Below are 133,706 nucleotides of genomic sequence, written 5' to 3' on the forward strand. Positions count from 1 at the left end.
TAGAATTGAATACCACCACCTACGGAGGACTAGCACCAGGACACAACACTGAGGAAAAATCAAACCTCACTCAAGACTCTTGCTCTGCCTCCCAATTTGTAAGAAATGCAGGTGACAGGAAGAGCCTGTGAAATGACCCGCCATGGGGATGCAATCAGTAAATCCAGACTGCGGGAAATGCTGCAGGATAAATGATGTCTCCTCACAAAACACTTGAAAGGGAAGGAGAGAGGTAGAGGGGGATCGATAAATTAAGAGATTTATTAAGGGACGCACTGACCCACAATGTACATAACTTACTTTGATCCTGATTCAAATGTCTGGGAAAATTAAGTCAATGAGTGAGTCCTTGACCACATTAAAGGATAGCTTAACTTTCTGTAGATGTGACAATGGTATTGTGGTTATACATTTAAGAGTTTGGGTAGGCCAGGAGTGGTGGCACATGCCTGTAATCCTAGCTACTTAGGTGGCAGAGACAGGAAGTTCACACTTCTAGGTCACCCCAGGCAAAAAGGTGGTGAGACCCTATCTCAAAACAAGCTGGGTGTGGTGGTTCACATATGTAATCCCAGATGTTCAGAAGGTAGAGATGGGAAGATTGTGGTCTGAGAATAGCCTGGGCAAAGTTTGCATGAGACCCTATCTGAAAAACAAACTAAAGCAAAAGGACTGGGGATGTGGCTCCAGAGGTAGAGCACCTGCCTAGCAACCCTGAGGCCCTGAGTTCAAACCCCAATACCACAAGAAATAAAAGCTTGGGTAAGACAGCTGGGATTTGCTTGAAGTTAACCTGGGGGATTGTGGGGCTGGCTAAATGGGCAGGGCTATGCATGAAGCAAGACTGACCACAGGTGCATGGACTTTGTGTGTATTGCTGAACCCAGGTCCTGGAGCACGCCAGGCAAACACTTTACCTCTGAGCTACACTCCCCACCCCTCACATGGGCTTCCTTCCGTGATTAGCCATACTAAAAATTAAGAAATCAATTTCCTACTTAAAAGATATCCAAAAAGTTGTTGAGTGGTTGCCTTTGGGAAGAGAAACCAGATGGCTTGGAAATGAGGTGGGGAGACTTATTTTTTACTGTTTTCTGTTTTGTACTGTTTGGATTTTATACCATGGTTCTGTATTACCCATAAACTCATTTAAAAAAAAATCATCCAATTTAAATAACAAACTTCAGAGTGAGCTCTTGATCATACTTCTCATCCAAGAGGTGCCTTTACTTCATATCCTTTGGAAGAACAATTTAGGTACAACAAATTAGTTCCATCTGATTGAGAGGGGGGTGTGTGTGATGGCAGGGCTGCCCTCTCAAGGTTCTTAGATGTGTGACACTTAAACTCGGCCCTTGTTCACCCATGACCCTTAAGCACTCAGGTGTGCACGTGTGCATGTGGTCGGTGGGCAGATGGGGCTGTGGTGACACAGACTGAGTTAAACTCCCAGAGCCCCCAGATAATGTCATTTAAAAACACGAGATGTGAAATATAAATAACAGTCAGCTACTTTCCTTCAATCCAATTTCTAAGCAGTTGTCTGACTGATCAATTTACACATCGATCGGCTGTCTGTTCCACCTTCACCATCTTTTCTGCGTTGCTGCCCTGGTGTTGGCAGAGCTGGCTCAGCCCAGCTTCTGGCTGGCAGGGAAGGGAGGTGGCTCCTTCCAGGTGGCAGAGCCTGCCTTCGAGGGATACTGTAGTTCCTGCAGCAGGCGGAGTACATTGGTGGTGTAGGGGTTCTGCTGCACAGTGGCCCCCTGCAGCTGCACGGGGTGGAGGCTGGGGTGGGGAGGTATGAATTGCAGAGGGCAATATAGCTGGTTCAGGAGGAGCCAGGTGGCATCCGGGTCTACTTTCATCAAGTGGAGGAAGACACTGTGGAGAGAAGCCAGGTGTGAGTGGGCAAGACAGAGAACAGAGAAGAGAGGAAGAAAGGAGGGTTGCTGTTCACCCCAGAGGCTGTTTACTGAGTTCTCTGAGAAGAAACTGATCACAGTATGAAATTATTTCAGACAGCACAGTGAACCACTTTAGTTCTTAAGACAAGACCATTAGGCTGGTCCCAGAATCTAACAGAAATAGAGGTAAACAGTTTCGTATCTACTGACATAGAATAAAATTGTAATTAGTCTGAACAGAACAGTATTGACATTAAGTGAGCTCTTGGCAAAGATACAGGAGTTGTGGAGTATAAAGCTGGAATTTTTGAAAACAAGAAAGATGACAGGGTTCACTCTTCATTATAGGCTCTGCTCAGCTCAGGAGGGGTAGGGATGGTGGGGGTGGAAGAGGGAAGCATGTAGATTTGGACCGGCCCCTCCCTGTCTTGCTTGGAGACTCTGGGCAAGCCTCCCAGTTTCCGTGTCTCCAGGTCCTCATGGGGGCCCTTGTCTCACTGCTGAACTCTGAAGTTGGACCCTTTCTGGCCACCAAGAGTCATGGACTCTTCGAAGTCTGCATGCTTGTGGCTCCCCATGGGGGGTCCATTTGCCCACAAGGATCAGACTCAACAGAACATGTGTTCTCCGCTGGCTGGCTAGGCTCCTTCAATCTTCTGGGGCAGCCCTGGCCCATAGCATTCTGGTAAACACAGAGCTCAAGAGCCTGGGCCATTATATACCCACCAAGAATGAGGTTCTTTATCGTGATCTGAACTTTGGGTCACATCCTTGTCTCATACCTGTTCAGCTTCTGCTTCAGAACCATCCATTATGTGTCAAGGGCCACCGTGGTCGACAGTCCCTGTGTAAATCTCACTTACCTGACTGACAGGCACACTGTGGAACTAAGTCTGGCTATTCAACCCCAGGAACTGAGGCCTCCCCAGCTTGGCAGCCTGCTGCCCCAGCCCAAGCATTACCCTGAGTGCAGAGACTATGGCTGTTTTGCTCACTGCTGTTCCTGGCCACCTGGCATGGCAGGTGGAAAGCATCCAGTAATACTTGTTGATTAAACAGGGTCTCATTTTTTTGGCGGTCCTGGGGCCTGAACTCAGGACCTCACTCTTGCTAGGCATGTGCTCTACCACTTAAGCCACTCTGCCAGCCCTGTTTTGTGGTGGATTTTTTGTGATAGGGCCTCATGAACTTTTTGCCCAGGCTGACTACAACCTTGAACCTCCTGAGTATCTAGGATTACAGGCATGACCCACTGGCACCTGGCCTGGATCTAATTTTTATGAGGACTCAGTGACTTACTAGGTGGCTCACAAATGACTTAAGAAGACATCCTTCCCTGGAATATTTACAGTCTGTGAGAGGATTTGCCAAGTGAGAATATCATGAACAGGATTCATGTTGTCATGGCATCACTAGCTAAGCAGCTTTGGGACATTATACAACTTGTCTGGCCTCAGTTTCCTCATTTCTAAAGATGGGAGATGAACTTCACTCAGGGTTTTGCTGAGATTTAAAATGCACATCAAACCCTACAGAGTTTAGCACAAGATAGCTATTTACCAACTAACCATACCGTTTACCCTCTGCATCCATAGGTTCCACCCATGGATTCAACCAGCTGTGGATTGAAAACACTGGGAAAAAAATCTGTGTCTGACTGAACAAGCACAGACATTTTTCCTTGTCATCATCCCTAAACAATGCAGTGTAACAACTGTTTACACAGCATCTACGCTGTATTAGGTATTGTAAGTAATCTAGAGGTGACTTAAAGCATATGCGAGGTTAGGTTTTTTTGTAAATACTACACCATTTTATGTAAGAGACTTGAGCATCCTCAGGTTTTGGTACCTGTGGGGGCCCCTTAAACCAATCCCCTGTCATATACCCAGGACAACTGTACATAGTATCTACTTGATGAATAAAATTTTGTTTTTTTTTTTTTTTGATGGGATTGGAATTTGAACTAGAGCTTCATGCTTGCAAAGCAGGCACTCTATCACTTGAGCCACATCTTCAGTCCATTTTTCTCTGGTTATTTTGGAGATTGGGGTCTTGAGAATTACTTGCCCAGGCTGGCCTCAAACTGCGATCCTCCCGATCTCAGTCTCCCAATTAGCTAGGATTACAGGCATGAGCCACCAGTGCCCGGCTCAAATTTTATTCTTGCCAACTATTTCTAGGAGTCTCTGGCATTTATTTGAGCATCAAATAGAAATTAAATTATTGCTAAGCAAAACTTAGTTTTGGGTTTTTAATTTCCTTAATCTGAAAAGCCTGTGCCCTCAGGATTTGAGTGTCACATCTGTGAAGCCAATTTTGTTCTCTTTCTTGGCTTAATAGACTTATGCTAAGAGGGTAAGGGAAGCAGGTTGGGAGTGGGAAGGGGCATTCTGAAATTTTGGGCCTGTTCTGGGCCTAAATAATTTTAAGTTTTCTTCACTTAGAATAATCTTGTGTTTATAACCTGCACAGTAGTTGCTGGAGAAGTGATTAGAATATTCTAATTCACCATTTCCACTTCACTGCAAAAAGGAGATGGGCCTGCGTGGGAGACAATTTTTGTTTAAAAACAAAAATATCTTTGATAATTAGAGTGGCAAGGGAAATGATAAAAACACACCAAAAACGGGAAGCAGATTTCTATTTACACGTGACACAGCTGACAGTTTTCCCTTGGTGTCAAAGACTGTTAGAATGCAAATGGTTTCATTTGATTTTTTTCCCCTCCAGGAACTGGAACAATTTCTCAAGCTACAGCATGGTGCTCTCGCTTCAAGGAATATTTTTATCTGGGCAACACTCAGCAAAGGGGTACCACAGCCCAGTTCAGCCATAGCTCTGCTCTGACATAAGATGTGGAATGAAAATGTGGCAATGTTCATTTTCTGAGCCCTTTTTAACATGCTAAATGTGGATGTTGTATTCATTGACAGGAAAGGAAAAGGAAAGAAGCCACTCTCTTTGCTCAGCAAGATCTCCAAATAAAATGCTAACAGGGAAGCAAAGATAGTTCACCTTCTTTTGTTAAACAAGAGCCAAACTCTTGGAAGAATTATTTGCGGTATCACTTCTTTGCTCTGAAAGGGGTTTACATCCCAAAATGGCGGGCTGCAATGTCAGGTTCCTTCTCCCGTCTCTGGTGGCTCCAGCAAATTACCTTGCCTGGTGAACCTGTTCCCGCCTCCTCCTATGGAGGACGATCACAGGTGGCCCACCTTCCTCACAGGTTTGATCTAAGGCTCTGAGGAGAGGAGGTGCAGGGAAACACTTTGAAGTGTATAATGAACACACTGTTCCAGAGAGAGACACAGAGAAGAAGAGAATGTGTGTGTGTCTAAGGAATAATTATCACTACCAACTCTAGCAGTATGGCCCTCCATGGATAATTCTCAGACGCTGAAAAGGGCAAAACATTTGTCTTTTGTCTCACTCATAATTCTTCCACATTGTCTTGGAGGGGGTCTCAATCCTCAGCCAATGGGTTCTAATTTTGTCTGTTATTTTCAGGAAGAAACGAACATGGCATATTTTGCCCTCCACATGCCTGAGGTGGGGAGCGAACTCCATGCCATACAAGCAGATGGCTGGCAGGCGCAGCTGCGCTTGTGTTGGGTGAGAGGCATGCGGCCTGCTGAACTCTAAACAACGACAAATTCTGAACCTGGACCCTCACTGGCTTCAGCCCGAGAGCTGAGCCCAAGGCTCAGGAGGTCAGGTTTACGTGCTTAGCAGCCAGGCTCTGTTCCAAACTCCAGTACCCCTTTTTCCGTAGCCAGTTCCTACCCAGCCTGGGCTGAAGAGGGACTTCCAGGGAGCCAAGAGCCCAAAGCAAAAGACAAAGTCCTCACAAGCCCCCTATGCATAATCAAAAGCCAAGAGACAAAGGCAGGACCTCTGCTTTGAAGTGACTTTGGAAAAGGCCTGGAAAATGTCCCCATACGTCTCCAGACACCCGGAGATGGCTGCTGAACATGCCAAACGGACAGTTGCAGCTTTTTCAAACACAAAGAGAAACACTTCAAAAAATCTATGTATACTATTTAACTCCTAAACAAAAATTTCTTTCTCTTTCCCCCCAGGCCCAAATCAGTGGCTCCAGGGAGCACAGTTATCAAGAGATTACCTGGTCCCCAGAGCACAGGAAGCACTCAGCTGTGCCTCATGCCTCTGCATGTCCTGAGGCGAGTGATTATCTCTCAATAACCTGTAGGGCCATGTAGCTTAAATGATAAGTTGACTTTAAAAAATTTAGAACTCCCCGTTAGGCAGTTTCTAAGCAACCTCTGTTTCCATGGCAAAGAAGCCTGGTGTTTATACTGATTTTTCACTTAAAATGAGGTTTTATTGAATTTCACTTCATGCAGGCAGCCATTTTCCTGCACTTCAGCCCTATCTACGATTGACGGGTATCAGTAAGTACCTAATAAACTCCAGTTGCCAACCCAACAGCAGTGGTTCATTCCTTCAGGATCAGTACTGGGATACTCCCAGGGAGCACACTGGGGCAGGGGTGTGTGTGTGTGGGGATGGGTGCAGGGCGGGGTAGGTGCCCTGGGGAGTAGGAAAGGTACAACTAGAATCTGGTCAGCTGGGTTTGGAACTTATGTCTTTGTGGTTCATATATAGCTCAGGCACTGTGAAAGGTCTTGGGATACAAAGTTGGATAGACAAAGACTCTGGTTTCAAGGTTCCATGTGGTGGGGATTAAAGACCCATTACAGAGGTCTGCAACTGTATGGCAAGGACCATCCTAGGCGTCTTGCATGGGGTGGAACTGGAGAAGGATTCTGAGGAGTGCATACATCTAGACAAGTCACTTCTTTATAAAGCAGGGACAGTTCAGATCAGTTCTATGGTGCCTTCCAGCTCTTATGGACCTCAGATCTCCAGCATCAGTACTGGATCCTACTTCCTCCCCAATATGGTAAAATAAAAAAGAAACCCCTGTGCTATAGCAGCAGACGTCAGAGGGTGTCTCCACCATCTCTGTCTAGACAACATCTGCACAAAGGGAGCTCTAGAAAACTGCCAGCCAATCAAGGCTCAGCAAAGCTAAATAAACTGTAACTGAAACACAGGCTCCTAGCTCTCCCAAGTGACAGGCTATTCTTTCTGTGTCAATTACTTGCTCGAGGGATCTGCTGTTCTTTGTCTCTTTCCGGATTTATAAAATGCTCTCATAGACTGTCAGGGTAAATGCAAGAGGTAAAGAACTTGTGGTTTTTGTGATGTTTATTTATTTATTTATTTACTTATTTTGGGGCCGGGGCTTCTAAAGAGGTTATTCCAGAATGTCTCCTTAGGAACATGATACAGGCTATCTCTATCTGGGCATGACTCAATGTGATCAGAAAATAAACACTTGCTGGAAAGCAGGCATATACACAAAGCTATTTCAGCCTGCCAGTTGTATCCTCTCAGGCAGAACAGCCTCCACACCCTTCTTTTCTCTGGCCATCTCTTCTCCCATTACTCTGTGCTGCAAATGAGGCTGTGTGCTGCCTTTTAAATAAATGGATGTTCAAGGTGTCAACGTGTCCTAGCCAGGAAGCAGTGGGGCTATGTTTCCATACTCGGTAATTTACTCTAATGGGTCTTGGTTCATTGGTTAACCAGTATTTCAAGCCTGTCCTTTCTTGCTATTCAATTTAGCTATCTTCCCCTGCACGGAGGTCGTTTTTTTGTTTCTAAATGTTGGAAATGGAGGATTATGACTGGAAGCAACGATTTACTCTCCAAATAAATACTACCAATTACCTTTGCAGCTATATGTACTCATTAGACCTAACTATATTTACCTGTTCAAAGCCATTCATCTATCGATCTAACTCCAACACGCACACACACAGAGACCCATATTAAAAATATTTAAATGCAACAAGGACAGGATTTAAAACCATAAACACCCGTAGAAGTGTATGATGCTAATCATGCCCCTAAAGTACCATGAGACAAAGTGTCATAAATGCAGCGGAATGACTCCACTGCTTTGTGCATACTTAAAAGGATATGGCACTGAGAAGCCCAATCTGTTGTAGACAATTCAAAAATCAGCCAGAACCCAGAAGGGTTTAAATCCCACTGGGAAGGATTGAAAAGCAGTCTCTTCCATCTGACCAGTTCTCCCACCTTCTGGCCCCCCATGACTGTGCTGCTGGACACTGATTTCAAAGTGGCCTTCTGTACCTACTGGCTTGGGCCTTAGTTCTGGTGGCTGTACTCTCAGGCCACATGCAGTGCTTCCTGCCCTTCCCTGGAAAACAAAGACAGTTTGGTAGCAGCCACCTATTTCCCCCTCCTCCCTAGATTATTTTCCTGTAACCTGTGTCTTGGCACTAAGCCAGCAGCCCCCAGTGATGAAGGCCTTAAGAAGAGGCTCTCGGAAATGTGCTTCTGTGTTTACTGCAAGGACACTAAGGACATTAGTCACAGCAGCACCCCTGCTCTTCTAAGACGACCTGTGGAGAGTAAGGCTCAATAACAAGGAAAGCTGAGCATCTTTCTCTTTCTACACTGGTATTCCAGCAGTCACTGGAAGCTGTACAACAAAGCACACTTCCTCTTTGCTCTGTTTGTCAGGAAGGGCAGAGCCACTTTGGAAGTCCAGCTCCAGCAAAGGTCAGGGCTTTACTCTGCATTGTATTTGTTAACCTCAACTTGCCTTCATCTTGGTTCTGCTCTTACTATTTTTCTATTTAAAATATTTCCTTCTTTCCTTGCTGCATACACTTAACTTATAAGAGGGGCCCCAAGTCATTTTTGGAATTAAGGGGAAAGTCTGCATATTAATGAACAACTATTACTTTTTGACTTTTGAATTCTGTGGTGTTATTTCATGTTAAAAATTAGTATAGATGACCTTACTGAACCTTGCAATAATTGTATTGGGTAAAAGATAACAAATACGCTTACTTCAGTCCTATAGGTGAGGAAACAGAGAAGTAAATTAATTTGCCTAAGAATACACTGCTGTTGAGCAGCTTTGGGAGGCATACTCCGAACTTGGAATTACAAGTTCTCAACATAGTACTTGGCCTCAAAATAAGAGATCTAATAAAAATCTTTTAAACAGGCGCTGGTGTGTAGCTTAGTGATAGATTCTATCATGTCAATCATGAACAAAACTCTGGGTTTGTTTTTATTTATTATTATTTTGGTTTTTTTTCGGTATTGAGGTTTGAACTCAGGCCTTGCACTTGCCCCAAGACCTTGGGTTTGATCCCCAGCACTTCCCCATCTTTTAAATAAATGCACATATAAGAAAACAATTAAGGCCATTTCCTGGGTTACCATACTTGGTACTAAGTTTATAACATTTATTCCACATTATATAATATAATATATAACTCCTGCTATCTGCTCAAGACAGATAACAGGCCCTGAAAAGGGACAAAGTGGCTAACCTGTGATATGCCAAGGTTTTTTGATAATCGAAACTCACTTTGAACAGGCAACACAGCCACCGGGCTGGATCTGCCATCAAGAGCATCCTGTTCCCAACTCCGCACTGTGTGTACCTGTGCAAACACACACCCCTGGGGGTAAAAACAGTTGGCCCTAGCAAGTTATCTGTTGCATAACAAGGAAGCAGGGAATGGATGGTAGCATTTAGCTTAAGTAGCACAGAGGTCCCTGCTTTCAGATCTGAAACCCAGGAACCAGTTTACAGCAGTTTATAATCTGCATGGCAGATGTCTCTTATCTTAGACACCATGGAATCATGCCTACATATGCACAGTGAACAGCTTCAGATGAGTGTATTTTTAGAACAATGGGTCTTGAAAAGAAAAGCAGCAACGTCTGTCAAAAGATGGATAATAGGAAAGCTAACTACTTGGTCTGCATTTGTCAACTATTAATCAAGTGTCAAAAAGGAAAAATACAAGGATTGCCATTTCCATGCTGAGTGCAATCCAAGGGGGAAACGGCTTTGCAGCCCAACCTCAAACAAGCTGCCCATACCATTTAAGGGAATGAGCTACTCATTTCAAGCTCAGCTGAACTAGCAGATCACCTCCGTCGCTCCTGATCTGTTCAAATAGAACAGGCCTGTGTGTGGTGGAGAGAGGAGTCAGGCTCTGGCAGGGATGAAATGAAGGAGCCTGTGCCAGTCTGTGTTTGTCCAGGGTTTGAAGGCACTGGCTGATTCTTTGATGGGCTGTGATCCTACTGCTAGAGAGAGCACAGGGAAGTCAGCCAGTAAATGAACCTTCAAACCTGGTCTTCACTTCCCACGCAAATTGGGGTAGGGAGAGTTGCACAATTAACATGAAAAAGACCCTTCTGAGATGAAAACCCCTGTTCAGATTTCAGTGCAGACTCATAAGAAATAATGCATTCAAGTGTGTGTGTGTGTGTGTGTGTGTTCTACATATATACATTTGGAAAATAAGTGGTATGAGCAAAAAGGTCTTCTGTCTTGTTTCCTCTATTTTCAGTGCCTAGAACAGTGCCTGACACACAGGGGCTCCCCAACCCATCAGAAGGAACCGAGTGTACTTCCTGAACACATGAAAGCAACTCATCCACACGAAGACCTTAGGAGGAGGGTGTTATTAGCACTCCATTTATAGAGGGAGGCAATGAAGCACAGGATACCGAGTCATTGCTCGAGGTCATGCAGCTGGTAAGATGTGAACCTAGGTTTGTCCAATGCCAAGACTGGTGTTTTCTCATACACCAGAGCCAGGCAGAGGAAGCTGAATGGGCACTGTCCCCCCGCCAATACACGTTGGGGACCAAGCAGTAACACCCAGGATCTGCATGGCCAGAAGGTACAGTGTTAGTAACTACCTGCTGGCACCCTACCTGAGCTCTGGGGCCGCCAGGTGGGACAGAGATCAAATCGACTAAAAGCTTTCTTTTTCTGTCATGAGACTTGTTGGGCATGAATGTCATCTTTTTAAAACTAGATATTGTCTAGTTTTGCTTTCTTGTAGTCCACTGTGAGGGATGGCTGAATGATATGAGACTTCACTGCAAGATAGGGAGCCTCAGAGGCTAGTAAGAGACTGGCCCAAGTGTGTGGTTCTAATAGATTTGAGCCAGGATGAGCTCATGTACTGGCTTGAAGAAAACACAGAAATCTGGGATATATGCTGTCATCTCAAGTTCCTCTCATATATGGAAGGGAAAAGCACCAGGGTCAGAATGGCACAGAACTGCATTCTGGGAGATATCCTGGAAGCTTCTGGGGCCACCTGGGAATTTCAATTAGGTTCACCTCTGCATTGGGCTGAGATGGGGCGTAGCTGATCTCACCTGTTATTCATAATCTAGTGCTCACCCTTAAGTACACTGCCTTAATTACAGCTCCCGGGATGCTGACCCCTTCTCCCACATCACAAATATGATTTGCTCATTTGTTATCCATTGAAATGATTTAACTAGATGGACTTTGGGGTGTGTGTGCATGCATGGGTGCCTGTGTGTGTGTGTGTGTGTGTGTGTGTGTGTGTGTGTGTGTGTGTGTGTGTGTGTGTGTGTGTGTTTGTGTTCAATGCCAGCTAACAGTGACACCTGGTGGTAACAAGCAGCAAGGTTATACCCTTCCCCCAACTCTGCTCCCTCAAGTTGCAAGATTTATGCTGCCTCCTTACAAGGCACATTCGGTAGATAAACTGGAATGGCATCTCCGTTCTTAGCATTTACAGCCTCAGTTATATTAACCATCCTCTGATCAATTTCCATTTCCAGAGTTTACAGCTTGGATGTAAAAGCTTGCCACAAAAGGCTGTATTTAATATGACAAATTAAAAAAACAAACACAGGCTTGGTCATTCTTTGGAGCCAGGAAAAGCAAACAGGAAGAAGGAAAACCCAACTGTAGTGCACACAAAGAGGAATTTTCATAGAGCGGTCAAGTTTGCCTCCATTCTACACAATGAAGGCCCCTGAGGTTCAAACCCCACCTGCATGGGGGCCCACACAGGCGCCTGCTCCCTGGCTGGGGTACCCCTCTATCTCCTGTCGGAAGGCTCAGAGCAGCCATGCCTGGCACACTCCTTTACCAGCCCTCTGGCAAACAGAGGGGATGGTGGGGACATCACCACTTCTGAAAGAAGCTGGTCATCTCTGGACAGCTCTGCCTTTCACTGGCTCTTCTGAATCCTAAGCAAGGCCTGGCTTTTTGCAAACTCCCAACCACAGGGCACCCCCCCAAACACAACTGAGCTTTCCCTTTTCCCATGAGAGTAGATGTGTATATGTCAGTCTGACAGCTGTGTGGAGAATAACAAGGGGCAGGAGTAGAGGCAGAGGCTAGTGTGGAGGTTTCTGCAGTTATTCAGGTTATGGTGATGGTGGCCTGGCCTACACTGGTGCTTGGAGGGGAAGAGAAACAATCTGAAGAGAGATTTTCCAAAATGCTTTCTCTTGGTAATGGATGAGGGGAGGGAACAGTGGATTCAGGACAAGCAGCCCTCTGGGCCTGCAGAGTGGGGACTCCATCTCATGCAGGGGCGTGGCTCATCAGCACTAGCGGGTTTGACTGGTCAGTACAATCAGCCCACCTTCTCTCTCTCTTTATGTGGTAATGTGGCTCATATAGACACCAGGTTTCCTATTGTCTCAGGCTTCTTTTCCCATTTAGAGAGCTTATTAATTTCTAAATCAAGATGCCAAATCAGCTCCTGATCAAGGACAACACTGATTTTTTTCCCTGACTTCAAAGTAAGTTTGCAGATGATGTGTGTGAAGCAATCAACCTTGCACTTCCTCCCCTCCTGCAAGGCAGAGGGAGGTCATCTGACTCAACCCTGAACAGAATGCATGGAATGCACGCTGGAGCAAACAAAGGGAGCCTAGTCAAATGGTCTGCATGCATCTGCCTCCTCCTGAGGCATCTTGAATACTAACTCAAGATTCAGCAAGCTCCACTTCCAGGTTTAATTGCTTTCGGTAGCAAAAAAGGGAGCATTAGAAATGAAAAGAAAATGAATTGTGAATATTAGCTTGTTTGATGGCTCTGAACCTAAAGGATGGCATGCTGTGGGTACAGGAAAAGTATAATGGGACAGAGTGTGAAAATCAGATCTCTACAGCTCTTGGTTTGTAACAGGCACCCAAAAGAATTTAAGATGAAGTCATTATGTTCTTGAGTTGCACTTAAATCACAGCACTATCAGCTGTTAGGCACTGCCCAACCCAGGGAGGGCTATTTTTACCCTAAGTTGGCTCTTTAGGAACCAGAAGCAACTTGGGATGCACCCTGTGCTCCAGAAACTATGATTCTGGGCCTAAGTGATGCGATGGAAAAAGGACAGAAAGAAAAAAGGCTACTGGGGAATCAAGGGCAAAACACTGCAAAGACAATAAATCAATTCAAAAAGAGATTCCCCTCACTTTCAGGGAGTACAAGGTTTATAAGGCAGCAGGTTGCTCTCCTTATTCCACAGCCAGAGTGGTGGTCTTTGAGCTCCTAGCGGAACAAGGTGACTCCTAATTCCTACCCTACTAAGGATGATCAGGGACCTGCCTCTAACACCTGGGAGGAGGGATCCTGCAGCATGGCTGGCAGCAGGTGTCCAGAGGACAGCAGTTTCAGATTATAGGCTATTCCCAGGAGGAAGGAGAGCTGAGGAAAGGGGGCCAGCATGTACTTTCAGTTTTAAGTCTGAGGATGCAGCTGTGCTCACATGTTCAGTTTACAAGAAAAAATCACTTATACTTGAGAAACTGGAAACAGCATCTTCTATTAGAAGTGGTACAGTCATTCTCTAATAAGCACGTTATGGCAGATCAGTAATCTAGTGCTTTTGTTTTGCCATGGAAGAAACTGAGGTGTGAAGCACCGAGTCACAGGGTCACCAGGAATAGGGCATAGAAACAGGTCACCCAGGAGGGTTCTGGGTTCCCTCCAGCACAGTCTTTCTGCTTTGTGTCCCTTCTGGAATTGTTGCTGACAGTGCAGCAGAGGAAAAGGTTACTTGCAAAGAGAAATGCATCTAGTAAAAATACCATCTTTGGAGCTGGCACAGCTAAAGAAATCATCTTAACCTGGCAAGGAGAGAGAAAAAAAGAGAGCAGAGATTGCCTCAACTCTGCTCACCATTAGCAAATCATCTATAATTTAGAACAAACGTAAAGAGATGTGGGTGATCAAGCAGACGTACCTCCTGGCAGCCTCCTGTAATTTCATGGGCTGTTTGGTGCTGAGGTAAATCAAGCAGGCATCAGCCACTTTATTCAGGTCACCCTCACCTACAGAGAGGAAAAACAAAACAAGCATTGGCCCTCAGACTCATCTGGGACAAGCAGTAACCAATTATTGTCAGGGGGGAACTGGAACAGCCTGGTGAGCTGTTTCTTGAACATTCTCTACTCCATCCCACAAGCCAGGAACACATCAAGGTAAACAGACAAATGGGGCTAGAGCTGACTGAAGGAGGTGCACATGAAGGCAGGTGAGAGATACAAGTGCCACTAGGCATAGAGTGCAATGGCAGGATAAGACACACACAAGGTCTATGTCCCAGTGAGCTGAGGTGGTACCTACCTAAATCAAGGCTCTCACAGAGGGGGCCCAGACCCTGCAAGACGGCCAGCTGCAACTTGAAGGCCAGCGTGTGTGAGTAAACTGGTCCGGCCCTGGCGCTGATAGGGGCCTGGGTGGCTAAGGAGCCAGCCAGTTTTGGCAGGACATCTTTGCAGAACCGGCTCCGTAGAAAATCACCACACTTGCCTCCCAGCATCTGCAAAACCTACAGAAACAGTCCCCAACCTGGTGACTGCACATTGCAGTCACAAAGGCAAGAAAGGGCTGAAGAATGCTTGGTAATTCAATTCTGTCTAGGTTGCTACTTGGAAAAAAAATAGAATTACTGTTGTTAATTCCTTGCCCATACATAGTTTGTGATTCTGACAGTTATGAATTCAGAGGTCTCTGCTCCCAAGTCATGGCTGCTTCTCTCCATAAATACAGATTACACGGAGAATAATTCAGAGGAATCGGGTTGGATGAATAATATGATTAATACCTTGATTTTCCTCCCTTTTTTTGATTAAAAAAAAAAAAAAGCTTAAAGTGGTTCATATAGATCATCTCCAGAATTTTCCTGAGGAGAGACTTGGGCTTTTACCTCTAGCTAGCTGAGCAAACATAAACTCTGAGGCTCAGCTGCTGCCCATGCAATCATCAGGAGAGTGGTGAATGGGCTGTGGTCCCTGGCTGAGCCAAGGCTAGTCCCTGTGGCTGGAGCCAACTCTGTGCTCCTTCTGTTCAACTGCACAATCTCATGTACATCACCCTCATTCTGTCTTTCACAACATGCGAATTCTTTGCATGTCTCATTTTAAACTTTCTCTAGCAGAACATATTGAAACGTTTGGCCCGGCTGCACAAGACTGAATATACAGGAGAACAGGAATTTCTTTAACAATTGGTAAGCAAGGCATAACCAGCACACAGAGCATCTGCCCACTCTGCAGTCATTCCAGGTCCCTCAGCTGGACTGCATGAGGCTTTGCAGACCTCAGGCATGTGGAAAAAGGAGCCATGTGTCCGCATGTGGAAAAAGGAACCTTGATTTTGGCACACACATCTTTATACTTTTGCATCTTTCTACATTTGTTGTCATTTCAGATAACCTATTAATTTTCATAAAGGAAAGAAGCACTTCTGAATATGATTTAGTAATACCTCCTTCTCTCTTGCCTCTTCCAGCCTTGCTCCTTCCCTGTCTCATATATGTACATGTACACACACACACTCACCATTTTATGATTTTGGTTTGGAAAAAAATACTAACAATTTTACGTGTTTAAATGCAAGCTGGTATTTTAGTCTAGTATATGCTGAAGAATCTTACAGAAAACCAAACCACTTTGCCAACTATATTAATCGCATTCTCAGCTTCACTTCACGTCTTGACACATCTCTTTTCTTTGTCTCATCTTGCTCATCTATTTCTAATTTATGTTAGCTTGCCAGGGTAAATGAATTTTTGTAGGATGCTGTTAAGTGCTTTTTAGAACAAGGAAGGACATAAATAAATAAATGAAAATACATGTGCTAATATCAGCCAAACAAAGTCAGGAGAATAACACCTTTCATCTATACAGGGCTTTTAGCTTCTCAGAGCACTTTGCCAGGGTCTCATTTCACCTTGTAACACTATGAGGAAGGTGGTATAGGTGTTCCTAAGCCCCACCAGAACACAGAGAAAACAGGCACTCATGGGCTCTGCCCAAAGTCATTTGGGTGTGCAGAGGATGCCCTGCTAGGATCCAGGTCCCCAACTCTGTGCACTGCAGTAAACATGAACATGAGCCCCATGGGATTTGTCATTTACCAGGTGAACAATCTTGTGACACTTTTTTAACCTCTCTGAGCTTGTTTTGCTCTCTGCCCAAAATGGAGAGAATATGCCTACCTTACACAGTTGTTACGAGATGAGCTCCTGCGAGGGAAAGTGCCAAGCTCACTGGTTGGTACATGGGAGACACTCAATAAATACTGGTAGCCCTTTGCTTTACCAGTTCATTCTGCTTCAATTTAAAAGGAAAGTGATTGTCATTTTGTTCTCTTTGTGTTTCTCATTTTTTCAATACTTTCTTCAAGGTCTGTGACATTGCAACCAGATAAAAGAGAGGCAATGCAAAAGACCCTGGTGAGCTCTGTGCTTAGGACCTCTGTCCCATGACAGAGAGCAGGGGTGTCAGTGCTGTACCTTGAAGGCTCTGAGCACTGCCAGGGGGTCATCATTTGTGAGTCGGTGCACGAGTGAGGGCCAGGCCTGATGAGCCAAGGGAAGAAGCTGGTTCTTGTGGGACTGTAGAACCACCACACACAAGCCCAGCACATCTAAGACCTGAAAGAAAAAAACTGAGTTTCAGCAGATGGCACAGATTTGAAATCAGACACCTGGGATCAAGTCATGATTTTAAATGAGTAAGACTGAGAAATGCATTAATTGAGCGAGTATTTAGTGAGTGCTGACTACAGGCCAAGTTAGGGACAAGGACACAGGACACAATACACAGATTCCTTGCCATCATAGGGATTATGGTCAGCCAGAAAAAGAACTTAGTTAAATAACATCCAATAAAGAGATGATTATCGATTGTATCAAGAAGAAAGGAAAGGGTGAAAAGCAAAGAAACTAAGGGAAAGAGTTAAAGCATACAGTCTGTTGGGGAGGAGTCTCTGGGAAACAGCTTCTAAAACAAGACATAAACAATGAGCAGCCATTAGTCCTGAGAGTGAGAGTGTTCCTGTAGCTGGACCATCACAAGGAAGACCTGAGGCTGGGGAGGAGCTCAGTGGTAGAACACTTGCCTAGCATATGCAAGGTCCTGGGATCCATACCCAACACTGCAAAAAACACACAAAACATAAACAAAAATAAAACCCAAAAAACCCAAACCAACAAGGAAAACCTGGAGCTTGCTCTTATGAAACAAGAGAGGGCATTAAAGAGCATGACAGAGGAGGGGTGAGACAGGACCAAAGCATCTTTTATTTTGTACTAAATGCAGTGGGGTGTCATCCAAGTCTTTTGAGCAGGTAAGTAACATGACATGATTCATGTTTTCAGAAAGGTCATTCTGGCTGCTGAGTGGAGAAGGATCTTAAAGAGGGAGAGAGAAGTTAAGAGGCCATAGCACATGTCCACATGAGAGGAACAAAGAGCTATGACCACGTGATGGTGGCAGAGGCAGAGCAATGAAAGGATTTGAGATCTAGGACTGGACGTTGGGAGGAGAGTTATCATTTGCAGCTGCTTGGGCTGAGTGTAGGAACTGAGGGAGAGAGGTGTCACTAAGCAATATGGGAGCAGTGGGGAAGCAAACTGACAGGCTGGTGGACTCAAGTCTTGTTCCAGCCACCTGAAGAGCCAAGCAGGCAACTGGGGGTCAGGCCGATCTCATAAGAGAGGTTTGGGCTAACCTAAGATGTAAAGTGATTGTTTTTGCCCTCCTCTTACATCTCAACCCACTGAACACAGACAGCCAACATCAATGTCACAGGCAGTGGTCAGTGTGACAGCTGATGCAGGCTTCACAAGGATGAGCCAGCCTTCAACAGCACATGTGAGATGCACATTTGAGTCAGAAAGGCAGAGTAAAGTCTGCCAATATGAAGCCTTATTGGGAGCCTCATACATACTGGTCCATACTAAGTCTGGAACAGAAACATAGAAGAGGCCCTGCCACAGAGGCGGTTATAGCAGAGAGCAGAGCAGCACAGTGGCAAGGGCTTTGGTATCACTGACTGCCTTTGAATTTGAGTTGTTACTACTTGGACAAATTACATTATATTTTATTGATTCAAATTTGCACATTTTTTCCCTCTGCCTGGAATGTTCTACCTGCCTTTGCCCCTTTGCATGGCTGGCTCCTCAACCTTTAGAAATGCTACTGCATAGCCTGGAGTGGTAGTGCATGCCTATGATCTCAGATACTCAGGAAGAGGAGGCAAGAGGATCATGAATTTTAGGCTAGCCCAGGCAAAAGTGACATCAAAAACAAAAGTGCACCAGGTGCTGGTGACTCATGCCTATAATCCTAACAACATGGGACAGGTTGTGGTTCAAGGCCAGCCTGGGCGAAAAGTTCAGGAGACCCTGTCTCAACCAGTTGTTTGGCACAGTGGTGTCACCTATCATCCTAAGCTGCATAGGGAGCTGAGATTGGGAGGATCACAGTTCTAAGTCAGTCAGGGCAAAAAGAGTTCATGAGACCCCACCTCAACAGAAAAAGACTAGGTGTAGAGGTACATGCCTGTCATCTCAGCTAAGGTGAGACATGTAAATAGGAGGATTGAAGTCTAGGCTGGCCTGGGCAAAATGTAAGACCCGATCTCCAAAATAACCAGAACAAAAAAGGCTGGAGGTATGGCTCAAGCAGTAGAGCACTGAAAAAAAAAGCTACTTCCTTAGAGACAATAGCTAATCTGAATCAGAATGTAAACTCTGCTTCATTCAATGGGGCTTGGTTCAGAGGAGGTTTCCAAAATTTACTTACTGTTCTCTATCATAGAACCTACTTACTATCTTGAGAATATTTCCTTGACTTGGATGTGTGTTTGTGTCTTGTCTCTCCCCACAACAGACAGGATTTTCCAGGAAGACAGGGATCATGCCTGGATCATGACCTTCCATAATTCTGCATTACCTGCAGAACTGCTTGATGAGCACTGAGTGAATGAATGAGTATGAATGCCATATCTGAGGCAAATGGTTTTATCTTTATAACCAACAACCCTCTAAGGAAGCATCCTCATCTCCATTCACACATGAAGGTATTAAAGCTCAAAACTGAGCTGACTCAAGGTCACCTGGCAAGAAGGGCAGAGTCAAGGTTTGAACACAAGTAAGTGGGTGTGACTTCAACTCTAGCTCTTACCAACTGCAGTGTCTACGGAGCTGCTACAAAGCCCCTATAAAAGGGAAAGCTTTGAAGGATACTCTGGAGTTTGCCAAATGTTATCAACCACATCACCTACATGGAAGCCTTGTCTGTAACAAGAACTCAAAAAGTGCTTGTTGAATAGAACATATGTCTCAGGAAGGCCAAAAACAAAAACTCCATAAGATTTGAGACAATCTTTGTTTGCCCCCCAACCCTGACCAAGGCAATGTGCTCCTTTTGTGAGTCACTAAGACAGCTGTTTTTTCCCTCCTGCTTGGGGGTGGGAGAAGGAATGTTGTTTTCCTTTGTGTGTAAGATCTTCCCTGGAGTGATTGTGAAAGTCCTGGCCCCCACTACCGCTCCACTCCACTGTCCTGTTACTGTGTCACTCCTGTTATGTTTTAATTCCTGCTGATGGTGGTGCTTGCTTGGGAAACTGCCAGCAAACAAGGATGTAATATGATGAAAAGGTAAGAGTTTTTCCTAGGATGAAAATAGAAACAGAAACAGAGATAAGGGTCAGGCTTGGAAGAATGACTACTTTAAAGTATTAAAACCTGCAACCTGCACTAAGTCAGCTCAGAGAAATGATATCCTTTCAAAGCACGTATTTTTCTCTCCCCTGGGGAGTCAATGAGTTCCCAAAACTCAGTTTTTTTAATGTAAGGGACTCAGTTCCCTTTTGGTATCTGAGCTGACACAGAAAGGTATGGAAGTGTCAGCCCACAGATAGTTCTTCTTGATGCTGTCTCTTGGCCACCACAAATGGACTGGGAGATAAGAGAAGCTGTTTGCTTACCCATGCGGCTACCGCCAACCAGAGCACACCTCAGTCCTGCTGCTCTGCAGTGCACAGAAGGGGACGCACACTGACCTTCAGGCGGATTGTCAGATTTTTATCTGACAACAAGTGGACGCAGCGTTCCATCACATCCTTGGCTATTTGGATCTGCACTGGCATTGGTGGCTCCACATCTGGACCGGCGTCATTCTCGTCCATTTTGAGAGGGACTGACAGCTCTTCTGGAAGAAGAGAATAATTGGTGACAATGGGTTATGAGTGGTGCCCCAATCCAGTTCGATCCCCAGTTTCAGACTCAGGGATAGGACTAAAAGGTACAGATCATAAGGAAACCATCTGAAATTTGGGTTAAGCCGTACATGTCGAGATGTTCACATCAGCATTAAGTGTACCAGCCTGAACTAGGAAAGGCCCTCTTCTATGGTTTAAATGTGTCCCTTCTAAAGTTCAGATGTCAAAACTTCGGGCTAATGTGATACTAACAGGTGGGGAAAATAAGAGGTGATCAGGCCATGAGGGCTCCTCCCTTTGCACATGCCATTAGGTCCCTATTAAAGAGGCTTCATGTAGCTGGCTTACCCGGCTGCCTTCTGCTATTGAGGGCACAGTGTTCCTCACCTAGGAAGGACACAGCAACAAGGTGTCATCTTGGAAGCAGAGAGCAGCCCTTATCAGACAACTGAATGTTAGCACCTTGACTAGCCTCAGAACTGTAAGAAAATAAATTTCTGTTCTTTATAAATTCCCCAGTCTCAAAAGTTTATTCTGGCAGAATGAATGGACTAGGCTATCCTCTATGTCCACCTGGGGGGATGATTGTATAAACCACGGTACATCCATACACTTGTATGTTACAAGGTCCCTAAAATTTATGTGTAGCAAATCTTTTTTCCCACTCCTGAACTGGTAGTTGGATGCAGGGCCTTGTACAACTTGGTGTAACACGTAACGCATGGGTTTGATCAAGGACATTGGTTCAAGTCTTGCCTCCTCCTCCCATTCCTATATTAGCTCACCTGGCTAAAAGAGATAAAACATACACACCCTACCTGCTTGTAGAGAGGGCCAAATGAGATGAATGTCAACAGCTATTACCATTCTCTCACTTCCTAGTGTTGCATGTGACAGGTATAAGATTGTAACTTAAAGCAACACCTGAAAACCAGGCCAAAATCCCTATGCTGAAAAAATTTCCTCTACTTACAACCCCCATCCCTGTCCCTGAACTCCTATTGCCAGCTGTGCTCATTTTCACAGAGCTGAGCATTCCTCCTTTAACTTTTTCCCATTTCAGTTTCCTCTGCTGGAAAAACAGAATCTTATAATAGGGGCTGCACCTGTCTCTAACAGATGCTGAAGAGATAAATGAAAACACATTGGTAGAATGCTTAGATTTCCTAGAGAAAGGGATCTCAGACAGATAAGATGCTTTTATGCAACTAAAACAAAACACTCACGTCAAAGCCAACCTGTTTTTTTTTTTCTTTTGGTGGTGGTGGTGGGGTGCTGGGTATCGAACTCAGGTCCTTGTACATGCTACCACTGAGTAGGCCCCAAGCCCCAAACATTCTTTATACAACCAAGAAAATGGAATGCACTTGATGAATGATAATTGTAAGAATGATAGGGCTATGTTCCCCCACCCCAGAGGAAGATTTGTTGTTTGAAATTCACCTACTACAAACTATTATTTGAGGGATGTGTATTTTTTTTGGTTTTAGAAGGTTTGATTCATTCATTCTGCTCCCAGCAAACATCAAACAGAACCAGAAGATCCTAATCTGGGAAGAACAGATTCACTGACAGTGCATGAATTTTAAACATGAATGGCAAACCCGACTATGAAGGATCAAGATGCATCCCTTCTTCAGAGTACCTGGGCTTCGGTGAGGAATGGAGTTTCTGAGAACAAACCTGAGAAGAAAAAGCCTGATAGATTTCTAATCAGAAAACTGTCTGTGGTGACAGCAATGACACAATTCCACGTAAATCATTATTTGGGCCCTGTGATGTTTCCCTACTATCTGGAAGGAATTTGTTATACTTAGTGCAAAAAACCTACTCCTTCTTGCTATCTTAGAAGTACTGGCTTCAGTTCACCAGAATCTCAGAGCATGGATAGAAAAAAAGGAATGAAAAAAAAAAAAATCTGCTCAATTCCAACCTAACAAACTAATCTGGGACTCAGTTCGATTTAGAATAGTTCTGAGACCACCAAGCTCATTATGACTTGGCATTTTATATTTGCAGAGGACAGTCTAATAATTTATTAATCCTTCCGTGACCTGAAGCTCCAGATTGAATTTGTGAATAAAACAAGAGGCCAGAGCTGCTACTAGCCTGATCTCTTTTTCTTTTATCATAAATAGGTAAGAAAAACACTGGAATCTTTTCCTACCAATAAACAAATAGACAAAGCATATGAATAGGCAATGGATATAAGAAAATGATGTTAGGAAAGAGCCATATGGAAATATGTTTAACCTTGCCAATAACCAAAGAAATGCAAAGTAAAATAACAAGCATCATTTTTAAAAAACAATTAATTTAGGAAAAAGTAAAATTGGTAATAGCTGATGTTGGCAATGTTGTAGTAAAACCAGTATTAATCCTGCACTGCTGAAGAGAAGGTATAGATTGGTACCTTTTTAGAAGGCAGGTGGGGCAAGCATTAAATAATGTTCATATTCTTGACCCAGAAATCCCAGATTTGGCCATTTATAAAGAAATATGTAAGAAGGAAGAAAAGATCCCACGCAGATTCATCCGATGTAGCACTGTGTTACAGGGAAAGCTATAAGCAACCTAAACTCCCCCCAGGGGAACGGGTACTTAGTAGCAGCTTATTACAACATTAATTATGAAAAATCTATAGCAACTTGGAGCATTGCTTATACCTAAACACAAAAGGGTATGATGCAATTGAACTATGGCTGCAGGAGGCAGAGGGTACAGAGCCCAGTGGTAGCAGGTCGTGGGTACGAACCTCATTTGTATAATACAAAACTATGTTTGCAATCATATAAAAATAGGCTTGTAACAAAAAATGGAAAAAAACACACAAAAATCAAGACTGGCTATGTTAGCACGGTGAGGTTAAGAATAACTTTTCTTCCAAACTTTCTGGAATGAGTTTTGTTATTTTTTTCTTTTACGATAATGTTTTGAAAAGAACCTACCAAGCCAAAATAAGTAAGTTACCTTCTTCATTGTCGAAATCCAAGATGCTACCTTCAGCGATGTCCTTCTCCCTGAGGTAGCTCTGCACGAACCGTTCAATGTCTTCAGCCGAAGTACTAGTCTCAAGAAGTGCTGATGTGTGGTGCGAATGAATTCCCTCTTTCTCTAAACCTTGCTCTTGGAGTTGCCCAATGTCTGGGAACCACTGGGCTATAGATAAAGTGTTACAATCATCACCTTGGTCGTTAGGAACAGGTATTAGTATTTAATAAGTAGAAAAGCTCTTTGACATGGCCTGCGTCCCCACCCCCACTCCCCGCCCCTGTACCATCTAGTCCCTCCCTGCCTCTGCAACCTCATCTTCTACCACTCCAGTTGCCTGATAACTTACCATCTTCCAGTTCCCCCAAGGTGGCAAGCCTTTTTCTGCCTTGGAATTTTGTCGTCTGGAATACTTTCTCCCTGTTTTCCATCTGGTTAATTCCAAATCACTTTTCATGCCTCAGTACAATTAGAATTTGCCCAGTAAAGCTGTTCCTGCCTCCTCAATTTAACGAAGGTCACCCATACAATGTCTTACATAGTACAATGCTTTTTCCCTTCATATCAACTCATCAGTTTGTACTATGTATTTGTTTTGGGTGTACTGTTTTGGTATTTGAATCTCCCCCATAAGACTCTGTACTCTAATATGCTCAGCACAGGGTAGGTGCTCAAGGTACATGCTGAATGAAAAAATATATGAGATTGGAGAACATGTACACGTGATAAAATTCTGAGACAGATTATAGTTCTTATTAGCAGAAGATGGGCTCTACAGAACATTGAGAATGGACAGTCATGCTATATTCTATCATAAAATGCTTCAGAAGACTGGCCATTTTCTCTCCAAAGCTTTCCATTGGCGATGCTCCAATACCTCTGATGTGTCACCACGGAATAAACCTTAAACCACTCCAGTGGTTTTCAAATTGCACCTTGAGGGACCTTAGGGCTCTCAGAGATGCCCAGGGATCACGACAGGGAGGACAGCAAGAGGCAGCAGGCTCAGTAGGGGTGGGTCCCAAGGGTCTCTATTCCTTCTTCAACTAGAGCAGCATTAAGTTCAGCTGCTTTTGCATATTGTGGTCTCCCCTAAAGACTTCATTTCAAAAAAGGGTCTTAATAGTTAAAGAATAAAATAATAACCAAATCCTAATATTGCAGGATTGGCCCAGTGCCCTCCTTTTGCAGACAGCAGGGAAAAAGACTGATCACCCTTAGCACCTGCTAATCTCCTTTCATCAAGGAGCATCTGCACAGAGCCAGAGTAACAGCAGATGGGCAATGACGGGCCAGGTGCCTGGGAGGGGCAGGGAGCAAGTGTGTGAGATGACAGCCTTCCATCCAGTAACTGGAGGTTCCTACGCAGAGGGGTTAATCATGCCTGTGCTTCAGTGCCTCACTCCTGGGTGGAAGTAAGGGCCTTAGTGCAGTCTAAGGGATTGGTTCTCAAATAGTTAAAAGCCCAGACCTGGCATTTACACTACTAGGACTAGACATACTGCAAAGATTATTTCTAGATTCAAGGCTAGTGTCAGGTATTAACAAATGGCTCACAAATGGCTTTTAAATGTATGAAAAGAAGCTCTACCTCATTCTTAATGCAAATTAAAGCTATATAATACGGGGATTTTTTTTCCTATTGGATTAGCAAAGATCAAAAGCTTGGTAATATACAGTGTGGCTGAGGGCATGGCAAAATTGGTACTCTTTTACATTGTTTAAATTGCTACAACCTCATAGGAGAGCAATTTGATACTCTTAATCCAAAATTTAAATGTAATACCCTTTAAGTCAGCATTTCTTTCAGGAATTTATCCTACTGATATGTTGAGGCATGTTCAAAATGATCTTCAAAGATACCCAGCACAGCATTTTTGGTTGGGTTTTTTTTTTTTTTTCCAGTGACAAAAGATTAGAAACAACCAAAACATCTACCAAGAAAGGGCTGGTTAAAAACTCATGGTGTAGTCACACAATAGGATATAATGCAGCTATAAAAAGAATGCAGCAGCCCTCTATGTAAGACATGGCACAAGCCAGGGGCTGGTGGCTCATGCCTGTAATCTTAACTACTTGGGAGGCTGAGATCAGGATTGTAACTCAAGGCTGGCTGGGACAAATAGTTTGTGAGAACCCCATCTCCAAAATAACTGGAGCAAAATGGACTGGAGGTGTGGCTCAAGCAGAAGAGCACCTGGTTTGTGAGCATAAAGCTCTGAGTTCAAACTCCAGTCCGACTATATCTATCTATCTATCTATCTATCTATCTATCTATCTATCTATCTATAGAGTGAGTGAGTGTGCAATAGCCAAATTCCGGAGTAAGTGACATGAATACTTTATTTTCAAAGCTATCCTGCTTTTCCTTGTTATGAATAATCAGCAGCTGGTGCTAAGCAGTAACTTACCTGAACAGTTCTTGCCCCCACCATAGCACCTACTGCTTTTTAGTTAATACATGTGAAACACTGTGTACAGCAAGTTAATTCCCTGAAACATGGACTGGGTTCTTTCAAGACCTTTCAGAAGTTCTGACTGCAAATTTACACTCTCATCTTAAAAGAGAGACCATCAGTCAGACAATCTGATGACAAACAGAAATGCTAACGTAAAGTGCTGCTCTGATCCATGAGCGATTGTACCAACCCCCCTACTTACTATTCAAAATGCAAGTGTATTCTGGGTTATTTCAAAATTTGCAAAAAAGCTACCTCCAGTTTTGTTTTTTCCCCCCGAGGATGTTCTAGAGTCAATCTAACCATCCTCATTTTCCTTTCTGCAATGGAGACCCTCCTCCACTACCTCAATTTAAAAAAAAAATAAAAGGTATTACACAGGATTTCTTTCTTCCTTCAGAGATGACCAAAGACTTCAGCAATATAAGGAAATTCAATTTTCAAGACCCAAATTGAGCTATATCTCCTGAGAGGATATATTTCCTAGGCTTTTTCGTAACATATTTGTTTAAATCTCGAATTGAAATGTAGCATAGTCCCTCAAAACAGTAGAGGGTATGTATGTGGTGTATTTGGCCACTGGAAGCCAGGCCCAGTATGCGATGTTTAAGCAGTCTTAGGATGGGCTCCATGAAGGCAGGCCCCGGAGGTCCTTGTTCATAGCTGCCTCCCCAGTAACTGTTAACGGTTACACAGGTGTTATGGTTTGGATCTGAAATGTCCCCTAAAGGCCATGTGTTAAAGGCTTGGTCCCCAGTTGGTGGCGCTATCGGGAGGTGGTGGAAACTTTAGGAGTGGGGCTTAGTTGGAGTAAGTAGATTGCTAGCATGCCCTGGAACTGTGTATCTTGTCCCTGGCTCCTTTTCTCTCTGCTTCCTTGCTGACATGAAGTGAGCAGTCTCCTCCACCATACCCTTCCACCATGATGCCTTCTGTCTTACCATAGGCCTAAAATCAAAGGAGCAAGTTGACCATGGACTGAACTTTTGAAACTGTAAGCCAAAATCAACCTTTCTTCCTTTAGGCGTTTTTTTGGTCAGGTATTTTGTCAAAGCAATAGAAAGCTAACACAACAAGCTTGTGAGTGATTGCAAAGTCAAGACTATACTCCTTCCCTTGGCCCATAACACCCTGCAGAATTTGCCCTCCTTTCCAATTCCATCTTTCACTGTGCTCTCCACAATGACATCTTTTACATTCTCCAAACACCCCAAAACTCTTTCTTCATGCAAGGGCTTTGCACTTGCTGTTCCCTCTGCCTGACTGTTCTTACAGATCAAAAAGACAGTGTGACAGGTGTGTTCTGATGGGCCCTTCTCATGCTTCAGGTCTCAGTTTTAGAATGTTTCTTTACAGCTGCCCTCCCTGGCCACCCAACTTAAAGTAGCCTGTCCCTGTGACTCCCTTGCATCAAGATATCAATTTCCTTCAAAGTGCTTATCAGAGTCTGCAGCAAACTTGTTTAATGGTTTACTTGTTTATCATCTTTTGCAGTAGCAGGAAAGCATCATGAGTTTATTTATCTTGTTCACTGCTGTATCTTCATTATTTAGCACAGTGTGGCAGGTGTTCTTTATTGAATGAATATGAAAACATTCACGCTGTATGTAAATGTTCATGAGTGAACGAATAAATGAACATTGAAATAGTGTCAGCTACAAGGCAGAGCATAGTCCCTACTCCAGTCACCTTTCCCCAGAAAGTTTCTTATCTTTTTTTTTTTTGGCAGCATTGGAGTTTGAACTCAGGGCCACACACTTGCTAGTTGCGCTTTGAGCCACTCCGCCAGTCCATAAAGTTTCTTATTTAATCTTGACTCTTTTTTTTTTTTTTTGGTGGGACTGGGGTTTGAACTCAGGGCTTCATGCTTACAAAGCAGGCACTCTACTGCTTGAATCATGCCTCCAGTCTAGTTTGCTCTGGTTATTTTGGAGATGGGGTCTCACAAACTATCAATCAAGCTTTGAAACTTGATCCTCCTGATCTCAGCCTCCCAAGTACCTAGGATTACAGAAGTGAGCCACCAACACACCACTGGTCTTGGCTGACAAAAATGAGGTCAACAACTCTCCTACCTGCCTCAGAGGCTACAAGCAGTACTGAAATAAATACTAGATATATGCTCTTCAATAAAAGGCACTCAGGTACATATGGCTCATTGTTTTTTCATTTAAAGACTGCCTAGGGAGTCTTTCTTTTCCCTCCCCATCTCCCTCTTTTCCTTTCTCCTTTCACCCTTTCTTCCCCCTCTCTTCCTTCCCTTCAGTTTTTTTTTTTTTTTTTGAGAATCTTGGTATGTAGCCTGGGCTGGCTTCAAACTCTCAATCCTCCTGCCTCAGTGCCTCCATGCCTGGCTTATAGTCCCAAATTTTGCCATTCTCATGGTGGCTAACATCTCGAGCAGGCACCCGAAAGGACCAAAGAGAAGAAGAGAAACTCAAACCAACTCATACATTTAAAAGGTTAAAAGGAAGTTTCTAGAACTGCTCTGTCCCATATGGTCCATGTGACTATTAAAATTAAATAGAATTAAAAACTCAATACCCTAGTTGTACTAAAAGTTCTATTGGAGGGGCTGGGGATATAGCTCACTGGCAGAAAGCCTCCCACCTGCCTGTTCAGGGTCCTGAGTTCAATCCCCAGCACCACAGTCACCAAGACCAAAAAGAACGTTCTATAGCACAGTTCTGTTATAGCCATCTGTGAAGTGAATTTTTCATGTTATTCCTGTTCTCCATTCATGTAGATACTTCTAAGTATCATCAGAAGTTGCTTAGTACACTGGAAAGAATAAAACTGCCATAAACTCTATCCCTTATTAATTATGTGACCCTGGCTAAGCAGGATCTCATGGAGCTTTAGTTTATCTTATTTGTAAAGTAAGTGTTCATATTTAGTCTACAGGGTTTATATCCCGGGAACAGAGCAGGAGCTCAATAAATGGCCGAGATTATTGAAAATATAAAAGATAAACAGTCCCCCTGAGGGTCTGGAGGGGCAACCTTTTGAATGTCCTTCATAGCATAAGTACAAACACCAAAGAAAATAAGACTAGGCAAACTAGGATATTGAGTCCTGTCCACCAAATCAGCATTAAAAAGGGCTTTCAATGTACCTAATGCTGCCAACAAGGCATGCAGAACACTGACAAAGGAAGCAGCTCTCTTATCATAAAATTGGTCCAGGGTAGCCAAAACATCTTGAATCACATCTGCCACCAAAGGAAGTAGGCTGGCATCTGAATTTCGCAGCATGACTTCTAAGACCTTGGGGGTATGAGGGTGCAGAGCTAGATGACGCAGATTTAAAGAGATGCCATTCACCAAATAGTCTGAATTTTGATTGATGAGTTGCTGCAGGGAGTCATACCCACAAGCATGGCAAAAGTCTACCATGGTGCTGGTAGCCACCTGACTAATGAGCAGGGTTTGGTCTCCAGCTTTCTCCAATACTGGATAGAGGGCTGACATCAAGAGCAAACGAAAGTCTTTTCCTAGTGCATATGCAAACTGGCCGATCCCTTCCAACTGGATGCATATTTGCCAGATGTTGCTGTTCATTGAGCAAATAGTGGGACTTGGCTTTGAGAAGGCTGGAAAAGACATAACTTGGCAGGTATGTGTAGCAGAGGTGATGGCCTGGAGGCCTGACTGCTTCATCATTAGTTCTTCTCCCTCCTCAGCTTCAATACAGGTAACCAAATACCAGTTTTCCTGGCTTGTGTATTCTTCCAGTATAGATGCCACAACCTCTCTCAGTTCCTCTGGGCTTCTTTCAGTATATTTCTCATGAAGATCTTCCACCTCCAACCCAGCAGCCCCTGTAATCAGTTCATTAAGGATCATGGCAGCCTGCTTCCGGTAAACCATGGATTCATGGTACAGTCCCATAAAGTGATCCACAAGCAAATAAAGGTTCCCATAATAACCAAGGAGCTGGCAAACCTGCCTCAAGAGCAGGAAAACTCTCTCATCGGTGAAGAAGCGGAAGTATCTCCTCTGGACTTGGTTCCACGGCCGTGTAGCTGAAGCCTTTGGAGAAGCACTCAGCTCATCAGAGTTCCAGCGCCGCTCTTCCACGATTTTCACATCAGCCACATCTAATTCTAGAACTTGGATGAGTGCTCTGGAAAGGCGTTGGAGATGGGCCACAGAGTTGAGAACAAAGTTTACTTTTGGGCCCAAGAGTTTCAGATACCCGACTAACAAGGACAGAGTAGAAAATCTGCCCTGATCATCTTGGGAGTTCATGAGGCGGGGAAGAGATGTGGTAAGGGAATGCAGGCTCTCTGATAAGATGTCAGCAAAGGCTCTGTTGCCCACAACTACTTTCTGATTTGCAAAGTGTCTTAGGACCTTATTGCATTGGGCCTTCACTTCAGGGCTCTCATCATTTGCTAGGCCTACCAAAGCCTTCAGTAGGGGACCAGCAGATTCAACCAGGGACTGACTGCACTTCAAAAGAAGGGTCTCCACAAGTTCTACTAGTTCCAGTCTCACCTTCCAATGTGGGTGAACTGAAACACACTCTATTATCTTTCTAATAAGGATCGCCAACTTATCGCTGGTATTTTTTACCCAATCTGCTTCCCTGTGAACCATTAGCTCTGCAACTCTATGCTTAACCTCAGGCTTTGCTTGGACCTTTGAGATTCTCCTGAGCTGTTCATCAGCCATAATGAAGCTCACTGTCTTGTAAAAGATCTTTAGGGAAGATATGACAACATTGTGACCTTGTTTAAAATCTCCTGTGATAACCCTTGTCAGTGCAGTTGAGATTCCAGGTAAAAAAGAAGCAAACAAATCCCCCAGCTGCTGTTGTTCAGGCTCATCTAAGGACCTTGGATGGTCTTGACAATCACATTGAAAGAGTAGAACCTGTAAACACTGTAGGGCAGCAAGTTTAATTTGCTTTGATTTTTCCTGTTCTGCCAAGCCTAACAGTAAAGATACCGCAAATCCTAAACGAGGCAGAATGGAGGGCTCATAAAAGGTCAGAATGATGTCCCCATAAGCTGAGTGCATTAAGGTGTTAAGTCCCTGGATCACAGCCAATTTTAACTCCTCAGACACAGCTGCAGGTTTTTTGGCGTTGGGCGAATACAGACAGGCAGAGAGTTCTGAGAAGAGTTCCTGAAGAAGCTCTTGCTCCTTCACACATGTTGAAGACAGGATGAACGTGAGACACTCTACCACGCTTTGGATCAAACACTCTCTTTTAGGGCCTGGAGTCTTTAGGGTAAATCGCAAGGGGAAGAGGATATACTGCTGAAGTTCCTGAAGGGCAGAGTCACTCACAGCTTGTAACTGTGTTTGCAGATGTTCCACGTTCTCCACTGTTTGGGTCTTTGTGAGCTGAACACAGACTGGACGTAAGACACCAAAGGCCTCCTCAGGAGTATCAAAAACTGCCATTGTGCAAAAATCCTTTCTCTTACCAAGGAAACATCCTGTAGGATGGAAGCATTTCAATTAAGAGTCAAGCTCAAAGCAAATACAAAATGAACCTGCATTCATTCCTTTGACAGACATTTACAGGGGCCACTGCCCAAGAAGCTAGGGGAGCAAAGAGACTGAAAAGAGATGGCACCTATTCTTTAGGTGTCCCCAGTGTAGTGAGGGAAGTAAATGTGTACTTGAGCTACAATCTCTTTCGAATTGGGATAGGCGTAAACTTAGGGTTCTAAGCGAGTGTGGAAGAGTAGTATCACTGGGAAAGCCAGGGGGGATTCACAAGAAGGTGTCTGAACCATGATGACTTGGGGGAGGAATGAAAAAGAATCTGTGGGGCTATTCTAAGGAGTTTGGGTTTTATCTTTTTTTAAGGTTGAGGTATACATAGAGTAAGACACACTGTCTTAATGTACAGTTCAGCAAGTTTTTACCTATGTAACAGATGCATGTAAGTACTACCCAAAGTAAGACAGATAATATAGCACCTGAGAAGGCTCACTCATGCCCTTGTGCAATCAATTCTTATTCCCTCCACAGTTCTGACTTATGTCACTTGAGATTCCTGTGGCCTGTTCTTGTCATAGAGAGGCTTTAAGTGGAGAGGGGAGTTGATATGATCAATTTTATGCACTGATAAGATCCCCTGGCAGCCAGTAATATGGAACAAGGACCGGAGCTGGGTGAGACTGAAAGCAACACAAAATGGAAGGGACCACTAAGAGATGAGAAAGCCAGGAGTGTATGCTGTCACAGAAATCATGGGAGAAGAGGTTCCAGCAGGATGGAAAGATGGATGACAGGCAGGCAGGTACAGAAAATGGGTTTAGAGGTAAGTGAAGAAGCTGAGCAACTTAATACCTCAGAGTCTTTTCTCTGTAAGAAGAAATTCAAAGGCATGGGCTGACAGTGAACAAGAAGGGGGATAAACACAGGACTTGAAGAGAGAAATAAAAGTCTCAAATATTTCCTTTGGGGAAACAGAGCATACTGGAAAGACATAAAAGTGTGGCCCAAGTGTACTGAGGAATGAGCTGAAGCTGGAGACCATAAATGTGTACAACCGTAAAATGCTGGCATTAGATGGAGGCTCAGAGAACATGTAGTCTGGTGGTCTCATGCTTCTTTTCTTCTCTCTTTACTGGGGGCTTCTGAAAAGATAAGTCTTTGCTGCTTGTCATCACCCACAATTTGATGTGCACTTGTGAACCCAGCAGCTCTGAGCTGCTCACAACAGAGCTGGTCTGGATTATCCCTTTGGGTCAAGAGACAGCTTCAGGGCACAATCAAGACTCTGACACTGTGGAAAGAGTCTTACTCACTGAGATCCACACACCCCGTGAGGAAAGGAACTCCTGGTCTCTGGGAGGTTTCTTGGCCAGAAATCCCCTGGTCTCTGTGGCCCCAAGAAGTCAGGGAGGGGAAGAAGCTCTAAGTCGCCTTTTCCAGGCTAGGAAAATGCTAGGTGTGGATGCCATGAAGCTTGGCCAAAGACTAATGACACCCTGTGGGCACTGGTTCATAATGACAGTCCCGAGGCTGCTGTGCCATCCCCTGCCTGAAATACTGGCCAATGGATTAATGAGTAGGAAAGGAAGCTAACTGCATAGTGAGACCCAGCAGTCAGAGGTAAGAAAAGCATTTCTCAGATTAATAGGACCACTAAAAGAAGAAGGTAAGAATTTGAATAAAAAGACCACTTAAAGAAGCTTAATTACGGGACAAAGGATATTTCTTAGAATTAAAAACATGACTTTCCAAACCAAAAAGTTCAACTAATGAAATAAAGATAATAACGATAACAATGATAATAAAGATGGCTAATTCTGAGACCCAATGAGTGGCCCAGAAGATCAAGTAGAGTTCTGAGCAAGAATAGAGAGAGGAGGATATTGTGAAAGGTAGAATACAGGTCCAAGAGAACCAACACATAAATAACTAGGAATTTGGAATGGGACAAGGGAACAGATGTAGAAGCTAAAGCAAACAAATATTTGAAACATTTCCCTTAGCTGCCAAAAGATTTATTATGTAGATAGTGATATTATTATGTAAATATACACCTAGTCACATTCTGGTAAAAGTCTTCAATTCTAAAGATGAAGAGAAAAATCACACATGATTTTAGGAAGAAACAAGTAACTTATGAAAATGAGACTGGCTTTGAACTCATCTGCAAAAATGAATGCAAGAAGACAGTGGAATAGCACCTACTGAATGCAAATACAGGACTGTGCCTCCTCTATACCCCAATAAGCCCTATATATAGCTAAGATATTTACCAGTCAAGATGAAGAACTAGATGCAAGGATCACCTCCCTATCACCCAAAGGATGATACTTGAGAAAGGACTCTGCTCAAACAAAACAGGGGCATAATGGGATGGGAAGATGAATGAAAAAGGAAAACACTGACAATTCTTTTTCTCTTAGCATAGAAAACCTTCTTCATATACATGTTTAAGTGGAAGTTCAGTAGATGAAACAGACAAAATTAGGGGTGAAGGCAATGGTAGGGACCCAGCATCTTTTATTCAACTTAGTAGTTTTGTGAAGATAACTCCGGGTTCCCCAAGGTGTTGGTTCCCAAGCTATGTCCTCCGATTATATGACAGAAACTGCCATAGAGCTAATGAAATGGGAACCTATATATCTAAAAACTGAGCTCATCTGCTCTTTTGACAGAATTTCCTTCGTGATTTATAGTCCTCACTCAAGCTAGAAACCTTGGAATCTCTGCTTTTTCTTACCTCCCTCTGAATTCCCCCCATTCCCTACATTTCATTAGTGCTATTCTTCCAACATCTTCAAATCCACTGACAACAACTACAACAGGTTCCTCTGGCCCTTTGCCTTTGTGCCTGCCCCTCTTGAATCCACATTTTGCACTGCACTTACATAACCTTTCTAAAATAAAAATCTGATCACTCTTCTCCATACTTAAAATTCTCCTGCTGAACAGGTAGTGCTATCTCATATTTACCTCCTTTCTCCTACCACTGGGCACAGCTCTATGACAGCATGGAGCATGATGTATTACATGTGTGTGTATGTGTCTTACCTATTTTAGACTGGTTCTCGGAGGGCAGGGGCAATCCTGTACCTAGAAGCATTCAGAAGAACATCTGGTCCCTGGCAAGTGCTCAAGAATATTTGTATAAATTTTGCTTTCAAAGTAGGAAATACAAGGGTGTGGCAGCCCAACATTTCTGCTGATAACTACAAAAGCCACATAATTTTCAAAAATCTTTTTTTTTTTTTTTTTTGGCAGTACTGGGGATTGAACTCAGGGTCTGGTGCTTGCTAGGCACCACTTGTGCCACACCACCAGCCCTACATAAATCATTTCTTAAAGTATCCATATTTGTGGAACAACTTGGACTAGATAGACTAATAGTCTAGGAAGAGGAGAAAGTTCAGAGGGCTTCAACAACCAATACCTTTGTATTTTATTTATTCACTAAATAGATACATTAGCTGATCCTGGACACAGGCTCAGGATTAGTGCATGGCTGTCACTGGGGAAGAGAGACCTCAATGATCATTTGGGGCTGGCAAGCCTATACTGCAGTCTTGAGGGACCTCAAAATACAAAACTTCTGGAAGCCTGCTGCTGGGGACAAAGAAACCAGTAGGTACTTTGGTGTTCTTCAAAACTAGAGTGACAAAACAGGAGATATGAGAGACCTTCAACACTGGGTTGGTAACTCAAGACATGAAGTGGCAGGCTCAAGAACGAAGGTGAAAACCTTTGCAGGGCAGAAGGGACTCTTCCAGTCCTGCAAGTCCAAGGAGACAAACAGCCTATTAGGCTCTCAACTGAAAGCTCTGGAAGCCCACACTTCCAACAGCAAGGATGAACCTGAATGGGTCTGAGCCTTCCCAGGACTGCAACCCAGCAGTGACCGAGTTCAATTCCGTCTAGACTGAAGCATGCAGCTCCCTTGACTACTAACCTAACACAAGCCTGGTGGGGGAAGAGAGCATTACAAGAAGCCACTAATTTCTTTTATAGAATGTCTTATACACAATAAGAAGTTCTAAACATGTTGAGTAGAAAAAACACATCACTGAAAATCAAGAGGGAAGACGGACAAAAGCAGACCCACAGACAACCCAAACACTGGAGTTAGCAGTCAAGGCCTTTAAAATAAATAATACTAATATAGTCAAGAAACAGAGGCAATGATTTTTCTTTTCAAATAACTTCCCTTTCTACTCTAAGAGGTTACTTATTGCTGTCTTCTTTTTAATGGATGATTTGGAGATATTATAGCTAGAAACTGGAACTAGAAAATCCCAAGAATTAAAGGTGTTTTGTTTAACATAAATTAAATTGAACTCATTTAATTAAACTTAAAAGTTGACTGCACAGTTATTGAATCCCAATAGTATAGTTTTTGTTATTTTAGGTAGACTTTTACTTTTAACCATGTTTAATCAAGAACCTTTTGATGGTTGTATAAATCCTGACTCAGTTTTTTTTTTTTATAAAGTATTCTCTAGATACAACTATTATTCTTTGTAAGCTTTTATTTAAAATAAATCTGAGCCAGCATAATGGTTCACACTTGTAATCCCAGTACGCAGAAAGCTGAGGCAGGAGGATCATTAGTTTGAGGGCAGCCTGGGCTACAAAGTGAATTAGAGGCTAGCTTGGGCTGCATGGTGAGACCCTGTCTTAAAAACAACAAAACAAAACAAAACAAAACAAATACAATTAAGTAAATTTGACAATTTTTCCCTTTTCAAGTAACCCCTCTATTCTCCCAAAAAAGATGGCAAAGTAAGTGAAAAGATAAAGAAATTTATCACAGAATTAGCTGGAATCTATAAAAATATCAAATGGACACTGATTATGACTACAGTGCAATTACACTGTATAGTCTATATAAATACAGTAGCCATAATTAAGGACTCAACCAATAGCAAATTGGACTTACCAGAAGATAACATTAATGATTGGAAGACAAATTGATAAAAAACACCAAAACTTAAGCAAACAAAAAAGAATTACAGAATAATAAACACAGGTGATAAAAGAGATGAGAATGTATTGAAAGGTCTCACTTGTGAATGAGTCCCAGAGATAGCATAAAGCAGATGCAAGATTAGTGTCCAAAACAAATGAAAGAGATTAACCCACAAATTCAAGAAACTCAGAAAATTCCACATTGACCAATATAAGAGAAGCACACTCAAGACACATCACAGTCATTCTGCTGAAAACCAAAGAGAAAAATCCTACAAGCTGTGAAACAATAACTGACAACTGACTTTTCAACAGAAATGCCAAACAGAATAACATCTTTAAAGTGCTAGAAGAAAATAACTACCAACCTTGAATTTTATACTCTACAAAAACGTCTTTCAAAAGTGAATATTACGAAGCTGAGTGTGGTGGTACAAGCCTGTAATTCTAACACTGGGGAGGCTGAGGCAGGAGGACCTTGGGTTCAAGGCCAGCCTCGACTACACAGAGTGTTGAGGTGAGCCTGGGCTGCATAGTGAGCCTTTGTTTCCAAAAAATAAACAAACAAATAAAAGACAAATCAACCCAAACAAAAACATATGGATTGGGGGATGTAGCACCATGGTAAGTGCTTGCCTAGTATGTGCATCAAAATACAGATGGCTCACATGTGTTTATCAGACAAAAATCTAAGGGAATTCATTGCTATCAGGGCTGTACTAAAAGAAAAAACATTAACTTAGAAGCATGGAAATATATGTAGGAATAAAGAAAATGAAACAGGTCAATATAAAAGAATTATTAATTATATATTATGTCTACATAGTTATGTCTTTTATGGTTTAAGAACATATAAAGCTAAAATAAAAGACAGTAAATATGCAAAAAAAAGTCAGGAGAGGAAGAAGGTAAGTGTTCTAAGCACCTAACTATTTCAGGCTGTGGCAAGATAATTTGTATTATACTATAATGTCAAGATATTGAATACATGTTGAAATCTGAGGACATACTCTAAAATAATAAAGGCTTATCTACCTGACAAGTTTACAGGGCAGTACAAATGGGATAAGTATTTTTGATTTATCCAAAAGAAAGCAAAAATGAGGATAAAAGCAAACCAGATAAGCCAAATAGGAAATGAATAGTAAGATGACAGAAGCCCTACTAAAAGTCATTACATTCATTCACATTCTTTCAATAGCAGCACTGCTGACATTTTGGGCTGGATAGTAATTTGTTGATGGAGGACAGTCCTAGGGTATTCAGCAGCATCTTTGGCCTTTAGTTTGTGGCCATCCATCTGTCCACTAGAGGCCATTAGCACTTTCCCAGGTGTGACAACCAAAAATGTCTCCAGTCATTGCCAAATGTCCTGTGGAGGTCAAAAATCACCCCTGGATGGGAATCACAATCCCATTCAAAATCCCAGCAGGATTTTTGTAGAAATGAACATGATGATTTAAAAATTGTTATGGGAATGTAAAAGACCTAGAATAGCAAAAATGATCCTGAAAAAGAAGAAAGAAATTGGGAAACTTACACCATCTGATTTCAAGACAAAAGTACCTATTATGGTACAGTACACAGTGTATAATTGCCATAAAGACAAACAGATTAAGGGAGAAGAAGAAAAACTAAAAATAGTACCACACGAAGAACAGAGTCCAAACATAGATGCACACACCTGACAAAGGTGACAGTAAAGTGGAGTGTGAGAAGGAATGGTCTTTCCAATTAAAGATGCCATGTCACCTGGATATTTGTATGAAAAATTATAAAGTAGTCTTCCCTTATCTATGGGGGATATGCTCTGAGACACCCAGTACATTCCTGAAACCTCCGATTGTCTCAAACCCTACACATACTATGTTTTTTCATATATAAACCTACCTATGATAAAGCTTAATTAATAAATTAGCCACAGTAAGAGGTTAACAACAATAACTACTAATAAAACAGAACAATACACTATAATATGAATGTGGTGACTCTCTGGAAAGAGTCAAGACACATAATATTTTTAGGCATGGTTTGACTAGAGGTAACAGTAACCACAGAAAGCAAAAACGCAGGTAAGTGTATATCCACGTATGCAAATCTGTATCTAGTTTACATTTCACATCTGATTTAAATGTGAAGTGTAAACCAATAATGCTTTCCAAAGAAAACAGAGAACATTTTTGTGAGCTTGGAGTAGGCAAAGACTTCTTAAACAGGATATAAAAACAAGATACATAAAAGAAAAATATCGATAAATTGGACATTAAAAATAAGAACTGTTTGATGGGTGTGGTGGTACATGCTTGTAATACCATCATTTGGGAGGCCAAGGAAGGAGGATCAGAAGTTCAGAGCCAGCTTGCACTACAAAGCAAGACCTTAACTCAAATAAATAGCTAAATAAAGTTAAAAAAAAAAAAAGGAACTGTTCACCAAAATAACACTATTAAGATACTGAAAAACCCTGTAAAGCGAGGGAAGATATTTGTTATATATCTGCCAAAACACTCAAATCCAGAACATATAAAAGATATGTTAACAAAAATAAATCATTAAGAAAAAGACACCAGGAACACAGGAAAGGACTTGAACAGACATATCACAAGGAAGGATATCCAAATGCCAATAAACATACGAAAGGATATTCAACATGGTTAGTCAAGAAAATGGGAATAAAAATCACTATACCATTACATACCCTCCGGAGGGGTTAAATTAAAAAGGAGAGGAAAATATCAGTGTTGGCAAGGATATAAAACTACTAGAGCTCTCACGCAGTGCTGGTGGAAGTGCAGATTGGTATAACTACTTTGCAACACTCTTTGGCTGTATCTAATGTTCTAAAGGTGAACAAATGTATGCTATGTGATCTAGCCGGTCCACTTAACAGAAATGCATATATAAGTTTCTCAAAAGATGTGTTATAGAAAACACTACCCACAATCACCCTAAAATGGAAGCTGGGTACCGATGACTCATGCCTGTAATCATAGCTACTGAGGAGGCAAAGGATCACAGTTCGAAGCCAGCCTGGGCAAATACTCTGCAAGACCCTATGTTGAAAAAAACCCACCACACACAAAAAAAGGGCTGGTGGAGTGGCTCAAGGTGTAAGCCCTGAGTTCAAACCACAGTACTGCAAAACGGCAACAAAAACGGAAGCTACCCAAATGCCCATCTATAGTAGAATGGATAAATTGTATATTCTCTCAATGGAATGCTATAAGATGATCTGTCATAATCAGAAATCTTCTGAAGAATGGGTTAAGGCTCTGAAACAGATAAGCCACATTTTTGTAAGAAAGATAATATAACACACTGCTACTCTGATATGACTATAAAAGGCAATCATATAGCTTTATGGGATGGTCATGAAATCGCGCTTGCGTGACAATATGTCAATTACAGGAGGGATTGGTTAGAGATTTAGAGCTAGGAGCCCTAGATTCTATTTCTATAAAGTGCGACCCTGATTATTTAAAGTGGTGCTGCTGCCAAGCTTGATGTTTGTAAAACCAACACAACTGGGGCATTCTGGCTCAGAAAGTGGTACTAGGATGAGGCATGCAGAGCAAGTCAATGATTAATATGAGTTCAGAAAGTAACCAAATAAACATAAGCACGAATAAACGGTTCTTGCCTGCTAATGGCCTCATCATTTAGTGTGATCCTGGGAAGCAGCCACAGCAGAGATGGTAGAAGAGGTCTGCAACTGGGGAGTGTGGATAAATTTCCTTGCCCCCTCCAAGCCTCTTTCCCTCCTCCCATGGTATCACAGGCATGGGCTATGTAGGATACCCGGGTCAAGTATACAGGTGGTGAAGACAAATGGACCACTCTGTACAGGATAAGGTGTTGTACTTCACATTTAAAGGGTAAGATGGTAGATCACAGGTACCTATTGTATCATATAAGCAAGAAGGGGGAAAAAGAAATGCAAAAAGGGGGAAAAAGAAGAACAAACAGAAGTTTGGAAATTTAATAGCAATAGAGAAGTATTCATGGAGGGGGAAGAATGTGTTGGGGTAGGAGAACCACATGCCAGCGGCTAGGCAGAAGGGCTGTCACAAGTACAGGCCAGAAGGGAGCAAAGATGCAGCACTGAACGAGAGATGATATTGTGGTGCCCTAACCCAGGTCTCACCCTGAGGCAATACTCTGATGGGATCATGAGCTCCAGGCTTTGCACTTACTGCTCTCCCACACATCCTCATGGCTTGCCCTTTCCTTTCTCAGGACTTTGCTCAAATGTGGCTCCAAAGGCCTCTGATTGCCCCTATTTAAAATTGCAATCCATTCTCATTCCTCCTCACTCTGGCTCTCCTTATCTCCTTTGCCTGCCTTTTAAATTTTCCTCTGCAGCAGTTGGTACTACCTGTCAGACCAGATCATCTAATTGTTTGGTTATTTTGTTTTATTTTTGGATTGAATCCAGGTCTGCCTCTCTTTAGTCACCAACTATAGGCTCTAGGCAGTAGTGATTTTTGACTGATTTATTTATGGTTTCTGGCACAGAGCCAGTGTTTAATAAGCACTTGTTGAATTAATGGCCATAACCCAAGATCTGGTTCTCTCCCTGGTACAGCTTTGACAACAGGTACACCTGAACTGGATTCTGAATAACATCATTGTCATCTTCTTCTCTTGGGGTGACTTATTCCAACAAGTAGTTGATCTCATCCATCTAGAGAGATCCTGCTGTATGTATTTTGGGGAGCAATCACAGTTTCAGATTTTGGCTATGCCCTAGTCTACTTTTAGATGGTTTCCAGAACAGAAATCTTATCGTCTGGCTTCTAGTCCTGGCTCCTGCAGCACCTGGCTATGTAATTCCCACAAATTTTAGCTTCCTCAAAAAAAAATAAACTTGATGGATAAAATGACAAAACTTCCAACTTCTGAAAATTAGCCTATGGATATCTGGGCATGGTGCTATACACCTGTAATTCCAGTACTCAGGAGGCTAAGACAGGAGAATCATGAGTTCATGGCCAACCTGGGTTACCTAGGAAGATCTTGTCTCAAAAAAAAAAAAAAAAAAAAAAGGAAGATCAAAATAAATAAATAGTCTGTGGAAAGGAGGACTAGACTAGGTTTAGATCCAAGACAGAAGTTCAGATATAAGAAGTAGCAACACAAATTCCTGAATAGGAAGAAGAAAATTTTTGTTGTTGCTGTTTTTGTTAAAAAAAAAAAATCCATTCTATGCAAGGCAATGTGCTAGGTATTTTATGTGTACAAATCCCTCATCCACAAGCTGAGAAGGTCAAGCCTCAGGGATGATGTGCTGGCCACACAGCAAGCAGGTGTCAGTCTCAGGGTTCAGCTCAGGCCTTGCAGCCTCCGGAGGCTGGCTATGTGCTCTTTCCACTACACACAACTTCCCAGCCTGGCTGTTCAGCAGAATAGAGGAGGAATGGTTCAAACTCAGACTCCTGGGTTCCACACCAGATGTACTGGAACACAGTCTAATTTCTGGTGAAAGAGGTATACATGGGAATCTAGGATTTTAAAAGTTTTCTCACTCAGGCAGGAGTAGGAGCCCTGTCCTATGAATAGTCTCCATGGGTCTCTCTTCTTTTCCTTTTTTGGCAATACTGGGGTTTGAATTCAGGTCCTCATGCTTGCTAGGCAGGGGCTCTACCACTTGAACTACACCCCCAGCCTTTTCTTGCTTTAGTTATTTTTCAGGAAGGAATGGCTTAATGCCTGGGCTGAAACTAGAAATTGGGGCAAGGTCTCCAGGTAGCTGATTATATATATGTGTTTATTCTATTTATTTATATAAATAAAATGTTTATTTACCTATACACATGTACATACATGCATACTTATAAATAGAGAACTTCTTTTGGAAGATGGAATAGAACTAGATTTTGCTATTTTTCTGTTAAATACAACTAAACTCTGGGCATTAGACAGTAAACAAACATAAGAAGACTGAAAGAAAGAGACAGGAGAGCAGACTTCTTAGGGTTCTCAGGACCTCAGGAATGACATAATATTAATTCCCTAAGTTTTCTTTCTGTCTCATAGATCCCAATCTTGGAGCAGAAGAAGCTGGCAATATGGAAGCAACAGTACAGACAAAAAAGATCTGCTCTCTTCAGCCACAGAAATAGGAAAGGGCAGCCTGACAAAACAATAGGCTTTTGGGCAACAGCTGTTCGATTCCAGCCAAACACTAGAGAAAACACTGTGGCCTCATCCATGCTAACACTCTCACCAGGTTGTAATGAGATGCCTCCCAACACTCCTTCAGGGATGGTGTCTGAGAAGGCAAAGTAAGGAGGGAATTCCATCCCTACCAGCCCTGGTGATAAGCCCTCCCCTAACCTGTCCCCTACAAAGTACAGTGGAAACCACAGGGAGTCACTCTCACTCATCAATCACCCTATTCACTGTGGTAGTGTCAGAAGAGGCTGAATGAAGAGTCAAGGCCTTCGTCACTGTCAAGTGGTGACAAGATCACCCATGCAGTATAAGTGGAGACCGAATGGAAGATGAAACACCCACCTCCAACCAACAATAACTGGGGAGCCCTCCTTTTTGGGTGTTGATGGAAGTGAGTAAGGAACCTAGATTTCTATCTCCACCTGGCAGCAACGAATTAGGCCCCTTTCCTGGAGTAGGAGTGGTATTAGAGAAACCCCGCCAAAACAAAGGACTTAAATACCATCCAGAGTTTCAGAACATAACACCAAAATGTACAGGTTTTAGTAACAAACAAAAAAGACTCATCATCCCAAGAACACAAAATGAATGAAAAAAGGCAATTTCAACAGTTACAATTATCAGATAAAAATATTCAAGCAGCCATGATTAAAACGTTTCCATGAACAATAAATATTTCAAACAAACAAAATAGAAAGCCTTAGCAAAGAAGTAGAAGATGTAAAGAAGAAACAAATGGGAACTGTAGAACTGAAAATCCAATAATGAAGAAAAAAGTCAGTGAATGGGTTCAACAGTAGAATGAAGACAACAGAAGAAAGCATCTGTTAGCTGGAAGACAGAACAAATAGAAATTACCCAATCTGAACATCAGTGAAGACAGACTGAAAAAAATAATATAAGGAGCAGAACTTCAGAGACCTGTGGGACTATCACTAAAGACTTAAGGTTTTTAGAAGGAGAAGACAAAGAGGGCAGGACTGAACAAATATTCAAATAATACTGGCAAATATTATACACACCAAACTTGGCAAAAGATAAATCTATATATTCAAAAAGCAAATAATATAAACACAAAGAAATTTACAAGATACATCATTAAACTTCTGAAAAACCAACCAACCCCCCCCAACAAAAAAAAATTCTTGAAAGCAGCCAGAGAAAACTGATACCTTACATATAGGTGACTTGTCCTAGGACTCAGTCCCTTTCTGCACCTATTCTCCCTTATGACTCCCACATTTCTAGTCAGATTCCTTCCTTGAACTCCAGACTGATAAACCCAATTGCTGATTATACATCTAGCTATACAGGTGGCCCTTGGTATCCAAGGGTCCCCAGATTCCACTAACCACAGATCAAAAACATTTGCAGAAAAAAAATCCAAATCTGCAACTGTGCTGAATATATAGACTTTTGTCTTGTCATTGTTCTTAAGCAATATAGCATTAACAACTATTTATGGCATGTATATTGTATTAGGTATTATAAATACCCTACAGATGATTTAAACTACACAGGAGCGTGTGTACAGGATCTACGAAAACATTGTGTTATTTTATATGAAACTTGTGCATCAGTGGGAGTTTGGTATCTGGGGATGGGGATGGGGATATTGAGGACCCCTGAGGATACTGAGTGGTGACTACTCTTCGAAAGGCCAAATCCAAACCTCCTCTTCCTGCAATTCAGTAAGTGGCAACTCCATTCTCATGCTTGCTTAGGCTGATACCCTTCAGGCCATCTAAACTCTCATCTCTCTTTCACACCCAGTATCCAAACTGTCAGTAAATCCTGTTATATCTTCCTCTAAAATATCCCCAGAATCTGTCTCTCATCACCTCCACTGCCACAACCCTGGTCTGAGTAATTCTGAGTTATTACACAGTTGACAAATTGGTCTTCCTGCCTTCCTTGCACCTTCATTATTTTTCACATAACAGCAACATGTTTGGCTTTCATTCCCAACTATCTGACGAACTCATATTTCATTTAGAGGAACATCCAAGCCCTTACCCACAAGTGCCCACGTGATATGGTCCCTTGTTAGTTTTCTGAGCTCATCTAGTCAACCTTCTGGTTCAGACCACTCTAGTCTGACTAGACTTCTTTCTGTTCCTCAAAAATGCCAACAGTGATGTGAAGTTGATTTTCCTGACTCCTGGAAGGAAAGATTATGACTTGTTCTCTCCTTTCTTTCAGGGCTCTAATCAAATGTCACCTTCTCAGTTCAGTGAGGCCTTCTCTGAGCAGCATATAACAGACTCCTATCTGCTCAACTCATATATTCTTCTTCATCTCCTCTACTGTCTTTGATTTTTTTCCCCTTTTTTTCCAGGACTGGGAATTGAACAGAAGCCTTGTGCATGCTAGGCAAGTGCTCTAGCATAGCTCCAACTTCTCTGTGATTTTTATGCAAGGCACTATCACTTTCTGACTCTTTTTACACCTGTTTTTCTATCTTCCCCAGTAGAAGTTTTCAAGGATAGTGATATTTTGTCTATTTGCCTACAACAGTGGTTCATATATAGGTGCTCAAAAATTATTTGTTAAATGAAGTGAAAAATTAGGAACCAGACATCAGAACCTTGGCTGAATCCATGCTTTTCCATGTCCTGGTTACACACCCAAGTAACTTTGGATACTTACCCATGTTTTATGTCTTGTCATCAATCAAACAATGATAATAATCCTCACTCCACATAACTAAATAAAAAAGTATACAGCAATCCTCACTTCACAGGATTAAATAAAAATGCAATGTGCGGAACACACATTATTCGGTATAAATACTGAAAGATGTGTTAATACTGAAAGATGTTGACTCAGAAGCCCAAGCTTACAGTTATGACTAGCTAGAGACTGTGATTCGAGGCTATTCACCATTTTAACACTAATTCTCTCAAACAGCTACGAATAAGGTGCTGGGGTCAAAAAGATGCTGAGATGCAGTCTTTTCTATTGAACCTTAGCTATGTGATCTTGATAGTTATGTGATCACTGTTAAGTCGGAGGTTACTCTCTGACCTTCAGTTTCCTAATTTGTTAAGTGGAGAGAATATAATAATCACTTTATAGCTTCGTTGTGAGGATTAAATGAGTTACTATGTGAAAACAGTGTCTAGCACACAACAACTTTTGTTTGCTATGATTATGATTCTACTCTAGACAAAAGGTAAAAACATGTAACTACAATTCAGTGCAATGAGAACAAAAACAGGCATCGATTAGAAGAGTGTCTCCTAAAGTGGGGTGGGCACACAACTAAGTTCAACAGCGATCATGAAATTTTAAAATTCTGTTATGTCTATGAAAAATGTGAACTCTCTACCACCACTCCCACAGCAGTTAGAGAATTTCTCTATTGACTTGATAAATGGAATTTAAAACTTTTAAAAAAGAACCTCAAAAAAAAGTTTCCTAAGCGACGTCCACGGAAGCTTTCGGAGGGCAAGATAGAGGGCATGAGAGGACAATTCCCTTTGTGAAGCAACCAATTAAGAGCAGAAGGCAACAAGGCTGTTTCATGCGGCGGCCCTGTCAGACTAAATGTCAGAATGCCCCTTAAAGAAGCTCACCAGGTGAGAAAAGGGCGTCATTTTTTCAGAGAGCGCAAGAGCCCAGGCGTGGAGGCGCGAAAAAGGCACGTGGGTGTCTTGAAAGAACCAAAAAGCAGCTTTCTGGAGGGGCGACCAGGGAGCAGGACACGTATGGAGAAATAGTGCAGCCTGGGGCCTGCCAGGTGAGGGAGGAGGCCCCCCTCCCTTACCCAGGTAATGATCTCTCAGCCTCGGGGTCCGCTCAGGATCCCCCTCTAAGAGCTTTCGGCAGCTGTGCTCCCTCCAGCTCCCGCCACTCTTCCCTTACCTCGTCTTCCAGCTTTTCCCTTACTCTCCCGCCTCCGGCGCCCCGCCGGAAGTGACGCGCTAAATGGCGCGCCGTACCGCGCCAGAAAAGTTCTGCTGGAGCGGGAGAAAGGGTTCCGGTGAGGCTTACTGCGCCGGCGTGCGGGCACGAGCGGTCAAAGAGCCTTCTAGGGCCCGAGGAATTGGGCTCGTTTCCCTGGTTTGTCTGTGTTGAAGTGGCCTGAGGGGGGCCCAGAGAGGCCGCTGCCTCTAAAGGAACGTTTTACTACAGCTCCGAGGTCTTTCGGTGCGCAGCTACTCTAGCCCTTGCCCTTTGACCTCACTCGCGGCGGGGTGATAGGTCGGGTGGCCATCTTGTGGCGGCGGCGCGGGCGGCTGTTACTGCGGAGACCCATCCCCTCCCCCTCCTTGCACCCCTGGCTGTCTGTCAGTCGTCAAAGAGTCCCGCAGTCTGTCAGGTGAGGCCCGGACCCTGTGCGGTCGCTCTTCCCTTTGCACTGGGCGGCCCAGGCCGCTCCCTGCCGGGCCTCACCGCCGCCACTATGTCTTCCTTCTCGGAGTCGGCGCTGGAGAAGAAGCTCTCGGAGCTGAGCAACTCTCAACAGAGCGTGCAGACCCTGTCCCTGTGGCTCATCCACCACCGCAAGCACGCGGGACCCATCGTGTCGGTGTGGCACCGCGAGCTCCGCAAAGGTAAACACCCCCGCTCTCCCCGGGACCCTCCCGTGGTCGCCCTCCCCCACCGCTATCCAGGTCCCTCTAGCTTCTTAACTGAGCCTTGCTTTTTTCAGGTGTGGGTCTCCGATCGCGCTTCTGAAATTGGAGACAGTGTGATCCCCGTTTCTTGGAGAGGGAAACTGAGGCCCGGAAGGTATAAATAAGGTGCTTGTCTGAGGTTCTAGGGACCAGGGCTCAGGTGCCCAGACTGCCAGCTATCAAAACTGCCTTTCCCCGGCGCTTCCTCCTGACACCTGGAGCTGTTGTTGCCTCAGCTGCATTCAGCGTCCTGTTACCTGTTGTGTGCTGGGCATTTGGAGGAAGAGCCGGGGATCTCTGGTCAGACAGCCTGGATATGTCTGGCTCAGCCACTTACTAGTTGAGTGATAACAGGCTGGTTTCTTCTCTCCGGGCCTCTGTTTTCACTGCTGTCCAACGGACACAAGGAGAGCTACCTACAAAGCCTTTACTCCGCGCCAGTTGCTATATTTAGTCTGTGTGTATCCTCGAACTCAGAACAGGCTTGTGAATTGGGAGCCCATCTGCACCTTCCATTGATTTCAGGCTGTACTTGGGATCAGGCATTCATGGAGCTAAGCCTTTTGGTGCTCAGCACGGTATTGGGCACTTAATAACAAGTTGCTTACTGGAAATTAAGCCTGACTTTGCCACTTACTGACTCCAGCAACTGTCACCTGGCTTTCCCTTAGTTTCCTTGTGTATAAAATGGAGATAATGATAACTGGTATTTTACTGTGCCTTTATTGTGTGCCAGGTGGGGTGCCGATCAATGTCTTTACATACGTTGTTATTTCTTAACTTGGCAGAGCCTTTTGAAGTAGGAACTTTGCAGGTGGGGAAAACCTGAGGCTCAGATAAATACAAATTGTGGTGAGAAGTAAACAGGATAATCCAAATGAAGATTTTCCCATGCTGTGAGGCACACTAAATCATGATGAGATGGGATTATCCTGATTGCTCAGTGTGAGGCTTGGTCTTTGCCTTGGAGTTGCTTACAGCTGGGCGGGGTAAGGTGGGTGCTTAACTGCTGTGAGTTCCATAGCAGAAGGCTGAAGAAAATAAGCTCAAAGCTGTTCTGGACACCCTGTGTGCAGTGGGAAGTGACTTCATACATGTTCTCTATCTGTGATGTCACCCTGGTTTATAGTGAGGAACCTGAAGTGGCTAAGTAGGATTTGCAAGGCCTTTGGACTGTTGCTCAGGCTACATAGACACCAAATTCCAGGAGACCCAGCTCTCTAGCCGAGTATCCTGATATATGACATGCTGTACTAAGATAGAGATTTGGTCCTTTGGGCAGTTGAGAGGTGGAGAGAGCCTGGGGATCCCAGAGCCACCTCTGTGTATTACACTGTGCCACTCAGATATTTCTAACATCTGTTGGTGTATGTAAAAGAATGCCAGTTGCCTCTGCAGAATCCTCTCTGGTAGGATCTCTTTGATCATCGTGAAATTGTCAAAGTCCATCTCAAATGTCACTTTTATGAAGCTTTCTTGATTGCTCACTTCACTCTCTTTGCATATGAAACCGTAACAATTTAGAGAGTCCGTTCACTGATGAAGTTCTTTTATCCCTAATGATAGAGACTTATGTTGTAAGTAGGCCAGTATTATTATCCTCATTTTATAGAGAAGATAAAGATATAGTAAGATAAAGTGGCTTGTTCAGGGGTGTATTGCTGGGATCTGGGCCAGACTGTTTGCAAAACTTGTGTTTTTTCAGGTATCCAGTGCTTCAGTGCACTTACTAAGTGAAGGTGGTCATCTAATTCAAACCAAACCCATCATGCTTTGCTTTATTGGAATTAATTCCTGCCTTCTACCATAGCACACCAGCTGAGCATTTTCTCTGTTCTTTCTTATACCTTTTCCATTAGATTGTGTTTTGGAACAAGTTTGGTCTTCTGATTTCTCTGTAAAGCAACAGCATTAGTAGTGCCTATCACATGCTGAAAAATAGTTTAGAGCCTGGCGCTGGCTCATGCCTGTAATCCTAGCTGCTCAGGAGGATCTTGGTTGGGGCAAACAATTCTCAAGACCTGTCTTCATTTTTAAGTATGAAAGTTTATAGCATTATGTTTTTGGAGGTAGAGGGGTTTGAACTCAGTACCTCATGCTTACTAGGCAGGCACTCTACCACTTCAGCCACTTGCCCAGCTAAGACCTGTCTTCAAAAAACCTGGCACAAGAAAGGGCTGGTGGAGTGGCTCAAGCAGTAAGAATGCCTGCCTAGCAAGCATGAGGCCCTGAGTTCAAACCCCAGTGCTGCCTCCTCCCCTCCCCCCCCAAAATATATATGTAGTTTAGGAGTTAAGTTGTGTTCTCTGATATGATTTTTATGGTCAAGTAAAGAATTTAAACAGCACTATGTAATCCGACTTTCTGTGACAATTTCAGTGTTTTATATCTGCTTTCCAACAAGGTAGCTACTTGCTGCATGTGGCTATTGAGCACCTAGAATGCATGGCTAAAGAACTAAAATTTGAAGTAAACACAATTGCAAATTCAGTTAGCAAGTTTCAGTAGCCTGAGTGAAGTATTCAATAGCCACTTGTGGCCAATAGCTTCCATACTGACCACTGCAGAACCTCTGATACCCACTTCTCTCATGAATTGAAAGTGCCCCACACTAAAGTGGAAAAGGATTTCGTGCCCCTTAGGTTCTAACCCACCCTGAGTCTTTAAAAGCAGACATTTGTATCTATGGTAAAGTCATTTTTCCTATCTAAGATATTCATACACTGTCTCTGAATAGCCATCAAAGTGTTTTTGAGATTTACAGAAATTAGTTTTTCTCACTTAAATACTACTTCTTTTGTTCCTGATGTGTTATTTTCTAGGAATTATTCTTAATTTATTCTTTAGGGGTTGAGTAGAATTCCCCTTCATGGAGTACTTTGGTATGCAATTCCCTTAGATGACTTTTTTTTTTTTTGGTAGAGTTTGAACTCAGGGCCTTGTGCTTGCTAGGCAGGTGCTCTACCAATTAGGTCATACTGGCAGCCCTAGATAACTAGTTCTTTTGGCAATTTTAACGAGGATTTATTTTAGTATAACAGAATAAAGTAGGGAGAAGTAGGAGGAAAAAAGGAGAAACATTTCCTGCTCCCCACATAGGAAATGGGAGTAAAGACTCCTAGATAGGGGCTGGAGACATGGCACAAGTGGTAGAGTGCCTACCTACCAAGCATGAAGTCCTAAGTTCGAACGTTAGTACTGCCAAAGTTGGTGGGGGGATACTCCTAGATAACTACACTTTTAGTGGTGTTTTGAGTTGTGGCCTAAATGTGACATTTTAGTAATTTTACATTTAGTAATTTTTCCAAAATTACTTTTTACACTTTCTCTAGATTTTCAAAACCAGCCAAACAAGTGACAATTTGATTAGCCAGTTGATTAAATTTTGCTTAACAATTAGTTCTACCAGTTTGGAATGGGCTTAGTAGGGAGTGGAAGAATCTATTTTGTCATATTGTCACCCAGGGTTGGGGGAGAGGGATATATATGTGTTGTGTATATTGTTGACTGTGTGTGTTTCAGTGTTCTAGGGCTTTTTCATATTATTTTTACACACAGGGTGCATACATAGACTGTTGAGGATGCTGAATGTGGAGGGAGACAGTTTGAGCCTAGATAAACCCTATTGTTCAGTTTGGCAGTGATGATCAGTAGTAGGCATGGTAGATAGTGAAGACCATGGCTGTCTAGCCTCTCAGATACCATATTTACGATACTGAAAGATGTATTGTCCAAACTGATGTCTTGAATGTCCAAACTGACATTTTACAATATGAATTCTAGATATTTTAACACAAAGGATATGGAATTTCTAAAACTCCACTTAGTCAAATTTGGTTTGTTGAAGTTGTTTTACCTTTGAATCTGCTTTCATAACATTATATAGACTTGGTGGCTTCACTTACTATGACTTCAAAGAACAAGGTTTGCTTTAAAAAAGAAAAAAAAGTCTTTTGCCATAATCATACCTTTGTAACAGCAGTAGGATATTGTAACTATTGACACTTTTGTCCTGCTTCTGAGTGATAATTAGAACAGTTAAAGATAGCTCCAGGTTCCAATATTCTCATCAGTTGGCCATCTAAACTAGGTTATTACCAGAAGGTTAGTACAATTCAAGATATCCATATTTAATTTTATGAGCATTTTAAGATATCAGTTAAAACTGTAATGTACTTTTAAAATCTTGTTTTTAGCATAGATTATTCTCCTATAGCTGCATTTTAAAATGTTAGATCTTATGCCTGCTGTGTCGGAACTTAATACATGCTGTGTGCATTTCAGAAGAAACAGAAGTGGTTTCTAACAGTAGGACTAGTTATTCAGGTGTGTAAAAGTTGGCATAAAGCTTACTTGAGTTTCAGATACTTCAGAATGGGAGAAAACTTAGTATTTTGAAATACCTAATTATGCTCATATTTATTTTTTTTAAAAGAAAACTGGGGCCAAAAATGGTAGTGATAGAACTTTACAGTTGAGAAGTTATGGGCGTAGAAGTCAGGAAATTCAGTAATGTTCCCCAACCAACTGTAACTCAGACATATTGCATGAGGTTTTTATGGCTTAATATATGATACCATATAGAGTAATAGGAAATAGTACATTTTGTATATGTAACAGAAGAATTACGGTTTTTGTGGGAGCCATAATTTTGCATATCCAGATTTCAGATGTGTATAAATTTTCAATAATAGTATAGCATTAATGCATATTTGTATTTGAGATAAACATCCATTGGTGCATCTAGAGATTCTCAGGATTGATTGTAGTGTTGATATCATTGACTGACTGTGGTTATTGGAATGCAAAAGAGAAAATCTCAGTTTAGGAGTATAAATTATAAGAATCTACTTTAAAATTGAAACCTAACTCTTTATTCTGGAATATTTAATAATTAAGGATGAATTCGAAGTATTCATTTTTGCAATAGAATAAGTGAAAGCTTTGGTTTTAACATTAGTATTGATTGTTATTCTTTAGGAATTGTCTTTGGATTATCTTCATTTTTACTGTCAATTAATTTCCCTAGTTAAAATAACAGAAGTGAAACTAACCTATTCTTTTTTTTCTCCCTCCGAAATTGTATTCCCAAACCTGTTATATCAGAGACCTCTGGGAGTTTCCTTGCTGTAGTGGTTGTTTTGTTTAGCATTGTGTACTTGAGCACAGCCTTAAATCATGCTCATCTTAATGTTCTTCAGGTGTATCCTAGGGCATAAGAATTGTGAATTAAGAATTTCTTTGGTGTAAGTTAAATTGTCTTTTTTTTTTCAGCCAAATCAAATAGAAAGCTTACGTTTCTGTACTTAGCGAATGATGTCATCCAAAACAGTAAAAGGAAAGGACCTGAGTTCACTAGAGAATTTGAATCTGTCCTTGTGGATGCTTTTTCTCATGTTGCCAGGTATGTTGTCTTTTTTTTTTGTTTTCAGATGCATTGACTTTCCTACCTGTTCTTTCCCTTTTTTTGTGATAGTCTTTGTAAGTTTACAGCTTTGTACTTTATAGGGTGTTGTGGAGGCCAAATAGTAGCTTTATGTTTTACTTGGCCCGTAAGAACTATCTCAGACACAGAAATATTTTGATGCATTAAAGAGATTCAGCCTAGCACTGGAAATACATCTTTTCCCTCTTTTCATTTATTGAATTTATTTCTTGAGCATAGTATTTTTCTTGGTTTGGCTGAGTTGTCTCATTAGCTTACGATAAAAAAACAAAGCTAAGCAGTAGAGAGGAACCTTTTAGTAACATATCTTCAGTAGCAAAAATTAGTTACTTATGCCTCCTTGTTTACTTTTTTCTGAATGTTTAGATGTCTAGTTTACTAAAAATAATAGTCACTACTGTAACTGCAAAAAATTAATTATTAGTGTGGAAAAGTAGATGTTCTACTTTTGTATTAAAACTGCTACTGTTGTGTTTTGTTGCAGAGAGGACTGGGGTATAGAACATGCATACAGCTAATATAGAAAGCATACATTGTCTTAAAAGTTTTATAAATTATTTTTATTTATTTTAAAACAATACTTTTCTTTAAGGTCCCAGGAAGAGCAAGGAAAACTATTTTTTAGTAGATGGTTAGGTTTATAAATAAACATATATGCATATCTTTGCAAAAGGAGACTGGGAAAGGTGAAAAAGACCAATGGGTTAAAAATTGTTTTAGGGTCTAAGGCATAAGTGAAAGGCCTTAAATATGAAATTAAGTCTAGTGTTCCTTGAAAGATTTGAAAAGTTTAAAGGAATAGAATTAGAAATCCAGAATAAAGAAATCACATCTAGCTTCCTAAAGATGGAAAAATATTTTTGTTTGTTGCCTATGTAGCTGGCTCTTCTTTTGATGAGCACGGATACTGAAGAAACAGAATGTGTTATTAACTTGAAAAAATTACTGATCCTCCAAACAGATTAAACTTAGAACCAATTACTAGAGTAGCTCTCTGAAAATGCGAATGGGGTTTCTTGTTTTGATGAGATTTAGTTCACAATTTTTTAAGATACTAGCTCTGTCTCAAACACTGTCTGAGTGGCCTTAGATGTGCTACTTAACTTTTTTTGGGCCCAAGTTTTCTAATTAGTTAAAAGGGGTGATGCCAGCTTTCTCACCATAGAGTTATTGTGAAGCTAAATAAATTGAAAACTACACAATAAAATGCCTGATTCACATTGTTCACTCATTGTGATATAGTAGAGTATAAGCTCCGTGAAGGGAAGAACCATTTTTTGTTGTTCTTTGCTATATACCAGAGACCTAGTGCAATATCTGTCAGAAAGCTCCTGGGTTATATACCTATAGTGAGTACCATTTGGATAGCCTTGGTGTACAATATCAGCATTGTGGTCTGCCCTGGCACAGAATAGGAATTCTGTTAAATTAATTAATATTGACTAATTGAGGAAAATATTTGGCATAGGGAATTGGCTGGAATTGTTTCCTAAATAGGTAATAAGCAAACAGTTTTATTTAAAAATTGATCAGTAATCTCTAACTGTCCTGAAACCGAAAAAGGATAAGTAGAAAGGGCTAGGAGGATGGGGGAAGGCAATACCAGGATTCAAAGCACTTACCTAGCATGCACAGGCCCTGGGTTCAAGCCCTAGAACCTCAAAAGAAAAAAAAATTCCTCTTCTACTTAGGAAAAGCAAAACGTATTCAGAAGCCAGGCATAGTAATACATGCCTATTACTGAGTTCCAGCACTCAGGAGGCTGGGGCAGGAGGATTGCAAGTCAAGGTCAGCCTGGACTACATAAGTGAGACCTTGTCACCAAAAACAATAACAACAACAGTAATAAAACAAAACAAACAAAAACCTGCACAGAAGGCATTGTGAAAGATTTTGGCTTGATCTCTCTCAGTAAAAAGATATCCCTAATTCCTTTCTAGTTCTTTTAAGGTTCTGTTTGGGCATTATATTCAGGAAGTTCAGGTTTCCATGCTCCTTTCCCTCACCCCATTATTAGAACAGAAAGTTCAACAACTACTTCAATTCTGACTTACACAGGGTAGCTTAACATATGCTGTCTCTGTGCTTTTTCTGTTGCCAACTAATGAACAAGAGTGGTTGGTCCATTATTATTGACCAAATTGATTAACAATATGTTTACGATAATTCCTTATCCCCAACCCCAGACAAAAATCTCTCAGTTCAGACAGCTGCCATTTCATAGGGTAGGTTTGATTTGAGTAGCAGATTGAGCCAGACTGGGAACTTCTTGTCTATACAGCTGCCTTGTTTTCATTCAACCTATATTCGAGTGCCTTCTATATAATAAGTACTGATCCAGACACTAGGGGCAGGGAACAAGGAAGGCAAGAACAGTGAAATGAACAAGACACTTTGAGAGAGTGATGATATGGCCATAATAAAATAGAATGGCCCTCTAGAGTGGGATCTCTTCTAGGTAGTGTGGTTGAGGCCCCTCTAAGGAAATGACATTTGAGGTCACTGTGCAAAGTAGAAACAGCTATTAAGAACCTAATAATTGTGGCGTTTTATGAGAAACAATGAAAGCTATCGTGGTTCAACATAGCAAGCAAAGGAAGAAGTGGTACCCAGAGAGATCAGAGAGACAGGTAGTAGTTACAAACACTTTTTAACCCTTGGGAGAGAGTTAGGATTTTATTCTGATGGGATATCAGAATAAAAATCTTCATTGATACGAAGAGTTTTAAGCTGGGAATTATATATGCTAACATTTTAATTTTTTTTATTTTGGGTAGTATTGGAGTTTGAACTCAGGGCTTCATGCTAGCTAGGCAGGCACTCTACTGCTTGAGCCATGCCACCAGCCCAACAACATACATTTTTAAAAAAGATCCGTCTTTAAAAGTGGCTTGTTGTGAAGACCAAAGGAGACATGAGTTTGGAGGGTATTGCTATAGTGTCGGCTAAGACGACATTGGTTAGGACTCAGAAGCAATGAGTAGACCGTTTTCAGTGATTGAATGCTTATGTTTTAGATGGATTTTTCTCCCATATAAAACTGATAGAATGTATCAGAGTTCAGTGGGAGGTAGTAGTGAGGAAAGGAGAGTCAGAGGTTTTTGATGTAAGTGGGTGGCTGATGGTGCTCTTTACTGAGTTTAGGATTGGTGAAATGAATTTTGCCTTGGCCATGTTTAGTGTGAGATGACAAGTAGATATTCCAAGGGTGATGCCAGATAGACAGATAGGTACAATAGTCTGAAGCTCAGTAATTCCTGGGGATATAAATTTGGGAGTTATCACATGTATTTACTTACTGTTGTGTATTGGTCTCCAAGACTACCTCCAGGTTTGGTGACCTCCTAGGTGGACTCAAAGTTGTGATTTATTGCAGCCAGAGCATATAAGACAAAATCAGCATAGGGGAAAGGTGCATGTGGTGAAGGATAGAGGACTCTAGGCATAAAACTTGAAGGGTCTTCTCCTAGTGGAATCACACAGACATAATTATTCCAGCATTGAATGTGACAGCATGTGTGAAGTGCATTCTCACAGGGAAACTCATTAAAGACTCAGCACCCAGGGTTTTCATTGGGGTTGGTCATGTACAGCATCTTTTTTTTTTTTTTGTGGTACTGGGGCTTGAACTCATAGCCTTCACCTTGAGCTACTCCACCAGCCCTATTTTGTGAAGGGTTTTTTGAGATAGGGTCTTGTAGAACTATTTACCCAGGCTGGCTTCGAACTTCGATCCTCCTAATCTCTGCCTCCTGAGTAGCTAGGATTACAGGCATGAGCCACTGGCGCCCGGCCATGTACAGCATATTTTGCCACAATTCCAGGCTTCCAGAAAGAAAGAAGGTGTTCATTTGGAACCACAGTGTTAGGGAAGGTTAGACACAAGTCACTCTGATCACTAGCTGGTGGAGCTCTTCTGAGGTTCCCAGTCCCAGATGCCCTTGTATTAGTTTTTATTGCTGTGACAAAGCCCTTGAGAGAAACAAGGAGGAAGGATTTAGTTTTTGGTTTCTGAGGTTGGCTGGCTCCATTGCTTTTAGGCTGTGGTGAGACAGACCATCACTTTGAGGAGCATGTGGTAGGGTAAAGCTGCTCACCTGATGGTGGCCAGGAAGCAGAGAGAGGAAGGGTTCAGGGACAAGAAGTACCCTTTAAAGCCACCCCTCTAGTAGCCCACTTCCTCCAGATAGGCCCCACCTCTGAATAGAGGTGAGTTCAGCTGTGAACTCATCAGAGGATTAATCCATTGATCAAGTTATCACCCTCATAATCCAATCACCTCTCAGTAGTGCTACCAGCTGGGGACCAAGTCTTCAACAGTCTGGGGTCTTTTGGGGTGGGAGGCACTTCATACCCAAGCCATATTAGCCACCAAGGCTCAACTTGTCAGCAAGCTTTTCTAACGGTAGTGGGCTCAGCATTCTATCTATATTAACTCTTTTCTGAGCAATTCTAAAGAACACTTTGCATGAGGTGCTGTTGGAAATGCTGGACATACTTAGAATTCCTGCTCTCGGGGCCAACCATAGGTCTGCGATGTATGCAGCAGACATGTACAAATTATATTGGTTGTGTCAAGGAAGTGCCATAGAACCTGCAGAAAGAAAGGCCACCAAAGCTTGCTTGGCATGCTTTAGGTGTCACCTAATTTTTTTTTTTGGTGGTACTGAAGTCTGAACTCAGGGCTTCACAATTGCTAGGCAGGTACTCTGCTGCTTGAGCCAAGCTGCCAGCCCTTTTTGCTCTGGTTATTTTGGAGATAGGGTCTCACTTTTTGCCTAGGCCAGCCTGAACTGTTATCCTCTTATTTTATGCTTCCCACTATAGCTGGGATGATAGACACATGCCATAATGTCCAACTTTTTTCTGTTCAGATGGGATCTCATGAACTTTTTTACCTAGACTGACCTAGAACTGCAGTCCTCCCAATCTCAACCTCCCAAGTAGCTAGGATTATAGATACAAGCCATCAGAGTCTGGTTTCTGGCAGCAGTTTTGTCTGTATGTATGTATATGGTCAGTTTTGTAATCTGAGTGGTGATTGAATTTATAATTTAAGCAGAATAAAATATGTATAAAGTATTCAACATAGTTGTGTAGGTAGTTATTTCTCATCTTCTAGTTTATTCATAGGTTGATAGTAAATTTTTTTAATTCTTTTTTACTTAAAAATCTCAATTTAGAGTGAAGTTACTGAAAACTGAAAAGGTAGTGCCTCATCTTTTATCAAGTGTATTGCTTTAGTTTGATTCCAGGTGCCAAAGTGACTTCCAGTTCACCAAAACTACTTATTTCAAAACCTCATCAGTAAAAAGATTTCTTGAACATTTTACCTATAACTTTGAAACTTATTTAGCAAAACCTTGATTTGCTATAGTGCTCAGGGAAATAATGTATCTTGCTTACTTGTGTTTGCTGATTAAATTTGACCTCCCTTTTTGGCTTTAAACTTTACTAGTAAAAGCCTTTGAAAATGTTTTGTAGTTATAACAGATTAAGCATCGGTTTCCACTGTCTAGCAATGTGGCTGAAACTGTCCTCAAAACCAGTCTTGACTGGGCGCCGGTGGCTCACACCTGTAATCCTGGCCAGTGGTTTACGGTGTAAGCACTGAGTTCAAGCCCAGGTACCATTAAAAAAAAAAAGACAAACCTAAGTCTTGGTCTCAGTTGGGTGCCAGATGTCCCCAGAAATGATGGGTGATGGATGGTGAGCATTGTGCCCCTCCCCCTAATTAAGTCCTTGATGAGAATTTGTTCTCATAATTGATTCTTTTTAAGTGAACAGAGAATCTGCAGAGAACAGATTTTATGTTAAAAGTACCTACCAGTTAATTAGTTGCAATTTGGTTGTATTAGTTACAGTGACTGTATTTTTCTAAATCATACATGTGACCATATCAGGGAGTTCCCCCTTGTCTGCAGGCCACATGCTTCATGTGGCATTCAGGGCCCTAGCTAATCTAGTTCCACTCTGTCCACCTTCTTTTGCTGTACCTACATATACCTTTTATTACTTTAGTTACCTGATTACAACTTCTTTCTCTTTGCCTTTGTTCCATTTTGAGTGTTCCATTCAAAGGAAAGGCACTAGTGTTAGCAAAGGCACATGCACACGAAACAACAAATTCTAAGTAGGAAATACATATATGGTTAAGTGTTGATGGAATGTGAAGGCCCAGATAAGGTATGGCAAGGAAATGAGGCATAAGAGATTTGGATCTCTTACGGATCGGACTCTTGAGGTCACACCCTAGGCCTTATTCTTTGTATTCTAAGCCTGGTGTCCTAGAAACCTTCACTAATTGATTTCTGACATGAATGACCTTGATGCAGAAAGGTGATTATTGAAAGTTGAGTAACTGTATGGCTGTACAAATTTTTTCAAAAAAAGATTACAATTCAAGCTGGCCTCAGTGGTTCTTACCTTGAATCCCAGCTACTCAGGAGGTAGACATTGGGAGGATCAAAGTTTGAAGCCAGCCTGGGCAAAAAGCCAGCAAGACATTGTGTGATATGACTATAATCCCAGCCATTTTGGAGGTATAGGTAGGAAGATGGCAGTCTGAGGCTGACTCCGGACAAAAATTCAAGACCCTAGCTGAAAAATAACTAAAGCAAAAAGGGCTGAAGGCATGGCTCAAGTAGTAGAGTGTTTGCCTAGCAAATGCAAGACCGCAAGTTCTAGTACTGTCAAAAAAATTTTTTACAGTTGAGCAAATAACTACTGTTCTTGTTTAAGGGTGTCTAGCAGTGTGGGGGAAAAGGCAAATCTCTATCTTTGTGAAAATTGCATTCAAATGGAACAAGTGTAAACAAGTAAATTGTATAGTATATGAGAAGATAGATTGTAAGTAGAAAACTTAAGGGGCAAGGAGTGCCATTTTCAATGTGAAGAATAGGGAAGGACTCCTGAAAAGGTGAGGTGAGACTAAACACCGGCCTGCAGAAAGAGTGGGAATGAGCCTGTGGCTAACTGGGCCAAGCAGACTTTAATGCAGAGTGGAGAGAGGGGGCAGGAGGTAAAGACCAAGAACCAATGGGCTGGGTGGAAGAAGGCCTCCAAGGCTTTCTAATGACTTTCATTTTTTATTCTGAGGGAGAATGAGAAGGAACTGATCTGCCTTAACAGCCAGAATTATATCATTGAAACTTAAGAGTGGGTTGTAGGAGGACAAAGGTGGGAGCAGGGAGAGCATAGAGGGGCTGTGGTAGTAACCAGGTTGGGAGATGGTAGTAGCTTGTCTACTGACAGTAGAGGAAGGGGTGAGAAGAACTCATTTCTGGATATATTCTGAAGCTGGAGTGAAAGTGTCTGATCACAAATACCAGATTATCAGCTCATACCTTGAGCTCTATAAATGTAGCAGAAGTGTTTCCCTGCTTTTCCTAACCCTCACCTCTAATTTGAAAGTAAAAAAGAACTAATTTGTACATATGCTGATTTGATCCTTTGATTCCAGGTCAGTGAAATTTGCTAGTAATAATTCATAAGTAGTACAGTCTGACTGGACTAGACTGAAACCACATTCACCATGAGTTTTGTTAGCATAAGCTTTGCAAAAGTGCTGTCAGGGTGGGGTGAATAGAATCCCATCTTTGTTGAATTTGGTATAGTTTGTTCTTGATTTTTCTATTAAAGACATTTGACAGAGGGCCTAAGATACCCAAGTGTCCCTTCTTAAGTTACTCAGTTTAAGATCATTGACTTCTGCACAGCTTTACTGAACAACAATTCACAATGCACAGTAGGTGGCAGGGAAATATGGTTCCATTTAGAAAGTCTTTCCGCACTCTTCTGCTTGCCATCTGACATTCTGTGGTGGGTACCAGATTCATACTGAGTGCCACTTAAATTCCATTTCTAGAGCGTAACATGTCAGGAAAAAAATTTGCCCAGCTTTTTTCAGATAGAAATTCAAAGGACCAAATGATTTTCAGTGTGTTCTAAGATTATCAATTAGACATGTGTGAACATGGAACACAGATCCATCCATCATTAAAATAATTATGAAGTAAAGGTGTGTGTATTTATACATATAGAGGTGTTCGTGTGTTAATGTAGTAAATATTTCCCTGTTTAAACATTTGTGTTTTTTTAATCTTGTTTATTTAATTCTTAAATATTTAGGCCTATTTTTATTCCCAGTAAAATGTCTGGTACTACATTTTAAATTCATGTCTTAAAGCATGCTGTCACAATTGATACAATTTTTAATTACTCTCTGTCTATAAAAATTAACCATTGACTTTTCCCCATTTGCCCCATCTTTCAAAAGGGAAAAAAGATTTGTATATGATTCCTTTCTCCCCTCCACCTTCACAAGAAGAATGTGGTTTCTGGTCAAGATTTGGGTATTCAAGTAACATAAGATGTACCTTACTCTTCCTTCTATTTTTAAATATGTAAATCATTTAGTCAGTTGTTGATTTTTTTTTTTTAAAAGTAGATCTAGCCTAATTAAAAACAAAAAAAATCTTAAGCTTATATATATCTTTTCGTCTTTTCTGGGCAGAGAGGCAGATGAAGGCTGTAAAAAACCTTTAGAAAGATTGCTGAACATCTGGCAAGAAAGAAGTGTGTATGGCGGCGAGTTCATACAGCAGCTGAAGCTGTCTATGGAGGACTCCAAGAGCCCTCCCCCCAAAGGTAGAAACATCACCACATGTTTACAGCTCTTGGTCTTTGCCTACTTTCGAATCAAATATGAAAAGCTGCAGTGAGGGTTGCTGTGAGCCACCAGCGACTTTATGATTCTTCAGAGAGAGACGATCATGAATGATGGTGAGAGTTTACAAAGTGCGCGCAGCATGCAGCCTGGTTCTAGTGCTCATGCTGTCATCCCTCATTCCTCACTTGCTATGTGTTCTCCTTGCCCAACAAAGTTGTTTAGAGTTGTGGTTAACTAGGAGATACCTTATATTAAGATTTTTGTACTGACCCTGCTAGTCACTACAATAGGGTCCTGGATAAGTACTTTAACTTGTTTGGAACTTGCTTTTGTTAAATACAGCTGTGGTTTTAGAACATAATCTTATTATGATTGTCATCTTATTGCCTAGAATCGACTTTGGTCTTTACTGAGCCCAGGTTATCCTTGGGAAGTACATATGTGTGTATGTTTTACCAGGTTCTTCATAAGAGCTTATGTTATTTTTTTCTCTAAATTGAAGACCAAGTGTTACTTGATTTCTGGCTTCTGGTTAGCCATGTTTTAATTCTAGTTGGCATGACATATTTCTAAACTGCAGATCTAACTACAGACATACTAGTTGCCTGGAGGATCAAGTCCAAGTACTAATAGTATTGAGGACCCTTTCTAATCTGAATTACCTCACTTTTCTAAATTCTTTTCCTGCTATTCCCTCAGATATACCTTATTCTTTGGCCACGCTGAATTACTAACTGGCATGGGACCCCTTCCTCTACCATGCTGACACCTCTGCCTGAGATGTCCTTCTGCCCCTTTCACCAAGTGGATGCATTCTTCATGAATGTTCCTCTCACTTTGGTATCTTTCTTGTTCCTCTGAGCACATGTAGCCATTCCCTCTTTGTTCTCTGGTACTGTATACATGCCTCTGCTATAGAACCTCCTGGGACTGGCGTAGGCAACAAAAATGTTCCTTCTGCAATTCTTTATTGTGTACCCCTCATGTTCTTTTCCAGGTCTAAATGTATTCACAGTAGTGTTTCTGTGAAACAAAAATTAGAAACCTTCTAAAAATGACATAAGTGCTTTCAGACTGCAGGTCATTGTTTTAGTTAGAATTATTAGAAAATGCTTCTAGTGTCATTCTGGTTGTTGCTTCTGAGAAGTGAACTGTTGTCTGCTTTGGGTTCTGGTAATGTTGGTATTGTGTCCTTTGGAGTTACTTTTTCAGTACAGCTTTGGGGATTATCCAGCATTCTTTCCTATACTTTGCCTTACAGTTCATTTCATAAACAGTGCTGATTTTTTAAAGCACCTTTGGGCAAACAAGAGAGCTCTGAAAAAGAATATCAGTTGAAATTTCAAATCAAGCATTTGCTGGACATGTGCCTTAAGCAGACAGCTATGCTAGGTGCTACAGGAAAGAGCAAGAGAGGAGTGAGAATAGTTCTGCACTCAGGGAGCAAAGTTTGTGGGTTTCTGATTTCTTTTTGAGAGTCTAGATAGATACTAGCAATAACATAGACAGCATCTGCGTGGTGGGTAATGTTAATCTAGAGATAATCTTTCCATGTTCTTTAAAGACTAAACACATATCAGAGGTTGCAGCAAGTGTATTGCTGTCAGCTAACTCAGTGTCTTCTCACTGTCTCCTCTGGACCTGAACGATCAGAAAAGTTTACTACAATCCTCTCAAAACACTGATTTCTCCAAAAGTTTGCTTTCAAATTTGAGCAGTCCTTTCATATTGCAGCTGTGATTCTTGGATAATTCTTTGTTTTTGGTCAATTCATAGAGTTTACCTTTGCAATAAAAATTTTCCTTTGGAACCCTGGCAGCTCTTACAACACTAACGTATGCTTAAGCTCAGGAATTCTGTTTTAAAGCTGCAAGCTTCTTGAGTTCATGTACCTGTATCACCAGGTGTAGGCCCAGGTGTTCTAAAGTCTCCTCTGTTCTGTGAATACACAAGCTTTTGATTGACTGGCTGCAACTTTATTACTTTATTTGAATCACACAGGAATCATACAGCCCTGGAAGGATTTAGTAAGGAAAATTAGATAAAAAGAGACCAGCATTTGTTCAGCAGCTGTTAGCTTCTCTGCTGCATACTTTTTGTGTTAATTTATCATAGATCTTTGTAATTACTCTATGAATTTGGCATGTTCATATTTCAGGTGAAGATACAAAAGCTCAAAAGGTATAGTAACTTTTTTCAAGGAGATAATTGATAAGCAGAGAGTTCAAACCCAGATCTCTATGACTTTAAGGCTTTTTAAACTTTTTTTTCCTAAAAGCATATGGATCTACCAGCCTCTACTTTTGGTATGAATTTGTAGTAAGATTACCCAACATGTCTAATCCTTAGAGTAGTTTTAAGTATTCAGACCTCCAGAGAATGAATCCCAACTTCATCGCTTCTAAAGCTGTGCGACCTTGGGTTCAGCCTTTGACCTTTCTTAGCCTCAATTCCTCACTGTACGATGTAATTATCAATAGTAACACTTAAAAAGTTTTGGTGAGGATTACATTAGATAATGCAGGGTGAGATATTACAGTGGGGCAGTGATAGGGTTTTTATCTAATAATCTTGTAGATGAGCCAGTAGCAAAAGGAGAAGGAAACATTTAGAATTTTCAGCCCCCTGAACCTCTGGGCCCAGCTTCCCTGAGCTCCTGTCTGGACTTGGCTGCTCATTTCAGTGAGACGATGAGGATGAGGTGCTTGTTAAACTGTGCCTTAAGTGATAGTAGCTCTTCATTCGTTGCAGGCTCTTTTGGTATTTCTTCTGTTCTTTCTTTCTGTCTGCCTCTCTTTCTCTGTCTCTCTCCCCTCTTCCTTTCTTTCTCTCTTATTTTTATTTTTCTTAACCACAACTGAAGCTTAATCTGCTTTTAAAAGTTTTTCCTTTATTTTATGCCTAGTGTGGTGATACACTCCTGTAATCCCACATTTGGGAAGCAGGGGCACATGAGCTAGCTTGGACTATATAGTGAGGCCCTGAGGCAAAGCAAGACAACTTTCCTTTATTTTGCAGGGAAAGAAAAAAGAATGAGGGAACTATTACTAACAGTATTCCTGTTTGTTTTCTCCAAGAGTAGTATAAAAATCTGAAGTTTATATTCCTATGTTGTTATTACTAGAAAATTTCAGGTATGTCTTCCTCCTTTTTTTTTTTTTTTTTTTTAATAGACAAGGTCTTTGTAGCCCAGACTGGCCTCAGACTTGCAATCCTCCTCTCTCAGCTTCCCAAGTGCTGGATTATAGGTGTGTACCACCACCCCCATCTTCAGAAATTTCATCTTTGCATGTAGATGACTGTGTTTTGTGGTGTGATTTGGGAGCTTTCAGTACAGTTTTTTGCCTTAAGATTAGTTTCACAGTCTGTCATGGTATCTGAAATTCTACTATGCTCAGGGCTATGAGAGGCAAACCCTACCCTTTGGTAACCAGGATTACTTGGCAGTTAACCAAGTACATGGCCTGTAGACATGGGTTAGAGGAGAGAAGAGAGGTGCATATATGAGGACAGAAGACCTGGCCACCTGCACTATTTGTCCCACCTGGAAACTGACTGGTTGAGTGAATAAAAAAGGAAGTGTAGTAACCTGGTTGTAGTAGAGTGCTTGCCTAGCTTGTGCAAGACCCTAGGTTCAATCCCCAGTCCTACCTCCCAAAAAAGTGTAAATGAATACTATGGTCAGAGGCCAAATTGATTGTGGAAGGCTTATCTTAAGTTCTAACATAGGGATGGGACCGGCAGATTTGTTAGGCTATTTTTAATGTCTGTCTGACTCAATTGAATATCAAGGCGTTAAAACTGCTAACTGTAGCCGTGATGTCATTTCTGACATAGAGCTAGTTTTTGCCAAGCTCTGTGACTCCTGCCTTTAAGAGTTTGTCCCCTCTGAGCTGGGAACTGGTGGCTCACACCTGTAATCCTAGTTACTTGGGAGGCTGAGATTGGGAGGCCGGGCAAATAGTTCTTGACACCCCCATCTCCAAAATAACCAAAGCAAAATGGACTGGAGGTGTGGCTCAAGTGGTGTAACTCCTGCTTTGCAAGCATGAAGCCCTGAGTTTAAACTCCAGTCCCACAAAAAAAAAAGTTTGTCCCCTCTGGCCTGTTGGCCCTTTCCTAAGTGCTATAGGTAGGTGGGAGGTTGAGGAATGAGACCTTCTCCAAAGGGAGGGCTTGCCAATGTCCAAAGTAGCATGGCCAAGTGCTTTAAAGGGGAGGCCCAAATGGGGTGGGACTTTGAGGGACTGTGGACTTGAACTTAGGAGGGAAGTGTGAAATGACTAATGCTACAAGCTTTGAATAGAGACAAGACAGAATGAGAATTCTAAGTTGAAAAGGAGGGAGTCTGGGTGAGGCAGTGGTCTCTCTTAGCCAGGTGTAATACAGGACTGTGTCTGGGAAGGGGAAGAGAGAGATTTGTCAGATCCCCTCAGAGGTGTGTAATCTGCTGGAAGTTGGGACTCTGGGACAGATTCTGGTGTTCTCCAAGGCTTTGTACTTGAAAGATAGGACCAACGGAGGTTTCATAATGGAACTAGGTAGCTTAGGGAATTGGAGCCCTAGTTGGGGAGTGATTAGAAATCTTAGGTTTGTAGCACCAGTAGGTTCTAATTGGAAATAGAAGCAAACTGGAAAAGTAGAGTGATAACAGTTAATACCCCAGTTGATGCACAGGTGTGCTGTACTCAGCCAAGGCAAAGTTCTTGTTTTCTAAAGCATAAATGAATTAATGATAGAAACCCTCAGCAAGGTGAAAGTAAGAAAGATTTATTCACCAAGAAGTGAAAGTAAAGACTACTCTTAAGCTGAGGAATGCCTTGAGCGTGGGGGGGAGGGGTGCCCCCCTGAGGGGTGTGGGGATGCTCTTTTTCTTTTCCTTGCTGTGGTTCCTTATCTCCCCAGGGCAGCTGTTTTCTGGGCTATTGCCCGCAGCTTTTTCTCAAGACAGCTGATTCTGGACTGGGGCCAGCTGCCTTTCTTAGAAGCAGTTTTTCCAGGTTCTGGGGATCTCTTATCTCAGGGACCCCATTTTAGCTCTCTTTTTACAATTATCCCCTCTTCTAGCAGGATGGCAAAGGACAGAAATAGACCTAGAAATGTCTTTATCAGTTTGACTTGAGCCTTGTGATGCCAAAGGCAAGGAAAAGCATGAACTGGTATCAAGGACTCCTAGTTAGGAGGCAGAAGGTTTGGCTCATGGACTCAGGGTAGATTCATCAGCCCTCTGGTTTTGGGCAAACCACAATGTGAGGGCTTTGATGTTCTTGTGAAATTGAAGCTGGGGAAAGCAAAGGCTGATCTGAGGCCTTCCATGTAAAATTCATTGATTCATAGCAAATGGTTTATTTTTCATATATAATAATTTCAGTGTGAGAGTGTGGAAACTGAAGGATTTCAAGCTATAATATTTTCTTCCTTTACTGTATTTAATATTTATTTATTGAGTACTCTTTTAGGTGTGTGGAAGCAACAAAAACAATGTGAATCTTATTTTTGATCTTGTGGCTACTTTGTGTCTTGTGTAAATGTGGCTAAATGTCTGTGTGAACCATACCATATGACACACATTAAATAGTTACTGTATGCGAAGTACTCTTAGGTATTCCATATGTAAATTATATCCTAAAGGATTTCCCATTTAAAAAATACAGCAATCCTTGCTTGGCTTGGTACTGCAAGAATATAAAATGACCATGCAAGCTAAAACCATGCAAAGTGAACTTAATAATGGGGAGAAGATTGTAGTTGTTTTGTTAATTTTTTTTTTTTTTTTTTTGTCGTCAGAGTTAAAAACTCGCTATGGATTACAGATCCCTAGGAAAGCAAAAAGACAGTAAAACTAACTGATTTATTATATCAGGTGTGGTGGTTCTCACCTGTAATTTTAGCACTTAGAGGGTAGAGGTAGGAGTATTGCAAGTTTGAGGGCAGCCTGGGCTACATAATGAGTTCCAGGCCTGCCTGGGCTGCAAAGGCAGACACTGTCTCAAAAAAAACCCAAGGACCAATGGCAGAGTGCCTGCTTAGCATATGAAAGGTCCTGGGTTCAACTTGTAGCACCTGCCCCCCAAATAAGAAGCATGGAGAATTTAATTATATTTTCTTTGTAACAAAGGTATCAAGAGTAGTTTGAACAGTGTTTGCCTTGGAATAGAGCCAAACATCTTTTCTAGGCCTTAATGAATTGTCATACTTAAATTTGGATTAGCTTCCAACATTTTATCTTTGAGCCTTCAGTGTTGTAAAATATCTCAGAGTTCCTTCTTTTTCTTCTTCTTCTTTTTTTTATGGTGCTGAGGATTAAACCCAGGGTCTCACACATGCTAGTGCCCTACCAGTGAGTTAACACACCCAGCCCTTTATTTTGAGACAAAGTCTCCGGATATGTAGCCCAAGCTGGCCTCAAACTTGGGATCCTCCTGTCTCAGCCTCTCAAGTGCTGAGATTATAGACGTGTAATATGAGCCACAGTGCCCAGCTCTGAGAGTTGCTTTATATTCTTTTTTCGTTTGTTTTTTGTGGGACTGGAGTTCGAACTCAGGGCTTCGGGCTTGCAAAGCAAGCATCCTACCGCTTGAGTCACGCTTCCAGCCCTGAGAGTTGCTTTAGTGTGAAGTTTTTTGTGGGTATCACTTCCTCTCAGATGTTGCTGTCCTTTTCCGGGCCACCACTTCATTTGCGTTGGTAACTTTCTCTGTCTGCAGACAGCCTCTAGAATGGTGGCAGTGCAGTATCCCAGGGAGCTCTCTCTTCTTAGCCCCATCAGGTGCCATTCAGCTTTAGCTTTAGTTGCAGTTTCTTTGTACTTTAATCTTTATGGCCAATTCCCTATGTCCATTAATTGTTTTTATGAAATGTCATGTGGATTCTACTAGTGGGAAATGAGGTGGTACAGCTACACACTACCATGTGTGGACTTAGGAACAGTTGCAGGCCATCACCAACAGACTTTGCAGGAGGGATGTGAATGATCGATCACTCACTGATCAAGACTTGGGGGCTGAGTCATAAGAGAAATTTGTGCCTAATTCAAGTACATAGAGTACATGGTAACTGAAATTCAAAATGTGTTGTTGGGGGACTTGGTGTCATTTAACTAAACCATGGTAACTGCTTGTGCATAATAGAATCGTGCAAAACAAGGACTGCTTATATTGCAAGTGTTGATGTTTCTTTCTTTTTTTTTTTTTCTTGGTAGAACAAACAAAACAATAAGAAAAAAAATACAACTCATGGTATTGACTTGGCTTTCACATCAAACATAGCTTGGCCAGTTAATGTGAAGAGTGAAGAACAGGAGCTATGTGCTTGGTTACAGAAGAAACTATTTAATTAAAAAGTCTATGTACTTTCCTTGAGAGTTTTTCTCTGTGTAACTCACAGTTCTGAGGCAGGTACTGGTGTCTTCCTTTTTTGACAGACAAGGGTAGTTGTGTACCTAATCACTTGAGTACAGTAGAAAGAGCATAGATTTTGGAGCTGTGCTGTGGAGTTCCTCCCTGGGCCTTTGTTTTTTCATCTGTAAAATGGAGCTACTATTCAGAATTGTTGGAAAGATTAAAAGTAAAGATGCTATTATAATACCTTACACATGTTAAGTGTCTAATATTTCTTTACTTTCTAAGCGAGAATTTATCATTTAGATTTATCTCCTACAGTTGTTTGGCATTTATTTAATATTGTTTAATATGATGCAATAGGAGTGATTTTAGAATTAACACATCTATCATAACAATGTAAAAGCATACAGTACAGATAATAAAAAAATGTAACCTGTCAGCCTCAAAAGTGGTTAATTTCTCTGAGTAGTATCAATCACACTTCTCAGTAATGGTCATTTTTTATTTTAAGGTAAAATTAGGTTTGCTTTGTTTTGTTTTAAAAGAATAGTTTAAAGGATGTTTGTGTTTAGAATCTTTGACACAGTTTTATTGATGAATTTCTCTCTACTATTTATTTTCTGAAATGATCCTTAGGAAGCATAAATATCTCATTTTTTTATGCAGTATGTTCTCTATAAACCCTCGCACATGTGGGCTTACTTCATTATATTGTCTGATGGGTTTCATGCCATTTTACTTCTGTTTTTTTTAAGACATGAACTTTTTAATTAAATGTGACAGTTTGGTATGTTTCACTTTTAGATGCTTGTATTCAGTAGTGCTTTTCTGGAGAGTCAATCTGGGAAGACAGACTGTGACCTTTTTGAGTCTTCAGTAATATAAGGAACTACAACCAATTTAAAAATAACTTGCATAAAAGTTAGCGTTAAGCCATCTCTGAAAATGAACACCCCTTTTGCCCTGTTTTTACTTGTAGCCAGTTGTTTGTAGCTTTGACTCTTATCAGTGCAGGATATGCAACTCAAATTTGTCACTTTTATTTCCCCTAGCAACAGAAGAGAAGAAATCTCTGAAGCGAACTTTTCAACAGATACAAGAGGAGGAAGATGACGACTACCCTGGAAGCTACTCTCCCCAAGATCCTTCTGCAGGACCACTCTTGGTATGTTTGACCCTGAGAGAAGGGTAGGGTGGCTTGAATTGACCACTCCAGTTGAAGATTATGGCCACAAGGCGGCGCTGGTGACCAATAGTATGGAATTGCCAGAGGGCAGCTCTTGGGAGCTGTAGGATCCTACCTGGAAAAACCTGCCACACAGGCACACAGGGATTTCACTTTGTCTTTTGTACTATGATTCTACAATGAGTTTATGATTTGTAAAGTACTTGGACTTGTTTTTTTTCTGCCTTAGAGATTAAAAGTATTCTTAAAAAGTAGATGTTTGTGATAGGGATAGCTAATGTCATTAAACAACTCATCTAAGGAACCTTGTTACAGCTAATAGCGAATTTACTATGTGATTGCCTGTATAAGTATTAAAATAGGGAGTTTTTAGCCATATGTTTTCATTATTTGGTCCTTTATAAAACAATTTTTGGTTCATTTATGATCATAGAAAATGGTAATCATATATACAGATTTAGTAACTTCCCAGGTGTCATAATTTGAATCCAGGTCTATCTGTTTTCAGACCATGTCCTTTTTAAAATTTTTTTTTTAAAGGCAGAGTCTTACTCTGTAGTCCAAGTTGCCTTGGAACTTACAAACTTGCCATCCTCCTGCCTTAGCCTTCGGAGTACTGGGGTTACAGGTGTGTGCCGCTACACGCAGCTGTTCATGTCCTTTTAACTGGTCCTGACTGCCTCTTATTGAGAGTTTGTTTGGAGTTCTAACAGGGGAGTGCAGCTACTTGTATACCCTTGACTGAAGAATGGTCCTCCTCATTCAGGGATGGTCCTCTTCGACCAAGCACACAGCTTTGGGAGGGGCGCACATGGAGTGGAGAGGGAGGAAAGAGACACCTGCCTTGCAAGCCAGATCACTCTAATCAGCCCTGGCAATCAATGGGTGACAGATGTCACAGCTAGATCTCCCTCACATCTGCTGCCTCTTATTTTGCCTAAAACTTTTTTTACTTTATTACATATAGGTGCAATCAGAACTTGGGTAAATGGGGAAATGTCTGGTTTGTGTTATGTTAAAATGATACATTAGTCTGAGGATTAAATGATAGCTATGTTAGATCATATATCTTTGCTCCAAAAGCTTTTAAAGAAATCAACTTGGATTATCAATTTTCAGGATAATCTACCTACCATCTACAGAGTCAGCTGTGTTCCTAGATCACTATGGATTGTCTAATCTGTCAGCATTCTGTGTTTATTGACAAGTTAATAAAGCCCTTTTGATATATGCAAAATATGCATTACTGTTGTTTTGGTTTCACTCCCTCTTATAATAAGCTTGACTTGCTTGATTTTAGGAATGATAATTACATTATAAAGCAAACTCAAGAAAGAATTTAATCAGCTAACATACAATTGTTAAACATCTGTTATATATACCTTTTTTCTATATTAGAGACTGTTTTACACTGGAAATAGTGCTCCATTTGAAATTAAGCACTATGAATCAGACTCCATTTTCATAAGTTGCCAAAAATATGCTCTTAAAATTGTTTAGAGTTTTACAGAATTTCATTCATATCCTGTCGTAGACTTAGAAAAATTAATTTTGTGTATTCTCTTAGAATCCATGTCACTGGCATCCATATAAGCTCTGGAACTGAACAGGATTTTAAAATGTCAGACGTGACCCTTTTTAGAATTTGCATACATTTCATCTAATTCTAGGTGGTGTTTTTTTGTTTTTGTTTTTGTTTTTCTTTTTTTTGTGATACTGGGGTTGAACTCAGGACCTCATGCTTGTTATGCAGGCTGTCCACCACTTGAGCCACTCTGCCAGCCCTTTTGGTGTTGGCTTTTGGATTTTTTTTTTTTTTTTTTGGGAGGGGGCAGTACTGAGGTTTGAATTCAGTGTCTCATGTTTGCTAGGCAGGTGCTCTACCACTTGAGCCACTCTACCAGCCTTTTTTTGTGTTAGGTATTTTTGAAATAGGGTCTTACAAACTGTTTGCCTGCACTGGCCTTGAACTGCCATCCTCCTGATTTCTGCCTCCCAAGTAGTTAGGAATTATAGGCTCAAGCCTGACTAGTTTTAGTGTTGGTTATTTTTTTAGATAGGGTCTCACTATGTGCCAGGTTTGGCCTGGACTGCCATCCTCGTGCATAGCTGGGATGACAGGCATGTGCCACTGCGTTCAGCCATTGGTTGAGATGGGGTCTTACAAACTTTTTTTGCCCAGGCTGGCCTCAAACCTTAATCCTCCAGATCGCCTCTCAAGTAGTTAGGATTACAGGCTTGAGACACCACTCCCTTCCTGCTAATTTTCTGTAAACTCTATGTATCTTAATAGCTAGATTGTTTGTGTTTTTATTTTATAGACTGAGGAACTAATCAAAGCTTTGCAGGATCTGGAAAATGCTGCATCAGGTGATGCTACTGTTCGACAGAAAATTGCTTCTCTGCCCCAGGAAGTGCAGGATGTTTCTCTGTTGGAAAAAATAACAGGTAAGAATGAAGAGTTTGGGTGACAGATGAGAGGGACCCTCTGTAGAGCATCAAATCCTAGGACATGCGTATGTGTGCAGATACAGACTTTCCGTGTGATGTTGGGGGCTCTGCCATCTTGGAATGTGCAAGTAACTCATGCTGAACAAAGAAACTCTTTATAGTCAGAGCTTGAGAAGTGATTCTAAGAATTATTGCAGAAAGGCTGATGTGCATAACTTGGCACTCCAAATAAGATCTGTTGACAACACAGTACAAGTTATATATGTGTGGCGCAGTGGGTCTGAGAGGAGATAGGCATTAAACTCATGACACTCTTACTAAAAGAAAAAAAATTTATGGTACAAGGTTGTAGGATGTATATACACTGCATATTGATATGCCTGTAGGTGATTGAATGCTAAGAATTCTAGGTGTGTGTTGTTGGTCATGTCATGTTGCCTTAATGGTGATCATTTCCATTAAGAACCAGTTGACACTATTCCTGCTTTCTGTATAGGAAATTGAAGGAAAGAGTGAAGCATGGCGTGTGCTTTGTGCCAGTACTCTGCTCTTCATGGTAATCCTTGAGGGGAGACTTTTATTCTTGGATGAATCTTTTTTTGGCCGTACTGGCATTTGAACTCAGTGCCTCACGCTTGGTATGCAGGTGCTCTTACCACTTGAACCACTTCACCAGCAAGATTTTTATTCTGGGCCAACTCTCAAATCAACTTCTCCAAGGAGTATGTTCTTCCCATTACAAATGCTCAGACATTTTGGTCCCCTCTCTTCCAGAAGCCACCATGTTTCCCTTCCAGTCCCTTAATCTTGTTGCTTCTCTGGCTTCCTCCATGTCCATCTAAAGGAATGCAAGGTTACTCAAGAAATACTTCCTTCACTCAACAAATGTTTGAGGCTCACCATATAGTAGTTGCTCTTGGTGTCCCACCCATATCCTTCAGAGGTGTAATATCAAGAAGAAAAATCTTCGAGGGAGAGGTCAGGAGAGGCCTTTCCAAAGAGATGATCTTTGACCAGAGACCCAGAGGAATTAGGAAATAAGATGTTTGAGGGAAACATCTTATCCACTGGATAGATAGGAAACAGGATGCAGAAAGACCTTGAGGCTAGGACTACTCTCTTGGAGAACACAGTGCTGCATGGAGGCCTTCAGATCACCAAAGAAACATTTCAGCTCTCACTCTGCTTTCTCAGCTCCAACAACTCACCATTGCTGGAGGGACCCACAGTCTTGATCTTCCACCTCCTCCTCACCTTCAAGTCCTCAGTTTTTATACTCAGCTTAGAGTTTCTATTCCTCTTGTCACATGCTTCCTCAGTGTCTTTCTTCCTTTTTCCTCCTCTAGTCTCCTAAAAAAAGCCCTCAACTGGTTAGGTCCAACTCTTTATTCTTAGTAGTAGTATTATAAGGGCCACCTCATTTGTTCTTTAAAAATTTTAAATTTTATTTGTGCTGCTGCTGAATGAAACCAGGGCTTTGTAACATTATAAGCAAGTACGCTACAACAGAGCTACATGTCTAGCCCATTACTATTTATTCATATATTAGAATTATAACCTGAAAAAATCAGAAGCAAATCAACATAAAGCTAATCATGTCTGTGACTTAAAATACTGATTATAGAGTCGGGGTTGTAGCTCAGTGGTAGAGGGCTTATGTAGAATGTGCAGGCCTTGGGTTCAATCCTTAGCACTACAAAAAGCAAAACAGAAAAACACTTTTAAAACAATAGGCATGGTGGCACACACCTATAATCCCAGCACTCAGGTGGAGGCAGGAGGATGATGAGTCCAAGGCTAGCCTGGGCAACATAGCAAGATCCTGTCTCAAAAAAGCCAACTCTTGCCTAGGATGTTCAGGGTCCTGGGTTTGTTCTCCAGCAAAAACACACACACACACACACACACACACACACACACACACACACACACACACACACTCTCTTTAATTTATTTTTCCTGGGTGCTGTAAGTTGAACCCAGGGCGTTGCACATGATAAGTGCATGTTCTACTACTGAACTACAGTCCTAGCCCTATAACATTTTATACATTTTTTCCCATGTGGGAAGAATTTTTTTCTTGATCCCATCTCTTCCTCCAGCTATTACCTTATCTCCCTGTTCTTTTTGACACAACATCCTGAATGGATTGCCTAGGCATTCGCCACTCCTGCCCATTCTGGTTTTTTTTTTTTAAATCTTGGTGGGACTGGTTTGAACTCAGGGCTTTTGCAGTTGGAAAGCAGACTCTCTACCACTTGAACCACACCACCAGACAATTTGCTTTGGTTATTTTGGAGATGGAGTTCTCATGAACTGTTTGCCTGGGCTGGCCTTGAACCACCACCCTCCCGATTTCAGCCTCCCAAGTAGCTAGGATTACAGGCTTGAGCCACTGGTGCCCGACCCATTCTCTCTTGATTCCACTTTACTGAAGCTGCTCTTGTCAAAGTAGCTTTTGACTTCCTTCTTGCCATATTCAATGGTGGAAATTCTACCCTCACCTTAATCTTAACCCAGTAGCATTTGACCCAGTTGATTATTTCCCTTTACTTGGTTTGGTAGACAAAATAATCCACACACTCCCAAAAAAAAAAAAAAAGCTGTTTGAGTCCTATTCCCAGAACCTGTGAGTATGCTTATCTCACACGGCAGAAAGGACTTTGCAAATGTGGGTAAGATAAGGATCTGATATCCATGTGGGGCCTGAGGTAATCACAGGGTCCTTGTAAGAGTGGTAGGAAAGTAAGAATGAGAGAAGGAGGTATTGCTATGGGATCAGAGGATGGGGGTGGTGCTTTGGAGATGAGGAAGGTGTCACAACAACAAATAACACATTTATGTTTTAAGCCAAAAATTTGTGGTAACTTGTTTTAGCAGCAGTAAGAAGCTAGGGTCCCACGTTCTTCGAGCTCTCCTCCCCTCTCGCCATGTCTTTTCCACCTCCTTTCTGCTTTCTTCATTTCTCTTTGACCTCTTCATGTTGAGTACCTAGCCCTCTTCTGTAGCTAGTTTCACTGATAGCTGTTCTCATCCAGTGTCATGACTTTAAATAGTTTTTATGCTGGTAATTCCTTAATTCTCTAGTGTTGACCTCCCCATTGAACTTGAGACACATTCATTCAACTTCCTGTCAATATTACTAGCTGGATGTCATAATGGGCATTTCAGACTTGTGCAGTGCTGAACTTCTGATCTTCCCTGTGAAACTCATTTCTCTTATAGTCTTCCCCATCTCAGTAAATGCCCCCTCATCATTCCTGCTGATCAGGGCCAAACCAGTACTTGGTCTTGTCACCACCTCTACTGCCACCTAGTATAAGTTGCCACTGTCCTCACTGGGATTATTACAATAGCCTCTTTCCTGGTCTCCTCACTTGCTCCTTGGTGCCTATCCCTGGCCACCATCCTATTCTCAACATAGGTGTTTAAGAGTGATCCTCTTAAACAGAAGTTAGATCATGGTCATGTGTCCCCACTCTTCACCCCCAGAACACCCCAGTGACTCCCCACTATAGCCAAGAACAAAAGCCAGTCTTTCACAGTCCCCACAGCCTGGCCCTATTGCCTCATGGACCACCTTGCTCAGTGCTCAGATCATCTTGGTTCCTTGCCAGGCACTCCTCCACCCCCAGGGCTTTTGTACTTACTGTTCCTTCTTCCTAAAGCAGTCTTCTTTCTACTTCCATCCAGCCTGTGTTCACATATCACCTCCTTCAAACCTACCCTGAGATAGACCATTCTATTGATAATTGTCATCCCCTCACTTCCTATGCTCCATTCTTTCTCCTCAGCCTTGTTCTTCCCTAGTGCTCTTGTCTTCAGCTGATAAGTAGATACTTGTCTCCCTTTCCATCTGAGAATATAAACTTGGGGGCAGGGAGTTTTTGTCTTTTGTTCCTTGCTGTCTCAGAACCTAGGCACTCTGGAAGACCTCAAGGATCCGTTAGTCTAATTAAAAAGTTGTATGCAGCAGACTGGTGAGTTTAAAGACTGATTGGACTAGATTTCTTGATGGGGAAGAAATGGTGGCTTTGGCAGTATAAACAAGCTCTCTGGAGTTTGCTGTAGAAGGAAAACAGGGAAATGGGGCAGTAGCTGGAAGGTGCTAGGAGGTTGGGAAACATAGCTACATGTTCATTCTGGTTGGTGGTACTGCAGGAGGAAGAAAGAAATGGACAAGGCAAGGGAAATAGGGACTGTCTCAGAAACTGAGTGTTTCAGCCACCCCAGGGAGCCCATGCACAAAAGAGAGGGGCTGGGCACAGCAGCTCATAGCTGCTCATTGGCTCTGCTGGGAGGGCAGAGCACAGCACAGCCACAGGTAAGTTCCCTGAGGCAAGAACTCATGTCTTTATTTGGACTGCATTTTTGTGTGACTCATTAAATGATAAAAAGTTTTTTCCTGGGTTGCTGTTATTTGTGTAAATGATTTATTTCCCTTATACAAGTTCTCAAAGGTGGGAATTGATTTTTAAAAATCTTAACTCTTAAAAATTTATAGTGTTTTTCTTGCCATTTTTTGCCAAAGGTATTCCAACATCTTAATGAATTAGGCATTAAAAAAAAGATGAGTTAAGCAATGACAAAGCTAAAATCAGCCCATGCACCACAGTTGCTCATCACAGATAGCAGCAGTGATCTGGAAGAATAGGGTTTGCAGCTCTCTTGCCCTCTATGACCAAGGCCCTGTCTTTGCTATGGGCTCTGTTTTGCTCACTCCTTACCAAGTATGTGCTTTCACCAAGAACATCCTTTGGTTCTGTGTTCCTAAGGAGGGTGAAGTTCCTGATCTTTGGTATCAGACCCAACTTGGCAGCCCTTAGTTGTTCATCTCCTGGTATTCCCTATAAGAAGGAATGTGAGAGCCAGGTGATGGTTTGCCAAACAGAGATACTAGATTGGGAATTCTTAAATCCCAGTCACCCAGAAGAATGCCAGGGTCCCTTACCTCAGCCATCCGTGACAGACCTGTATCACTAGCTACTCATTTTTAGTTGTCCCATAGAACTGCTGGAGATTCTGGTGCTCTTGCAGCACCCACGTGTGCATAATTATAGCAGTTCTTCATAAATACAAATCCTCCTTTTGTTTCTTCTTAGTTCCTTATGTTGAGCCTTCATTCACCACTTCTTTCCAAGAATACCTTTTCTTCAGAACAGATTTCTTTTGTTGTTGTTCTTTGTTCATTTTTCAAAGCCATTAATTAGATGTGAGGTCAGTCCTATAGGTAATGACCAACTCTTTCTTAAAAATAGACTAAAAACTTGCTGAAAGTGTGGCTCAAGTGGTGCAGTACCTGCCTAACAACCTCAAGGCCTGAGTTCAAATCCAGAAAAGAACTGTGTAAAAATAAACATATTATAAAGAATAAAAGCAGTTATAGTTATAGTAAGAATGGGTGCTGTTTCATGACATGTTTGTTTTTTTATATGTGTTTACATAAAGTATATTTTTAGGGGTGGAAGTGTGGCTCAAGTAGTAGAACTTGTGATCCTGAGTTAAAACCCCAATATTATCAAAAGAAAATTTAAATACAGTGTATTTCTACTGTTATATTCAAAAACCCTTGAAAGCCTGTGTTCCTTATCAGATCTATATTTTGCTGAATGCAGGAAGAGAACTCACACCCAGGCTCAAGACTTACACAGATCCATTTCAGAGACCACATACTGAACCAATCATGGAAATGTTCTTTGTTTCAGATTCCACATACAAGAAGTGAATACCTGTGCTCTTTTATTTCAGAGGAATGTAAAAAGAATACTTAATAAAATAATGTAAACAGAAGCACATGAATTTCTTAGAGGCAACAAAAATTATCTCATGAATGGCCTTAAATATCTTTCCACTATTTTGTTTGTAGAGTATTTGCAGCAACGGCTATTTAAAAATCTTTGCTAGATTTCCTCACTTCAGGTAGTTCAGAAATGTCCTGTCTTGTTGACAGAGTGAAAGCCTTTGGAGTTTTTGGCCAGCCGATTCATTTTTGGTCCACAGGTTCTAGCTTATTCTTGGACTCTGTGTGATGGGAAAGCAACTGTGAACCTCCCCCCAAAATTGTTTACAATTGTACCTATGTGATTTGTATGTTGTCTCTGTTTTTTGGTCTCATTTGTACTCAGACAAAGAGGCAGCTGAACGTCTTTCAAAAACGGTAGATGAAGCATGTCTGTTACTAGCTGAATATAACGGGCGCCTGGCAGCAGAACTGGAAGACCGGCGCCAGCTGGCTCGGATGTTGGTGGAGTATACCCAGAATCAGAAAGATGTTTTGTCAGAAAAGGAGAAAAAGCTAGAAGTGAGTACATTGTGAGGCGACTGAGACTACCTAAGTTTCCCTTCCTGTGGCCCACAGTAGGCAGTTTTTATTATGCCTGAATCAACATTTTTATCTTTTAAAAATTCTCAAGATGGGAGCATCCACCAGATAACTGTGCTTACTTGAGCCTATTTAAAAATCAAAGTCATGTTTTTATATGTCCAGAAAAGAAAAATCACAGCATTTAGAATCTTAAGAGTGCTTTAGTTTAATATCACATTCTAAAACATTGTAAATTGAGAAAACCAGTGAACATTTATTTAGTTATGTCTTTCTTTTGAGTTGTTTGGGGCTTATTTCTGACTTGTACCCATGCTAAGGTCAATAAGTCGTTTGCCTCGAAGCTCTGTTTATCAGTTCTAGAAATTTCACAGTAATGTTCAGGGAGTCTTATTCTCAAACTGTTGAGAAGGAACCCATTTCTACCCTGAGCTGAGGACATGCATCTGAGTGCCCTTGGGAAGGAGTTCAGAAACATTCCTCACCGTGCACTTGTTTGACTTCTTAAGCACAGGATGACTTAACCTCAGTGCTAGTCCCTTGGGATAAAAAAGCCAGCAGTGCAGATGTTTGGGGATTTTTGCTTCTCCCACACTATTAAGCTTCCATTTTTAGGAGTATCTACTCCTCTCTGTTTAAAAGATAAATGGAAAAGAGTGGTAACCAGAGAACTGGTCCAAGTTGGTGAACCAGTCACAATATGTTAACAAAAAACACCTCTTAGAGCCCACGAAGTAGATAAGGGAGCCAGTTTGCCACTCTTCCTCCACTGAGGAACATGTCCTGTGGCTCAGGGAGGGCACAGCTCTGGCTGGGATTGTTTGTCATTGCATAGTCAGCTGACTGGAGAGAAGAAGTGAATGAGGGCACTCTTTACAATTTCCTTACCTGTGGTGATTTGGGGAGCTGTGATGGCTAGTGGTGGTGGGGACTTCATATTTCTAGCCAGTTTGAATGTGGAAGGGGAAACAGCTGTAAAACTGATATGGCTTGGATGTAGACATCGGCACTGACCAGAAATCCTAAAGGGAGTTTCACAGGCAGTACCAGACGGTCATTTATCTGAAATGCTCATCTTTCACTGAGGAAGCATTTTCAGCACTGTACTCTGGGACTAATAAGAGAGTGTAATTAATGATTCTGGTTGTGAGTCACTATGCCATCTGTTAAACTGCCCCTTGGCGACACATTAAGGGCTTTCTCTGATCTGTCAGACATTGATTATCATGAGCAGCTGTCGTTGGGTAGAATGTGTAAGCTACTATAGAGGACAGAGTCTTTGAGAAGGAGACTGTTGGTAGAGCCTGTTAACTCTTTGTTCTGTCTTCTCTAATGCCCAGTTGCACTTTCCTGTCTACTTCTTGGGGAATCATTCTCCTTTCTGTAGGAACAGTGGTTTGCTGAATGCCACAAGTGGTCACTGAGTCACAAAGGAGAATGAGATATTTGTGGCTGTCCTGTAGCCTTTCAGCCTGCAATCCTCACTAGTTCATTCAGGAATCCCACTGCTTCAGAAGCAGATCAGGAAGACCCCGGCACTGCAGAGCAGAGTCTGAACTCAGGGTTCCTGTTCCAAATCATGTCTCCCATCTGTCTGAGTAGAACCATTCATTGTAAAAAATAGAGCAAAATTTGCTGCATTTTAAAAAGCAAATGGCTAGATGAAACATCTCATGTTGAGAAAAAGCTTAAGTTCTTTATCCATGCTTGCTAAAAATGTGAACAAGTACCTTCTAGAATCTAAGATTTTCTCTCACATCTTGTAATAAATTGGTCTCAGTTACATCCTATGGTGATGGTAAAACCTGATGTGCAGCTTGAAAGATACATTAATATGAATTTCTCCGAGTCTCTTATTCATGGGAGTAATAATAAGATATACCTATCTTTTTAACCTTTCTTTTTGAACATAACTAGTCCTTATTTTAAAATCGAGGGATCAAAATGCTAATTACATCTTTTACTTTTAATCTTTTCACTGTCTTTAGTATGTAAGTATGTGCAATTCATAGGACTCCTCAGAAATGTAATTGTTTTCTTGGGAGTCTTTTTTTTTCTCTCCAAAGTTCTAATTTGTTGACACTTAGGCTTATTTGTATTTTATTTGTTAAGTTCCCATTTTTCTTTAGGAACAAGCACATCTTTTTGTCCTTTACTTGAGAATTTTGTGTTCAATTTCTAGTGGCTTCTACCCCTTGAAGTAGGAAGTGTGGTGGTTGAGAGCCTGTGATGTAGGAGAGTTCATTCTACCTCACAGAAGGAGATTGTGTTTCAAGGAAATCATGTTCTGGTGTAAACCACGTAGGTAAACTTAAAACCAAACTGATTGCACGTGATGCAAATTAAGGAGGCAATTGATAACTCTGGTTGTGGTTTAAGGTAAATCCAAACATCCTGTCAAGCGATAAAGCCTTTTTTATAAAAGGAAATAGCAACTGAAGTAGAAAAATGTTTGTAAATGGGGAGTAGCCAGACTGGTCCAGACAAGTATGTGAAAATCCAGGTTTGCTAGAGACACCCAGTAGGGAATTAGGGCGTCTTTTCTAGGGAGTTGGTAGAGTCTTACAGGGTCTGTGCCATTCAGAAGACAGACAAAGATTTGCAAGATATGCTTTCTCTGTGCAAAGAGCTTATGCTCCCATAGGGAGGAGCTGCAGTAAGCAAGGAGTTCACATGGAGTGTGAGAAATGAAAGGAGGGAATATTCTGACAGACCAAGGAAAAATGCAGCCATTAACATTAATTTGATGGGATGCTTATTGAAAGTGTAAGCAGATTATATGCTTGGACTGTTTCTGAATACCGCATGCCTTGGACCAGTCTTCCAAAGTCTCTTAGACACTGTTTGTTCTTTGACTTTTCTCATAGTGCCAGGAACATATTTGTTCCTCAGTAAATATTTGTTCTGTGACTGAAATTCCTCACTTGATACAACCTTTTCCTATAAAGAAAGGGTTATTTTTTTAGATTGTATTAAGTAATCAAACATCTGGTTTAATTTTCAGTTATAAAGAATATGTTAGTAGGTTAGTAGGCCCTCAAAGGTTGATGCAAAAAAGGTAAAGAAAGCTGGGCGCCAGTGGCTTATGCCTGTAATCCTAGCTACTCAGGAGGCAGAGATCAGGAGGATCTCGATTCAAGGCCAGTCGAGGCAAATAGTTTGTGAGACCCTATCTCAAAAAACAAAAAACATCACAACAAAGGGCTGGTGGAGTGGTTCAGGGTGTTGGCCCTGAGTTCAAATCCCAACACTACAAAAAATAAGTAAGTAAATAAAATAAAGGGCAAAGATACAAAACATTATGTCTTATAACAAAGGGAATGTGTGTTTCATGTTGACAGAGGTGACTGTTACCCCAAACAACTAGTAAAACTCACAAGCCTTAGGACAGAATTCTTGTCGGTTTTGATAAATGTGGTGTGGGCTCATCAGAGCCATTGGGACAAGGAAGAGTATGTGTGTAGGTGCAGGGAGGAGAGGGAAACCCAATTTGTACAAGTGTTAAAGAAAAAAATCAGAAAGGATCAGGTACCTCAAATCTTACCTCCTTAACATATTAGTTCTTTGCATTGAGACCATGGTGTGTGTCAAGTGATCTGGAACTGAAAGAGGACCATCCTGTGGTACTTAGATCACATGGTACATATACAAATACTATGGTTAAGGTGAAATTTGTATAATAGAAAGTCAGCCATTTTAAAGAGCATACATCTCAGGGGCATTTAGTACATCATTGTATCATGCAGTTACCACCTGTCAAGCTCCAAACGTTTTCATCACCCCAAGTGAAACTTGCCATGAGGCAGTCACTCCCCATGTCCCCCCTTCTCCCAGCTCTTAGAAACCACTAATGCACTTCCTGTCTTGATGGATTTGCCTGTCCTGGATATTTTATATTATCGTGTCTCTCTTCTTTCACTTAGCGTGGTGTTCTGAGGCTTGCCATATTGTAGCATGTACCAGCAGTTTATTCCTGTTTATGGTTGGGTATTAGTAGCTATCATATGAATCTGCCACAATTTGTCTATCCTTTGTCTATTGATGGACACTGAATTTCTTTCAGTTTTTGGCTATTGTGAATAGTGCTGCTGTAGACACTCATGTACAAGTTTTTTGTGGGCATATGTTCATTTCTGTTGGATATGCATATATCTAGAGATGGAGCTGCTAGATTCTGTAATTCTGCTTAACTTTTTGAGGAACCACCAAACTCTTTTATATAATGCCTGCAATTTTATATTACCACTGGCAATGTACAGGCTTCCAGTTTCTTCAACACTTGTTATTAGCTTTGTTTTTATTCTGGCCAACCCAATAAATGTGAAGTTGTATATCATGGTGGTTTTAATTTGTATTTCCCTAATTATTGATTATGTTGAGCGTCTTTGTGAGTGTTTGTTGACTATTTATGTGTCATCATTGAAGACATAACGTCCTTTATCCATTCTTTTAATTACTTTTTGTTGTTTTGGGTTATAAGAATTATATATTCTGAGCTGGGCACCCGTGGTTCACACCCATAATCCTAGCTACTCAGGAGGTAGAGAGCAGGAGGATCACAATTTGAAGCCAGCTTGTAAGACCCTATCTCAAAAGATCTCTATCACAAAAAAGGGTTGGTGGAATAGCTCAGGTGGTAGAGCACCTGCCTAGCAAGTATGAGTTCAAACGCCAGTATGTCAGAGAAAAAAAATAGAGGATTTGCAAATATTTTCTCCTATTCTAAGTTGTCTTCACTTTCCTGCTAATATCCTTTGAAGTACATTTTTTAAACTTTTTATTAGCATATTATTATTGTACTGAGGGTACATTGTGACATTTATGAAAGTGCTTACGATATGTCTTAGATCTCCCCCTTCCATCCTTCTCCTTTTCCCCCTCCCCTTTCTTAGAATAGTTTCAACAGGTCTCATTGTTCCAATTTCATACATGAATACATAATATTTCTACCATATTCATCCTCTTTCACCCTTTCCTTATGTCCTCCCCCTCCCACTGGGCCCAACCCCCACACAGGACCTATTTTACCTTCCTGTCCTCAAATTTTTTTTTTTATTTTAATGATTTCTAATTTTTTTCTTTGTTGCTCTTTCTTTTGGTGTCACATCTAAGAACTCATTGCTAAATTCCAGGTCATGAAGATTTGTTATTACATTTTCTTCAAGGAGCTTTATTATTTCAGCTCTTATGGTTGTTGATCCATTTTGAGTTAATTTCATATAAGTGTGAGGTAGGGGATCAACTTTTTTTTTTTTTTTTGCCGTGCTGGGATTTGAACTCAGGGCCTATGCCTTGAACTACTCCACTAGCCCTATTTTGTGTGTGTGTGTGTGTGTGTGAGATGGCTTTTTTGAGATTGGGTCTTGCGAACTATTTGCTGGCTTGCAGCTGTGATCCTCTTGATCTCTGCTTCCTGAGTAGCTAGGATTATAGGCACGAACCACTGGTGCCCAGCCAACTTCATTCTTTTGCACGTAGATATCCATGTGCTCCAGTAGCATTTGTTGACTATTCTTTCTTTAAACTGAATGCTTGGCACTCTTGTCAAAAGCCACTTAGCTATAGGTATATGAGTTTATTTCTGGACTCTCAATTATATACCACTGATCTATTTGTCTACCCTATGATACCACATGTTCAAGTACTGTAGCTTTGTAGTAAGTTTTAAATTGGGAAATTTGAGCCTTCAGACTTTGTTCTTCTTTTTCAATATTGTTTTGGTTATTTAGGACCTCTTACAAGTCCATATGAATTTGGAATTTAGAACCTTTTCCATTTTTGCAAAAAAAAAAAAAAAAGCCATTGGCATTTAAATAGAGATTATACTAAATCAGTAGATTGTTTGAGGCAGTGTTGCCATTTTAACAATTTTAAGTCTTTCAGTCCATGAGCACAAGATGTCTTTCCATTTATCTACAGCTTTGATTTCTGTAGAACTTTTAAAAAGCATCCTAGAGTTCTGCTTACTGCTGCATTTCATGTTATAAAGTCCCAGTCTAGGTGTCATCAATATTGGGGAGCACAGATTGAGAGCAGTAGGTGGTTCCAGCAGCCAGTGTTAACCCTCACCTCTAGAAGGCATGTATATGTATGCATATGCACTCAGCAAAGTTACTGGGCAGGGCTCAGTTTAGAAAACTAGCTTTTTCAAAGTGTCACATAGAGGCCTGTATGTCTAAGTAAAGTTGTTCACTGGGTTATTGAGCTGAAAGGAATCTTAGAGATCATGTAGTCTGATTTCTGAATTGGTGAAGAAACTCAGACCCAGAGGAGGAAGTTAACTGCAGACCAGGGATAGAATCCAGGGCACACATCTGGTAACTTTCTATCAGGTTTGTAATGTTGTGCTTTGGTTTGTTAAAAGTTGATTCCTTGAGCTAAACAGCAGAAAGACATTTTTACACAGATGAGCAGCCAAAGTTGAGTCATTTGAACAATTCCCAAGAATCTTGTAGAAAAGTGACATCTTAAGTAGAGACATTGCAGTGGTTGCATGAAAGCATTGCAGAGCCATCTCTAAGTGGAGACCCGCTCTGCCTCCTTGCATGCGCTTCTGTGGTGGCAGGAGAATGGCTCAGTGAGCTTCCGGCTGCTCTTCCTCCCTAGCTTGCCGCCTCCCCCTGGGTTGTAATGGATACTCAAGAATAGAGCCTTTGACTGTAGACAACACAGCTGGAAAGGGGAAAATGATCTAGAATTCATCATTGCCTCGTCACCTCATATTTCTGTTTGCATTGTGGTTATAACAACTTGTGAAATTCTTTGACTCCAGCGGAGGGAGTGCTACACCAAACCAATGCCATCTGTCATTTAGGCAGCATTCCCCACTTGCTTGCAGGGTGCAGATGGTTAGAAGCATTTATTTCAATATGAGGCAGGTAGTAGGCAGCCATGGAGAGCTCCTTCTTGTCAGCTTTGGAATAAATTAATTCACCCCCTTCCCTGTGATGATCGAGGCAAATCTATCTCATTGTCAGTTGGAAGCAGGTGGTCTAATCGTTTTTTTTTTTTTTTTTTTTGCCATACTGGAGCTTGAACTCAGGCCCTTCACCTTGAGCCACTCCACAAGCCCTTTTTGATGTTAGGTATTTTCGAGATAGTGTCTCATGGAATTAATTGCCTGGGGCTGGCTTCGAACCATGATCCTCCTGATCTCTGCTTCCTGAGTAGCTGGGATTACAGGCGTGAGCCACTGGTACCCATCTCTGATCCTCAGTTTAGATAAGAAAATGAAGCTCAGGACCACAGAGGAAGCCAGCTCTCCTGACTCCAGTGATAAATACTGTCCCCAAGCCGAGAGGCCCTGCCTAAAGCTGGCCCCTGACCCACTTCTATATTCCTACCCTTCCTCAGCATGCAGCTCTCTCCTCCCTGGACCAGCGGTGCTCCTAGCTCCAGGGGAAGTTACCACAGTGCTGAAACAGACCTGTCTGCTTCCACCTGTCAGAGGGCTGTGCTCAGATCCTTTCTCACATTGCAGGCAGTGGCTTGCTACTGCCCTTTTGTCCCTGCTTGCACAGGGGAGTCTTTTTTTCTTTAGGTTTCTCTCCAGTACGTGAGTACTTTTCTTGTTGATGTTCTGAGAGTGATACAAAGTTGTGTATTGGGTCCTTGGATTCTTTCCATTCATTTCATTCCTTTCATTCATTACAGCTTAAGCCAGATTCACATCTGCAGCTTCTGTCAGGCTGTATGTATATTCTTCATTACAATATGAAGTCTGTAAAAAAAAAAAATGCCACATCATAGCATGCTTCACATGTGTGGTGATCTAAAGGCTTGATTTACCAGCATTTGAAACATCACAGTGAAAAAGTGACAAGATTTCAAAGCTCTTCTAGCAAGAACTCATACTTTTTAGCCACAGCATTGTTTTCATATTTGTAGCCTTCTTTTTTTTTTTTTTTTTTGTGGTGCTGGGGATTAAACCCAGGGCCTTACTCCATGCGAGGCAGAGGCCCTACTACTAACATTGAGCTATACCTCACCTGTTGTAGGCAGCATGGCCTCTGCCTTTTGGAACAGCTCTGCTGAGTTTCAGCTGGTGTGCATGGCACATAGAGGACATACACATGCAAAGCAGTGTCTGCGTCCTGTCACGCTGCCTGCCAGACATTCATTCTTATTCACCCAATAATTCTTTCTTTTTTTCCTTCTGATTATAAAAGTAATGTATCAGGGGAAATCTAGCAAATAAATGTGAAGAAAAATCATAATCTCAGTTTAGAATATATGAACTATTTTTAATTTCGCTATATTTTCTTTATTTTTTTCCTCCTGTAAAAATTAAAACGGAGATCTGGACATGGTGGTACATGCCTATAATCCCAGCACTTGGTAGCTGAGGCAGGAGAATCATGAGTTCAATTCCAGCCTGACTACATAGTGAGACCCTGCCTCAAAAAAAAAAAAAAAAAAGAAAAGAAAAATGAGCAGTTTTCTATCATACTTCTTTTTACTTAACATAATTATTTTCCCTTACAAACTTCATAAACGTTTATTTATTTATTTATTTATTTTATTTTGGTGGTTCTGGGGCTTGAACTCAGGGTCTATACCTTGAGCACTCCATCAACTCTTTTTTATTAAGGGTTTTTTGAGATAGGGTCTCGTGGACTATTTGTCCGGGGTGGCTTCGACCTGCAATCTTCCTGATCTCTGCCTCCTTAGTAGCTAGGATTATAGGCGTGAGCCACTGGTGCCCGTCCATAAACATTTTTAATAGCTGCTCGAATATTCAGTGGTTACTTTTGAGCATTTCTCTTCCTCCTTCCCCCACCTCCAACTTTGGACTAACTTTCAGTATTTGGATGATTTTTCCTTCTATATAAACTTTTAGAAGTGATTCTGTGTGTATGTGCAAATTCTGCTTACTTGTCTTTATGTACTTGAAGGTTGTATGCATTTCAGGGTCTTTGCTACCATTCTTGCTGCCTTCCTGCCTTGGGAATTCTCATTCTTTTTCAAACCATTTTAAGCAGTTTAGGACTTCATTGAGTTTTCCTATATAACTCTCCCCAAGTTAAGAGTTAGTCTTTGTTTATGAAGGAGTAAACATTGAATAGTTTAATTAGATAAACGGGGCTCTCTTCTGGCTCTTAAAAGATCATGTTTACACTTGAGAGCTGTGGAAAAATAGCAGATACTTATTATAACATTGACTTGAGTGAGCATAATTTTGAGAGCAAGATCAGATTACAGAAACTTGAGCTGTAGTTGCTAACTGTGTGTTTGACCCAGTGAGCACTTGTTATTTTGAGCAAAAACCATTTTAGACCTTAGGAATGTTCCTACTATTGTTAAGATGTTCTACCTGCACTTCTGGTTGGGCTCCTGGAGAAAGTGAAGTTGGATGGTGGCCTACTTTGCATGCAGGCTTGGAAGTTTTATCTCTGACTTTGTTTTTCTCTCTATAAAAATGTAGGACTTGTCAGGCGCCAGTGACTTTCTCCTATAATCCTAGCTACTCAGGAGACACAGATCAGGGAGATGGCAGTTCGAAGCCAGCCCAGGCAAAGAGTTTGTAAGACCCTATCTCAAAAATACCCAACCCAAAACAAGACTGGTGGAGTGGCTCAAGTGGAAGAGTGCCTGGTTAGCAAGCATGAGGCCCTGAGTTCAAAGCTCAGTACTGCCAAAAAGACAAAAAAAAATTTAGGACTTGAATGTGTTGGTTTTTATTAGCAGTCAACATGAAACTTTTACAGATGAAGTGCATGAGTCACAAAAGGTGTGGCAGACTTTGTGCGAAGAGTATAGTACCAGGCAGGTGTCATTGTGACTTTGCCTACCTCCTTATTTGTCCGCTGCCTTATCTAAGTCCCTTATCTTTAAGCATCTTTAGGAGAAGGTGTGGTCAACTCTCTGCTCAACTCATTCATTAGCTACTTTTCAAGCATAGTAACTTTCATAAATTTCAACAAAAATTACCAGCAGCTTTCCGAGCATTCTCAGGGCAGTGGTTATGAATGGGCATACCCACTTCATCCCCATGGTGTATCATGTCCTTTTCTTTTGTTGAGTGTTTCTGTTCTATTAGGCATAGACTCACCAGGAGTTGTTTCTGAAAAGATTCCACCTACTCCACTATGGCCCAGTGATGACAAGCTGCATTGCCTGTTCTTCTTGGCTTGCTCCAGTGTGGCCACTGGTCCTTGCAGTCTTTGGTCTTTGATGTGATTTTTTTATTTATAAAATTGCAACTTTACCCTCAGCTGGGTAACAGGTCCTAATATGCTGACAAAGTTGTTAGTTTCCCCTTTGCTTGGCACACAGGACTTTTAGAGCCCATTTGCTTTCCTGTCTGTGAAAAAAGCCTCCAGTAGACTGGCTGAAGGGATTCTTCTCAGCATATAGCTTGCTTTGCCTCTCCAGTATTAAAAAAAAAATCACGTTCATAGGAGCACACCCTTCACAATACTGTCAGTTTTCTTCTACTTACCATATCCTGTTTTCCCATGCTGTGATTGCAGCCTGGTATGCAGATCTGCATTCCTTAAAGTGCTGTGTGCAGACCTCCCCCCACTCCCCACCCCAACACACAGTGGTCTAATCTTCAAAGCCAAAAGGCACTTCTCAGTCTGTCTCTTGTTTCCTCTACTCTTTTAGGGCCTCCATGTAGTTTTTCATGCTTTCTCTGGTTTCTGTGGCTTACTCTCTGCTGGTTCTAGTTTACTTTTTTGTCCCTCGGGATGCTTTTCTCCATCTCAGTCCTTTAAATCTTGGCATACTGAGCTCTTTTCTCATTCTGGATGTTTTCTCTGAGTGACTTTTAGTTAGCACCTCTATGCTAATGGTTCAGATAGCCCAGACACTTGAAATAGTATGGCCTGAACAGACAGCTCTTTTCCTTCTTACTGTAGCTCAGAGAGTGGTAATGCCACTCATCAAAACCAGACACTTAGCTGGGTATGGTGGTACACACCTGTAATCCCAGCACTCAAGAGACTGAGGCAGGAAGATTGAGAGTTACAGGGCTATGTAGTGAGACCCTGTCTTGTCCACAAACTCCGGCAAAAAAAGAAAGAAAACCAACCAAACAGAAAGCTTAGATAGACCTCACGCAGTATTCTCCATTATTTTTCTACCTCCCAAATCTGTCATTCCTCTCGCAGTCCCCTCAGTTCCTCTGCCAGATTGACCTCTCCTCCCTGTCCTCCACAGATGCGTGGTCACCAGGCCATTGTGACAGTGTGAATTTAGCTTCCTCAGTTTTTTTTTTCTCTGCCTGCTCCACTTCTACCACCTTAGTTCAAACTGCCATCACCTCTTCCTGAACCCCGCTGTAGCCTCATTTCCTGTCCATCTGTTTGCTCTTGTGCTCTGTAATCCATCCCTTCTTCACATGGCAGCCCTGGATGTCTTCAGAATGCAACTCTGAGTACGTCATTCCTCTGTTCAAACAGTTAATGGCTTCTCGTTGCCCCTCCAATATGGGTTTAAGCCCGTGAACATTTTAGCAGGTGCCTCATCTCATCCAATCCTCACAGTCACCATACAGTACAGGCATTGTTTCCATTCCCATCTTATGCATCAGTGAGCCCAGTGAAGTGAAGTTATGTGTCACACAACAGGCAAGTGGGGGAGAAGGATTTGAACATGGATTTTCTGACTCAGAGTTTTTTCTGTTCCACAGCTGCCTCCCTCAAGTGTGAGGGATGTTATATGGCCTTAGGCTTTTGAAGAAGGTAGGAAACATGTATTTTCCTTCTTTTTTAGTTTGCTGATAGAAAGGAACCGAAGTCATTTTATTGCTTTGAGAGAGAACTGTATCCAAATGTGGAGCAGTAACTTACAGGCTGCCTTGCCTGGGCAGACCAGCTAGCGCTTAGAATTGTAATAAGCATTGCTGCGGATGGTTTGTGTGAAAACTGTCTCGTTTCTACTCTGCTCCTCAGCTGCTGTCCAGGAGTGCTTGACTACCAGTGTTGAGTGGAAATATTGAACAGTCTGTGCTTGGATGTTTGTCTGCATCAACATCAGTAACTTGACTTGCCCTTAAAATAATCACTAAGGAAGCCAGTTTGTTGGGTCTTTGTTACTTTCATAAAGCACACCTTTTTGATGGTTAAAAAAAGCTAATTGTAAATAGTACATCTTTAGTATTTTGGCTTTACCTGGTTTTATATAATGAAGGGCTCCACTGCATAAACTTAACCATTATTGAAGGACTTACATGTATTATTTTTTAATAAGCACCTCTTTAAGGCATTCATAGACATCTATTAAATTGTAAATATTTAGTTTTATGATTACATTAAGGATTGAAAAATTGCTCAGCCTTAAAATTATTTTGTTCATTTTATTTTTATTTATATATAGACATATACATTTTATTCTTCCCCTGCATCTGCAGATCCCTGTCAGATTGGGCTTTTTGTTGTGGCAGTAGAAGCTATCTTACTGACTTTTGTATAAAGGGTCTCTTGGAGAGAAAAAAGCACCCTGAAGACATTTTGTGGTATGGTGTGAAGTTAAGAAACCCATTTCCATTTGACTCCAGTGGATGGTTGGATTGCTCTGAGAACATTTTTCTGATTATAGCCATCTTGTCATTTTTCTTTTCAGAAGATACTTTCTTTGCTCTTGCTTTTGGTCATGGAACTGAAAGGCCCTGAGCATTATGACTGGAGCTGCAATTTTTTCTTTTCCTTGTATCTTTCCCAGTGTCTTATTCAGCAGCTCCAGTCCTGCTGTGAGACCCAGAATGTATCATTTTCCAAATGTTGCAGTTCCACTAAGTCATATGGGAGCGTGGAGCTGGCTGGGAGAAAGGTACAGGTCAGTGATCTTTTTATTCTGGCTTGGATCATTGAAGAAAAATTAAAGGCAGCATTCTTCTTTTCCATCCAAAGATTTATACTTTGTATTTTCCAAAAACATAGGTGAATGAATGAATGGAATTGTAGTTTAAGCAGAGACTGTGACTTCGAGTGGCATGTGACCCTTGTGGCGAGAGTGAGCCTCCTGGCAGGGTGAGGGGCTGAGTGGCCTGGCTCTCAAGCCCCAGTGACTTACATTCATTGTGACAGGTCACCTTTAAAGCAGGACCCCTCATAAACTGCTTCATGCATAATAACCCTTTATGGCTTTTAATTGGGGGTAGCCAAGCAGTGGGTGATCTTTATATACCAGCTGTCCAATAGCACAACAGGGCGCCATAACAGAACCTAGAGTCTTGATGCTGGGAGCTGGTCAGATCCCGCCCACCGTGTTAATGCCAACATGCTTTTTTTTTTTTTTTTTTTTTTTTCATTTTTCTTTTATTATTTACATGTGCATACAAGGCTTGGTTCATTTCTCCCCCCTGCCCCCACCCCCTCCCCAACATGTTTTTTCTTATGTAAATATTTCCTAGTAAGAAAGAGTAGGTTTGGCAACGTTTACATTTTGATCTGTATTACATGACTTGCTAAAGGAAACACACTTTTGTTTGTTTTGAAAATGAAATTCCTATAGAAAGGCCATTGAGCTGTCAGCCCCTGTCATTCTAACACTCTTATCCCAGAGCTCATCTGCAGCTTGTCAGACCTAGCTTACTCCCCTGACCATAAAAGGCAAAGAATGTGTGAGGCCTGTTCCCTTTAGCACATTGTCTTGGTGCTCTGTGATGTCTGTGTTCATAGTGTCAGCTGGATCCACAGAAGTACAGGCATGTTAGACATATTTTCTCCTGCAAGTTTGCAGAGTCTGTGAGTTGAAATTCTAAAGCTTTGCCAGGAGCATAAATCCTAGGTATTATCTCAGAACTACACAGTACTACCTTCTGCATTTTAAATATTTCTTGGCAACCAAACAACCCAAGGAGTTTATTACAGGTGCTTCCCCACCAACAATCCTGAAAGAGGATAGCACAGCAGGTCTGATGTGACTCTCCCCTGTTTTGTGGGAGCACCTCTGGGGTGAGCAGGACTTACTGTAATAGGTTTGCACCTGAGTGGTAGGTGGGTACACTCAGCCCTTGGCTGGACTTAAGTATGCCTAAGCAGGAAGGAAAGGCACAGGGTTGTTGGGTTTCCCTTGACTTCTCTTGGGTAAAAGGCAGGAAAGAACCGTGGCAGGGAGGAAGTAGCTAGTGGGGAGAGAAACAGATGGGCAGGAGGACTGCACACTATATCATCCTGCTGTGACCATGTTGTAGTTCCTGTAGGGTGGTGCCATTGTTATATTGAAGAATTACCATACAAGGAGCATGTGGTCACCTTCTGTCATTCCTCTACCTGAGTGAGTGGCTCAGGCTGTACTGAAGAGGTTGTAGGCTGCAGTGCTCTTTGCTGAGTCAGGACACATGGATGGGCTACGTCACATGAAGTTGGTTTTAGTGGCATTGTGGAAGGAGGCCTGGATTTCTTCCGAGTGCTACACTTGCTGAGGGCCCAGTTTGGAGCCTGTAGAACAGCTTATGGACCACACTTTGCCAAAAGCCAGATTGGTATGTTGAAACAAGTGATTTTCCTGAGCTCTATCTCCTTTACCTATCCAGAACCTAAGAGAATTAACCTGGAAAGGAAGACAGCTAGCGAAGAAGCACCCTGACCCAACTCAGGGAGCATGAGAGTGGAGAACTAGGAGAAGTGAAGTGTGAAGTTGTATTTGGGAGATAGTTTTGCTTAAATTCACTCTTACTTGCTTTTGTTGGTCCATGCAGCATTTATACTTGACTTTATTTGGAAAGCCTAGATCAACTTTAAAGGAAGAGGTGGGAGATCACAGCATAACCACTTCCAGGTCTGTTTAGGGTCCTATAAAATTGCTATAGCTTTAGCCTGACCTCCTCAGAGCTGCTGTGGATTCTAACCTGCCCGTGTCACCTCAGCACATTAAGCTAAGTTATTCATCTATCCCTGTTAGGCAGGTACATGTTTTAAAGGTAATCTTTACCTAAATTTAATATTCAGAGTATATGCCAGGTCATCCTTGCTGATGTATTTAAAACTCTTGGCCTATTGTTCTTTTTTGTTTGTTTGTTTGTTTTTGAGACAGGGTCTAGCTATGTAGCCTAGGCTGGCCTTGAATGCAGGATCCTCCTCAAACTCAGCATCCTCATTCTGGGGCTTGCAGATGTAAGCTACCATTAGGTCTTTTGGTTATTTTTACAGCTTTGCTGTTTGTTCATGAATTTCAGTGATGGACCCTTTCTCACCTTCTCTCATGGTGCTTCTTCCTAGGCCTGTGTGCTTATTCCTACATTACACATCCTATAAAAAGAATAACCCAGTGGCAGGATGAAGTGTGAGCAGAATCCATACACTTTCAGAGTGGCCTGAAGAGACGGCTTTCGTGTGGAATGTTTCCTTTTAATAAATGAAATGTGTTTGATAGTGTCTAGAATGCAGTACCACTGTCAGCATGGTAAGACACACACTCTCCTCTTCCACATAGGAGAAGCTAGGATTTTTTTTTTTAATTGCCTAGGTGAGTTATTTGAACTTAAGGTGGTGTCTGATCCAATCAGCTGCCTTCACTTGTAACCTGGATGAACTTGCTAATAGGTAAGTTGATTTGATCCACCAAGATTGAGACCTCACAGGGAACTTGGTGATTTTCAAATACTTCTTGATGAACTCCTTCAACTGAAGTCTGTAGTTGCTGTGGTTGGATGGCTGTGAGTCAAGGTGGCTTTCATTTGTCGGCTTTTGGGCAGGAATCGGGGCAGCTGTGTTACCCTTTTTTTGGACCCAGCATTCAAGAGAAGTTTATTAATGAATCATCATCCAGAAACAGTTCATTGGTCTTCCTGCATTACACTACCTTTACTGGCATGCTCATGCAGAGGCAGGAGACCTTGGCCTTTGTAGATTCTCAGATTTGAAGGTAGCTTTCAGTTTTGAGTGAAAGGTGACTATTACCCAAAGTCTAGGTTTCAAGAATATCTCTTCAGTAATTCAAGAATATCTCTTCAGTAAAACATTGGTTTTATATATTGTTAATTCATCTGGCAAATGTGGTTGAGCGCCTACTGTTTCCTAGGCACTGCAGGGCATGGTAGGTATCCTGTGAAGCAGGTAGGTCTAGTCTTAGCTTCCTGAGGCTTATTAGTTTAATGGGGGAGTCACTATTAATAGTTTATAGAAGCTATCGAACCCTCTGTCCCCCAATGTCATCAAGGAATTTAGAACTTGAAGTCTTGTGGTGAGGCTTGTTCCTCACTTTCAGATAGGATTATGACCCTGGTCACACAGGTTGTTAGAGGCAGAGCCAGCACTAATGCCACATCTTTGAGTCTCAGCCAGCATTTTGGGTTATATCTTTGCAGGAAAGGCTTAAAACAGGAACACCCAGCCTCAGGGACCTCCTTATAATGCAAAAACAAGAGGAACTATACAGATTCACCAGGAGTCCCTTTTGCTGGGAGCTGAGAAAGGGAAAAAACCCTTCTCGATTCTGATCATCGGGGAAGTCATGGGGAGTTATAGACATACTGTAGAGGAGCGCGAAACTGGCATGTTTGGGGAGAACCTAGAGCAGCCTGCTAGAGACTCAGGTGCACACACTGTTCAAGGAAGGATCGTGGAGGAAGAGCAGATGAGGAACAGTCTCCAGGATGATAGGAACAATTTTCTTCAGGTAGAGCTCAGGAGATGGGCAGAGGGGTGGAGGCAGACTTTGTCAGGACTTGGAGAAGGAGACCCCTGCAAACCTGAGGGGAATCCTGAGCAAATGCACAGTGGCCTATGCAAGGAGGCTTGAGAAATTGAGAGAAAAGAGTTTGGGCAGCCGCTAACTTTAGATGGCCTTGACCTCTGAGCAGTCATAGAGATAGTGAGATGCATACTTCACCTTCTCAGAGGAGGGCTTCTTGAAGGCAGGCTTTGAAAGGTAAGTCTGGCAGCAGACTTAGAGGAACAAGAGGGAGCTACTCCTAGGAGGGCCCTGTGGGAATTTCCTGTAGTTGCTAGATACAAGTAGTGGCAGTGAGTTATTTTGAACTTTAGTAGTGCTTGTGAAAGTGGTAAATTCAGGCTGATCTCAGAGCTTTAACATAGCTTTACAGCAATTTATATGAAGCCCCAAAAACAATTACAAAGCTTTGAATGTCTGTATTTTATTTTATAAGGCATTTTGGAACCATTGAGAACCAGTTAAAAGAGAGTAGAAATACTAAATGTCAATACTTTCTTACTTTCAAATTCAAGTGCTAAGTTGAATACCAACCATTCAGTTCAGTGTTGCCAATATTGCATTCTGCTTTCCTTCTTTGATAAAAGTTTGACCTTCAGACGCCCTAGTGTGGTGATAGAGGTGAGCAGGAAGGGTGGGTCCATTGGGAGGAAGAGGATGAGAGGAGGTGAAAGGAGGGCGAGAGGAGCAGGACTGGCCAGCAGTGCACAGCATTTAACCTGCATTGTGTTCTCCTTGTCTCCCTAGGAGTATAAACAGAAACTTGCACGGGTAACCCAGGTTCGCAAGGAGCTGAAGTCCCATATTCAGAGCTTGCCTGACCTCTCACTGCTGCCCAACGTCACAGGAGGCTTGGCCCCCCTGCCCTCTGCTGGTGACCTCTTCTCAACTGACTAGGACAGGTGTTGTACTCCAGATTCCCATCTGTGCCAGGAAAATGAGGGCAAGTCATGATTGGAGTTTACCTTCTAGCCCCTGGTTCTGTCTCTTCTTCCGCCAGCCCCTCCGCCTCAAGAAAGAAGCGCGGGCGGACTCTGATTTCTTATTCTCCTGTCCAGCCTCTCCTCTTGAGCACGATTTAGAGCAGTGGGAGTGGAATCCAATTTAGATTCATGTTTGCAAAAATACAGACCCTTTCTCCTATTTCATGTTTTCATGCCACTGTTGGTTTTCCATTCTTAGCTCTCTCTTACGCCTAAGAAGCTATGGAAATCATGTGTACTTCTGGAAGCTTTCAAAAGAATTTTGTCCCTTGTGCAGCACAAGTCCTGGAAGCAGCTCCTCCTTTCCAAGCTGGGATTGGTCAGGTTTGTGACAGGCTCCTGATGAGGGACTCGCTCTACAGATGTTGACTTTCATGACTACCATCTGCCCCAAAAGGTTGGGTGCACAACCATTGGGTGGCTTTGTCACAAAGAGTTTGCCAAATTACTCACCCTCCCCTACCATTACTTCCACTAGTGAAGTATAGTCAAGGTTAGGTGCATTTATTTTGTGAGCAAACCAGAAAATCTAGCAATAAGATTCAAAGCTGATCTGGAACATAGAGTTGCTGTTCAGAGACAGAGTAACAGGAATCACAAGAAAGTTGTTTGTCTGGTTCCTGCATCCCTAACCTTCCAGGCTGCACTTCTTCAGGGCCCCACCCACTACCAGAGCTTTTTCCTAAAAACAGAACCCTTTGACCCCGGTACTTGTGATGGTGGTTGTTGGGGACAGCACTGGTGGGTGGAATGAAGGCCCTGCACACAGGCATGCTGAGTCTAGGCTCTGCATGGTGTTGCTTTGACCCTTCCCTTTGGGAGTAGGGCACACACTAACACTTAATCCACTGTGTGGGCATGTGTCCACAGTATGGTGACTAAACTTGAACCTATCCTCTGCAACTAGGACACTGAGCATGTCCATCTGTCAGTCACTTCATGCCACTTCACATGTCTGTGCTCCCACGTGAGGAGGAAGAGTGTTTGTATCAGATGTTACTGGACAGCTCATCTCAGCAGGGGAAGAGGAAAGCAGGGGATGTTGATTTGGGGTTTTAATTCCATTATCATGCCAGCCAACATTTTGACTAAATAATGTAGTTCAAGAGGATTTTTATCTTGCATATAGTAAAGGTTAGGTCTGCTACCTGTAAATCATCCTAATTTGGTAGGTTTGTTTCTAACTTCGAAAAGGGCAGAAAACAGTTTTCCTCAATAGTGTAATAGGAACCAGAGCCCCGATGCTGAAATCCAAAAGCTATAAAAAGGAGTTCAGTGGAGGGGAGCTTGAGGATCTCCATTATTTTGAGTTTCTGTTTTCAGAATCACCAAAAACTACATGTCATTTTACATGTGAAAACAGCCTGTGTTTCACAAAGTATGGCAGGCCTCCCTCCAAGAAGCTCTTCTGCTTTTCAGGAAGTGAGGATGCTGGGAGTCCTTGCAGGTACTCACTTTAGCTCTGTAGAACCTAGTGGTGCTGAAGCTGATTTTCAGAGTTAAATGCAGACTGTATGCTGTTTGCTTATTGACACTGCCTATCGTCACTGTTAAATTAATGAGTCTATAAAGTTTTTCTCCAGAGGCCACAGGGCAGTAGGTGACTTCACTGAAATTGCAAGATAAATTGCACTCTTTGCTGTGTGTGCCCTCCTCATACAGTGTGCGGCTTTGTCTCACTTAACGTGAGTTTGTGTCTGAGCACACCCAACTTGGAAACTGCTTTCCAAGGAAGCAGAATTTTACCAGCCACAAGCCAGCCAAAAGACTGGCTCAGCCGAAGTCCGTATGTGCTCTGATCAGCTAGGTGAAAATATCACAACATAATGGATTTAGGTCACTACTGTGTTTTATCCACCTGAGTCTTTGACCAGCAACTGGTGCATAATTATTACAGCAAAAGCAAGAAATGAACCTGTAGCAATTATGTAAATGAATGTGTTGGCCTCTTAACACCTGTTACTAGTGGACTTCCTGTGAGGAGGTTAGTTTTGTTTTAATGAAATGCTTTTTTTTTTTTTTCTTTTCTATCTGAATTCTCCTTATGTCATCCTCCCAAGTGTGCTTACAATATTGTTTAATTTAAATGGTATTTTTCCTTGTCTGTGAGAGGTAATCTGGTGGGGTGGGATGGGTGGTTTTTGGTTTTGTGTTGTTTCTTCTTTATTTAGGGCATCTGTAGGCCTCGAAGGACCTTACCTTTAGGTCATATTCCTCAGAAAGTCTTCAATCCTCTTTTGTTTTTGTTTTGTTTTTCCTTAAAGAATATTTTTAAAGCTTAAATTTGTATATTAATTTAGGACTTTTATTTAGAAGTATAGGCTGCCATTGGTGGCAGCATTATATTCTGAAATGTCTCATAGATATATATTTTTGAATAAAGATGGTGTTGTTGAACAACAGTGCGTGATGTTTCTTTTCCCTCCTCTGATCTGGTAAATGCAGTGGTTTCTTGGTTTGCTGTGGGTGATTAGTAATCACAGTGGAGAATGTGTTGCCTTGCACGGAATCTTGGCCCTTGGAGCCCATAAATATCAGCACTTACATAGTATTTTCTAGTTCTTTTCACGGTCTTAATTAGCTGTAATTAGCCAGTCTACACAGTGCTTAGGGGAGGGGCAGACTTCGTTTCAACCTCATTGTGCAGAAGTGGAGGCTAGCTGCTTGATGCTAAGTGACTCTGCCCTAGTACCATTCACATGAAAACTCAGAAGTTCTTTGATTTCAGCACTTTTGTTAACACCATTAGGCCTCCTGAAAACTGTTTGATTTTGGCAGTTCAGTAAAAACTGTTGTGAACAGTAAGAAGGAGAAAAATGCAAGAAAATTGCAAGTCCAGGTGCTATGTCTTTAAAAATATATTTTCATTGGTTTCCTTTCTCTTTTTCCCTTTGACATTCATTGAAAATGTATTGACTGGGTATTATTGGCTAAAACTCTCAAAATAATAGAAAAATGATTTGAAGTTGGTCCTTTTGAAGCAGTTGATAGGTGTGGGTGAGGGTGGCATATCCAGATGTGGGGTTCCCTGTTTATCTCATGATGCAGAGAGCTTCAGCCTCTCAAGACCAACTGCAACTAAATCCAAAGTCCAATGTTGGGAAGCTGAAACTGCATCCCTACTTGCTGTCTTAAGATAAAGGTAGAGTGTAATCTATGACTCTCAGGAGACAAGATCTTCTGTGTCCCAAGTTTCACAGCCTAGTTAATTTCTTCACTCCTATCTATAAATAGTAAAACCATAATTCCTCTGGTTTAATTAGCACTTCAGGCCAGAATGGCTCTGATGTCTCACAACTGAAGATGGAGCTACCCAAAAGTTCATGAATCTGTCAGAACGCTTAACTATTGTGATTGGAGTCGTTAACTCTCGGTGTGACCTTTCTGGGCGAGGTACTTCCCTCTCTGGGCCTCAATTTTCTTATCTCTGAAGTGCATGTTGTATTAAGTTATTTCCAGACTCTCAGTCAGCCCCCACAGTTTAGCATTGTTGTATTGCATACGAAGTTCTTGAGAACTCTGGATGGCATGTCCTGGAATGCCAATAAGTGTTTCTTAGACAAATGAACAGGGTCCTCATTCTGCTGTCCACGGTTTTATGACTCTAGACAGTGCCATGATCAGGAAGGTGGGGTGAGCACAGAGGCTCACTGAGTGTAGGCAACCTGCATTTAGTTTATTTGGGATCTTTAAGAAAAGGGCATTTTCTAGTCTGATTTTGCTCTCTTCTTTTCGTCTAGAATAATTCATCTAGCTAAGCTCATTAGTCACCACCTCCTCTGTGGGGTTTTCCATTTAAAAATCATTCTTCCACTCTGAGGCACAGATTCAATTAAGAATCCATTATTCTCCTGCACAGTAGGTTGGGATTCATACAGCTTCATGTAGTGTTGAAAGCCTAATTTGTTCAATTTTTTAGACTGAAATAGTTATTTTGCATTAAAAATTCATTCCTACCACTGATTTGATAAATATTTAAATTAGCAGTATGAATCAATTTATCTAACAGTTTTTACATGTAAGAGGCAGCTGCAGCAAGTATGATCTTTCATGTGATGACCTTGGGCAGGTCACACTATCATTTGGGCTCTCAGCTGCCATTCTTAAAGGAAATAAGGGCTGACTAACTCTGAAGTCCTTTCAAAGTCTGTAGTTCTTTGCCTGGGCTACCAGAATATTCCTTCCTATGGAGAACCTTACTAGTAAATTCAGCACCTGTGTAATGTCCTCCATAGATTTTTAAATGCCAGTTATCTGTGTGAATTCTTAGTTATGAAATAGGTAAGGCAGTTACAAACATACCTACTAGTAACCATAAGTGAGATGTTTGTGAAAAGAGCCTAGTGCGTGTCTGGGACAAATTAAGGACTCAGTGGTGGCAGTTATTGCGTTAAATAATGAGTACAGGATTTGCATATAGGATGGGGTTAAAATCCACGTGTTGGAAGGCAATGATAGGCAGTGTTTACAATAGAGATGGCCAAACCTGGACCTCTAGTCCCTTCACCCATGAATGAGGAATTAAGAGTCAAAGGAAGAGGATTTGGTGGTGAGAATTCCTTTGACAAGAGCCACGGGTGTGTTTGGAATCTCCTAATGGAAAGTGAAGGGTGCCACCAGCCCCTTCCCTCAAGGCTATGGAATAGGGCCTCTGTGAACTAGAATGGACCACCCTTTGGGTGGTGACCCAGTGGACTAGATGGACCTGGGCCAGGAAAGACCTAAAGGATGAGGGGAGGTGACTTTCTATGTGCTGAGCTGAAGGAGTGAAGGAGAGGGGGCTGAGCTGGGTGCAGCCAGCACACCTAGGGCCTACCAGAGCTGAGGGGGTTTGTGAGCACCAGCCTGTATCTTGTCTGCTCTCAACCTGGTCAAGAGGACAGGGTCCCTTCAAGAGGGCGAACATCAGTCTCAAAGTGCTGAGGGAGGAGCATGAGCAAAAAGCCAAAGGGAGGGCATCCTCCCATGCTCAGACCCAGTGATGGGGTGAGGATGAGATGGGAGGAAGAGCGGGATAAACTATGCCAAGGAGGGTCCTGGGAACCCACTGATAGGAAGGTATTTAACCTTGGCCACGCCAGGGTCCTGTCACCACAACCCGTCAGATGAGGACTGCCTCTTGCCTTCTTTCTCTCACTCTTACCACTTGGTCACTGGAAGGGTCAGAACCCTTACACAAGGGAGGCCCCCGTGCAGGCCTCCCACCTGCAGCAGGCCCCAAGCAACCTCAGCCTCATGGGATCAGACATTTTTATTTCAGTATGGCGCTGCACTTTAAACTCCTGAACTGACACTGCTTTGCATCTTATGTGTAACTATGATTTTGGGGGGGTTGTTTTTTTTTTTCTTCTAGATGTTTCTTCCTAATGAACTGGCCATTACATTTACAAAGTTCTGAAATGGTCAATAGACTACAGATGGACATTTCTTTAGACTCCTTGAAACCAACTGCTTCAGCCAACTGCTGGCCTTGATTCAGGGCCTCTTTTTTTTTTAAATAAAGATTCCCTAGCAAAGTTGTGGAGGCCTGAGTTTTCCTCTGGAGTTGGGGTACCCTAGCCCCATAAATTGAACACCAGGAAACAAAGTTTCTCTGTGATTGGAGTCCCACCAGCCTTCTTGTTTATTATAATCATCGCACACATGATTTATTTCAGGCCCTTTAATTCTTGGTTCACCGTTCTGTTTTTATTACTTAAGTTCATTCCACAGCATTAAGTTGTTAGTGACTTCATAAATGACCCTTCTGCATATATGTGAATATATTTTAAATTGTGGTAGCATACACGTAACATAAATTTATCACTTTAACCATTCTCAAGTATACATTTGTGATGTTGTGCAGCCATGACCACTCTCTGGTTCTAGAACATTCTCATCCCCCCCCCGAAGGAAACCACAAACCCATTAAGTAGTAACTCCCATTATCCTTTACTCCTAGGCCCTGAAAAAACACTAGTTTGCTTCCTGTCTCCATGAAATGCCCTAATCTGAATATTTAATTCAAATAGAATGATACAATATTTGACCTTTTGTGTCTGAGTTCTTTCTCTTATCATGATGTTTTCAAGATTAGTTTCAGTGTTGTAGCATGTATCAGATGTCATTCCTTGTGTGGTTGAAGGATTATTCTGTTGCATGGGTATGTCACATTTTGTTTATCCGTCAGTTGCACATTTGGGTTTTTGTTTGAACAGCTGTTTGCATTTCTTTGGAGTATACGCCTAAGAGTAGAATTGCTGTGTCACGTGGTATTTCTGTGTTTGCCTTGCTGAGGAGCGCTAGTGTTCTCTAGAGGAACAGAACCACTCATTTACTTAGTTGTTGAATTGGCTTGCATAGTTGGAGGTTGGTTAGTACCTCAGTGACCACCTGCAGGCTGAAGAGCCAGAGCACAGGTAGTTGCTGCTCAGTCTGAGAGGCTGGAAGCCTCAGAACAAGGAAGACCAATAACGCAGCCCCAGCACAAGCTCCCTGGAGTCATTGGTATGAGTCCGCACTAAAAGACGGAAGAAACTGGAGTCTCATGTCCTTGGTGATGTAGCAGCAATAAATGTACTCGATTAGGAAGTATGGAGCTTGAATGCAGTGGCTGGCTTCCTCCTTCAGCTTCTGTCCCATTGGCAGCCTGTTGGATGATGCCTCTCACACTCAGGTGAGCCCTTCTCCTCAGTTGCTCTCCCACATGCCAGTCATCTCTGGAAACACCTTCCTCACTCACCCAGAAGTTGCTTTAGTAATTTAGGCATCTCTCAATCCAATTGACAGTGAAGATGAACCATCGAAAGTAGCTGGCAACAAGTGGCTTTCTTTTTTTTTTTAATGTTGAAAATTATTTTTTTTTAATTTTACATAAAAATTCAAAAAGTATATTCATTAGGAATCTGTATGTGAACCCTTCTCCAATCTTTTTTTTTTCATGAATTTATTCACATGTGCATACATTGTTTAGGTCATTTCTCTCCCCTGCTCCTCTCCCCCAAACAAGTGGCTTTCCATAATAGCTACACCATCTTATATTTCTGACACAATATATGAGGGTTCCAGCTTCTCCACATTCTTGTAGTATATATAATTGCCAAATCCAAGGTCGTGAAGATTTTCTTCTAAGATTTTATACTTTTAGTTTGTATAGGGGTAGCCTGCTTTACTCAGTGTCCACGATTTCAATCTTAATTTTATCCAAAAAATATCCTTACAGAACTACTCAGAATAGTGTTTGATCAGAGAACTGGGTACTGTGGCCTACCCAAGTTGCCATATAAAAGTAACCATCACACCTGCCAACACTTGGTATTTTCCACTATAGCTATGTTAGTATCCTTGTGCTCCGTAAGAAAGTACCACATACCAGGGACTTAAAACAACAGATACCTATTGTCAGAGTTCAGGAGGCCAGAAATGAGAAGTCAAGGTGTTTGCAGGCTCTTTGGGAGGGTCCTTCCTTGCCTCTTCCAGCTTCTGAAAGCCCAGGCCTTCCTTCATTTGTGGGAGCATCACTATAAACGCCACCTCCATCTTCACACATAGCCATCTTCCCTTGTGTCTGTGTCCAGATTTCCTTCTCCTTATAGGGGGACCAATCATACTGGATTAAGGCTCACCTTAATGACATCTTAACGTGACTAAATCTGCAGAGACCCTATTTTAAATAAGGTCACATTCACAGGTGCTGGAGGTTAGGACTTCGTATCTTTTTTGGAAGTGGGTCACAATCTGTAATAATGGCCGTCCTAGTCTTTGTGGAGTCTCATGTTTTTTGTTGTTTATTTCTCTTGATTGTAGCCCAGGCTGGTCTGGAACGTGCTCTGTAACCCAGACTGACCTTGAACTTGCCACCCTCCTGCCTCAGCATCCTGAGTGCTTGGATGACCAGTGTGCACCACCCCAAATCCTGCTTCTCATTTTTTTTTTCTTTTTTTGGAAGTACTGGGGCTTGAACTCAGGGCTTCACACTTGCTAGGCAGGTGCTGTACTATTTGAGCCACACCTCCAGGCCATTTTGCTCTGGTTATTTTGGAGATGGGGTCTCCTGAATTATTTTCTCTGGACTGACCTTGAACCAAGATCCTCCTGGTCTCAGCCTCCCAAGTAGCTAGGATACAGGCATGAGCTGCTGGTACCCAGCTCTCATGTGGTTTGATTTGCGTTTCCCTAGTGACTACTGACATCTGACATGGAGCATCTTCTCATGTGCTTGTTTGGCTATTTTAAGATCTTTGGAGGAATGTCTAGTCAGATCCTTTGCCCATTTGTGAATTACTGTTTTTGTTGTTTAGTTGTGAAAGTTATTATATATTCTGGATACTAGGCTCTTAGCAGATACATGATTTTTCACGTATTTCCTCACACTCCATAGTTTTTTTTTTACTTTCTTGATAGTGTCCTTTGATTCACTTAAGTTTTAAATTTTCATGAATCCTAACTTTTCTGTTTTTAATTCTGCTTGTGCTGGGATGACATCTAAGTAAACATTGGCAAGTCCAAGTTCATGAAGATTTACTTCTACAGTGATGGAAAAAAAGATTTACTTCTATGTTTCTTCTAAGATTTCATACTTTCAGCCTTTATATTTAGGTCTTTGACCCATTTTGAGTTAATTTTTGTACATGATAAGAGGTAAGAATCTAACTTCAACTGGCAGAGTGACCCAAGTGGTAGAGTGCCTGCCTAGCAAGAGTGGGGCCCTGAGTTCAAACTCCAGTGCAGCCACCACCAAAAAAATTGTTATCAGTTGTCCAGTACCATTTTTATTTTATTTTTAATTGACATATAATAATTATACATATTTCTGGGGTATGGTGTGATATTTGGATACATGTATACAATGTGTAATGATCAAATCAGGGTAAATAGCATTTCCAAAACCCTTAAACATTTATCATTTATTTGTGTTGAAAACATTTAAAATCTCCAAGATCCATAATCATCATTCTGCATCAGGAGACATTAAAAGTTACTGCTTCTATCCGACTCCACCCCTGTGCCTGTTCCCCATCCTCCATCCTTTCCTGGCTTTGGCAACCATGGTTCTACCCTCTACTTCCTTGAGACCAAACTATTTACCTTCCACATACAAATGAGATATGCAGTATTTGTCTTTCTGTACCCGACACATTTCATTTGACACAGTGCCCTCCAGTCTCCTGTACATGTTGCTGCAAATTGCAAGATTTCATTGTTTTTATGGCTGAATGGTACTCCATCATGTATATATATGCCTTCCTTATCCATTCTTCCATTGATGGATACCTAGGTTGATTCCATATCTTGGCTACTGTGAATAGTGCTACGATAAACACGGTGGCACAGATGCCTCTTTGTCTTACTGACTTTCCTTTCGATTCATATGCCCAGTGTTGGGGTTGCTGGATCATACATAGTCCTAGTTTCTGGAGAAATTTTTTCATAATGGTTGTACTGATTTTGTATCTCCACCAGCAGTGTATGTGCTCCCCTTTTCTCCACATCCTTGCCAGCATTTTGTCCTTACTTTTTTTTATAATAGCCATTCTAACTGGACAAAATGGCACTTTCTTGTGGGTTTGATTTGTATCTCCCTGATGATTGGTGATGTTGAACAGTTTGCATCTCTTTTTTTTTTTTTGAGAACTATCTACTCAAACTATTTGCCAATTTTTAAGTTGGATTATATGTGTTTTGTTTTTTTATTGTTGACTTCCTTATATGTTCTGGATACTTTCTCCTGTTGGGTGAATAGTTCACAAATACTTTCTGTCATTCAACAGGCTATCTCTTTACTTTCTTGCTCATTTTCTTTGCAATGCAGAAGTTTCTTAGTTCCATGTTATCCCACTTGTCTTATTTTGCTTTTGTCTCCTGGTCCCAAAACCATTTGCTGATGAGGCAGTTCTTTTCCCTTGAGTGATTTTGGCACTCCTCTCAAAATCTTGAAAACTTGTAAATGTGAATTTAAAAGTTCATTTGAGTCATGGGTTATGATTTAACTCAGGATAATTAAGAAGATTTCTCTCAGGCTCAACATTTCATAAAATTATGGACAGGCCTGGTTTCCTGGTAGAATTGTGAGACTCAAGAGTATTTGTGAACTCGCACCAAACCTTTTTTTTTTTTTTTTTTTGCTATACTGGTGTTTGAACCTCGGGCTTCAATCTGGCTAGACAGACATACTACCGTTTGAGCCACTCCTTTTTGCTCTGGTTATTTTGGAGATAAGGTCTTGCCTTTTTCCCAGGTTGACCAGGATATGATCCTTGGATTTTATGTCTCCGCCTATCACTGGGATGACAGGCACACGCCACCACACCCAGCATTTTTCCTTTGAGATGAGGTCTCACAAACTCCTGCCTGGGCTGGCCTGGAACCACGATCCTCCCAAATCTCAGCCTCTCAAGTAGCTAGGATTATGGGTGTGAGCCACCGGTGCCCGGCACACCAAACAAGTTTTTAAAAAGATCTTTGCCAACCTTCAGTAATCATCTAAATTTAAATATTGTAAAGTACACACCAATAATGAAAACAAGAAGGCTAGAAATGTTCCCTTCCACCCATGAAGGATTAACTACTATGGGAACTGCTCTCTATCATAAACAACTAGAAAAGTAAGCAAAATATAATATAAAGCAAATATTTCAGGCACAGGCAGTAGGCACACAGGACTCTGAGTCCTGGAAAGAAGGAAGATCACTATGATTGGCCCACCTTACTTTTTTAGGGCACTTGTCTGCAGCACACAGGGAACCAGAGGTTCCCAATAGTGCTGACTTGAGGCAGAGGTCAGTTTAGAAAGGCTGAGCTGGCTAGAATTTACAGGGAGAAACAAGAAAGGAAGTAGCTTTACAGAACCAGACCTCAGGAAATCTGTAGAAGGTCCACTTGACCCTTATATGAGTTCCAATCGGTATGTGTGTTGGATGAAGCAATAGATTAAAGCATTTCAGAGCACACCAGGTGTGGTGGTGCACTCCTGTAATCCAGCACTTAGGAGGCAGAGGCAGAAGAACTGCTGGTGTAAAACCAGCCTGGGATACACAATGAGACACTATCTCAAAAAAAAAAAAAAAAAAAAAAACAAGGGCTGGAATGTTGCTCAGTGGTAGAGTGCTCACGTAGCATGCTCGAGGCCTGGGTTTAATTCCCAGCACTACAAAAAAAAAAAATTCTCAGGTAGTTGTGGTTTCCACAAGCCACAGGACATTGGGTAGAAGGTCAAAAAGTTCCTGCCTTTAAAGTGGGGCTAAATTACTCCTACTGAAAAGGCTGTACTCAGTCTCTCATATCAAAAAAGAAAAAAATTTAAAAAACCACTCTGTAGCATACTTCAAACTAATCTGTAAGAAACTTAACTGCATGCATCAGTATTACAAATACTTAAAGATATAAAGGAAAACATGAACATAATGAAGAAAGAATTATCTATCTAGATACACACATACATACATATATAAGTAGGTATATATGTATATATAAAATCCAAATAAAAATTTTAGAGGTGAAAAAATATAATATCTAAAATTAAGCCAAATGGAGTTGACAGCAGTTTGGGCACTTGTTAAGCTCAGTGAAATTCAGAAATAGAAAATATTTCAAATGAAGACCAGAGAGAACAGACAAGAAAAGCAATGAAGAGCCCCATGGGACAATTCCATGCATCAAATACCAGAAAGAGAGGAGAGAGGGAAAGACAGGAACACACTTGAAGAAATAATTACCATTCCCCCAGCTGGATGGAAACTATAGTGAGGCCCAAGAAGCTCAGTAAACCTAAAGAACAAACATGAGGACTGGAGGAGTGGCTCAAGTGGTAGAGTGCCTGCCTAGCATGTGCAAGACCCTGAGTTCAAATCCCAGTGCCACCAAAAACAAGAATAAACATGAAAGACAACACACACTAAGATCTGTCATAGTCAAATTACCAAACCAGTGCGTCTATGCAGAAGATTGACATCAAATTTCTCATCAGAAACTAGGTAATCCAAGACAGAATAGCATGAAATGTTACAAAGTGTCAATCTACAATTCAATGTTTAGCAAAAAAGTTCTTTCAAAAATGAAGGTGAGGACTGGAGGCATGGCTCAAGCAGTAAGAGGGACTGCCTAGCAAGTCCTGAATTCAAACCCTAGTACCGGAAACAAAAAAAAATAAAGACTTTCTCATGGCAAAAAAAACTCTGAAAGAATTCATCATCACTACACCTGAACAATAAGACATTTTAAGGAAGTTTTTCAGACACAAGAAAAATGGTATCATATGGCAACCTAGATCTAGATCATACAAAGGGGTGAAGAGCACTGAAAATGATAACTGTAGGTGGAAGGAGATGATTTTTCCTTATGTAAATCTCTTTATAAGATCATTGAGTTGGCTGGGCACTGGTGGCTTATGCCTGTTGTAATCCTAGCTACTTGGGAGGCTGAGATGAGGAGGATTAAGGTTCTAGGCCAGCCTGGGCAAAAAAGTTCAGAAGACCCCACTTCAGTGGAAAAAAGTTGGGTGTAATGGTATACACCCATCATCCAGGTGACGTCAGAAAGTGTAAAATAGAATCTCCATGTAGGCTGGCTTGGGCAAAAAGCAAGACCTTATTTCCTCAATAACTGGAGGCATGGCTCAAGTGGTAGAGCACCTGCCCAGCAAGTATGAAGCCCTGAGTTCAAATCCAAGTACCACCAAAAACAAAAAAAAGATATTGAATTGACCATTTAAACCAAAAAAGCAAGAATGCATTTCAGGTTTATAAAGAGCAAGATATGTGAAATGTATGACGACAATGCATAAAGGGCAAGGGAAGAAATGGAAGTGCACTATTAGGAGATTTTTTTGTGTGTGTTAGGCAAGTGACTACTAAGCCATACCTCCAGACCTTGCATTTTTGAGATCAGGATTTCACTGCATAGCCCTGGCTGACCTCAAACCCACTGTCTTCCTGCCTCTGCCTCCCAAAAGCACAAATGACATTTAACAGTACTGGCCATAAAACAAACTTCAGTAGACTCCAGAAGTGTCATAGAAAGTATGTTCTCTGACTACCAAGGAGTTAAATTATATATCAACACTGAAAAGGAAAATCCCCAAATACCTGGAAACCAAATAATACATAGATTAAAAAAGAAATCAAAAGGGAAACTAGTAAGTATTGTGAACCGAATGAAAGTGAAAGCACAACACACTAAATTCTTGGAAGCATTCAGCAAATCAGGAATAGAGGACTTTTCCAACCTGCCAGACAGCATCAGCAGAGAATTCACACTTAGCCTCACACTCGATGGTGAAAGACTGAAAGCTTTCCCATTAATATCAGGAATGGGGCACAGATGTCTTCTCTCTCATTTTTATTCAGTTTTGCACGGGACTTTCTTCTTAGGACACTTAGGCAGGGATAAAAGAAAAGGCATCAAAATTGAAAAGGAACAAGAAAAGTTGTTTGATGGTGACATGAGCTTGTATATAGCAAATCCTCAGAAGTCCACTAACAGTCTGTTAGGACCAATAAACAAGTTCAGCAAGGTTCAGGGTAAAAGATGAATGCAGTATACAAAAATGTATACTGAGCAATGAATAACCCAAAGGCAGAGTTAAGAAATTTCCACTTGCAAAGCATGAAAAGTAAATAATTAGGAATAAAACAACAATGGAAGTACAAAACATATTCTCTGGAAGTAAAAAAGAAATGCTGTTGAAAGAACAGAAGACCTGAACAAATGTAAAGATATCCCATTTTCATGGGTTGGAAGATAGTTTTAAGATGGGGGTACTTCCCAAAGTGATCTATAGATTCAATGAAGTCCTTACGGAGATCCCAGCTGGCTTTTTTTTTTTTTGGTAGAAATCGACAGGCAAATCCTAAAATTCACATGGAAATTGTCAAATAATCTTGAGAAAGAAAAATTACGTTGGAGGATTCACACTCCCCACTTCAGAACTTCAGAGCTACAGTAATCAAGGCTGGTGCTGTTGGGGAGGGAGTTGAGGGGGAGAGAGGTTGGGGGCAATGCACTACTGTACAATATAAATATAATCAGAATTGTCACTATGCATCCTCCCCCCGTATAACGAATATATCCTATACAAAATTTATTAAAAAAGACACCACTAGACCAAGAGCCCCGGGACTCAGCCTTTCAGAGACCCCTCCCATGTACCCAGGAGCTTCTCTGCTCTTTCCTTCTCTACTTAAATAAAACTGCTGTTTTGCTTAAAAAACAAAACAAAACAAAACAAAAAAACTGGTGCCATTAAGAGGTTTGACATACATCACCTAAGTAGAGTTCGGAGTCAGAAATGAATCCTCACTTTTATGTTCATTTGATCTGCAACACCAGGTCAATTGTGGACAAACAGTCTCTTCAACAAATGGTGCTGGAGCAACTGGATGTTGTACAGGAAAGAAGTTTGACCCCTTCATACCATGTACAAAAACTGACACAGAATAGGTCATAGAATGAAATGTAAGAGCTAAAAATGTAAAACTTTTTTTGTGGGACTGGGCTTTGAACTCAGGGCTACATGCTTGCAAAACAGGCACTCAACCACTTGAGCCACACCTCCAGTTCTAAATCTAAAACTCTTAGGAGACTATATGAATAAATCTGTGAACTTAGTTCAGGTAAAGTCTTTATAGAAAGCACCAAAGCCACAAGCAACAAAAGAAAAAAACAGGTAAGTCAGACTTCATCAAAATTAACAGCTATACGAGGGGGTAGGGGAAAAGTAGAGGGTGGGGGAAAGCGGGGAGAAATGACCCAAACATTGTATGCACTATAGATTCTTCAATAGGTACCACAAAGACATTGAAGAGAAGCCCCACAACATCAGCAAATCACTCCCCTACACAGGGTGGGACAGTTACCGTGCTGGACATGTGCTCCCTTTTGTCCTCATCACAACTCAGTGATACCACAATAATCCCACTTGATAGAGTAGGTAACAGACCCAGAGAGGTCACGACTTGCTCAGTGGAACTGGAATTCAACTCTGTGTCCCTCTTCCATCCAGCTTTCTTTTTGTTACCCTACATTTCTTGTTGGAGAATGTTAGGACATGGAAACCCCGCAGCCTCGTTTTGCACAAAGGGGAAACTGAGGTCCAAAGAAAGGAAATCCTTCTCCAAGTTCCCACAGCTGTGTCCTGCCTCCTGATTTATTGCTCTCTGTCATGGCAAACAAGAGGAAACACAGGCAGTAAAATCTGACTTATCTTGACTTTATCTAGAGTAGTTCACATAAACCGTCAGCTGTCCTAAAAGGAATGATTTTATTGTTCTTAACGCTGTGAGGGAAGGAATATTGAGTAATAGAAAGGACATTCAGTTCCAAAAGTTGAAAGATGTGAATTTGAGAGCTGATTTTGTTTGGTTTGGTTCGGTTTTGTGGTGTTGGGGATTGGAACCACGTATGCTAGGCAACTGCTCTACCGCCGAGCTACATCCCCAGCCCAACTGACAGTCATTAACCAACTCTGGGGCCTGGTGTACATCTGGTGGCCTTGCTGTGCCCCTCATTTGACATGAGAAGGCTGTGCTTTGCCCACCTCCCAGGACAAGATCAGAGAGTTCAGGGTGCTCTGAAGACAATGGAGTTGGACCAAGTGTAGAGATCAGTTTATGGTGGGAGGACTCGGCTGTGTGTGTGAGTAATTTAATGAATGGTTGCAGGTTGCTTATCATTTGTGGGCAAAAAGTGTTCAAGTGCTGGACATCCATGAAGGCCTGGCTTGTTTATGGAATGTGTCCTTTCCATAGCTTAGCACAGGGACCAGCAAACTTCCTTCTGCCTGCCTTTGTACAAAAAATTTAACTTCGTGTGTTTACATGTTGTCTATGGTTGCATTTACCCAACAACAGGGTTGAGTAGCTGTGATAGGCTGTACAACCCACCAAGTCTAAAATATTTTGTTAAGTGCATAGTACCTGTTGTCACCTCCAGGGAGGAGTCCCTTCCCCGCAAAGGCATCATAACTCCCGCCACTAGGAGCAGCAATCCTAGCATGTCCGGTCCCTATGTGGTGTATACTGGTAGAGTTACCAAGAAACATGACTCATGCAGACACTGGACAGAACAGTGCTGTGTTCATATAGAGAAGAGAAAGTAACTCAGCTTCAATAATGAGCACTTGTCCCCAAGGAGACACTTGGCAGCGTGGCAATTTTACAAGGGCCCTTTATAAGAAAGAGTCTGCTGATCGATCTCTGGCTTTAATGTAACAAGTACTTCAGACCAGCCGAGACCGTGGTGGCCTCTGCATTATTGGACTATTAATTACTGAGATCTCCATGTGTTTCCTAACATTCACTTTAGAAATCTCAGATGCTAAGGTTAGGTGGTTCTTACTCCCTGGCCCAGGGACCTATTGTGTAATGGTGGCCTCTCAGAGATGCATCCGGGTGCAGAGCCAGGTTGGAATGCATTTAGTTTCCCTGGATAGGATCACAGTGACATTGCTACCCTGTAGGATTTATTTGCACTCCAATTAAATCAGATGAATCCACTCAGCATGCTGGAGGCTAAAGAAAAGAGCCCTGAACTTGGAATCCAGTTGAAGTCCCAACTCTATCACTGCACAACTAGTGACTTTGGACAAAGCACATCTGGGCATGGGGCTGACTGATCAGGAAGACAAGGATTTCCAGATCTCCCTGGAAGCTTTCTCCCAAGGCTGGCATTAACAATAGTGTGGAGAACCACTTGGGTGTCCACTCCAGACACCAAGGGTCTGGGTTCAAGTTCCAATCTTGTCACTGGTATTTGGCCACGTGACTTCACTTCCCTGGATCTTGGTTTCATCGTCTGTCCACTGAAAATGATAAGAGGCTCTATCTTGGAGGCTTACAAGGAGTGGAATTAATATTGCTCACACAAGCTGAGCAGTATATGTGCTATGGAAATACAAACTGTCTGCTGATATGGAATAGTCTGCCTACAAACTCTGGGGAGAGTGCGCCTGAGATGGGCCACATCTGTTCTCATCCTTTTCTCTGGAGACACTGGAGCAAGAACTGTGTCCTTTAAGGTCACAGCTGTTGTGAGAAGATGCTGAGGAGGGACATGGGCCAGTTGCAGGAGGTTGACCAGTCTTCCAAGGAGGAGCTGAAGGACGTGGCTGGAAGGATATGGCCTGGAGAAGAGGAAAGGTAAGTATGGTATGCTTGGTGGCTGTACTTGTGGCTGGGTGGGGAGAAGGGTAACAATGGTTCTTACCTGGATCATAAAAGTGAGTGCAGACCTGGAAGTTTCGGTGGGAAAGACTTGTGCCACCAAAGTGGGCTAACCCTTCTGACTGGGAGGCTATAAGAAGCTCCTCTAGTAGGGCAGAGAACTGAGAGGAAATCTGCAAGGTCCTTCCCAGATCCAATAGTCCACATTCTTCACGTTTTAGTTGACTTTGAGATGGGGCTACTGATAAGTGTGGTCAGAATAAAGCCATTGCTATTTTCAAGTTGGAAGTTTTCCAAGAACTCGATAAAAGGGTGACTACCCATATTTCCCAGGCTGCCTCCTGAGGAGGGGTTCAGTACCCTGACATTGCTGGAAGATCTGCTTTGCATTCTTCCCAGGGATGATGATGACAGTTCTGCAAGGTCAGGAGTCAGCTAGCCTGGCATGTCATGGAAGGGCAATTTGTCCAAGAGCTGTCATTGCTCAAAAATCCAAAGTGGGCCCTCCAAATTCGCTTTTTGATACTTGCCTTGGTTGCCTGTGAAACTTCAGAAGGACCATGTAGACATGGCCCCAGGTTTGCCAGGAACACAGTGGCGTCTGGACTTCATTATAGTGACTTGGAAGTCTGCGAAGTCATTCCCGGTGGTGGCTTTCTTATCTCTTCGGCCAAAACAATCATGGAGAGATGTGGTTATGAGGCAAAGCTTTGTAGGCTCTGGAATTGTGTTATATCTGTTATTTGTGGTTTCAGATAAGCTGCAGGGGCTCTCCCTCACCTCCACTGCCTACTTGACAGTAACGGGACAGACTGGTAGTGACCTCGCTGTCACTGTAGTTATCAACTAGAACCTGTGGGAACACTGAACTGGGAATAGAAGAGAGGCTGCATATTCAAATGCCTGCAAGGACTGGGAATGCAGGGAAAGGAGGGAATTTCACTGGCTGGGAACAGGAGTGTGTGTGATTGTCTGAACAACCATACTCAGTTCAGCCAGGGGTCAACACACCAGACTATATTGGCAGACTGTCTGATTTTTTTTTTTCAGAGAAACTGGAAACCTGGATTTGCATGCAAAACAAATCTCAGTTTTTGGATCTTGGCCACTAACATAAACATTCTTAGTATGCTAGTTTGCCACTTTTTCACGAAGAGTTGCTCTCTGCTGAGGATCTGTGACAGGAGATTGCATAGTTCTGCGTGAGAAGCCCTTGTTCTGAGAACAGAACAGCAGAGCCTGAAGGCCCCTTCCATCCAGCCTGGGGATGAGGAGGCCCAGGCTCTGGTCATATCCCAGTCACTGATTCCCTGTGGAATCTGAGGAAGGTTCCTGTGCCATCATGCCTCAGTTTCCCCTTCTGGAATTGGTGTGGGACATCTCAGGCCCCAGCCAACTCAAACAGTCTAGGACCTACTGGGAAGGAACCCAAAGTAGAGTTTTTAAAAGCAGAGCTGTCCTTAATTTGGGCTAAAACCTCTGTTTTCTAAATTGGTTATGCTTCTTCAGGTGGTTCCAAAAGTTAGAAAAGAATTTAGCAGAAAGGAGGTTTTGCCAGCAGCTTGCAGAATCTTTGGCCAAAGACTTAGGGCTGACAATGTGTTAGCCTTTATCAAATGCCACTGGTGTGACAGAAGGGAGGGTTATGACAGATGGAAAATGGCAAGTGAGGGGTCACAACATGGCCTGGTTTCTTATCTCTGTTCTCACTGGCTCTGCAGCCCAAGTGATCCTTTCTTGTAGTGAAGCCTGTTTCCTCTTCAGAGGAAACCCCCTTTGAGTACTGGAGTTCTGTGATTCTAAAGGATTTATATTTTCCTACTCGTAGCTATATCTTCTGCACAAGGACTGTAGTTCTTAAGTAGAATTTAATACCCATGTTTCTTGTTTTTGTTTTTTAGACAGGGTCTCAACGGCAGCCTAGGTTGGCCTGGAATTCATGATCTTCCTGTCCCAGCCTCCAGAGTGCTGGAGGTGTGCACCACATATCCAGCTATATACCCATATAAGAGGCACTGCTGCTGAGAAGCACTGTGGATATAGCTGTCAAAACTAAATACAGTCCCTGCCCAGGTGGCTTGGGCAGTCCTGAGGGAGACACAGTGGCCAGTTGCATAAGGAAAATACTATGACAAAAGGACTGAGTTTTCAACAGGTGACTCAAACCTAGTTAGGGGTGTATAGGGACAGCTCCTTGGAAGGAAGTGACTCCTGAGCTGAGATCCACAGAGTGATTAGTGATTGGTTAGGTGAAGAGGACAAGAACAGAGTTCCTGGAAGAAAAACAGTGTTGGTAAAGCCTGTGTTAGGAGGACACAAGGTGTGTTTGAGGCATCAAAAGGAGACCATATTGTTGGTGCACAAAGAGTAAGAGGAGCCCAATGTGAGTGAGGCTGGAGAGGTTCAAGTGAGCCAGACCCTAAGACTCTTGTATCTGGACAGGTGCACCTGAAGGTGAATCAGCCTAGGTCTATGTGTGTCCTTAGATGCTGACCAGCCCATGTGGTCAGCTGCCTTTAAGATGGCTTCCAGTGCTCCCCACTCCCTGGTTTTTGTGCCCTTTTATCCTCCCCTCCTCCTGAGTGGGCTCCTCTTCTCGATGAGTAGGAGGTTGGGTAATGAAAGGACTGTGGCTACTGCTTCAGGTGTCTCCTGTGGCTCTCTCTTGATTACTTGTGCCAGGGGACTCTGCCTGCAGTGATGTGTGGTAGCCTTGTGCTGAGGCCAGGTGACGGGGCTTGGAAGTAGGTCTTCTGAGGCCTGCCAGCAGCTCTGTGAGTGGATTTGGAACCTGACTCTCCTCGTAGGCAAGTCTCCAGATGACTGTTGTCAAGGTCAGTGCTTTAACACCAGCCCTGCAGTCAGAACCACCCGGCTAAGCCGTGTTCAGAGGACCAGTTCTTGTTTTCAGTGATACGTTCTGGGTAATTCTTTAAGCAGCCATAGGTAATCAGCAAAGTTTTTCCCCTGCCCAGCAAGCTCTGCTCTCAGGGAAGGGTTAACTAACCCAGAGCCCTGGCTTCTAGGTGGGCAGCAAGGTTAATGGCTCCAGCTTGAGGGACAGTGGCCAGCAGGTCCTCAGCCCTCCCAGGGTGCCTGTCAAAGGAGGGGCCCTTATTTGGGGGGCAGCATTCTGGAAACTGACAGATTGATGAGCAGTTTCACCTCCCTGCATCTGTTCATGATGTACTAACTGAGTAGAGCCAGCAAAGCTGCCTGGTCCATGTCTCCAGCAGAGATCAGGGCTGTGCCTCTGCTCCCCAGCTCCTGGCCCTGGGTCAGCTGTCTTGGAGCTCAGAAGGGGCAGCTGAGGGGCTACTCACCCTTAACCAGGTCAACAGGTAAAGAACACTTCTGGTGATTTTTCTGTCAATCCTCACAATAACCTAGGTGAAGCAGGAATATCCCCTCATCCATTGTGCCCATGAGAAAACAAGGCCCAAGGTCCTGCAGCCGGACAGCACAAAGCCATCCGACCCAAAAATCTGTGCATATCTGCTCTACTTCCTTGACCCTCCATGGGGAGGATGATGTTTTAGTGGCCTGGGGGGTGGGGGAGGAGGACGCATGTTGTGTCATTTAGAGCCTATGGAATGACTCACTTGAAAACAGAGCTACAAAAAACAAACCAAATCAGGTAGCAGAACATTTCAGAATGTGTCCCATGTACTGTGTGACCTGGGAGCTAATGGTGTTCCCCACCTCATGGGGATTTATGGGAGGAAATTCAAACATGCAAAGACCATAGCACTAAACTAGGCATGTGATAAGTGCTCAGTGTGCCGCTGCTGTTTTCAAAGAAGGATTTGCTTCGGTCAAAAGGATCTGCAGTGTTGGAAAACATTCCTCTGAGTAGTGGGAGCTTAGGAAGGCTTCCCACAGTGACCTCTCTCAAGTTTGTGCTTGTGGCAAGGCCCCCAGCCCAACACGCATCTCACTTGGGGAGCAGCGTGCCCTACTCTGCCAGAGCATTTGAACTATGAGCTTGAACTACAAAGTGAAAGGAGGAGCAACACCACCATGGGTACTCCCTGAGAATAGGGGTTGAGTGGGTAGTGATAAGATTTGGAATTATTGCATCCATTTCCCGGAGCCATAAATTCTAGCTCATTTTACCGGCTGTACCAGAAGGTTTAAGCTGACTTTGTGAGAAGCCAAAAGAAATAAGAGAAACTGCCTTCTAGAGCTGACTGCAAGGCAAGCTGAGGTCCCACGAGGGGCGGACCAACCTCTCATTCTGTGTCCAAATTCTTTCTTGAAACCTGGAGGCAGCCCATCCTGTCTCGACTTGACCCCTTCCAGTCACAGGTTGCTCATCACATGTGGGTTAGGCTGCTCCCCCCAGGTGCCTCTTTGAATGTTCCCAAGAGCTTCTGCCCGCCACAGCAGTTTCATCCAATAACTCAGGAAGTCTTTGAGTACCAGCCCTGTGTCAGGCCTCTCAGGAGGATGAAAGGACTCAGCATTGAGCAAGATGAAGTATGTACTTTCAAAGAGGTTAGGTATAGCTGGGAGGGGTGGTACATGCCTATAATCCCAGCTACATGGGAGGCAGAGGTAGGAGAATCACTGTCTGAGGCCAGCCCAGGCAGAAGTTTGAGACTCTATCTGAAAACAGATTAAAGCAAAAAGGGTTGGTGGGGGGGAGTGGCTCAAGAAAGCTTGCTTAGCAAGTGCAAGGCCCTGAGTGCAAACCCTAGTACCTCCAAAAAAAAAAAAAAAAAAAGATTAGGTGCAATGAGGGGGAAGACACATATTTTACAACTATAGATGGTCCCCAACCTATGATGGCTCAACTCACAACTTTATCATGCTGCAAAAGTCGGGCACATTCAGTAGAAACTACTTCAGTTTTGAAATTTGATGTTTTCTGGACTAGCAATGTGTGGTACATTCTCTCTTGAGAAGCTGGGCAGTGGCAGTGAGCTCCCAGTCGGCCATGAATCATGAGGGGAGGGCCAACACTGGTCAACTTGATGGGAGGTTAGGCACATTCAGGCATCTTTTCTCACATTTTCTACTTACAATGTTTGACCTGTAACCCCATCATAAGCCAAGGATCATCCATGTATTGGGTAATGCCAGGTGATAATAAGTGCTTTGACAAATTAGAATCGGGTTATGTGGGTAGCAGGGACAGGGAGGCCTTTCTGAGACTTCCACTGCAGGCATGGATGACAAGAAGAATCTGGCTGTGACAGCTCATGTTTTCCAAAGATGGCTGCAACAATACCTCCTGTCCCACGTGCCCTTCTGTACTGTGACTTGCCACTCCCACATCAAGAGCTGGAGTCCATCTCTCCACTCTTTGGTTTTGGGTGAGATCTGTGATGTCTCCCATCCAAATACTAACCAGGTTCAACTCTGCTTAGCTTCTGAGATGGATGAGATGGGGTGTGTTCAGGGTGATATGGCCACAGACAGGGACCTGTGATGTCTGTGGCCAATGGAATATGATAGGATATTAACTGCTCAGGCAGCTTTTGCTTTGAACTTTTAGAACTCTGTTTCTTAGACAACTCTCTCTCTTGGAACCCAGCTGTCATGCTGTGAGAAACCAAAGCCACGTGAGTGTCCATGGACAGGTATTCCAGCCATGGCTGTCAGCAAGTGTCAACCTCCAGCCAGGTAAGTGAGTCATCTCAAGCATCCAGCAGTGCAATGGAGCCTTCAGAGGGCATAGCTGTCCTCCACCTGACTGCAACTGCATGAAAACCAACTGGCTGAGCCCAATCAGCCCTTGGAGCCATGATAATTGCTATTCTAAGCCACTAACTTATCCAGTAAGAAATAGTTGGAGCACCAGCATCCCAGACAGAGAGAACAACTTTGTGTAAAGGCCCGAAGAGGGTAAGAGCTTTGGATATTTGAAAAACCAAAATGGTCAAATTTGGCTAGAGTATAGTGGAGGAGTGAGAGTGACAGAGGGACATGTGTGTGGCAGAGCACAGGGAGCAATGGCATGGTTCAGGCAAGAACTGCATGATTTGTTCCCCTTTGGCTTTGAGAATAGAGCAGGTTGTAGGTGGCAGAAGGATAGCAAGGACACTGAGAGCTGCTGCACTTGTGGAGGTGCAAGATTCTGGTGACTCCATGCAGGAATTTCACAGTGGGGTGACAAAAATCTCAGACCTAGCGTGTGTGTGTGGGAGAAACATCAAGAGGACTTGACAGATTGGACACAGATAAGGAAGGATGAGGATAATTTGTAGGCTTTTGCCTTGAGCAACTGAATGAATGGTGGCACCAATTACTTAAACAGGGGAGCTCTAAGAATGAAAAGATCTAATGTCAAAAAAAAAAAATTAGGAGCTGGGTGTGGTCGTACATACTGCAATACCAGCACTCAGGAGGCTGAGGCAGGAGGATCTCGAGTTCAAGGCCAGCTTGGGGTACACAGGGAGACCCTGTCACAAAAAAAAGGAAGAAAGAAAAAGAAAATGAAGGATTCTCTTTGACCCATGTTCAATCCGAGAGTCTCAGGAACCTCCCGCTCAGGATGGGAGGAACAGTTGACACACAAAGCTAGTGGTCAGCACGGAGTTCTGCGGGGGGAGGGGGTCTTCACAGTGTGGATGGTATTTGAGGTACACGTGAGGTGAGTTTACCAAGGCTGTGTGGCAATAAAGAAGAGAAGCAGTCTGAGACACTGTGTCATTTAGGGGTCAGGAAGATGAGGAAGAGCCAGAGAAGGACCAGAAGAATGCAGAGCTCTGGAAACCAAGGAGGAAAATACTTCAAGAGAGAATGAGGTTAGTAAGTCCAGTGCTGCTGCTCAGTGTAGCAGGACAAAGGTGCAAGTGGTCACTGGAGCTGGCAAGTTGGAGACCAATTGAGATTGAACTCATGGCCTCCCACTTGCTAGTCAGGCACTCTGAACCACACCCCCAGTCCTTTTGCTTTTGTTTGTTTTTGTTTTTTGGTAGGGTCTTGTGTTTTTGTTCAGGTTGGTCTCAGACGGATCATTGTATCTCCACCTCCCGAGTAGCTGGCACCACAGGCATGTACCACCACACCTGGTCCTTTCTTCTCTAGTGGATGTATGTCCTCCCTAGAAGGAGTATACAATAAAAAAAAATTGACATTATGTGTTTTATCTCTTATGGGTGAAAGGCTGGACCACATGCCTTGGTTTAGCTAGCAGAACATGGATAAAGCTGTATGTGTGCTACCTGAACAGAAATTAGAACCATGCATATAATCTACCCTGGCTCTTCCTTCTGCTCACCACACCGGCATGTCTTACTAAGGGGCATCTGGAGTAATATCCTGGTTCCCAGAATAAAGGGGCCTGGTAGACGCATATTCAATACAGAGAGGAGCCAAACATTTTATCTGGTGTCCTCTGAGTTACAAATGCAGTGATCACATGTACATCTACATTCTGCAAACCTGAACAGCAGCATTTGCCATCACTGGACAGGAGATGCAGCAACCTGCAATGCACATTAGAAAGAAAACCTTTTCTATTTTCAAAGCACCAAGAATTTGAGGCTGATTGTTACCACAGCCTCACTTAGCTTAAGCTGACTGACTTTCATCTCTATCCCTCACTAATACATTGTTCTGTTTGCCTGTTAAGGAGCTCTCTCTACATGAGACAGTCATCACTATATTCTCTCCTGTCTTGTTTCCTTTGCACAATGTTGCTTTTAGGATTATTCATGGTGCATGTGACTGCAAAGTTCATCCATGTTCATTGTTGCATAGTATCCCATTGCAAAAAATGTATTTCAGATCTCTGTTCCATTCTGCTGTTGAGCTGGAATGATTTGGGGCTATGCTTATTAAGCCCCCTGGGCACGTTTATTAAGTCTCTATGGCACAGGAGTAGAATTGCTGGACCATGCCAAATGTGTACCCTTAATTTTTGGAGATAATGTCAAGTGGTCCTAAACTGTACCATTTTATACTCCTGCCAACAAATTATGAGAGTTCCTAGCGCTCCATAACCTTAGTAACATCTGGACAGCAGTCTTTAAACCTTTAGCCATTGGTGGGAGAATGTAGTGTTTTCTGCTGGGTATTTGTTGTCATGACTCATTAAAACTGAAGGAGCTGGTGGAGTGGCTCAGTGGTAGAGCACCTGCCTGGCAAGCATGAGGCCCTGAGTTCAAACCCCAGTCCCAACAAACAAACAAAAAACACTTTAATGGACATTTTTCTGTTAATAAGATTGAGTATTTTCATAAGAACATGGATTTTCTCCCTTTGTGACTTGCCTGTTTGAGGCCTACCCCACCTCATTTTTCAATGAATTGTCTATTTTTTTCTTACTTTGTTTTTTAAAGGTGCTCTTTATGTAACTGGAAGAATCCTTTATCAGTTACATCAATAAATACCAATATCCTCTCCCACTCCATGACATTTTCACATTCTATGTATGATCTTTCAGTAACAGAAGGTTTTAGTTTTAAAGAATATATGGATGTTTTTCTTTATGATAAATGCTCTCTGTGTCTTGTTTTAAAATCCTTTGCTTACCTTGGATCATGAAGATTTTCTCCTATGTCATGTCCTAAGAACACTCAAGTTTGATCCACGGTCTACCTGCAGCTGGTTTCTAAAGTTGGTGTGAGGTGGCTCCCGTTTTACATTTTTTTCGAGTGGACACTCAGTTACCCCAACACTGTGTTTTTATGACACCATTCTTTTCCACTGGTTTGCAGTGCCACCTTGGTCATAAATCCTATGTTGTCAACACGGGGTTTGTTCTGACTTTTCTACTAAGTCTGATGCAGGTGGAGCGAGTTTTCCTAGCTCATTCTCCAAGAGGATTGTGACTGTTCGTAGCCTCCACATTTCCATGTAACTTTTGAAGTCATCTGGTCAATTCCACAAAACCTCCTTGGGAGAGGGATTTAATGGGGTCTATGGATCAGTTTGGGAAGAACTGATAACTTTACAATATGAAGTCTAATAGTGCATTAACTTGGTATATTTCCTTTCTCGTGTAGTTTGCTTTAATGTTTCTCAGTGAAGTGCTATAATCTGAGTATCTTTAAATTTTAAATTTTTATTATTGTTTTATAGAAATGCATTTTTAAAAATATGTTTTACTTGAATTTAAATGTTTGCTAAATTGGAAACCCCTCCTTGGTTTTGTCTTTCCCTTCCCCTCTGCTTGAGATGGAATCCTGGGCCTCACACATGGTAGGCAAGTGTTCTACCACTGAACCCTTGGGTTTTTGAGTTGGGGGGTCTCACTGTGTAGCTCTGACTGGCCTTGCATTTGCTGTGTATCCTGGTCTGGCCTCAAACTTTTAATCCTCCTGCCTCTGCCTGAATGCTGGGACTATAGGCATGTACCACGTTTCCTGGCTTAGAAATACATTTTAAATATATTCATTTTGTATCCAATAAAAATGTTGTATTTTCTTGTTAACTATGGGTTAGCTATGGGTTGTTTTGGGTTGTATCTAACAACATTGTATCACCTTAGAAAGATGACTATTTTGTTTCTTCCATAAATCTTCCATCTCATTTCTTTTTCTTGCCTTACTGTCCTGGGTAGGACTTCCAGTAAAATGTTAGATTGGTGGAGTAGACTTGTTTCTGGTTTCAAAGGTAAAAGCTTTCAATATTTTACCTTTTCAGTTGAAAACAATATTTTCAATTATGCTAATTGCAGATATAATCTTTATATCAAGTTCACGAAAATCTGTTCTGTTCTTAATTTCCTACATTACTTTTTAGTTTTTAAATTATGAATGAATACTATACTTTTATCAAACAGTTTTCTGCATCTATTGACATGATCAAATAGTTTTTGTACTTTAATCAGCTTAGGTGCTGAATTTTTTTCTTTTTTTAGCACTGGAGTTTGAACTCAGGGTCTCGTGCTCACTAGGCAGGCGCTCTTACCACTTGAGCCACTCCACCAGCCCTTTTTTGTGATGGGGTTTTTTCCAAGGTAGGGTCTCGTGAACTGTTGGCCTTTGCTGGCTTGGAACTGCAATCTTCCTGATCTCTGCTTCCTGAGAAGCAAGGATTACAGGTGTGAGCCACCAGTATCTAGTTTACATTGACTTTCTAATGTTAAAGCAATCTTGTATTCTTAGGATTAGCCAGTTGTGGTTGTGGTATTTTTTTTTTTTAATTTATATTGGTGGATTTTTTTTAGCTCCTTTTGGTTATTGTTATTGTTGTTTTTTGCCTTGTTTTATTTTTTGTTTTTTTGAGACAGAGTCTCACTATGTAGTTTGGGATGGCCTGGAATTCATGATCCTGTTTCTGCCTCCCCAGTGCTGTGGAACCACAGGCACATACAACCATGCCCAGTAACTTGGCCATATTTCCATTAGGATTTTAACTTACATCCATGAGTAAGACTGGCCTGCACTTCCCGTTCTTGCAGTGTCCCTGTCCTGTGTGGTATGAAGTATGTTGACCTCATGAGGATGACTTGAGATTATTCACTCTTTTCTGTCTTCTGTAAGATATTTTTCAAAGACCAAAATTATTTTTATTTTGAATATCAGCTAGAACTTGCCAGTGAAGCCATCTGGGGTTCGAGTTTTGGGGAAAGGATTGAACAACTGACTCAATTTCATTAGTTGTGAGAGGATTGTCTAGGCTTCTATTTTGTCTTAAATAAGAATCTGTACCTTACTTTTCTAGTATATTGTACATTTCATTTATATGTCCAAATTTATTGAATCAAAGTTGTTTAGGGTCTCCTCTTTTTTCTCCAGTTGGCAGCCTCTATAGTTGTCCTGTAGGACTTGGTCAGTTTTACTGATCTTTTTTTTTTTTACTGATCTTTTTAAAGAATGAACTTTTTACCTTCTTGGATTATCTCTTTTCTAGTCTATATTCCTATCATATTAATTATTGTTCTTACTTTTATTATTTTCTTCCTACTAATTTTTATTTATTTATTTTTTTTGGTGGTACTGGGGTTTGAACTCAGGGCCTCATGCTTGCTAGGCAGGTGCTCTACCACTTGAGCCACTCTGCCAGCTCTTCTTTGTGTTTTTGTTTTTTGAGATAGGGTCTCTTGAACTATTTGCCTGGGGGCAGATTTGATCCTCGAGCCTCCTGACCTCTGCCTCCTGAGTAGCTGAGATCACAGGCATGAGTCACTAGTGCCTGGCTTTTTCTACTTTTAGTGTATTTGTTTGATGTTGTTTTCCATCTTCTTGGATATATATTTTTTTATCATTTTTCAGCTTCTTTGATGTATGCATTAAAGGCTATAAATTTTCCTCTCAGTGCTGAATTACTTACATCTACGGTTTTTTTCTTGGTGGTACTCAGGTTTGAATTTGGGGCCTCAGTTGGCTAGGCCGGTGCTCTACCATTAGAGCCGCCCCTCCAGCTCCATCTACAAATTTTGACACGAACTTTCTTTGTTACCGATTGATTACAAATATTTTCTAGCTTAATTTTCCAGTTCGTCTTTAACTTTTTATTAGTATGGTATTGGTATAAATATTAGTGTTGGTGACCCTGGGATTTGAACCTCACAGTTGCTAGGCAGGCACTCTACCACATGGGCCACTCCACCAGCCCTGTTGTTCTTAGTTTCCTAATTATTATAGATTTATACCTGAGTCATAAAGTATACTCTTCCCCATCTAGATTGCTAATTCTCTACTTCTCCTTCTCATCCTCCTTTCAAAAACTTTACCTGGTCAGTCATGATGGAAACTAAAGTCATCTTCATCATCTAATCACTCAGTATTTATTTAAAAGAAACTGCTAAGTGCCAGGCTGCTCTATAAAGGATGAAATGATGAACCAGGTCTGGAATGATCCACTGAAAACCTGTTTGGGGTTTGGGGAGCGGTGATGTGAGAAAAAGACATTAGAAGGAATTCCACAGAGCTTTGTGGGCTGCCTGCTGTGTGTCACAAGTCCCAGGGCCAGCCTCTGAGTACCAGTGGTAGCAAGATCCAGTCTTATCGGGAAACGTCTGTAGGATAGAAGCGGAGATAAGAAAGATGCTCAGATAATTATGGGGACTATAACAAATGCCAGGGACATGACAGGTACCTTTTGAGTCACCCCTGAGTCAGTGATGTGAATTGCCATGGGAGTTTGGCAGAGAGAAAGTTACTTCTCGATGGAGTTTATCAAGGAAATCTTTTAAGATCATTTGAGCTGGGCCCTAGGAATCAGTTATTTTTGGTCATTTGGCGAAATAGAAGGTAGGGCAACTCAGGTAGAGGAACAGCATGAATAAGGGCACGGAGTAGCATTTTATTTTAAAATGCTTTACTGAGATACACTTCACACACCACGAAGTTCCCCCATTTAAGGTGTGAAATCCAGTGGTTTTAAGTATACTTAGACTTATGCAGCCATCAGCATAATTTAATTTAAGAACAGTTTCATCATCCCCAAAAGAAAGTACTCCCTATCCTCCCCGTTCCTCCTCCCCCTGAAACTACATTCTACTTTCTTATTTGTCTATTCTGGGTATTTCCCATAAATAGGTCTTTTATGACTGGCTTCTTTTGTGTATGATAATGTTTTCAAGTTTTATCCACATTGTAGCATACATCAGCACTTTGTTACTTTCCATTCCTGTAAGAATAAACCATATTTTATTTATCCATTCATCAGTTGACGGACATTTGGTTGTTCCCACTTTTTGGCTTCTGTAAATAATGGTGCTGTGAATACTCACACGTTCTCTAATTCTCCTGGGAGAGGAATCAGTGGGGCAAATGGTAGTTCAGTGTTTGACCTTTGGAAAAACTACCAAGGTGTTCTCCAAAGCAGCTGCAACATTTAATGCTCAGAGGCAGTGTGAGAAGGTTCCAGTTTACCAACATCCTGTTTATTCATAGCTTTGATTTTCATTCGAGGTGTTCCCGTGGCACAATTGGTCAGCTCCCGGTACTTCTGTGGTTCTCATTTCTCAGTGGTTAATGGTATGTCCTGTTCACGTTAGCCATTTGTACAACTTTTTTGGAGAAATGTTTATTCACATCCCTCCCCCACATTTTTATTGGGCTATTTACCTTCTTTTTGTTGAATTATAAGTCTTTTATATATTCTAGATACCAGACTCTTACAGATGTGTGATTTATGTTTTTCCCATCCTGTGATTTGTCTTTTAATTGTGTGTGTGTGTGTGTGTGTAGGTGGGGATTGAACTCAGGACCTTGGCCTTGCTAGGCAAGTGCTTTACAACTTGAGCCATGCCTCTGGCCCTGTGTTTTCACTCTTTATGGCATCCTTTAAATCATGAAAATTGTAAATCTTTTTGGCTCTTTCCTTCATTGCTGTGCTTTTGGTGTTGTATTAGGTGTTCTACTTCTTGACCTGGGTGCTGGCCCTGTGGCAGGCTCAGCTTGTGGAAACTCACTGAGGTGTTAGGATTTGTGGCTTCTTCTGCATGTATAAGACTGAAATAAGCAGTTTCATTATGGGGCTGGTAACAATGGCGGCGTCCTACCCCAGCCCTCTGAGGGACAAATGGGTAAACACTGCACAGTGCTCAGCACCAAGTCCGTTCTGCCCTGCGTACCATCAATACATGAGGGTGGTCACTGTGACCATTGTTGATCTGGTTCTGTCCTGATTGGGCACTGCTCTTGGCCACATGGTCACTTCCCCCTCATCAGGGTTGCCAGCAGCCTCAGTGAGAAAAGATGTGACATTGTCAGGCTTCAAGTCTGCATCAAGGAGGCCCTGGAAAAGGCATGGCTCCATGAAACAGGAAAGAGGAAAGAGCAAATGAAGGGTCACAACTGGAGAGAGACAAATTCCTTGTGCTGTGAGGGTTTGTGTACCTGCAAGAGCTGGGAGTGGGGCAGCCTGTATGAGTTGAGCAGGGCTGGCCAGGTCTGGGAAGAATGAAGGGGCAGTTGGTGGAGAGTTGTTTCCAGGCAAGAGGGGCCTGGTGGTGCCAGGTGTGCGGCTTGGGAGGGCTGATGCTCAGCCTGGGCCTGGGCCTGGCCGGGCAAGGCCAACTGCAGCTCACTCTGAAGGAGAATCAGAGCCCAGGCCTCCTGCCCCTTAACCCCCAGTGCCTCTGGCCCCTGCTAGAGTCCCCAGTCATCCCTGCTCCCCTTCTCACTATGGTCCCCACCAAGGAAGGCCTCTCTGCCCTCTCCCCTCACTGGGCCACTGCCTCTCTCAGGCCTCCCCACTTCCACCCTGACCCCAAAATTCCCTCTCTGGGTGCCTGGAGCTGCTTCCTAGAGCAGCAAGGGAGTGGGTCCCAAGTGTAAATTCCAGCCCTTCCTCAGCTTGCCTGGGCAGGCCAAGATTTTGAGGGGCCCCAGGCTTGTACACTGGGGGATGAATCCTCATTAAAGTCCCAAATATTCAGGAAAGGCACAAATCCCAAGGGTGCCGCTTGATGATCATTCCCACACCAAACTCACCTGTTCACCAGCATCCAACTCAAGGCTCAGACCACTGTCCACCCCCCATAAGCTCCTGGTTCCTGGTACCCCTTCCCAGTTGTTACCACCCAGTAAAAGGAGCCGTTGTCCTGACTTCTAACCTCAGAGGTTAGTGGTCCTGGTCTCGAGCTTCCCGTGAATAAAATCACTGGGTGTGGACCCTAAGCCCAGCATCTTTTGGTCACTTCTGTGTGATGGATCTTTTTTTACTTCTTAATTTTATTCATTCTGGTTAGGAAGCTGTGTTATCACATTGTAGGCTTAATTTTAATTTTGAGGGCTCAGATTTATGAAAAAAAATACAAAGTAAAATGATGAATATATAATTGAGTACAAAAGTAAATATTTAATAAGACTGTGAAAAGAAGTCACAACAACTCACCAGAGATTTAAGCTTCATATTTTCTTCCGAAGTTGTTTTCCAGAAATGCTTTATTTCAAATGCTTCCTGAGACCCTAGCTCCCTCCCTACCTGGGACACTCCATAACTCCCTATGACTGCCAATACTGGGTCTATGTGAGTGACTCTTCCAGAAGCTTAAGTGTTCTTGGCTTATTAAGAAATGGAACTAACTTGTCTGATCCTGGCTCGCTGACCCAAGCCTAGCTCATAGACCCCTCTCTCTTCCCCACGCCCTCCTGCTAATTCCTTCTCAGGCACCATAACTCCACAGTGGCTTCCGAGAGGCCTTCCTGTCCTCCTAAATCCATGTCGTGTGATAAATGACCACAGAGTAATAACTATGAGCCAAGCTTGCCTGGTTGGCATCTGGGCTCCACTGCTTTGTAGCTGTGTGACCATGGACTTCCATTAACCTCCTGCCCTCAGTTTCCTCCATAGTACAGTGGGGATAGAAATCTAGTTCTGCCTCATGGGCTATTGTGTGGACCCAGGAGCACTTATAACAGTGCTTGGTTCTTAGGGTTGCAGTGATGCTTAGCCCAAGTCCTTTCTTTCTGGCTCAACTCAATTCACTCTGGGGTGACAGGCTCTGTAGGACAGACCTGCCATGTGACCCCTGTGTCCCTAGGGCCTAGTGTAGCACCCAGCCCATTTTAGGGGCAAAGAGAGATGTTGAAGGAATGAATCTCCTCCAAATCTCTGATCTGTCCAGGTGTCTCCAGGCCATGGCCTCCTCTTGGCTGGAGTCAGCAGCCACCTGGTCTCACCCCACTGCAGGAGCCAGTTAAACAAATGAGCTTCAGCCTCGGCCTCAACTGTCCACCTTTCTCTAACTTACAGCTATTGCTCCTGCTGGCCTTGGCATCCACAGGACTGAGGTGTGGTTTACAAGGCCTGTTCCTTTCCATAATCAGAGGCCTGGGTTGGGTAACAGGGCAGCATCTGTGTGAGAGGCCTGGACAAGGCAAGTGAGTTCCTCCAAGTCACACGGCAAGAGAGTGGTGGGAGATGGGGACTCACCCAGGATTGCCGGGGTGGGGCCGCCTCGCCTTGGTCCCAGAGCCTCTTCCCTCCCTTCCACAGGCTGTCCATGTGGTGGGTGCTTATTTCTACTCCACACGAGTAGGAAGAGGACAGGCTGGCTTCAATTACTCTGGGACCATGGGCAGGCCCTGGCCCCCTGTGCCTCAGTTGCCCCACTTGGGCTGACCTGGCTGGCATTTCTGCTTGATCTGTCCATCTGGCTGCCTGTCAGTCACTCCAGGATGACTTTAGAAGAGCCAAGGTGGAGTTGGGACACTGCAGCCCATGCTGGCTCAGAACTCACAAACCTCCTGCCTCAGCCTCCCAAACTGCTGGCGTTACAGATGTGCACCACCATGCTTGGTGCTGGCTTCTTTCTTGATCCACAGCAGCAACTGAGGGTAATGTTTGGGGAAGGAGCTCTTTGGCCATTTGTAAAGCATGCAGATGAAACGTGACCTTCAGGTAGCCATCCCAGAGGTAGTACAGAGCTCCATGAACCATTTGGGGTTTATAAGCTTCATGGGGTGGGCAAAGAGCAGACATGATAAGGATGGCCGCATGCCCAAATCAATGGCACTCACTCAACAGCAGGGACAACCAAGGCCCAGAGAAGGAAAGTAATTTAGCTGACATAACTCAGCACATCCAGGTGGACCTCCTGAGTCAGAGTCCTGGCTTTCTCTCTCTTTGTTAATTATGTTTTAAAGTGTTTTTGATATATGACTCATGTACTTGGCCATTTGCCCTTTTAAATTGGGCAGTATGATGGCTTCCAGTAGAGTGGTATATCCAGCACGATTTAGAACGTTTTCATTATCCCCTAAGGAAACTTCATCCCCCTTATTTGTTACCCTCATCTCCCCCAAACTTCCATTGTTCAAGGCCCACGCAGCCACCCATGTACTTCCTGCCTCCATAGATTTGCCTGTCTTGGACACTTCATGTAAATGAAGTCACATATTGCATGGCCTTTTGTTTCTGGCTTCTTTTGCTTAGCATAATGTTTTTGGGTTTCATCCAAAAACATTTCATCGGGACTCTATTCCTTTTTGTTGCTGAGTAATATTCCATTATATGGATATACCATTTTTATTTCTCCATTGGTTAGTTGATGGACATTTAGGTTGCTTCCATTTTTGTCTACTATGAATGATGCTTCTGTGAACAGTCACAAACAACTTTTTGTGTGGACATATATTCTCATTTCTCTTGGATGTACACCTAGAAGCAGAATTGCTAGACCATAGGGAAATTCTATATTTATGGTTCCAGCCTTCTAAGACTGACTTTCTCAGACCTTGGGGGGTACTGATGGGGAAGGAGGGAGTGAGAGACAGCCTGTTTCAGTTTCCAGGGTCTGAGGCACAAGCCCACCCTTCCCCTCTCTTCATTTGTCGGATTCCAGGCTCTGCTGTGCCATAGGCTTTCTGGGGACCTGAGTGAGCATTTTACACCTCTGAGTCAGCTTCCCAGGGGAAACAGGGTGGTGACTTCTAACCCCGGGGCTTAGTGCTGCTGTCCATGGCTGTCACATGGATAGACTTAGGAAGAGGCAGTCTTTGGTGCCCACCTCTTTGCTACAACATTCGGTCCCACGTTCTCCAGGTTGGATGTACCAGCTTGTTTTCACTACTTCTGCTTTGGATGGGATATTTCTTTTCCTTCTTGAAACAGAACATAGGGCGTCCTGTACTTTTGGGCCCGTGTGTCTGCCCAAGTTTCTCAGGAAGGAGGCAGGCAACCTACAAGGACGTTCTGACCTGCCTCAGTGTTACCAAGGAAAAACCTAAATAAACTGATGTTTTGCTGTGGGTGAGGCCTCTGATGGAAGCCATGGAACAGGCTAAAACTATTCAAAACTGTTCTCAGAGAGTTATCTCCTGTCCTGGGGGAAAGTGTTATCTTCCTGTCTCCCGAGGGAAAAGTGGCTTTTTACTATGTTGCCTTGTTCTCCGTGAAGAGATGCCTTTTGTAAGCTAACCATACCTGGAGAAAGAACTAACAAAACATGAGTCATAAGACTAGGTAACATTTCTTTAGAGTTCCAGAACCCAGATGCCCAGTGACCTGCAGACCACAGCATCCGTGCATCAGAAAAGCAGACACCCAGAGATGTATGAGATGGGCACCTCCCTGGTGGGACCATCTGGCTGCCCCCACCCCGCCCCTATGGCAGCCTTGTGCTGCAGGATGGTCTGCTGGTGACACCTCCATCATCCTCGCTTCACTGGCTTCCTAAATAAATCTTTTTCCTCCCCAGCCACTTGGCGTAAGTCACTGGCTTTTTTTGGGTGGCGAGCAGTGAATGTGGGTTGGCAGTTACACCAGCCCCAGGGTACACGTGCTTCTAGGGGGCCCTGGCTCAGTCCCATCCTCGGGTCTCTCTCTTGGGTCCCATCCATGCTCTGTTATCCATGTGTTGCTGGGGCTGGAGGTGCAGGGGGAGCTGCCAGCCCCCTCAGTACACAGGAGCAGCTGGAGAGGGGAGCAGCCTGTAGAGGTGGAGTTGGACCCAGTTGAACCCTTCACACCATGAGAGCTGCCAGGGCTGGCATGAATGGGAATGGGAGAGGGTGGGGAGAGGGTCGGGAGGACCCGGGGCTTCTCTGGGCCAGACGTGCTCTGGGGAGGGCAGGCTGACTGGATCAAATCCCAGCTCTGCAACCTACCAGCTATGTGATTTGGGGCAAATTGCTTAGCCTAACTGTCCCTATGTTCCTTATCTCCAAATCCCAGAGAAAGGCTTGAGAGGAGGCCATACTAGTGTATCTAGAACTTTCTGCTTTGCCCAGGCAAGAATCCCCAAATGAGCTGCTTATGTGTCTGTTCCACAGGCACATAAACTCTTGGGGTTCTGGGCAGGCAGTGGCTAGGTTTTGAACTACAAGGAGCAAGCCCTGAAATAAAGGAGTTTATGTTTCACATCCACACAAGGCTTGGGGGCTGGGGCAGTAGAGAGGCCTCCCTGTGTCCTTCTTCCTAGGGGCAGCAGCGGGCCTGGGAGCCTTAGTTCCCTCAGTGGCCCCCTGCTGGGGTGTGCCCTACACTTGCCCTCTGAGTGCTCCAAAACAGAGGCAGGCCCACACACGGTGTGCCCAGCCCATGCTGCCAAGAACTGCAAAGGCTTTCTAGGACATGCTGTAGGGATCCTGAGGTCAAAGCACTTGACTGCAGTCCCGGAAGGCTTCACAGAGGAGGCCTTCCTGCAGCAGGGTTTTTGAAGGCTGGGTAAGAGTTCTCTAGGTGGAGAAGATGGTAGGGAGGTTTCAGCAGAGGCAATGGCAGTAGGGGCTGGCTACTCCGCCCTGGTTTTGACTGGCCAGTTCTGGTTTCCAGGAGGCTGACGGGTGGAAAATGACATTTCCCAGGGTCCCTTGCCTGCTGGTTTCTTGAGGACAGGGAGGCCACAGCCAGCTTCTGCAGTCTGTAGGGTTTCCTTGCAGCCATGCTGTTTCCAGAGCTGCAGTGGTGGGGCCTCCAGCAGCGAGGTGGCAAGTGTCGCCATGAACTCCGCAGCTGCTTCCAGATCTCTGGGTCTCAGTGTCTCCAACAGCGCTTTCTCCCTCTGGGTGCCCTTGGAGCCCATGTCTCTTAAGAGCTAAAAAAAAAAAAAAGTAGGGTTCCTGCTTTCCAGTTGGTCACCGTCTCCTTCAGCACGAGGGCCTCGCGGGTGGGATGCTTCTCCACCACCTCGTCTACCTACCTCAGTTTCCCTCAGGGGTGGGGATGAGCTAACTCACCAATCACTCCAGACCTGCGCCATCCCACACGGCGACACCAGCCACCGAGATGGCTGTCACACACGGCATCACGTACGCAGTGTTTCAAAAACTCAGGTGAAAATAAGACAGCAGAATACCTCACTGATGATTTCTGTACTGATTACAAGTTGAGACAACATTGTATTGGGACATATTGGGTTAAATAGAACGTTATTAAAACTTATTGCTTTTTATTCTCTTTAATATGGCTACTAGAAAATTTATTTTAATTTTTTCGTGGCCTTGTGCGTGCTAGCTCTCTCCCACTGAGCTATACCCAGGTCCTTTTGTCTTGAAGAGACAGCACTCACTATGTTGCCCACGCTTGTTCAAACTCCTGGGCTCAAGCGATCCTCCTGCCTTGGCTCCCTGAGTAGCTGGGACCAAAACCAGGCACCTTCATGCCCAGTTTTTAGAAAAATTTAAATGACTGTATATGGCTTGCCTTTGTGGATCAGTGTCCAATGTAGTTCTACTGGACACTGGGCTCGAAACACACTGTGTCACAAATTCAGCATTAATGTCTATTTAAGAGACATCTGCTCACTGCTTTTGAGGGCTTCAGATGGGGTGGGAAGGGAGCAGAGAGACCAGCATGGAACCAAAACTCAATGTGATAAGAGTTGGTCTGTTTCACAGGGCACTTGGGGCCTGAGGGAAAAAAATCCAGGAAGGCTTCAAAGAAGAGGTGACTTTGGTATTAAGCAGAGTAGGAGTTTGTCTAATAGGTAAGGATGAGGAAGAAGCAATGTATACATATATATGTATATGAAAGAATATGATTTTTTAGCAGGTCTCTTTGAGAGGATTATAGGGAGGCAGGAGAGGAAAAGAGAGTGACAGAGAGTGAATTATACTGAAAGACATTGCATCTGTGTATGAAGATAGCATAACGAAAGGCACTGAAAGCTGTTAAATCATGGGGAGCAGGGTGACAGAGAAAGAGGGATTAATCTGATTTAAGTACAGTATATACATGTGCAAAATACCAAGGTAAAACCCTCTTGAACAATCAATACTCACTTTAAAAAATG

At 42.4% G+C, this 133,706-nt stretch overlaps 2 protein-coding genes and 2 non-coding genes across 9 annotated transcripts; 2 read left to right on the forward strand and 2 right to left on the reverse strand.

The window, feature by feature from the left end:
* Positions 1–1,200: 1,200 nt before the first annotated feature.
* Tti1 (TELO2 interacting protein 1) lies at positions 1,201–46,328 on the reverse strand. Of its 4 annotated transcripts, none has more exons than XM_020172495.2 (8): positions 46,208–46,328; positions 28,861–31,194; positions 23,266–23,454; positions 20,137–20,282; positions 16,580–16,720; positions 14,407–14,611; positions 14,024–14,111; positions 1,201–1,884 (listed from the first exon to the last, which is right to left on the reverse strand). In XM_020172495.2, exons 2-8 carry the CDS (start codon positions 31,157–31,159, stop codon positions 1,632–1,634), a joined length of 3,321 nt encoding a protein of 1,106 aa, XP_020028084.1. In that variant the 5' UTR covers positions 31,160–31,194; positions 46,208–46,328; the 3' UTR covers positions 1,201–1,631. The 4 variants fall into 4 exon arrangements, with proteins under 4 accessions (XP_020028084.1, XP_020028083.1, XP_073930834.1 ...); XM_020172494.2 differs by having other exon boundaries at positions 20,137–20,285; positions 46,208–46,327; XM_074074733.1 differs by having other exon boundaries at positions 20,137–20,285; positions 46,110–46,246.
* Positions 46,329–46,349: 21 nt separating this feature from the next.
* Positions 46,350–98,384, forward strand: Rprd1b (regulation of nuclear pre-mRNA domain containing 1B). 3 transcript variants are annotated; one of them, XM_074074736.1, is made up of 8 exons: positions 46,352–46,899; positions 52,237–52,366; positions 60,924–61,057; positions 69,475–69,587; positions 71,930–72,056; positions 78,185–78,360; positions 95,749–95,903; positions 96,184–98,384. In XM_074074736.1, exons 1-7 carry the CDS (start codon positions 46,749–46,751, stop codon positions 95,896–95,898), a joined length of 981 nt encoding a protein of 326 aa, XP_073930837.1. In that variant the 5' UTR covers positions 46,352–46,748; the 3' UTR covers positions 95,899–95,903; positions 96,184–98,384. The 3 variants fall into 3 exon arrangements, with proteins under 3 accessions (XP_073930838.1, XP_073930837.1, XP_020028085.1); XM_074074737.1 differs by lacking the exons at positions 95,749–95,903; positions 96,184–98,384 and adding an exon at positions 93,549–95,730 and having other exon boundaries at positions 46,350–46,899; XM_020172496.2 differs by having other exon boundaries at positions 46,353–46,899; positions 95,749–98,384.
* Positions 98,385–101,335: 2,951 nt separating this feature from the next.
* On the reverse strand, positions 101,336–101,469 carry LOC141423717 (small nucleolar RNA SNORA2/SNORA34 family). Its single transcript, XR_012448538.1, has one exon. It is a non-coding gene; the product is annotated as a small nucleolar RNA SNORA2/SNORA34 family (small nucleolar RNA).
* Positions 101,470–121,176: 19,707 nt separating this feature from the next.
* Positions 121,177–121,251, forward strand: Trnaa-ggc (transfer RNA alanine (anticodon GGC)). Its single transcript has one exon. It is a non-coding gene; the product is annotated as a tRNA-Ala (tRNA).
* The last annotated feature ends 12,455 nt before the right edge of the window (positions 121,252–133,706 follow it).

The sequence above is a fragment of the Castor canadensis genome, chromosome 5 (genome assembly GCF_047511655.1).
Source record: "Castor canadensis chromosome 5, mCasCan1.hap1v2, whole genome shotgun sequence".
NCBI classification, from domain to species: Eukaryota; Metazoa; Chordata; class Mammalia; order Rodentia; family Castoridae; genus Castor; species Castor canadensis.

What these genes read in the sequence shown, in the direction of transcription:
- Rprd1b (XM_074074736.1), top strand. Translation starts at nt 46,749, where the DNA reads ATGTCTTCCTTCTCGGAGTCGGCGCTGGAGAAGAAGCTCTCGGAGCTG. An exon ending in GCACCGCGAGCTCCGCAAAG is followed by an intron (nt 46,900 to 52,236) that starts GTAAACACCCCC and finishes TTTTTTTTTCAG; the next exon opens with CCAAATCAAATAGAAAGCTT. An exon ending in TCTGTTGGAAAAAATAACAG is followed by an intron (nt 72,057 to 78,184) that starts GTAAGAATGAAG and finishes ATTTGTACTCAG; the next exon opens with ACAAAGAGGCAGCTGAACGT.
- Tti1 (XM_020172494.2), bottom strand. Translation starts at nt 31,159, where the DNA reads ATGGCAGTTTTTGATACTCCTGAGGAGGCCTTTGGTGTCTTACGTCCA. An exon ending in ATCTGACAATCCGCCTGAAG is followed by an intron (nt 16,721 to 20,136) that starts GTCAGTGTGCGT and finishes TTTTTCTTTCAG; the next exon opens with GTCTTAGATGTGCTGGGCTT. An exon ending in TTACAGGAGGCTGCCAGGAG is followed by an intron (nt 1,885 to 14,023) that starts GTACGTCTGCTT and finishes TTCTCTCCACAG; the next exon opens with TGTCTTCCTCCACTTGATGA.